General features: G+C 35.7%; 3 long non-coding RNA genes across 3 annotated transcripts; all 3 read right to left on the minus strand.

The window, feature by feature from the left end:
- Window positions 1-9,093: 9,093 nt before the first annotated feature.
- LOC138712974 (uncharacterized) lies at window positions 9,094-34,156 on the minus strand. Its single transcript, XR_011335775.1, has 3 exons — window positions 34,074-34,156; window positions 21,440-21,551; window positions 9,094-9,404 (listed from the first exon to the last, which is right to left on the minus strand). It is a non-coding gene; the product is annotated as an uncharacterized lncRNA (long non-coding RNA).
- Window positions 34,157-47,060: 12,904 nt separating this feature from the next.
- On the minus strand, window positions 47,061-55,706 carry LOC138712975 (uncharacterized). The gene is made up of 3 exons (XR_011335776.1): window positions 55,620-55,706; window positions 49,471-49,582; window positions 47,061-47,364 (listed from the first exon to the last, which is right to left on the minus strand). It is a non-coding gene; the product is annotated as an uncharacterized lncRNA (long non-coding RNA).
- Window positions 55,707-58,134: 2,428 nt separating this feature from the next.
- LOC138712976 (uncharacterized) lies at window positions 58,135-79,290 on the minus strand. The gene is made up of 3 exons (XR_011335777.1): window positions 79,217-79,290; window positions 74,090-74,207; window positions 58,135-58,367 (listed from the first exon to the last, which is right to left on the minus strand). It is a non-coding gene; the product is annotated as an uncharacterized lncRNA (long non-coding RNA).
- Between the last annotated feature and the right edge of the window lie 64,889 nt (window positions 79,291-144,179).

Here is a 144,179-nt window from a genome sequence, read left to right on the forward strand (position 1 = left end):
GTAAAAACTGTCTTAAAACGGGATTTTCAATTGCATTCCAGGGAATGTTAGCAGCAACAAACGCTCTGGTTAAATCAGCATAGAAATTGCTGCTGAGATTGGATGAAGTAGGCTGTGTTAGTAAAGTTTGTTGCAGTTGATTTTTCTGCTGAGCTTTAGCCTTATGAGCCGCTCCTTGCACATGCTGCTTTAGGTGGCACTTCTTTTCTTGCGAAATCTAAAAATGTAAAGTAAACTGAATTAAAATAAAATCCTAATTGTTGTATTGCCGTATTTCTATCACAAAGTTAGTGGGTTCGAACAATCAAAATTTTAATGACCTGCAAATACTTTAACTATGGGAATTTAAAAGGTTAAAGTGTAGTGGTCTTAAAAAGAATTATACCTCAGGATAGCTCGTCAATGTATAAATATTATAGGCCTACTCATTAAAATTAATAGAATTTATATATTTCAACTATTGTTACATACCTGTTTGCTACAACAAATCTTGCAGAATATTATTTTTCCATCATAAGTGAATTCTGAATATTCTGTTAGCCATTGCCGGATCAATGTAGATTTTGCACTTATATTTTTCGGCATTATCGCGTTAAACTTCACAGGAAAACGTCCTACCGCTCAAAACTTCTCAACACAAATAAGGTGAGGGGAAGAGCAACTGTTAATGAGCATTCAAATGAACCGTTGTTATTTAGATTCAATTGGACAAAAATACAAAGTTCCACTTATTGTTGCATTTCCTGGTAGTGTTAACACTAGGAGGGCCATTCTTTTAAATATTTTGTAACGGTTTACCCTACTAATTCGCAGTTTTACGACTTTTCATAAATATTTCAAAAACACTCTTTCTCCAAAAATTGTGATTTTATGACACTCTGAAGGGCAGTACAGCTAATCGGTTTCAGACTGAAAGCAGTCATTTTTATAGTATAGTATATCTCTGAATCGGTAGCAGCACATGTTGTGATTGTTGCCTGCTTCAAAACTAAGGTTGGTTCTTTGTCGGCATTTATGCCTCCAAACATGTTAAATTCGGTGAAATCTATTGCGAGTGTCGTGAGATTCAAAACATTTTGTTTCCTTTATCAGTGGTTTCATGGCCGGTGTGAAGCAAACTTTCCACTTTTTAAATGCCTTAAATTTCGCAGTGAATGCATGTATAAATTATAAAAAGTAAGAGTAAAATGCGAAACTTTACAGTGAGTTAGGCATTTTTAGGCGAATATTAACAAATTAGGCTCTAATAACCGTTTTAGGGCATTTTAGGGCACTATAAAACTCTTTGAATACCTTTCAATTTCCATGAAACACAAATATTAATAATTATTTTTACTTTTCTCCTAAAGAAACAAAATAGGCATTTGCCCTAGAATCCGATGTCTGGCGATCAGTAATGAGAGTAGCATCCTGTGCTGGACGAGGTTTTGCAGGAACATGTTTATTATTTGAGCTTATGTATTCATTTCCTCCATTTTTCAGCTTTTTTTTTTTCATTGCAGCCGCAGTACCTTCTCCCTTAATTCGTCTTTCCTTTCCACTCAAACTCTTACAAATATCTGCCGCATCCGCCATTTACTCTAACTATGAGGAGGAAGCGCGCGGGACATAGAGCCTTTCATATGTTAACAGCAGCGGTAGTTAAACCGCATGATATCTGTCGATTGCATTTGGTACTACATTACAGTTCGAGCCTTTTATACATTATAGGGCTTGGCATATAGATCCCATTTTGCACACAATTTCAAAATTCCTTATTATGGCACCTAGAGCCTTTTTTATTTCAAGTCTTCAATTATGTAACTGTCCACCTTCATTCGCGCCATCTCTCGGGAATTATCGGAGTTGTCTAGTGTGGATTTTGTTGTTGTTGTTGTTGATAATAATAATTCCACAAAAAAAAAACGATAAATTTACGAGAAAACCGATATATTATACGATATATTGAATCAATATTTCGATATCGATATATCGAAACGAAAATATCTGTATTTCGTAAAAATTGATACATCGTTCCCATCTCTAGTACACATTTCCTGTCTTGTTCAAGGACTGGACTTACTTCTTGCTGACTTCGCTAAACTGTACGGTAATCTGTTGAAACAGGAAGCAATCTCTGTCGCGTGTCAAAGCATGTCTTCAATGATTAAACTGAATATTTTAATAAGTACGATTTCATTACTTTCGAATAAATTGAAAATATATTGCTTATGGTCATAACAAAGTTATGATTTTTATCATAGTCCTTGGACACAATACATGTAACTCGTTATATATACAGTGAAACTTGTTCAAATCGGAACCTGAATAATCCGGAATCCTGTCTATTTCGGAACAATTTATTGGTCCCGGCGAAATTCGTATGTATTATGTGTAATTTTTTCTGAATAAAACGAAACTGTTCAACGCGGAAACGGAAACTGTCTGCTACTGTTCAAAACGGAAATACTGTAATATTTTCGACACACTACTGTACTGTATAATGTAAACTATATTTTGAAACAGTATTTGCTTTCAAGGAATGTACGAAATACGTAGGTCACTAAGATAAAAACAAGTTTTCTTTGCAAAATTTTTTAGAGTGCCAGGGTGTGTTGGCCTGGTGGTTATAAATTTTATTACCCTATTGAGTAGGCAGACGAGTCCCTTCAAAGAAATTCAATGCGTCACCCCTGTATACTGTCGTAGCTGGGTAGAACGCAAGTCTATTAGTGATTTCGTGATGAAAAAAAGTTGCGTAAGAATTTTGCACTATCATTAACTGATGAAGTAAAAGTTATCGAGGAAAATTAGAAACAAAGCGTATGGAAAATAATTTTAAAATTTAGGAATGGAAAACTCAGGTGTAACTTAACACTTTCAAAAATAAAGGCCGTATCATGAGTGAGTGGCTTGCGGTCAATAATGGTGACATAAAAGGAAACAGAAAATAACTGGTTACATAGAAATAAATGAACTGTTGTGAGAGTGGATTCTTCTTGCTCTTTCAAAGATCATGCCAATCTCTGGATCTATTCTGCAATGCAAACCCTTGAACTGGAAAAGAAATTAGATAATCCAGAATTCAAGGCTTCTAATGAACGACTCCTAGTCCAATTAAATAGTGTTGTGATATACAGTACATTATTATAGTATAGGGTTAGATATTAAATTTAGTGTAATTAATAAACTTTATAGTGTTTAATGAGTGAGTTACGATACAATTTATACAGGAAATGAGATTTTCGTCAAGATCATTCACCAATTAAATAAGCGACGGGAAGCTGATTTAATGTCAGTAGTGTTAAACGGAATATTTTGTAATTCCTACAATTTGCGGCATGCCATTTTGTTTTTCATTTATACAAATGATAAAATATTCCATTTTAACTTCACACCTGAATAACACGGAAACTTGTCCACAACGGAAAAAAAATTAGGATCATGTCAATTCCGTCTTGAACAGGTTTCACTGTATATATATATATATATATATATATATATATATATATATAGGGCCGCCGACAGAATTTATGGGCCCGTATGCAATACTGTACTCGGATCCCCATTAAAAAAAGTAACAATTACAAGTTACCAGTTATTCTAACCATAATAATTATTTGCAGAATAAATAAAAGATAACCCCATACACAGATATGAACTTAAAAATATACACTATGATTACATTGAAAACTTTTAGCAAAACTTCAAATTAAGACAATATATTATATTCATAAAACATTATTCTTAAACACCTGTAATTTCTAACTTGCAGTCCAACATCAACAAACAACTCTCCTTGACTTCATTGATGCAAAATCATCAATTATGTCATCAAAATGTAAAGATCTAGCAAGATCGCTCTCCAGACTAAGGAGCCAAGGTTACTCAGTCGTTCTTGACACATTGTTTATCTGAATACATTTTTTATTGCCTTCATTTTGCTGAAGGATCTTTCAGCATCAGCAACTGTCACAGGAATTGTATAGAATATTCAAATGGTTATACAAATATTTTGAAATAAATTGTCCAGTTTTAATTCCCTCAAACTATTTAGGAGATTCATAGGTTTTAGTGGGGTTGGCCCTAAATTAGAGGCATGAATTGATTTTAAATATTTCGGCTCATCACTGATCTCTTTACTAATATCTTCATAATGTTTTTGACGCAGTCCAGCACCCATATTAATATCTTCCAATTTTTTCTCTCTCCCCTTGTGCTTCTCAGCTCCCGACTTATGCCTGTACTTGTCCATTGTGCAGTTAAACAATAACCAGTAACATTAATGAACAGAAATTACTAGACAAACGACAACGAAAAGACGAAAGTTTCGACACGAAACATACTATGTACTGAAAAAGAAACGTATCCTGCGACTTCGGTTTGAGAGAATCCACTAGCATATTGTGGTGGGCAAACGGGGGTTTGGTAGTTAAAAAGGACAAGCCAATAAATAATCGAACGTGTTCAGTATAAGCGACGGGAACATAGTTCAGGTAAATGCCGGGGCCCTCAATTGTCGTGTCGGTGAACGTTAATGCGGGAAACCGATATTCTATTATATAAAAGTCAAATATTTATATATGAAGTGGTAATTTATATTAATTCTACTATTGTTGAGTTAATATGCCAAATTTATGTAACAAATGTTCTTACAAAATTTTATAGTACCGATATGTATCTACAAATAATTATTCGTGATAATAAAAAGTAATCAGACTCAATCTGACGGGCCCTTATTGCTCACGGGCCCATATGCACTAGCCCCCTTTGCCCCCCCCCGTTCTCGGCGGCCCTGTATATATATATATATATATATATATATATATATATATATATATATATACACGTGTTGTGTCTAAAAAGTTCGGTGAATGGTGTCATATCTGAACGGCAACTTGGCGCATGTGCTTGCGCATGCGCATGGTTCTTCAGAGACTTGGGGAGAATCGATACACAGCATGCAATGCATGTGACTGGCAGTGTAAACAGACTGCGACCAGTTGAACGTAGTCAGTCTGAGAGGAAGTGTCACAGCGCAATGGAGCAACATGTAAACATCAAGTTCTGCTACAAATTGGGGAAGATTGCAACGGAGACACATGGAATGTTGGTGCAGGTGTACGGGAGGGAAGCCGTGAGCAGAAAATGTGTTTACGAATGGTTTAAACGCTTCCGTGAAGGGAAGGAAACAATTGAGGATGAGCCACGTTCAGGTCGGCCATCGACAAGCAGAACCCCAGAAATGATCGAGAAAGTGCGACAAATGTTGGCACAAGATCGGCGACTGACTCTAAGATTGATTGTGGAGGAATTGGACATTAGCAAGGACACGGTGCACACCATCGTCCGCGATGATTGGGGTAAGCGGAAGATCTGCTCCCGATTTGTGCCGCACAAGCTCACAGACGAGCAGAAAGCGAAACGGATGGAAACTTCTGGTGATTTCATTTCCATGTGTGACCAGGATCCATTGGTTCTGAAAACCATCGTCACGGGAGATGAGACCTGGTACTACCAGTTCGATCCGGAATAAAAACGGCAATCGATGTCATGGTGTTCACCGACTTCCCCGCGACCAAAAAAAAAAAAAAAGCCGTCTGCAAAAATCCAAGGTGAAAACACTGTTGATCGCCTTCTTCGACAACAACGGCATCATCCACAAGGAATTTGTTCCTGCAGGTCAAACCATTAATGCTGCATTTTACCAGTCCGTTTTGAACCGATTGATACAGCGTATCCGGCGGGTTCGGCCAGAGTAGCACAGGACTGGAAAATGGATGCTGCTCCATGACAATGCCCCTGCACACTGTGCGATCCGTGCGCGCCAATTCCTGGCTCAGAAGATGGTAACTGTTCTTGAACACCCTCCGTACTCCCCTGATCTGGCTCCTGCGGACTTCTTCCAGTTTCCCCGCTTGAAGGCGGTCATGAAAGGTGAACGTTTTGCGGACGTGAAAGCCATCAAAGATCGCGTGACAGCCGTTCTGCGATCGATTCCACAGGAGGTCTTTGCTGATAGTTTCCACAAGCTGTACGAACGTTGTCAAAAGTGTGTTGTAGCGGGTGGCGACTATTTTGAAGGGCAATAAAGAAAATTTGTTTGTATCTTTGTTTTCTGATAGCATTCACCGAACTTTTTAGTCTTTGATGGTATTCACGTCCGCAAAACGTTGTTGTCGAAGAAGGCGATCAACAATGTTTTTACCTTGGATTTTTGCAGACGGCTTTTTTTTTTTTGGTCGCGGGGAAGTCGGTGAACACCATGACATCGATTGCCGTTTTTATTCCGGATCGAACTGGTAGTACCAGGTCTCATCTCCCGTGACGATGGTTTTCAGAACCAATGGATCCTGGTCACACATGGAAATGAAATCACCAGAAGTTTCCATCCGTTTTGCTTTCTGCTCGTCTGTGAGCTTGTGAGGCACAAATCGGGAGCAGATCTTCCGCTTACCCAAATCATCGCGGACGATGGTGTGCACCGTGTCCTTGCTAATGTCCAATTCCTCCGCAATTAATCTTAGAGTCAGTCGTCGATCTTGTGCCAGCATTTGTCGCACTTTCTCGATCATTTCTGGGGTTCTGCTTGTCGATGGCCGACCTGAACGTGGCTCATCCTCAATTGTTTCCTTCCCTTCACGGAAGCGTTTAAACCATTCGTAAACACATTTTCTGCTCACGGCTTCCCTCCCGTACACCTGCACCAACATTCCACGTGTCTCCGTTGCAGTCTTCCCTAATTTGTAGCAGAACTTGATGTTTACACGTTGCTCCATTGCGCTGTGACACTTCCTCTCACACTGACTACGTTCAACTGGTCGCAGTCTGTTTACACTGCCAGTCACATGCATTGCATGCTGTGTATCGATTCTCCCCAAGTCTCTGAAGAACCATGCGCATGCGCAAGCACATGCGCCAAGTTGCCGTTCAGATATGACACCATTCACCGAACTTTTTAGACACACCACGTATATATATATATATATATATATATATATATATATATATATAACTGGGTGTTCAGTTCAAAGTATGTCATGGCTCGCTGTATCCCGTCATATGGCTAGTCGATGAGCCTAGAGAATTCAATCTTCTTACACTTTCGCAGAGGTGTATTACCTATATGTCTGAGAAGTTGCATAGTAAGTACGGCGTTCATTCTGAAGAGTACTTACTGATATGTACGATAACGCCGGTAGTGGCAGGAATGTGAACTGTTTGGAAACATGTACTGAGGTGCGTTTTTTTTCTTACTGTCGGGATATGGGGAGAGGGTTAAGACTATTTCTTACGTATTTGTTGACATTAACTTCGACGGTCAACATGGAAACGGAGCATTTGATTTGTATTGTGGAATGTTGCCGTTACCGATGATAACAAATACCCTGCGTACGACAGTTCGAAAGAGGTTATGGTGGCACACAGACAGTACAGAACGCCATCTATTGCTACGACATTCAAGTTATACCGTACACGTTTTCAAGTTCAGATTGAACGCCTTGATTAATAGGCAACTTCTCTGACATAAAAGCTGAAACTCGCTTCAAATCGCTGACTCACAACAGTGACGTCATAACACACTTTGAAATGAACACCCAGTATATATATATATATATTTTTTTATAGTATATATTTAATAGTTTCATTCACAACTAATTTAGTCTAGAACCTAAGTTCAGTAACCATATAGTTTTCCTACAATATCCTGAGAGCCACAGCTCGTTTCTTTTCCATTATAAATATAATGGTGATGTCAGAAACCCTGATAAGTGTGAGCAGGAGTCGAACGAAGTAGTCATCCGTTCAGCAAGTCATCCGACCTAAGTTGTCGCGCACAGGTGATGGATAGAAGAAATTAGAGGTGGGTAAAAAATAACACAACAGTTATTTTGGAACTGTTCCGGTCTCGGAACTGTTGCAAAAATGAACAGTAGGTCTGAACCTCCTGTTCCGAAATAACAGTGTTCCGACTCCAAGCTGCTCACTTGTCCAGCTGTTGCGGACCCGCAGTACTGCGTTGCACAAGGTATGTTCCGACTCCGAGACAACAGAGAACAGTCGGAACCTGTTCCGTTGAACCAATGACAGCTCCGGCTACGCTGTTCTCGTCGTTCTTTATGTTGTACTTGGAACAAGTTGTAACTTGGAACTCTCACGTGGATGGATGAAGAAGCATGGAAATTGAAATCCTTGTAGTGTGATCATAAGTAATGACAGATAGCGAGGTGTGATGCGAAGTTTAAATTATTACACTTTGGTACAGATGCGTTTCTAACATTTTACTAACTGTGGGAATTTCAGGTTTCACTACTGCTAATGTATAAATATATACAGTAGTTATATAATTTTATTATGTATCAAATTATAATGTAATTATTATTATCATCATCATAACTAAGCATTAAGAAACGTAAAAATAAAAATAAATAATTTTAGTTCTTTTTTTACTACGGAACACGGAGAACAAAAATTACATACTACACGTTTTAAATTACATGTTAAATTTTTTAGTTGGTTACCGTGTCTTCATGACTTCATATACCAATTAGTGTTGCAATCTGACCTTGTATTCAACAGCTGTTCATCTAATAAACACGAAGCTTCTGTCCGCATACACAGCAAGTTTCCAAACAGATTCGAATGTGCATTGGGATGTCATCTATTGAGAAACGTGTGCTATGTCGTCATGCCGATAACGTACGTGCGAGCTGCTTGGGGAAGAGGGAGGGTACTGTACGACTCCTCAAATGGAACGAGAGTAAAAGAGATAGCTCGCATCAATGAACGATTCAGACACATCTCTGCTTGTAACTGTTATTTCGGAACTGTTATTTGGAACATAGTATTTTTCGGAACTGGAACAGCCGGAACTGTTCCGGGAAAAGAACAACTTCGCCCATCACTAGAAGAAATGATCTGGAAGTGAGAGGATATAGATTATGTATAAAAGAAGGTAGCAGTTTTGGTCACGTGACGTGTTAAAGGTTAAACGTTCTGTAATGAAAGGGAATGCTGACCCGTATACGAGAATGTGAAGGGCCAGCAGGATCGAATATGTATGGGACAATAAATCATATCATATCAGGTTGTAAAGAAATTAAAAGTGAAGAGTTCTGATTTTCTTCAATGTTTTATTTCTTATGTAACTCTTGAAACGTTACATTTTGAGTGTTCACAAATGTGGTAGGTTACTACAAGTAATCACACCTATCAACATGTTATGTTGTGGTGTCGAACCTACGATTTTACCATTACAGGCGTTTTATAAAGAATGGAATAAAAGAAATCGTATATGCACTGTCCACATGGGTGTACCTTGTGCTGGATTTTGAACTGGTTCTCGGTGACTTTCGCCTTTTCGGCCGAGGACGAGTTATTATTGCACAAATAATCTTGAAGCGCTTCAACCGGATTAAAATTACCTGTGAACCAAGAAAAGAAATGACGATAGATACAGTGCTTTTATTATTTTACTTTCTGTAAAGTGTGAACCTTCGTAAAAATACTCGCACATTAGGAGATGTTCGAGAAAGCAAACGTTTTTAGCATTGCTTATAGGGAAGAAGGAGTACTTTATTTCCTTTTGTAGGCGTGTATATAGCGTTAGCTTAGAAACTGTAATATCGTACAAAACACAAGAAGGGACCTTTAATAAAGGAAGTAAAAATTGACGAATTAATTATTATAGAAATAAGAAAAAAATTAAAAAATAACAGCGGATTCATCCAATTCAAATAATTTCGTAAAAAGTTCATTCTCTTCGGGGTTGTCATTGTGAACTAATGATAGACGATAGTTCATAGTACAGGGACATCACTTTATTTTTACCAACATTTTTAACATTAACCTGGCTATACTCGGAAACTCTCTTGCCCCCTTCCATTACAGGACTTTAATGTTACTAGTGCAATATGTAAACAAATCAGTTTACTAGGTACAGCAGGAGAGAAAAGTAGTGTATCCATTTATGTTGTAGGGAAATACGATATTACGATTTTCAGTTTGATTCTCACTTTTACGGAATTTATCAAAATACAGTAGAGTAGTAACATTTTTTTTTTCAAAAACTCAACTTTTCAAGCGGCTATGTTCGTTATGTAATGTCTACTTTATTTAGCATAATTAATTATTGGTGTTAACATACAATATAGAGAGTGCATTTAAATTGAGGGGGTTATAAGTAAAGGGCTTTAAGTGCACTTAAGTTACTTTTGAGAAAATGGGGTTTAAATATTTAAGTTTTCGTAAAATCGGTGAAATTTTTATTTAAATTTTAATGTGTGATGCGATTAAAATATCCCTTTGCCAATAAAATTTTAGATACTTTAGCTTACACTGGATGCACTTAACTCATGTTATTACAAATGCCACTAGCATTCCTTCGCTTCTAGCCACCTCAATTCAAAATAAGCTAATCTGAATTTTTAAATAAATTGCTGAAAATGGTTGCCGTTCATTACAATGCAGGCTTCAATTCTTTTATGCATATTATTAAAACTATTTTGAAGCATATTCTCTGAAATTGAATTTATCGTTTCTTGAATATAATTTTTTAGTACGATATTATGAATATAGGTTCTTTCTTCTATAGAAAACGCAACCATATTTCTGAAACACACTATACACTACAGTGTTTACTTCAGTGCTTGAAGACTTCGAATGCAACAGCGGCCGTAAGTTTGTGTGTCTGACGGGTGCAAGAACATTAGTGAAGGGGTGGGAGTGAAGTACATTCAGAAATGCAGGTACAATAAAAATGCAAGTAAAAATAAAATGATGTCCCTGTACTATCGATACTATCGACAGTTATGACTTCAACTATCGAAACTATCGATAGTGAAATTGTTTCCAATACTATCGATAGTATCGAGAAATGGGAAGATCATTCATAATATTATAAGGGTTTCGAACTGGAGTTGAGCAACACGATTCTTTTTCAGCGATTTAATCAGACACTACGAATCGTTTGTAACGATTCATTCACGGTTCGTTCAGAACTCATCCCAGTCTATGACTTCAAGTATTCTTTTGAATTGTAAACGAACAACTTAGACGAGTCTTCACTTTGCAATCATGGGTAGAATAAGTGTTGTTCATATCTGACATAGATGGCAGAGTAGGTTCGGGAAGGATATAGTCCCTTTATAATGAGAGTTGAGACATTGGATTGTCTCTTTCTGATTGTCTGGAAACAGTTTTCATGACCTCTATTAATCTATAAAATATGGAAGATAGTTATCCTCAATTATAATTTATAAACTCAACTTTACTATCAAGTACATTTGTTTCATTAAATTCCTATTTAACCACTAAACAAATTTTAGGCATGCACTCATTATTTTTCATATTTAACTAAGCAAATCCAGTATTTTGTTTTCACTTATCCGTTCCTTTTATTATACAGGGACATCGTTTTATTTTTACTTCAATTTTTATTGTACCTGAGTTTTTGAATGTACTTCACTCTCACCTTCTCTACTAGTAAACTTCGAACAGTTTCCACACAGAACCGAGGCCACGTATGCAAGTCTCCTTACGGTGAACAGGACTGAGTTAGTGAGTATAGTACGTTCCAGAAATATGTTCGCGTTTTCCAGTGACGAAAGAGCGTTCAATATTGAATCATATTTTCGCACAGGTACTCTCGTCCATTAGCCTACGTCGCATCCCGGTTTCCCCCACTCGTTTCTGTTCGCCCCACTGTAAACGCTAGTGGCTGGGCTGTCTTAGCTCTTTTCTGAAAACATTAATTTCTGTTAGGAATTGGACGTCTACGTAATATTATACAACTGTTTAAAATAACTTAAATAAAAGGGCCTCGTTAAGTAATTAACTGTCACGTGAGTTCCTCCCTTTCTACGACCCTGGGACAAAACCATTTGGACGGACAGTAGATAGCATGTCTGGGTAATTTTATCTTTTCAGAAAGAATGAAGTGACAATACGTAAGGTACTCTTTTATAGAGTAGGTACAGAATTATTTCAACATGAGTTATTAGTACGAAGGCCGAAACTGGTAATTGGAATTAGGTACAGTAGTCTATAGTGCGATAATATGCACAAAATAACTGAAGCCTGTATCGAAATGAAGAGCCACCATTTAAAAAAATGTGTTTAAATATCCATATTATGATTATTTTCAAATTTACCTTCATTTTATAAATTGTACGCTAATGTGCTGTATACAGTATAATATACACTGCATAATGAATACTTTCGCATGGATAGCTCAGTTCGTGAGTAAAAACACTCATTGTTAATACATATTGTATTTTGATTAAACAAAAACCTAATGAAAATTATCGAACTCAAAATCACGATGTTTCCTAGTTTACGTAAATGGATGAACTATTTTTCTTCCCTCCTATACCTAGTAAAGTGATTTGTTTGTATCATCGAACTTCAGTCGTGGAAGGAGGTAGCAAACGGTGTTTCCAGTAATCAACCGTTAATCCAAAGGTATAGTCAGGTTAATATTAGAAATGTTAGTAAAAATAAAATGATGTCCCTGTACATAATTCACCCACAGCTAAGTAATTTGCTCAGAGAGTATCTATATTCACTGGGACCCTCGGTTCCCTCGAAAAGACTGTTATCCAAAACTGAAAACTTAATCAATGAAAGGCGAAACCGTCTGCATCCTAACAAAGTGGAAATGCTTATTTTAATGGGAAACTTAGGCTATTCTTGGAGCAATGATCAAATGTTTAAAAATCGTATAATGATGGATTATAATATTGTATGTTATTGGTATGTAATTCAGATTCATATCAACATGCACAGGGACATCATTTTATTTTTACTTCATTCTTTATTGTACCTGAGTTTTTTAATGTACGGTACTTCACTCCCACCCCCTCTACTAGTGAACTTCCAACCGTTCTCCACACAGAACCAAGCGTATACAGTCACAATCGCAAGGTCGTAGTAAACACAAACAGTACTGAGTTAGTGAGTATAGTATGTTCCAGAAATATGTTCGCGTTTTCCAGTGATGAAAGAGTTTTCAATATTGAATCATATTTTCGCACAGGTACTGTCGTCCATTTGCCTACGTCGCATTCCGATTTCCCTCACCCGCAACTGTTTAAAATAACTTAAATAAAATAATTAACTGTCACGTGATTTTCCCCCTTTATACGATCCTGCGACATAACCACTTGGACGGACAGTAGATAGCATGTCTGAGTAATGTTATTTGTGCGATTGAATTTACAGTACGTAAGGTACTCTTTTATATAATAGGTATAGCATTATTTCAACATGAGTTACTAGTACGAAGGACGAAACTGGCAATTGGAATTAGTTTACAGTGCGATAATATGCACAAAAGAACTGAACCCTGTATCTAAATGAACGGCCACCATTTTAAAAAAAGTGTTTAAATATCCATATTATGATTATTTTTGAATTTAACTTCATTCTCTATATTGTACGCTAATGTACTGTAACAGTACAATATACACTGCATAATGAATGCGTCCGAATGGATAGCTCAATTCGTATGTAAAAAGACTAAATGTTAATACAGTAACGTATTTTGATTAAACAAAAACCTAATGAAAATTATCAAATTCAAAATTACGATATCTCCTAGTTTACGTAAATGGATGAACTACTTTCCTTCCCTCCTATACTTAATAAAGTGATGTGTTTCTATTTTACGTCAGAATCATCGAGCTTCAATCGTGGAAGGGGGTAGAAAACTGTGTTTCCTGCTCTGAAACATTAATCCAAAGGTATAGCCAGGTTAATATTAAAAATGTTAGTAAAAATAAAATGATGTCCCTGTATTATTAATAGACCCCGGAGAAAGTATTGCTTACAGGGAAACGCGCGATGTAGTATAGCTAATGTTTATGAACAGAGGACTCTTGCACGCATCACTGTGCAGGTAGGAGTAGTGCCGGCGTAGCTTAGTACAGGGACATCATTTTATTTTTACTAAGATTTTTAATATTAACCTGGCTATATCTTTGGATCAACGCCGTTTGCTATCCCCTTCCACGACTGGAGTTCGATGATACTGGCGTAATATACAAACAAATCACTTTACTAGGTATAGGAGGGAAGAAAAGTATTTCATCCATTTACGTAAACTAGGAAATATCGCGATTTTGAGTTTAATCATTTTCATTAGGTTTTTGTTTAATTCAAAATACAGTACAGTATTAACAATGAGTGTTTTTACTCACGAACTGAGCTGTCCATGTGGACGATTTCATTATGCAGTGTATATTATACTTTCTACAGACATTAGCGTACACTATAGAGAATGAAGTTAAATTTAAAAATAATCATAATATGAATATTTAAACACATTTTTGAAAATGGTGGCTGTTCATTTCGATACAGGCTTCAGTTCTAATGTGCATATTATCGCACTATAGACTATTGTACCTAATCCCAATTACCAGTTTCGTCCTTCGTACTAGTAACTCATGTTGAAATAATTCTGTACCTACTCTATAAAAGAGTACCTTATGTACTGTAAATTCAATCTTCACTTCTGCCCGATCCGAAAAGATAAAATTACTCAGACATACTATCTACTGTCCGTCCAACTGGTTATGTCGTAGGGTCGTAGAAAGGGAGGAAATCACGTGACAGTTAATTACTTAACGAGGCCCTTTTATTTAAGTTAAATTAAACAGGTGTATAATATTACGTAAACGCCCAATTCCTAAGAGAAATTAATGTTTTCAGAAAAGAGCTAAGACAGCCCAGCTTTTACAGAGGGGCGAGCAGAAGCAGGTGGGGGAAATCGGGATGCGACGTAGGCAAACTGACAGTACCTGTGCGAAAATATGATTCAATATTGAAAGCTCTATCGTCACTGGAAAACGCGAACATATTTCTGGAACGTACTATACTCAGTAACTCAGTACTGCTTACTATCTGCTGTCTTGGTTCTGTGTGGAGTTGGAACTTCATTAGTAGAAGGGGTGGGAGTGAAGTACATTAAAAAACTCAGGTACAATAAAAATTGAAGTAAAAATAAAATGATGTCCCTGTGTATTGGTTATTAAAATCTTCAGGACTTACTAAAACTAATTCACAGGTTTGATGTATGAAAGTGAAACCTTTTGGGGTTATACTATATAAGTAGACGTAGAGAATATCTTAATTTAGATCTTCATTTCTATAATTTAATGAGTAATGGCTATATAGTAACCTATATAATGTTACTGAATACTACAAATCTTACGTAAAATAATATTGTTATGACAAATGAAATATTTTACAGTTATTAATTAAGTAGTGCGGATCTTTTTCATAAATTTAATGGCGGTGTGGTGTAGATATTTATGTGTCTGATTCTGTAATTATCCTAGGTAGTAGTGCAGTACAATGGAAGAGGCATTAGTAATTGAGTCATGCTTCCTATTTTAGCTGCGTTTTAAAACTACATCAAAATTAATTTCATATGCCTTTTGTTTAATCAATTAGATTTGTGATTCTGCCCTCTACATTTCAAGGTAGTTCATGAACCATGCAGCAGCTATACCAAGATGCTATGTCTTTTGTTCGAAAGCATGGAAAATCTGACATTTTCTTAATTCTCACTTGCAATCCGAAATGTCCTGAAATAGCTGCGGCTTTACTGCCACATGAAAAACCCGCTGGTCGTCCTCGTATTGTTACTTGAATTTTTAAATTGAAGCTCAAATATCTGAAGATGGATGTTTTCAATAAAAAGTATTTGGCATAAAAGACCATCAAGAGGGCAGCGTTTTGAAAGAGATATTTTTGACAGAGTTATATATTATTGAGGTATTATGTTGCTTTCAATGTTACATTATTTCGGAATATGTATGAGAAGAACTTTCTTCTGTTAAATTTTAACGTACCTTGTTAACATGTTTCGATCTATTTTGGGTCATCTTCAGAACTGGTCGTTGTTGGTCTTCGCGCCTCTCGTTTCCTGTGAGGATGCGTTCGTAGTGTAGACTCAAAGAGTGTATGTGTTTTGAAGTTGAGTTGTGTGTTGAGAATATCGTTGGGGTGTATAATTTCGAGGGAAAAATTGTTCCGGGGCCGGGCATCGAACCAGGGACCTTTGGTTTAACGTACCATCGCTCTATCAACTGAGCTACCCGGGAACTCTACCCGACACCGATCCAATTTTTCCCTCTATATCCACAGACTTCAAAGTGGGCTGACAACCGTCAAGCAACCAACTTCGAGTGCACACTAACTCCGTGTGACTTAAATTGTAGATCCTCGGTAGCTCAGTTGATAGAGCGTTGGTACGTTAAACCAAAGGTCCCGGGTTCGATGCCCGGCCCCGGAACAATTTTTCCCTCGAAATTATTCAATCAACTTTACAGGGAGTTATACCTGAAATCTTGATTTGCATCGTTGGGGTGTGTTTTTTCGTGTGTGTGTGTGTGTTACATTATTACAATGGAGTATGTTTCATTATTATTGAAGCAAATAACTTTCAAAACGTCTGGTATTCTTTCTGGGGAATAAATCTGAAATTTTAACTTGCAATGAATTTGGTTTGCAGCATTTGCTGCGTAAGCCACTAGCAAACTATATTGTTAATAGTATAGTCAACGTGAAATATAATGACATTTCATGGCTATCTTTACAAAAATTGAACATTTAGGGTCGATTTCTAAAACGAGGTCTAGACTACGGTCATGGCTTTAAACCTCGTTTGGATTTATAAAACGAGATCCTTTTCATTTTTCTGAGCCATGGCTCGAAACCATGGTCTGAAGCAGAGACCACAGCTGGGGTAGGTTTAAAATCACAGCTTCATGCATGCAAGATGGAGATAGTAGATCAGCTGGATGATTATCAAAGGAAAATTTGTCTCTATGGGTATTAAATCTCCGGAGTAGAGTGATCAAAGGCAGGAATAATTCTTTGTAATTATATAACCACGATAATTTCAGGTGAAAATTTTGATTTTAGAAGGAATCAACGAAAATTTTGATTTTAGAAGGAATCAACGAAAATTTTGATTTTAGAAGGAATCAACGCAAAATTGAGCAAGAATGCTAAATAATAATCTGCAACGAAATGCAAGAGGCGGCAGATTGACAATTTTTTACACCTTCTTGTTGCTTTGAGGGAAGTAAGATTTATAAAATTTTATATTAATTATACCTTTATACCTGTAAGACGATATAACTTAATTCTTAGTCTTTACAGTAGCTTTGGACATTTTATTTAATACTCGAAAATGATGTGGGTCTACAAGAATATGAAGCACAAGTGATTTTGTCTTATTATTTTACGTTTTATGCTACTAGGGCTTTCTACGTAATATTATATATGAAAATAGAACATTTTAGTTTCAATTGAAATTTTAATTCAGTTAATATTTAGGTTATTCATTCCTTAGAACCGTGTTTTCATGTAGTTAATGTTGGTAGTATTTATGAACAAATGATAATCTACAATATAAGCGCTCGATTTGTACTAATTTTTGGGCAATATCAGTCTGGTACCTAAAAATCCGTTCCCTATTAAATACTAAGTAATGGTAGTATTTTTAAACCCACATATATTCTTCAAATTAGTAAATACAACAATACCTTAGCTGAGAAAAAACGAATGTGACTTACTGCAATTGAATAACAAAATTCCCAATGTTCATTTCTTTCTAATATCGACTGTTTACACGAACAGAAATCGATTCTTAGCTGCGTTGCCATATTTAAAACCCATGAATATCGGTTTCTTCTCAAGCCGCGTCTCGACTTCGTTTTATAAATCGCGTAAGAATTCAGAACTCGATCGCGGTTTAAAAGCCAAGGTTTGGAACCACGATTTCGTCCGTGTTTCAGAAATCGACCCTAAATGTCCTCTGACAAAATGTTTTTATCCCCTTCAGTTTGCTGCCTTATTGGAGACGTTTTGTTTGCTTTGTAGCAAATAACTGAACCTGACCTAAAATTTTAACTTATAAACAAAAAGTAAAACATAGTGAAATTGTAATGAACGTCGCGGTGGGTATATTGTACCAGTAGTAACTCGCATTCCTTCGAATTGGCTTGTTTTAAGTATCGTAATGACTCCAACTCTGTTAGAATAAGATGCACAACGGCTTTAAATGCTTGTGACTGCTGTAGCGTTGCAAATTGAGATACACGTATTATTTATTTATTTATTCGAATGACAGGTACATAGGTAACTTATCTTTTATCTAAACACAACCTCAAGATTAAAACAATTAACTTAATATAACTTAAAATTAAATCTAATGAAGGAACTAAACAAAATCCTTAAAGGACTAAAAACTAAGAACTAAACAGAGACATGATGATAGCATTAATAGAGAACATTTGTATAATGCTCTAAGAGTACTAGATATTGCTGAAAAGTTGGTGAGACTGGTAAGAATGACAACGACAGATGTCCGAAGCAGTATAAGGGTCAGAGGAATGTTATCAGATCCATTAGATATTAAGAATGGTGTGCGACAAGGAGATACGCTGGCGTGTCTCCTTTTTAATGTTGCACTGGAGAAGGTAGTAAGAGATGCAAACCTACTTAGCAGAGGGACCATATTTTATAAATCAGTGCAGATACTCGCATACGCCGATGATATATAGTGGCAAGATCTAGAAGGGCAATGGAAGATGCATTCTTGAATATAGAAAATGCAGGAAGGAATATGGGATTGACCATTAATCAATCGAAAACTAAATACATGGCTTGTGGAAAGACAAACCTCAAGAATATGCCATCCTCAATAACAATAGGCAGATATGACTTCGAGAGAGTGGATGAATTTAAATACCTGGGATCAACAGTTACTCATTCTAATGATATTTCATATGAAATAAAGCAGAGGTTAATGGCTGCCAATAGAGCTTACTTCGCCTTAAGAAAATTACTTTGTTCAAGAATTTTATCTCGTACCACAAAGATAACTATCTATAAAACGCTTATAAGACCTGTACTAGCATATGCTGCTGAGACGTGGTCCTTAACAAAAAAGGACGCTGGAAATTTGGATGCCTTTGAGAGGAAGATACTCCGTAACATAATTGGCCCAGTATTCGAGAGAGGAAGATGGAGGAGGCGATATGATAATGAGTTGTATTCCATCTATAAAGATCCGCCTATTAGAAGAATAGTAAAAGCAGCAAGATTAAGGTGGGCTGGGCATGTGGCACGGATGAATGACGTAGAAATTCCTAAAAGGATATTAAATGGAAATCCTGGGGGCCAAAGAAGCCGTGGACGACCAAGAATAAGATGGCTGGATGGAGTTGAAGAAGACATATGTAAGATGGGATATAGGAATTGGAAAGCAATTTCGCAGGATCGAGACAACTGGCGGAAAATTGTGGAAGAGGCCAAGGTTCACAATGAGCTGTAGCGCCAAGAAAGAAGAAGAAGAAGAAACAGAGGCATGAGGCTTCTCGCTTCCCAGTATCTGGCACATTCAGTCAGTGATTTTAGAGCTGGGCAGCGTTGGAGATGATCCCTATTCATCGCTTCTTGAAGGTCACAAAGGGTACAGGTTGGATGTTGATAAATACCGAAACGGTGGAGATGCTGCGCCAAGCAGTCATGACCAGTTGCAAGGCGTTAGGTATTGATAGAAGGCCCCTTCTCCAGTATTTGCCATATGTTCTTTCTGCAAACTCATGGGAGTGGATGTTGTGGGCAACTTCTTTGATATATAATTGTATTGTCTGGAAGGGTGTTGGTTTAGGAAATGTTTGTAAAATTTTAGTACCTTTTTTTGCCAAGGCATCGGCCTGCTCATTGCCAAATAAGTTGCAGTGCCCGGGGACCCACTGTAGTACCACGATTTTGTGTTTTTCTTGTAATAGTTGTATGGCATTTTGACAGTCTTGGATTGATGGAGACTCAGGGTCTGAGGAACCTACAGATTCTATGGCTGCTTTGGAGTCTGACAGGATGACGACATTCTTGAATTTAGTTTGATGACATATCAGTTGAGATGTATGTCATTTTATAGATCTTTTTGTCGCTAGTAAGCCTATTATAGAAATTGTGAATCTCGCCACGAGGAACACAGTGTCTACATTTAATTAGAAATACATGTCTCACATCAACTATTGTAAAGCTAAATCATTATGCTACTAGGTTCAAAATGTTCCCGGAATTTTACTACCATTTTTCGTATTAATATATAACAAGGGATATTATACATTTGTTTTGTTGGTAACATTCATGATGCCATTTCCTTAAAGTTTGTTGATAATGGCGATTGTTGGTTTTGAGTTGTAGGCAATTGTTTATCATAGTGTTTTGTTTGTTCGTCGCATTTTGTAATTATGTCCACAGAGCAACGTACAAACATCAAGTTCTGTGTTTTGTTACACAAAACTCCTGCAGAGACATTAAGATTGTTGAAGAAGCATATGGCGAAGCAGCAACGAAAAAAACTCAAGTGTATGCCTGACATAAACGGTTTTCTGGTGGCCGCGATAGCATAAAAGATGACGTACGCAGCGGCCGACCAACAACTGCAACAAATGAAGCAATCGCTCAGCGTGTGCGTAATGTTGTGAGGGACGACCGACGTAAAACCATAAAAGAGATAGCAGCAGAGGTCGGAATATCAGTCGGAAGTGTACACAATTTTCTTCACAAGCATCTCAACATGCATTACGTGTCTCAGAAGTTAGTTCCGAAAATGTTGTCGGCAGAACAGAAAGAAACAAGACTGACTCTTGCTGGGGACATGATCAGTATGGCTGATGAAGATGGTGATTTCTTAAACAAAATTATTGCTGGTGATGAAACTTGGTGCTACTTGGACGACCCAGTCCCTAAACGACAGTCATCTGAGTGGAAATCGAAAACATCTCCTCGGAAGCAAAAATTTCCTAGGGACACTTCCAAAGGAAAAGTTATGTTGGAAGTTTTCTTCGACTCTCAGGGTCTCATCCACCATGAGTTCATTCCAGAAGGTCGTACTGTAACGAAAGAATTGTACGTAGAAATCCTCCGTCGCCTCCGGGACGCAGTGAGAAGTAAACGTCCAGAAAAGTGGGTAGAAAACAACTGGTTCCTTATGCATGACAATGCATCTGCTCATCGCGCAATTATTGTAAAGAATTTTCTTGCCAGGCACAACATAACTGCTTTGGATCACCCACCATACTCTCCTGATCTCTCACCACCTGATTACTTTCTGTTTCCCCGTCTGAAAAGTCATCTGAAAGGACGGAGATTCAATGCTGAAAAGGTTATCGCAAACGCGACGAGAGCACTAAGACGGGTTTCACAAAATGGCTTCCAGGCCTGCTTCTAGGAACTCTACACGCGTTGGCAAAAGTGTGTTGTTGCGGAAGGCAACTATTTTGAAGGGAATGCTGTGCAATAGTGTTTAAGGTACGTTGTTTCTGTGATACTAGCAAATTCCGGGAACTTTTTGAACCTAGTAGTAATACTATGTATTATAAATCGATTCCATTAATGTTAGAGTCCAGCAATTCTGTCATAGTATACTCACTTGGGCTGATGTTCTTCACACATTCTTCTAAACATTTTGAAAATTGGTTCAACTTAGCAATGATAATTTCGCCCAGGTCAGGGGAAACAGCAACAACCATGCAAGATGAGAGCTACGAAAGAAGAAAGAAAATATAAAATAAAGTGAAAATTTAATAACTAAGTATAAGCCTATATTAAATTATCAATTTTGTTTATTTCCGGAAAAGATGAAATTGGAGACTACATCACAAACTGTAAGGTTTTGAAGACTTGTGAATGGTCATGAGAACTAATGGAAGGAAATGAACTGAATGAACAAAGTTAGATATACACTGATGTGCAAAACGTAGCGTGTTTTATACCCCGAGTTAAATTTTGAATGCGAGCGTCCGGCACTTGTTTCTACATTAGTATTAATATTTATTGCTACATACAATCTATACTTATAATAAATCTGTAGCCAAAATTTTTCTGGTAATTTTCGATTTTCCAAAAATAATTGGTCCTAACATGTATAATTAACCACCCTGAAACCGAAAATCGCTTTTTTGAAATTTTTGTTTGTATGTCTGTCTGTCTATCTGGATGTTTGTTACCTTTTCACGTGATAATGGCTGAACGGATTTCGTTGAAAATTAGAATATAAATTAAGTTCGTTGTAACTTAGATTTTAGGCTATATGGCATTCAAAATACGTTATTTAAAAGGGGGGGTTATAAGGGGGCTTGAATTAAATAAACTGAAATATCTCGCTTATTATTGATTTTTGTGAAAAATGTTACATAACAAACATTTCTTTAAAAATGATTTCCGATAAGTTTTATTCTTTGAAAAAGTTTGATGGGACCGATGTTTAATGAGATAAATGAGTTTTAAAATTAAAATAATTGCCATCTAAGGCGGTGTAATGAAATAAAAAACAAATGACTTCGTCTATAAGGGGCCTTGGACAACAACAATCGAAAGCTATGAAACATAGCCTACAGAGAATGTTTCTGTGTTTGTATGAAGTAATATCGAAAGCTAAATTAACCGATTTGTATAATTAATTAGTATCTCACCATTTGAAAGTATAGTTTCTCTAGATGGACATAATGCTGTAATGTTATTAGAGTAACTTCTGAGTGAATTTAGGACAGGTAAGATTAAAATATCTTCTTATGCAGAGAAAACTCGATAGGCTATTCTGTATATTCGTTTCCTGTATTTCTTAAAATAATGTTTATGTAAGTTACATCCGTTATCAACACACTCTTTATATACCGGTAATATAAAAGGTAAAAAAGGTAAAGGTATCCCCGTAACATGCCATGAAGGCACTTGGGGGGCATGGAGGTAGAGCCCCATGCTTTCCATGACCTCGGCACTGGAATGTGGTGTGGTCGGCACCACGCTCTGACCGCCTTTTACCCCCGGGAAAGACCCGGTACTCAATTTTATAGAAGGCTGAGTGAACCTTGGGGCCGTTCTGAAAGTTTGGCAACGAGAAAAAAAATCCTGTCAACACCTGGGATCGAACCCCGGACCTTCCAGTCCGTAGCCAGCTGCTCTACCAACTGAGTTACACGGTCGCCCCATAATATAATATAATATAATATAATATAATATAATATAATATAATATAATATAATATAATATAATATAATATATAAAAGTGAATGTGGGTATGTATGTATGTATGTATGTATGTTCCCTATACAAATCTACACGCTTTGACCAATATGTACCAAAGTTTGCACATTTAACCTTCATAACCAGGAGAAGAACATAGGCTATATTAAAATTGTTAAAATGGACGTTAAATTAATTAAAACAGTAAAAAATAAAAATAAATACGATCAAACATTCATGCATAATACTAAAATGCAATCTTCTATAGTCAATTCTTCTTTATTATTGTCTGTTGTATTCAACATCGACTTTCATGAGGCCATGGAAAAAGCAAAACGATATAAAATAACATTGTAGATACATCATGAAGGCCAAAATGTAGACAATTCATGCAGTAAGTATCCTTATGCAGTCCAGAACCGTATTATGTATTTCTCGAGACAGTTGTAGATAGTGAGCAGACTGTGTTTTATCAAACTGAATTCTTAAATTCTTTGAAATCACAAGAATTGCCAACACATAATTTAATACTTAATATTGAATCACCAATAGTGCTATTGCGAAATATTGATCCACAAGAATTATGCAATGGAATAGGAATTGGTGTGAAAAAACTCATGCCAGACGTAATAGAAGTGACAGTATTAACTGGCAAAACGAAAAAAAAAAGATGTTTTTATCCCACATATTCTTATGATAGCCAGTAACATGCCATTCGATTTTAAGCAACTGCCATTTCAGTGCAACTAGCATTCGTAATGACCATAGTAAAATAAAGCTCAAAGATAGTCGCTCAAAGTTGCAGACATTCACTTAAATCTCCGTGCTTTTCACATTATCAATAATTGCGTAACTTGCTTTCAAGTGAGCACACCTAAACATATATACACATTTATACAAAAGACGGGAAAACGAATTGTATGCATATCAATGATACTTTTGTCATGTTCCTAATGTAGTATGTGAATATAAGTAATCCCACTGAAAATAAGCCATTAATTTACATTTTCTCTATTTTTGTTCATTTGAATTGATTGGGATGCCGATATTTTAAATCCAAGATTTGGACGGCTATCATTTCGGTATACTACTTAATTCTAAAATATATATCTTTCAAAATATTATTGCCCATGTCCAATAATGTGTTATTGTGAAATTTTATCTGTGTAATCAAGTTGCCAGTGTAGTATGTCAAGCGTTGTGGAAAGAACGGTCACTTCATTTTCTATAACATAGGATGTCTTTCAGAATATTATTATTTATGCTGAACAATGACTTCTTGCAAAATTATACTCTATCTGCATTCTGTATATAAAATAAAAAGTAATATATTTAATATGTTCTGAATTTGTTAGATATAATATCTCAAGTAATATTAAAAAAAAAGGCCGGGTAAGATATAAGCGGGCGTACAGCTGTCAAGGGGTAAAAAATATTCCAATATAAATTGAATTACATACGTATATATTGATTCTTTGGACGACCGATAGATAAATTTAGGCTCACGATGACACCCCAACGATTCAGACTGAGAACAAGAGAATTCTCTAATCACCACCAGCTGTCTCTGAAGTTCAAGTGAAAGCACACATAGACATGAAATTACGTGAAATGTATGTCAGCACAGCTTCAGTTAAATGTACAGATCTTATAATTATTTTTTCTCTGCCTCTGTACAACGTCACATTTTTGGCGGGGAGGAAAGGAGACGGCAGAAAAATGAATAGTGTTTAATACTCTGACAGCCACGACTAAGATGAAGCACTTGAAATTTAGCGGTATCTGACCGGCAGAGATAAATAAACAAAACAAATAAATATATAAATTTAAAACAAAGTTGAACGTCTTGCACATGATGAAATATTTTCTTTTCGGTGCCTGATCTACAATTGTTTTAAATTTAGTTAAACCTGGCAGGCATTTGGCTAAGGAGTATTAATTCACGTAAGTGAAGTTAAGTAAAGATTCATCTTTATGTGCGAGGAAAGCTTAGTAAAACAATTCGTATTGGTTGTCTATAGTTGGGTTTCCGAAATTTCCGAAAACTTAACAACCAGTTCATTTGAAAACAGAAGCAGAAAGGAAAACCCGGGCAACGCCGGGTACTTTCAGCTAGTAATATAATATAATTTAAGTTATTTGAAGGGTTCAGATCCATAGCGGGCCAAGCGCCATTTACTGAAGACGTAGAAAACAAGGATTAAAATTAAGTTATTACCATAATTCAGTGGAAACATATAGCAAGTAATATAAAGTATACACATTAAATCTAAATTATGTCAATGTTCATTAAACTATGGATGCATGTAATAACAATTAAGAACATGTTAAAGGAATTGTCATTGCACCAAATGAGTGGTCTCTGGACCAAAATGATCGCATTTTAATTATTTAAATGCAATTTAAATTGAGTAACATAATAAACGATTTATACTTCTATCAAACACGAATGTTCCCTGGATCAAATGTCCTATTTTAATTATGTAATTACTTTATATTTATTTCTAACGGGTGCAGCGGAGCGCACGGGTACGGCTAGTACAAAATAAATATATCATAGACGTAGCACACATCCGTCTTAGCAAACTTGTGTTCTGGAACAGTTACTATAAATAACTCTTCTGTACTAAATTGAACATAATAGTACATTATGCAACGAGCCTATAATGATAGTAATTAAGACGCAAGTACGGATATTTATGAAACGAGCGCAAGCGAGTTTCATAATATTCATACGAGCGTCTTAATTACCATTATAGGCAAGTTTCATACGACTTTTTATGCTCGACCGTATTTCTAACTTGAAATTATTCAGATGTATACATTTTATTTGTATCTGAAGTGACCTTGTTCTAGGTCGTGAATTGTGAGATGTGCGCAGACGCGAAAGTATTGATTTTTTCCGAGGAACAATAATGCCATTGACCTCGATTGTTATCCCGTTAAACTTGATGTAACCTTGATTATTGAATTGGACATTGAAAAACGAGATGACAAATTGAATTTATTTGAATATTATTTACAATTAACGCTAATTATTATAGTAACAGAACATAACCTTCTGCGACAGTATTGAATTTCCGTGACTTTTCGCTAATTCTCTTTCGATTGCATATCCGAGAATAATCGATACTTGCGGTTTTATAACGGTACAAAGCTGACTTGTCATTGGCTGAACACCTGTAAGCTGAGTTGTCATTGGCTGAACACCTGTACTTTAATGAGTAGGTGTACTTTAATGACATGCATTAAAGGACTGCTACCAGGTGTATAATTACTACATTTCGGCATGGTCGAGCATAAAGAAAATTAAATACAATTACAAAATAAAATACAATTATTATTACAAAACAGAGATAATTACAAGCATGAAAGTAGAGATTCAAGTCAAAAACAAAATATAAGTTCGAATGAATAATTATTTTGAAATTAAAAGAGAAAACTAAACAATTTGCTTAATTTTGTTCTTAAATGTATTAAAATCAAAATTACCTACGTTTGGATTTAATATCAAAATGGAGTTGTATAACCTTGGTCAGAGCCTTCTTTAGTTACAAGCCGGAGCCATACGTCGGCAACACTGTAATTAACTGTCACCCTGAGGCCGACCATACAGGACACATGTTTGTGCTAATGCCGATTTTCAATGTAAATTAATGTTACAATATAAGTGTGTGTCGATGGAATTATGTTTGCGGTCGTACCAAAAGTTAATTGTTGATGTATTATAAACTAAATGCGTGTTGGTGATAAAAAAACAAGACAATAAATGAAAATAAAATGGTTGCAGTCTTTGGGAATTTTTACGGTTATTGATGACAAAGTAATTGACTATTCTACTAAATATTAAATATTGTATAACTACATTTTTATATTCTTATTTGTGGTTTGTTTGTATCAGAATTCTAGCCAAATTGTTGGGTCTCGCCTCCTATATCAATAAAGTTATGCCGTTGGTTTTCAAATTCATTGTAAATAGCTGTTTTGTGATCCCATAAATGTTGCAGTTTTGTTGAAGATTCGGAATGCCTTATACGTCAGAACTACCTATAATTTGTAGATGCATATAATCATTTTGTTGGTTTTTAAGGTTTGTTTATTAATATTATTTATTTTGTAATAAATTAGGTATAAACATGTTTCTTTTCACTTCGTATTTACAGGATTTAAAGTTCACTGAGTTTACTCTAATTGACACATACATGTACTTAATAGATAATGTTGCGTTTTGTTACGTATTATGTTGAAGGTATATTTTTTTCATTTTTCATATATTTTTTTACTTGGCTTAACTGTATTTACATCCTCATACTTTTATTATAATAGGTATGTCAATAGTTTCTTCTGTTTACATTTTATTTTAGGCCTATTTGCATTCTTAGCTTGTTTTATGTAGTTATATTTATTTAAAATTATATTTTAAAAAGTTTATAACAAATAATTTAGGATAACAATATTGTTATGGTGACTGGCCAGGTTCAAACTAAAACTGGCTTCCTGGACATCTGAAATATTTATAGAAAAACACGACATAATCACATGAAATTAAAGTGCATATGATATCCTACACCTTTCACGTCAGAGGTGAAACAACATTAAGCGGCAAAACATTGTCAATTTACTAGCCACAAATTTGTTAACTGAATGGAACTTAAGAATACTGCGTAGGAACTTACGTCTTTATTGGATTATTGATTTTATTATTTTCGGTGCAAGGAATATCTTTTTTATTTATATATTTACCTTCGTACTATCAATAAAAACATGTTTTTTTTTGTAATTATTTTAAGTGGCAGCCTTTGTATGTAAGTAGCCTACTTACGCCGTATTCTGAAGTATAGCTAATTGATTGCAATAAAACACTATTTTCGAACCCGTAATAATTTACATCACTACTCTGAATCTTGATCTTACCTTTGTCCATGAAGTAATATTGAAAAAATACGCGTTACGTATAACGAAAGCAATGAGCAAACACAATATCACTTTAAAATCTCCCGCCTCCACTCTGTGTTGCCAAACCTACCCATGCTCCGGCTTGTAACTAAAGAAGGCTGTGCCTTGGCCCATACCATCACGGAGCGACTTTTATCCCAAAGCATAGATAAACGATGTAGGTCATGTCTGTTGTTGACATTGGGCAGTGTTCTTTTGTTTCTTAAACAAATGAATGAATCCGTATAATAAAAACAAGAGATTTAATATGAAACCTCTTATTATTAAGCCTACAACCAAACTTCATTTATTTATTTTTTTATATTTCTTAAAGACGAAATGTATGTTACAATAAAGCATTACATTTTTGTTTCAGACTCATAGTATATTTTTTTACAATGTATTTATTTATTCTGGTGTAGTTTAGGCTATCAGGTCTTCTCTTCAACATCACCGGAATTACAAGTAAAAGACTAAAACATTAGATTATAAACTAAATAAAACCACATTAAAGTATGTATATATATATATATATATATATATATATATATATATTACATAAACCACGGCCGACTTGATGTTCCCTTAGCGTTTTTGTATACGGTCTTGACAATAGTAATATTTTCTTGAAATTGGATAATTTCTCAATTCCACCACGAGGTGCTGTCTGCCAAGATGGTGTCCACAGAAGAAATACTCAATATGAATTAAAATAAATGATTAAAGAGTAATAATAACACTTATAAATAACAAATAAGAAAATAATAAGTATTATTATGTTTAGCTCTGTTAATTATGGTAAAAGCGTGAGTTTAAGAGCAGGGAAGGTACCACATAGTAACCTGTTCAGTTTAAGTAACATGATGACAGAGGTGTAATTTTGTAGTTCATTCGCTGAGTAGCACTCCTAGGCTAAACTGCGATGTTTCAAAATAATCACTTGGGTAATTATTTACCATAACTTGTACTGAGCTTTATAATTTCACTCACTGCACTGATACATTCCACTTGATATTGCATATTCAAGAATCATAGTTTCAAGATTTTGCGACCCAGTGGATTATAAGCAGCATCCTTCGAAGGAACAAGCTTTTTAGTTAAAGCTGCTGCAATGTTATCTAGAAGCGGCCTAACAAATTTCACAGTAATAATATTAGCAAGTCCATTTTGGCCATCTTCATCACAAATTGGCATTGCAAGAGAGGGCATCTACACAGTAACGGCTCAATTTCTGAACACAAATTGTCTAATATATTCTTGTTTGGTATTCTCTTTCGATGATTAAGCAGCTGATCTAGAATCAATTTTGCATGAATACTGCCTTCATTGGCCTCTTTCCATACATTTTCTTGTTCTTTATGTGACGGATCTCTTTCAATTAGTTGGAGTTTTTCGGTTGTTTTCGTTATCTCATCTTGCTTCTCTTGTAACACCTGATTAAGTTGTGTAATTTTCGCATGTAATCTGTTAATTATTTCTTTTTATCTCCACAAAGTTGACAACGTCTGTTTGCGTCGCTTTATGGTCATTTTCAACTGGCAAGAAAGGAATGTCATTAACTGATGCTCAGCCACTCGGAACATCTTGTTCAAATAGTGAAAAGCCAATATTACTAAAAGATTTGCGTTTCTTGGGTGGAGGGAGATCAGTTTTAGTAACTGTTCGTCATAGTCGTCTGATATCTGTCACTTATAGTATACCTAGGATAATGAGGGAATATTGTTGGCTTAGCATTTGGTTTTAATAGTCTAAATTTCCCATTATTAGAATAATCTTCTTCCCTGAAATGTAAACTACAAACGACTGAAGATACGTCTCGGCCTCCCCAAAGGTCTTATTTCCTCTGGCCTCCCAACTAACACTCTATATGCATATCTGAATTCGCCCATACATACTACATGCCCTGTCCATCTCAAACGTCTGGATTTAATGTTCCTAATTATGTCAGGTGAAGAATACAATGCCTGCAGTTCTGCGTTATGTAACTTCCTCCATTCTCCTCTAATTCCATCCCTCTTAGCCCCAAATATTTTTCTAAGAATCTTATTCTGAAACACCCTTTATGTCTGTTCCTCTCTCAAAATGAGAGTCCAAGTTTCACAACCATACAGAACAACCGGTAATATAACTGTTTTTATAGATTCTAACTTTCCGATTTTTTGACAGCAGACTAGATGACAAAAGCTTCTCAATCGAATAATAAGAGGCATTCCCATATTTATTCTGTGTTTAATTTTCTCCCAAGTGTCATTTAGGCTATATTTGTCATTGTTGCTCCAAGATATTTGAATTTTTGTCCACACCTGTGGAGTAACAGCGCGTCTATCCGCGAAACCAGGTGGCCCGGGTTCGATTCCTGGTCGGGGCAAGTTACCTGGTTGAGGTTTTTTCCGGGGCTTTCCCTCAACCCAATATGAGCAAATGCTGGGTAACTTTCGGTGTTGGACCTTGGACTCACTTCACCGGCATTATCACCTTCATCTCATTCAGACGCTAAATAGCCTAAGATGTTGAAAAAGCGTCGTAAAACAACCTACTAAAATAAAATAAAATATTTGAATTTTTCCACCTCTTCGAAGGATACAACTCCAATTTTTATGTTTCCATTTCGTGCAATATTATGGTCACGAAATCTAATCAACTTTCTCTGTCACTCGGAAATTCGTGGAATGATATTGCTCCTTCACTCTTTTTTTCTATTCGAAGTACACAATAGTACACAACAATACGTCATTTTGAATCATATCACAATAAACTCTCATACCAGTAGAAAGAAGCGCAATATTACTAATTATAATCGCACAAGAAACCAAACACACATTCCTCAGTGAACCTTGGGAGTCAGAACCAACTGGCGGGAATTTCATATTTTCTCGATTACAGCTTTAACACAGGGATAAAAATGAATTGTCAAGGCCGGTAAAGGAGAAGCGAAGCGAGCACATCAAGTCGGCCGTGCATAAATTTTAAATGAGTTATTAGAAACTTACTTCCGTACAGGAGTTTTTAGTTTGTCAGCAGTATCGTCATGTTATTGATCTTTACGTAGATGAATGTCTGGCCAATTGGCTACAATTTTGGAAACTTTCTCGAAGAAACCTTCTCATTTGTCAGAATTGAATCCTTAATTATTAAAAGACACTACGTCAATTTTGATGGCGTGGATAGTTTGATGGATTTCTTTATTTTTTTTCTGTATTTAATAGGGGATGAAACAAACCAATTTTACTCCATGAGTGATACTTAAACACAACAGAAATATGTATATAAAGAGCGCAAATGGGGTGCGTATTGAGAGAATAGACGTTTAGTACACACCTTAATGACGTCACTAGTTTGGGTGAAGTTGTATCTCTTAGGGCCGATTGTATAAATCATTTAATCTTAGATCAGAGGTTAAATTGATCCTCGTTCTAGCTGAACTTGGAATTTTGTGTTGTGTAAAGTCTAATCTGAGATTAATTTGTCTTAAACTAAAGTCAACTTTGATTGAAGAAATTTCTCCGATTAAGTTAGATGATCCAAGTTCAGTTATTTCTTTTCTGTCTGAAATACAGTATAAGAGTGACAGATTGTGCAAAAAGAATAACCATTATTATTAATATAAATGGTAGATACATTTATATATATATTTTTTTTTTTTTTTCAATTTCTTGCTTTAATATACAAACATTCTTATATTTTATAAGGCTTTATCGTGTTCAGCAGTATCAAATAACATAACCTATAATTATATTATGTTTATAACAACCATTAATTATTCATGGCTATGATAGGTACATTCATAAATTTTCAATCAACTGTATTACTAAACGAAAATTGTTGTTTTATAAAGCTTTATTATGTTTAGCAGTATCAAACACCATAACATGATAACAATTTGGAGAACGGTCAATCTTCCCCTTATTGTCCGCCATTATTTACAACGCACAACACAAACCAGTATCTCCAACAGAGTGTGCGGAAAGTCGCCAAAAGGTAGTTGGAAAGTCGCTAGATTTCTTATTATCAACAAAGAAAGATTAAATTTTGTCACTATGAGGTGCTAAAAAGGTCGCTAAATCCCTATTTAAGAAATTAATGTTAAAAGAAATTGTCGTCGAAAAAGAGTTAAAGTCGCTAAATTGGCTACACTGAACAAACCTGTAAAACATGGCCCATGCAACACATACTTCACCTGTTTATGCGATGTTGCCAAATCCTTTTCACGTGAACTTAGATTGCATTTGAACCTAGGTAATTTGATCGCAGAAAAGTTTTATACAATAGAAGAAGTGTCTGAACTCGGTTCACTTTCCGATCTTCGATCAAAATTGATCTTTAGACAGGGAATTTCATACAATTGGGCCTTAGTACATTGACTCTAAGCTCACAATTCACTGGAAGTGGACGTGATTTCGCAGCATTTATTTGCCATGCTTTGTCTGTTCTTTGCTTACTCCTGTACTTCTGCACTTGCTGGCACGTTTCTTAACTTCTCCTCTTAGTTTTTCACATTCATCCACACGCCTTCATTTCTTTATTCGTATATCTGCGCCACGTACAGCTTAATTTCCTAGCTTTTATCTACTTTTATATCAAAACATCGGTGAGATATGCTGAAAGTAAATAATTCTAAGTATTTGAAGCTGCAGTTAGGCTATTTGTTGAAGAGTTCGGACCTCAAGACTACTTAGTTGGGAGACCGGAGGGAAAAAGACCTTTGGGGAGGCCGAGACGTAGATGGGAAGATACTATTAAAATGCATTTGAGGGAGGTGGGATATGATGATAGAGACTGGATTAATCTTGCTCAGGATAGGGACCAATCGCAGGCTTATGTAAGGGCGACAAATTTACCTCCGGATTCCTTAAAAGCAAGTAAGTAAGTAAGTACCAACGTAGCTGGGTTTTGATCTGTGGTTATAACACATTTAGATTGGGTGCGTCCGCTTCATTTGTAATGTTCGATACTATGATCATATCTCATCTTCTTTCGAGAAGTTATCATGGCTTAGGTTACATGAGAGGAGAAATCTGCACTCACTTTCTCTCTTATATCGAATTATGCACACTTCATCCCCCTATTATTTATTCGCTCGTTTTCATACTCTCTCTCGCTATCATAATATTAATACTCGATCACAACGCGATAACACGCTAGAAATTCCACTTCACGCATCGTCTCTGTATTCCTCATCTTTCACTGTTGCTATCTCTCGTCACTGGAACTCTCTGCCGCCTGAAGTCAAGGGCTGCCGAACGTTGAAATCTTTCAAATCCGAGTTAGAAAATTATCTTATGATGAGTTGCCAAACTAACTTACTATTATGACAAGTGTTGTATTGCATGTTTCCACGTATTCACATTTTTTTTATGTTCTAGTGATATTTAACTTATTTTATATTTTTGTTTTCATATTTTCCGATAATGGTATATCTATAATGTGATGAATTGAGCTATATATAATCATAATTTTCCTTATTGTGTGCACTTAATAATATTGCATTCACTGTATGCTTTGTACTGCACTATTTTATTATTATTATTATTATTATTATTATTATTATTATTATTATTATCATCATCATTATTACTATTCTTATTTTTTATCATTATTATTATTACTATTATTATTATGAATAATTGTCTTATTTTTTATACTTTGTATGCCTCATTTATTTTGACCTGCTGCTCACATTTTATTATGCTTTTTTCTTTCTTTCTGTATGTTATATATTATGTCTGATTTCTTCTTACTTGTTTACATTTTATTATTATTATTATTATTATTATTATTATTATTATTATTATTATTATTATTACTATCTTATTCAGCTTTGTGTGTAAAATTGTAGTGTACTTTGTAAATTTGTAGTGTTTTTGTAACGCAGTCTTTACTCCTGGTTGAGTGTTAGAGAAGGCCGTATGGCCTTAACTTTGCCAGGTTAAATAAATCATTATTATTATTATTATTATTATTATTATTATTATTATTATTATTATTATTATTATTATTATTATTATTAAATATAAGATGAGCTAAATTCTTGGTTTAGTTACATTCAGAAATTACCGGAAGGATAAAGCTGATGTTAAATTATTATCAATGATATTCCGAAGTCTTACCTGAATACCACAAAGGATGACAGCGAAGTACAGTAGAATCTTGGAGTTCATGTTGAAGACGTTCTCGGTCTTAGGATCGAGTATGCAATTCCTCAGGAAAGAGGGACTTATATACCATAGATAATTACACGTACACATCTGACACAATAAGACCAGATGCACTTGTGATATTTGTTCCGCATATAGATGCAACTGGAGCAACACTAACAAATATAACTGGCACTCGTGAGGAAATTAAACACAGAATAAATATGGGAAATGCGTGTTATTATTCTGTTGAGAAGCTTTTGTCATCCAGTCTTTTGTCAAAGCACCTGAATGTTAGAATTTATAAAACAGTTATATTACCGGTTGTTCTTTATGGTTGTAAAACTTGGAATCACTTCGAGAGAGGAATAGAGATTAAGGGTGTTAGAGAATAGGGTTCTTAGGAAAATATTTGGGGCTAAGAGGGATGAAGTTACAGGAGAATGGAGAAAGTTACACAACACAGAACTGCACGCATTGTATTCTTCACCTGACATAATTAGGAACATTAAATCCAGACGTTTGAGTTGGGCAGGGCATGTAGCACGTATGGGGGAATACAGAAATGCATATATAGTATTAGTTGGGAGTCCGGAGGGAAAAAGACCTTTAGGGAGGCCGAGACGTAGATGGGAAGATAATATTAAAATTGATTTGAAGGAGATGGAATATGATGATAGAGAGTGGGTTAATCTTGCACAGGATAGGGACCGGGCCGGGCTTATATGATGGCGGCAATGAAACTCCGGGTTCCTTAAAAGCCGTTTGTAAGTAAGTAAGTAAGATAGATGCACATGGTGCATCATTCGATTTATGCAGTTCATTTGTCGTGTAAAGATAATGCATCAATGTTTTACTTCTGATCACTTATAATAATACACGTCTTCATCATTTAAACTTTACTTAATAAAAAGTTACTAGTTTTTGTTATATTCTCTATTTATTTTAAGCGTTTTGCTGTGAGAATTATCTAGGTTCCAGTATTTTTCGACTATGTTATTGCCGATAATTTCCTCCTAGTCTAGGAGGTTGCTCATAGATGTCACTAGTAGCGAGAAGCATGGAGCAAAATGCTCTGTAATAATCTTCCTCAGAAGGGGGCCTATTAAACCATTTCAATTAAAGCTCTTCGATGAAACAATATCTGAATGATATATATTGATATAGGTGTACCTCAAGGAACAATTTTGGGACCTATTTTATTTCTAATATATGTTAATGATCTGCTAAATATAAATTTAGAAAAATTTAATGGATCTATATATTCATATGCTGATGATACAGTAGTTATTTTCAGTGGTTTTTCTTGGCAAGAAGCATATAGAAATGCTAATATAGGTGCTAATATTGTTAAAAATGGCTTAATTTCAACCAGGACGAATAGGAGAAATAGTGTACGCACTTCTATGCTTTCCCATTGTCGGTGGCGGATCTGGCAACTAGTGGCGCTTCGATCGCTAGGATCTAGCGGTTGTCTGAAGTCAAACACCTCGAAAATACATTTGTCGTGCGTTTAATGATTAAAGTTGCTAGTGATTGTTAATATTCTTTGTTGTTGAGAGTTATGTAGATGTCTTCAATTTGTTGTGCTTTGAATTAACCAGTGACAAAGAATATTGTGTGGTGGTTTACAAAATAATAAAATTACAAAAATGCCGTACTGTTTTGTTCCGGGTTGTAGATTGGAATACAGTAGAAATAGTGTAACAAGACATTTCTTTTCATATCTGAAAGAAAAAGATGAGTTTGGGAAATGGGCCAGAGCGATTCCGCGGAAAAATAGGTAAATAACCGTATTTGTGATGTGCATTTTTCCGAATACATGATTATAAAATCAGACTGTTTTATTATAAAAAGTCATAAGACAGAAATACAGCGAGTGCGTTGAAAAGTACAACCAGGAGTTCTACCTCACATTTTTCCTAATTTACCGAAATGATGAAATATATGACAATAAACGTTATGTATGTATGTATGTATGTATGTATGTATGTATGTATGTATGTATGTATGTATGTATGTATGTATGTATGTATGTATGTATGTATGTATGTATGTATGTATGTATGTATGTATGTATGTATGTATGTATGTATGTATCTATGTATGTATGTATGTATGTATTTACACTGCAAGTGGGCATGCACCCGGTGGCAGTGGTATACACAATATAAACAATACACCATAAAGAAATAATAAACAATATTTACAATACACAATATAATTATACAATACACAATAGGCCTACAATTTTATACACAATACAATAAGAATACACAATATAATTTAACACAATAATAATAAAACATAAATAAAATACCTAATTTTACATTACAACCTACATTATTATGTACAGGGCCTACATAAGTTTCAATAGTCTTTCACTTTATTCTCATCTCACTCACTGTAGTGGCACTATGACGCATTTCACTGACACTTTAGCACACATTTCACTGACACTATAGAACACATTTCATTGACGCTATAAATTATCACTGATCGGAACTATTCACTGCACTGTAAAACCATAACTTCACTGACTCACCTCGCTTCACTGATACAACAGTTCAAATAAGTCAAATAATTACACCCTTATGCATACTGTACTTATAAACAGAACTACATTTAAACTAAACATTTGTAGTCTAAGACCCTCTTACACGCTATTTTTAAATAATTTACAATTCAAACCAAGGAAGTAACTCGTCAGGCTAATTAAATACATGTCACCTTAAAAAAATTAAATGTTAAATGTCACCTTAATTTTAATTTGCACTTTATACACAACTTTTTAAATTATTCTTGAATCTCCTTAAGGAAGGACAGCCCTCAAAGACCGCTGCAGGTAGGTCATTCCAATCATTTATAGTTCTATTTAAAAATGAGAATTTACTTACATCCGTTTTCTGTTTCCTACATTTGATTTTAAAATCATGATCGTTCCTACCATAGTACGTTGGCTTTCCTAACCGAGCCGTTATGTCTACCCATGCTTACTGACCTAGATGTGCTCTATACAATGATGTTATTCTAGTTTTCCTACGTCTGTTTTCTGGAGTGGTAATATTCGACGAGATCAAACTCAGAGAAGAAATTCAATTTAATAAAATTATTCTCTTAAAGTGGACGAATTTGTTGATTTCGGAGATCTCACGACTGATGTACAAAAGAAACAATTAGCAAATCATGCATTAGTATTTATGTTTATGTCATTTATGCAAGATTGGATTCAACCAATTGCTATTTACGATAGCAGAAATGCTGTTCCAGGTGATATTCTCGGTAAAATTCCTTTACAAGTTATACGCCTACTACAGTTAGAAGCAGGCAACTAATCATGGTGAGTAATTTCATTCGTTTATAGGCACGTAAAATATCATTCAACTCTTTATACAGGGTGTTTCAGAAATACGGGGCATAATTTCAGGTATGTATTTCCCAAATGTAGACAATCAAAATAGTTCATTACAACATGTGTCCGGAAATGCTTTATTTCCGAGTTATGGCCTTCACAACATTGAAATTCACCGGAACCATACCTCATGTTTTAGAAGACACTCCACTGATCAATCGTCAACACATTCACTTCTTTCATGATGGCGCTCCTGCACACTTCAGTCGTACGGCTGCCCGGTACTTGGATCGAAGGTTTCCTGATCGATGGATAGGTAGAGGTGGCCCAATTGCTTGGCCTCCACGCTCACCTGATCTGAACCCTCTCGATTTTTACTTGTGGGGCCATTTAAAATCATTGGTTTATTCGTCTCCGATGCCTGATTAGGAATCCCTTCGGAATCGAATTGTGGCATGTTCTGAGGACATACGCAATACTCCTGGAGTTTGGGATCGTGTTCGCAGGTCAATGAGACATCGATGTGAGGTCTGTATTCAAGCAGGAGGTGGACATTTTGAACATCTTCTGTAATGACAACGACCTGCGGAAAGAAGAACGTTCCGGTGAATTTCAATGTTGTGAAGGCCATAACTCTGAAATGAAGCATTTCCGGGCACATGTTGTAATGAACTATTTTGATTGTCTACATGTGGGAAATACATACCTGAAATTATACCCTGTATTTTTGAAACAGCCTGTATACTAACATTTTGTAAAATGTTTCGTTTTCTGTCCCTGAATTCGCAACTTGTTACGAAAAGATTAATTATTTAAGTACTGAACTTACAATTGCTTTCACAACGTTTCAAATCCCATTGTATTTTCTGTTACGAACGTTCATAATACTATTACCTGATACAGAAGAATACGAAGACAATTAATGAATAAGGGACTATAAAGGTATTTTTTAAGGGAAAGGATGGTATTTTTTAAAACTTTTTTCCTATTTGGTGTAAATTATTAATTGTTTGTATGTAGAGAGCTCATACCTGTGGCAACTCAACCAAATAAAAATATTTTGAAAAAAGAAATTATTTCGGAGCCCAAATTTGAAATAAAAATATACCCAATGCAGGATTGCACTAAAACCGATATATCTAAACCGCTTTTAAAGATAGATTCAAACAGTTTTTGCAATATATTTGCAAAAGTATGTTCTACAAACTGTCTGTAACAGAATTTTGATATTAGTCCCTACGTTTGTAAAATAAACAATTAAAATTTAGTAACAACTTTCTGATTTCCTTTCTTGCAAACAAACGGACGTATTTTTAAAATGATATCAATTAACAAAATTCTGTTACAGAGAAAAGTTTCCTAGTAGTCTAAAGAATGTGTGTTCTAAATTTCATGCATGTATCTTTGATAGTTCAGAAATTATATCCATTTTGTCTGGCAATGCAGCAAAAAAAAAAAAAAAAAAATGAAGTTGCTGGAAATCGATAAAAGCGAGCGTGTGATTTAAAAATCCATAGCGCAGGAAGTTTAAAAATGACGTCTCAACATCCGATAAGAGCACAAATACCCACAAAATGTTATGCAATGCATTTCACACATATCAAAGAGTATTTTAAAGAAAAAAAAAATTTGAAAATTTAATTTACCGGAAACAAGAATAAAAGTGGGCGAGTGATTTAAACATGCATAATGCAGGAAGTTTAAAAATGGCGATCAACACATATCACAGAATATTTTAAAGAATATTTTCTTTTTGAAAATTTAGTAATTTTTCATCAAAAATACTATCTTCTTCCCTAAAGTTACGAATAGCAGGGTTAGATGGAAGAAATTTGCTTTTAAAAAGGACTACATTCAGCGTAGCAAGTCCTGTGAACTCCTTCCGCGTCACGCTCATAGCGGTAGCAGCGCCGCTTTGCGGCGGATCCGTGTAAACTCACAGAGTGCGTATACTATTTCTTCTGTTCGTCCTGCTATTGCTAATCACCGTCCAATTATCGTGTGGAGAAGGAAACATAACTACCTTTTGAAGTCTGTATAGCACAAAATCTGTAGTTCATTTGGAGCAGTAGACTCTTCAGCTATGATTGACAGGTGATGTTCTTGTCTTCTTGCTTTGGAAAGCTAAAAGCAATAGGTCTAATATTGTAAGAACAACTACGCACAAATCCCTTTTAATAGTTTTGTTCTTTGAAAACGCTGATTAGGCGATTATTACTTCCACAAGTGATGGAAAGGAAGTATCGTATAGGCCTATTGTATTTTATCTAGTTAATTCAAACAGTTTTAAGTTTAAAAATCTATGTAAGCACTTTGTTGATAGTGAATATTAATTTCTTAGTTTTTCCTTATTTTAATGTATCTATACATACTTATTATGTAATAAACCCTCCCCTGAATTGTAGTTATTTACTGTACCCTTAACAGTAACCAGTGGCGGCTCGTGAATTTGTGGATTGATAGAGCTGTAGTAGATTTTGGTACATACAAATTTCACTTCTTGATACCATTACTGTCCACACCTGTGGAGTAACGGTCAGCGCGTCTGGCCGCGAAACCAGGTGGCCCGGGTTCGATTCCCGGTCGGGGCAAGTTACCTGGTTGAGGTTATTTCCGGGGTTTTCCCTCAACCCAATACGAGCAAATGCTAGGTAATTTTCGGTGTTGGACCCCGGACTCATTTCACCGGCATTATCACCTTCATCTCATTCAGACGCTAAATAACCTTAGATGTTGATAAAGCGTCGTAAAATAACCTACTAAAAAAAAAAAGATACCATTACTAATAAGTAGACTTAGTTGAATTGCCACACGCAGCGTGCAATCAGGTTGCCGATGTACGGTAGTATAGAGGAGGTGAGCGACCGCCCGGTCTCGTAGTATAAGCAGTTCATGTTAAGAGTTGTGACCGGTCCAAATAGATAGAGCAGCTACAGCTAATGTATACCTATGTAAGCACTTGTTTTTGCATTACTGTGGTCGGAATAGTCAAAGCTTAACATTTGTTCAGTGCAGACAAGAATTCAATCAAACATACTACAGTGAGATTGTTGCTGTTCCAAACAATTGCCTCTGGAATACCCTTACCCCCGCAGCCAGTCCTGACCCGTTGAAAAACGTGATTGGATGCTGTTAATTATTATTCAGAATATTACGGCAAAATAATGGAGGTAATTGATGCATTAGATAGCACAGACAGTTCCGCTGTTGCAGCTGTAAAATCATTGCCTTCTGAACAGCTATTGGAAGATATTCTGTTAATTGATTCTAATTTTAAAATCGTGTCCAAAAGCGTCACCCTGTTAGAATCGTCTAAAGTACAACTCTCAAAAGCTCTTAATATAGTGGATAAAGTATCACAAATCGTTATCCAAAATAACAATTCACTAATTTCAGAAAAAGTGAAATGTAAGTTGAGAAACTTTATTGCTAAAAATTCTGCCTAATCACAACTTCGCACTATAAATGATGTACTATCACGTCACGACTAGACGCGTGAAGTTGGTGTGCTAAAAAGTAGTGACTTCCCGTTCTTCAAATATGCACCTATTACATCGTGTGATATTGAACGTATATTTTCCAAATATAAAATCTGTTCAAGTGACCATCGGAGGAGGTTACTTTGCAGTCGCTCAAAATGTACGTAACTCTTCACTGCAATGCACATATTCAAGGATGATGTGAGTATCTTCCATTAAATTTTAAGGGTTAATATATCTCACTACAAAATAATTGTGTATTTACATGTTTAGACATTTCCTACTTCAATGATCATTCATTATATTTCTTGAATGCAGGATACAGGTTTTACTGTAACCGCAGTATACTGCTCAGTGTTTACATCAGAGGCATACTCCATCCGTTGCACGCTCCCTTCTCATACAGTCTATACCGCGTGCGTAGTAAACCTTGCGATTCTCGTGGCAATTCCACGAAGTCTACTAATAAGTATAGGACAATAATAAATGTACTACATATCGAAAAACCAAAACTTCCTGACTTAGTTGGGAGATGTCTGTGGCATCATTTGCTAATCGCCAAAAAAAACTAATACCAGTGGCGGTTCCTCGGGGGAGGGAAGGGAGGAACGTCCTCGTCACATTTTTCTTCTTTTGAAAGTAAATACCTAATAAAATATGTGCCTTGAAATTCAAGGAAGATTCATAATTTTTAAGTTCACAGCTATAAGAAAACCTCGGTTGATCGAGTTTTAAACGATGCGCGCTCATGTGCTGCTAGAAAACTGTGAGAAAGATGCGAGATTGTTTGTGTGGAGGAAAGTCAATCCATTCCTCCTTTACTGCAGTTAACACACATAGACAACAGCGCACTAGCGGGCAGAGAAAGAAGCAGAGTTTTAAAGCGAGTAAATGAACGGAGAGGGAGGAGATCCTCCTCTGAATCAGCGCATGGGCGGGAAATAGAAACAGACTGGTCGTGCAGCAAGCTCGCTACCGCTGCCATCTAGCGATGTTGCATTCATCTAACGACTATAACACATATAGGAGGAGGCACAATAAAAACAGTTTTAACGCAACGCTATGAAAGACACCATATAAACTTTTTTTAAAATTATAAATCAAAAATATTATTCATTGCACTTTATATAAGCTACTATTCATGGTTTGAAACTTTCAAGGATATTTGAAAGTTAAAGTCGGGTTTATATAAAAACAAAGAGGAAGTAGTTCTACATTAGTATCGCAGATCTTTTTGGCCCCTGAAATTCACTTCCATTCATTGTGTACTAGACAGGGCAACAGCCAAGTTGTCAGTTTTGTACAAATATATTTGAAATTGAAAGTAGGTACTCCAAACTACATTATTTTTTAACATAAAAAATTAATTGACCACTGGCAACTTTTAAATATAATGGTAGTATGACTTTACAAGAACTGATATTATTAAAAGCATATGATACTGAACTTTTAAAAATGTACATGTGGCAACACAGACCACGTGGGTGGGTGCAGTGTTCTCGCTTTCCTCATATTATTTCCCATGCCCATTTCCGTGGTTCCGATTACGTGTTAGTAGCTACAGTCTCTTCCAACACGTGTGATGCTGTAGTGTGTTCGAAAAATGCTGCGAGATGAATTTCCTTGCAATTGTTAATTTGTGCAATTATTCAACAATTAATGGAAGTGAAAACATTATATAGTTTGGAAAATTTAGGAAACTCAGCTTACAAGAACAGATTACTGCTATACAGAAGGGAAGACCAACCCCAACACTATCTGGTCTTACATGTATGCATGTTGGCTAATTTGTAACATGTTTCTTTCAAGAAGGTGTCATTTCGTCCTGTTACCTTCTATCCTCCTCTTAAGAAATACGAAGGAGCCGCAACTGACTAATACCATCGATTTCAGTCTGAATTTCTGATCGGCAGACACCCAACTTGCAATATACCAGTTCATTCTAAATTGTCTGAGAATTACCTTTAAATAGTGGCGTGTTCCAAATGATTTTTGAGAGCTCGTTTAGATTACTCACAAACTGTAGCAACCCACGAAATACACCAGGGTTCTTCGAATCGTTTTTTCATCATCTCCCCTAAGGCGAAGTTCAAATTGGCCACAAAATTTGATACAACCAATATTTTTTTTTTATAATTTCACGATTTTTTCTCACTTCTTGATTGTGTTACAGAATGTTTGTTCTGTTCGTTTCACTTAATTGCACAGTAATATTAGTTTTGCCTAACATAGCCAATGAAACAACATTTTTCAGGTGAGACTGCGAAGATTCGTGCATTTTGCTTTTTAGGGGCAAGTGTCCTAAATCTGTCACACCACTCCTAGTCCATGCAGCATCACCACCGAAGATGAGGCAAGGAAACCAAAATACAGATTTTTTTTTTGTTCACATCCTCGTAACCACAAATGCTTAGCGTAAATTTCATTCTTATACTTCCTTACATATATGCACTATTTCGGCTGGATGAAGCTTGAGTAAGATTTAAGTCGGGTAACGGACGACCCTTTAATTTCACATCAATCTTCTCCGCAAGGGAAAGTTGAGAAAAATAAAATTAATATTCTATAACTCACACACACTCATGCTTGCAAATTTGCACTGGTTAAGTTACGGTACTAAGACGTCACACCAAAGCAACACTCAGATATACTGTTGGTCAACAATTTTCTAAAACTGGAAAAGAAGTCTCTTTCGTATTTTACGTGCTATATCAAAAGGATTTTACTTGTGCAATCATTTTGAGTTAAGGCAAATATTATGTTCTGCTGGAGGCTGGATATATACGTAATAAGGCAAAAGAGAATATTAATTTCATTATATTAACTCGATAAGATTCTACAACAATAAGTATGTGAAGAGAAAATAAAAATTTTGTCATTAAGTTTCAAGGGAATAGAGAATCCATTTGACGCAGGATTACAATAGCTTTGTGGGAGGAGAGGAAAGATCTTCCCTTGTGGCCTGGCTCTGCAAGCCACTGCAGCGAAATATGGGTTTTAAACAGCAGCAGTTTCCCTCTGCTTCCCTTCACCTCTCTACCCCTTAACCGTGCAAGACACACTCTCTTACGAGCTGTCCCACCCTGCAGATATCAGGACGACTTTGAATGCAGCGTCAATTCCAGTACAGTCGACGCGCAAGAAGATTATGCATAATATAACAGTACATATTCCCGACCTGATGAAATATAAAGGAATTTACCAATAAAAGCTGTAACAATTCTTCTACAAGTTAAAATAAATGTTATTTTTATTTTCCTGTCAAAGCAGGAAGTGCTGCAGCTCCGCAGCTCTTATGTACGAGCCGCCCCTGACAGTAACCTATGAAAAATTACTTTCGTCGTCATAATACACTGAACAGCTGATTTAAAGACGATTCAAGGGCTTTGAAACATGTTCCTGAAGCAGATGAGGGGTTGAAACAGTTGGAACACTTGGAAGAGTTGACACTGATATTGTAAACATATTCTTATGAAACTGTTCTTTGAAACTGTTATTTTGGAATAGCTTTGTGTATGAAACACAGTCGAAACTGTTTCTTAAAAAGAACAGTTTATTTCATCTCTAGAGAGGACATAGATTATTTATAAAAGAAGATAGGAGCAGTTTTGGTAGTGCTGCTTATGATTAGGCTTTCTCCGGAGCGGTTGTTTGCGCGCTTTCAATCGGAGACCTCCGGTTACCTCCGATTGATGCCGCGCAGGTTGTATATGTGCTGTGGCGCAGACATACACTTTCCGCTGAGCATTCCTTTAATCGGATCAGGTAGTGATTCGAGTCCGCTGACGTCCGCGTATCTTTTAAAATAAGTTGTAATTTGTTGTTGTTTATTCTCTCTTTTATGTTAATCTCTCTCTCTCTTTCTTCGGCTCTTTTTGTCCTTGTTTTGCTTGAAGTGCTGCGTTAGCTGACAGATTTTTTTTTCTAGTTTTGGAATTCATAGTATATGTGGAAAGGCGTATTAGTTTTATGTCATTGATCAAATTAATAACATTCAATCTAAGTGCAAAACTAACGCAGAAGTAAAGCTTTTCAGTAGCTAATGTAAACATATATACTGTTGTTCTCGAAGAAACTCTCGTTTAATTGCAAACAGTGTTTGTCAATTATTATTCTAATCGGTTTAGTTTAACGTAAAATATATTGAGGGAGCTTCAGAATGGAACAAAAGAAACGTGGACTATCAATGGGTTAAAATTTATTGTCCAACATAATTTATTGAGATTCTTCACCGGACAGGATTGTGATTATTGTATTTGAACTGCCTCTTCTAAAACGCGCCACTCTTTTCTCTGTAATAAAAATATAAGCGGATATCAACTTAAGGATAATTGTAATTATATTATTATCACACGTTTCTTTAGCTTCATTCAGAAACTCGATATTTTAATCCAAACAGTAAAATATAACTCAAGTTGTCTAAACAGCGAAATATAACTCAAGTCGTCTTTTAAATATTTAATATGTTTTTTATTGCCTCGAAAGTTACGTTTTAGAGAAATTTCAAGACTTTTTCCTATACTGTGGGCCTTTGGGAACAGTAGCACTTAAACAATTTAAAAATAAATCGTATCAAATGTTTTGCGTAATTGTTTTCATCAAGTTCGCGATTGTGCGATCGCTTCAAATGGTCTAACACATTCGAAGTTCCACCACCCTTAGAGTAAATTCGCCCACAAAGTTTACAATGTGCGACTTTATTATTACATTCAACTAAATTAAAGAATTTCCATGCGACGGATATCCTATCTGATTTGGTGCCATTTTATTCCACCCACAACTACCGTCAGTCCATACGTGCCGGTCGTCCTTGAGCTAACTGTCGCTTCGCTCCGAACCACCGCATCCCTCCGTATGTCCCCTGTTCCACCTACGGTAGTATCGGAGATCACCGGTGGAGAGCTTTATTCGTAATCTCCGATTCCTCCGCGGTAGTAGTCACTCCGATGAGCAGCACTAAGTGGAAGGCAAGGCACATACAAGGGGAACCAATTAGAACAAGGGGAATACAAGGAAACAGCTGGAATATAATACTGCGTGTTCAGTTCAAAGTGTGTCATGGCTCGCTATATACCGTCATGTGGCTAGTCGATGAGCCTAGAGAATTCAATCTTCCTACACTTCCGCAGAGGTGTATTACTTATATCCCAGAGAAGTTGCCTAGCAAGTACGGCGTTCATTCAGAAGAGTACTTACTGATACCTACGGTAACGCCGGTAGTGGCAGGAATGTGAACTGTTTCGAAACATGTACTGAGGTGAGTTTTTTCTTACTGTCGGGATATGGGGAGAGGGTTAAGACGATTACTTACGTATTTATTGACATTAACTTGGACGGTCAACATGGACACGGAGCATTTGATTTGTGTTGTGGAATGCTGCCGTACGCAACCGATGATAACAAATACTCTGCGTACGACTTGCCCGCGCAAAACACAGTTCGAAAGAGGTTATGGTAGCACACAGACCGTACAGACCGCCATCTGTTGCTACGACGTTGAAGTTATACCGTACACGTTCTCAAGTTCAGATTGAACGCCTTGATTAATAAGCAACTTCTCTGAGACAAAAGCTGAAACTCGCTTCAAATCGCTGACAGCGTATTCCGAATCTCACCGGTCCAGTGGCATCAGTGACGTTACGTTGCAGCGAAATAAGGAACAAAACTGCTGGAAGGATCGATGGCTGTCCTGGCGACTGTTTAAGTTGTTGTCTGTGCTAATCTAGCAAAATTTTGCGAAATTTTCATACTGCCATCTCGTTCAAAGAAAAGATAGCATAAACAATTTATTTCTTGAACCGGTAGTAATAACGGGTCCGTTGACATGTTCGCTCATAAGCCATTAACATATTGTTTTTACGTTCTGCTCATTTCCGCATCCCTCCGTATGTCCCCTGTTCCAACTACGGTACGATAATACCGGAGATCACCGGTGGAGAGCTTTATTCGTAATCTCCGAGTCCTCCGCGGTAGTAGTCACTCCGATGAGCAGCACTGAGTTTTGGTCTCTTGACGTGTACGTTAACAGTACGTAATGAAAGGGAATGCTGGCCCATATACGAGGATGTGAAGGGCCAGTAGGATCGGATATGTTATGGGACAATAAATCATATCATATCAGGTTGTAAGAAAGTTAAAAGTGAAGGGTTCTGACTTTCTTCAATGTTTTATTTCGTATGCAACACTTGAAACGTTACATTTTGAGTGTTCACAATGTGGTAGGGTGCTACAAGTAATCACACCTATCAACGTGTTATGTTGTGGTGTCGAACCTACGACGACATCGATACAGGCGTTTGAAGGGTAGTAACGTTATAACATAAATCTTTTACGCACTGTTGACATTGCTGTAACTTCTGCTGGTTCTCGGTGACCAAGGGCGAGTTGTTATTGCCCCAACCATTTTGAAGATCTTTGACCAGATTAGGAATATCTGTGAACCAAGAAAAGAAATGACGAATGATACAATGCTTTAATTATTTTACTTTCTGTGAAGTGTGAACCTTAATAAAAATACTCGCACATTGGGAGATGTTTGAGAAAGCACATGTGTTCAGCATTACTAATAGGGTAGAAGGAGTACTTTATTTCCTTTTGTAGGCGTGTATATAGCGTTTGCTCCGAAACTGTAATATCGTACAAAACACAAGAAGGGACCTTTAATAAAGGAAGTAAAAATTGACGAATTAATTAGTATAGAAATAAAGAAAAAATAAAAAAATAACAGCATATTCATCCAATTCAAATAATTTCGTGAAAAGTTAATTCTCTTCGCGGTTGTCATTGTGAACTAATGATGGACGATAGTCCATAGTACTATCGATATTATCGATAGTTATGACTTCATGAGAAAAACAGAACCTTAAATTAAGTAGCAAACTACATTTGAATTATCAGCATAAAAATATGGTGTTTTATACAAAACTGAAAACATTTATTGAGGAAAGAAATATAGGCTCTAAGTACAGAAGACTACGTTACTTGCGTTTGAGTATAACCTAGTAGGCCTATTTTAAATATAATTGAGGGGTTTGGTGCAAAAACCGGATAAGTATACTTTTGGTGAAAAATGAGTTGAGGTAAGCATAATATATGAAGAGTCCACTGCAAGAATGATGGATGCCACTTTCTTGTCGAAAATGAACCAAGACTGTCAATGCATAGCTTAAGACATATAGAATGTACATAGAGAGTTATATGGCATTAACACTGATAGTCATTGTCTAGTAATGATCGGAAAATCTCAGTTAAGCTTTCAGCGCTAAGCATTTCAAACTTTCAATTGCGTCTCCTGCAAAATGTGTTCCAAATGACATCCATCATTCTTGCAGTGGACTCTTCACATGATGCGACAGTGCGCATATTTTTGTACAAGAACCGAAGTTGTGCGGACCTTTGTTGTATTTGGAGTAAAAATCTGATCTTCCTGGGTCTTGCACCACTAGATTGCAATTGTAACAGCTGTTGCTTGTTGGTAAAATGACTGCATGAACAAGATGTAGAGCTGATCTAACAGAAGTAGGATATAGCCGGCTTACGGGGAATGCTATTGAATGATGACGAAATGAAGAAATGTTGGCAGAATGATGTAGATACAGTTAAGTCCAGAAAAACACGTCTGGAGTAAATGCGAAAACAAAATTGGACTCACCTGATTTTTATACCAAACACTTAAAATATGACCTACTAGTATAACATGCAAAACATCAATAATGTTAAAATATCCAATTTACATCTCTTATTTACAACTCATTACCGAGTGGAAGTATGCAAAGTATATTGTTTTTAAGGTATTGATATTTACTATCTTTTGCATAGATCTAATAGCAAAACAAGCTGAATTTAGTTTGGGGGTAATTTCTTTAATGTGATTTTTCCAATTTAACACATTATCGATTTTTAAGCCAAGAAATTTGGTTGTCGTTGTTTCTAGTAGGGATCTGTTGTTAATTATTGCGCTAGAAATTTGCGAGGTTGAATTTGCACAGGATTTAAATTGAATTATATTAGGTTTGTTACAATTTAATACCAATTTATTGACTGAGAACCAGTCACATATTTTGAAGAGAATTTCCTCTGTTGAAGATTGGAATGTGTTGGAGTTATTGGCTGTAATTACTATACTTGTGTCATCTGCAAATAATATGGGATGATCTACATCTCTTATTTGGTGGGCAAGATCATTTATAAACACTAGAAAAAGTAGGGGACCTAATATTGATCCTTGAGGAATTCCATTATTAAAAGTTCCCCATGTCGATGCAGATTTCATAGTTGTATTGATTGATCGTAATGAATCCAACTCTGCTAGAATGAGATGCACAACGTATTTAAATGCTTGTGACTGCTCTAGCGTTGCAAATTGAGATGCGCCTATTAGAGAAATTGTGAATCTCGCCACGAGGAACGCAGTGTCTACATTTAATTAGAAATACAAGTCTGACATCAACTATTGTAAAGCTAAATCATTGTAATATTATGTATTATAAATCGATTCCATTAATGTTAGCGTCCAGCAATTCTGTCATAGTATACTCACTTGGGCTGATGATCTTCACGCAGTCTTCTAAACATTTAATTTGTTTTTGAAGCACAGCAGCGAACATACTCAAGGAGTCCTTGGAAATACCGTTTATGTAAGAAGATGAGAGCTACGAAAGAAAAAAAAGAAAAGATAAAATAAAGTGAAAATTTAATAACTAAGTATAGGCATATATTAAGTTATCAATTTTGTTTATTTCCGGAAAAGATGAAATTGAAGACTACATCACAAACTGTAAGGTTCTGAAGATTTAAGAGTGGTTCACAATAAACCGGTAACGGAAACGAGAACGAGAACGGAAATAAGGTTGAAATAAATGTATTTACATGTGACCATTCATAATACTTAATTGTGAATTCTCACATTTAAATACATTTATTTTAACAATATTTCCGTGCTCGTTCTCGTTGTCGTTTCCATTCCCGGTTTATTGTGAAGCAGTCTTTATAAATGGCAATGAGAACTAATGGAAGAAAATGAACTGGATGAACAGTGTTAGATGTACACCGGTGTGCAAAACGTAGCGTCTTGTATCCCGTGTTCAATTTTGAATGCGAGCGTCCGGCACTTGTTTCTACATTACTTACTTACATACTTACTGGCTTTTAAGGAACCCGGAGGTTCATTGCCGCCCTCACATAAACCCGCATCGGTCCCTATCCTGAGCAAGATGAATCCATTCTCTATCATCATATCCCACCTCCCTCAAATCCATTTTAATATTATCCTCCCATCTACGTCTCGGCCTTCCCAAAGGTCTTTTTACCTCATGCTTTTTTTTTCGTAACAAGCTGTACTTGTTTCAACATTAGTATTAATGAGGTGGGTGATCCTGTTATGGTCATGTTCCTGATATGGCCACCCCCCTATTGTGAGTTAGTTAACCAAAAATTCCGCTAAATTGCAGCAGCATCCAGTGAAAGGGCATCCTGATATGTCACTTGATCGTTTTCCATCCAGTCAGGTTGAGCAATATGGCGTCAGTTGCCTGTTTGCAGTTTTCATGTGATCTCTTCTTATTTTTCTCTGGTAAGTCTCCTTTGTTTTATGCATGTTTTTCAAATACTTGTTTCATGAAAACCATCGTACTCCATTCAGTTTTAAATGTTCTGTTGATTGGCGTTGTAGTTGATGGCGTATCTTTTACGAGTTGTTCATAATCAAACGATTTTCGTGAAAGCTTACCTGCTCCTGATATGGCCGTATCAAATGTACATGGCCATATCAAATTCATTTCACTTTTATTTTTTCACCTGACAAATTTACATGCCTTATAGCTGGGATTACGCAAAAAATTTAGTATTTTAAGAAAAACAACTTAATTTTTTTATGGAAAAACCTGTTTTGACTACACTTTTGAATTATAAAAAAGATTATTAAGTGTCATGTTTATTCACTTTACACCAAAATTATTTAATTTTAGCACAACTGCGCTATCAAACTGAAAACAATCACGATTTGTAGAACATGGAACAAGGGTGGCCATATCATGTGCACATGTTCCTGATATGGCCACTAGGTAGACTTTTGGAATTTGTGACTTTTTGGACAATTAAAGCTATTTTTATGGGGAAAGGAAATTGTTTTAAGAAAGTCCATTAGACTGAGAACGAGTAAGAAAAAAGTGGTTTACTTTTTTTTTTCAAAATGGCGGCTAGAAAAATTCTCAAACCTTAGCATGGCCATGTCAGAGACACCTACCTTATTTATTGCTACATACAATACAAAATAAATACATATTATAGACGTAGCGTACATCCGTTTGAGCCAGCTTGTTTTCGGTGGCGGTTCCTATAAATAACTATTTTGTACTAAATTGAATATAAAGAAAATTAAATACAATTACAAAATAAAATACAATTATTACAAAACAGAGATAATTACAAGCATGAAAGTAGAGAATCAAGTCAAACACAAAATATAAGTTCGAATGAATAATTATATTGAAATTAAAAGAGAAAACTAACAGTTTGCTTAATTTTGTTCTTAAATGTATTAAAATTAAAATTACCTACGTTAGGATTTAATATCAAGATGGAGTTGTATAACCTTGGCCCATACGTTCACCACCACGGAGCGACTTTTATCGCAAAGCATTGATAAACCATGTAGGTCATGTCTGTTGTTGACATTGGGCAGTGTTCTTTTGTTTTTTAAACAAATGAATGAATCCGTATAATAAAAACAAGACATTTAATATGAAACCTCTTATTATTAAGTCTACAACCAAACTTCATTTATTTTTTTTTATATTTCTTAAAGATGAAATGTATGTTACAATAAAGCAGCTATGGGGACTATCAGGAAAGTAGGGAGGGAAGGTTCCTACTCATCCCACATTCGTTTGATTGACAGTCGAGGGATAAAGCAGTTGTTTTGCTAAGTCAAGTGCAGTGGTGGATTCGACACACCTTGCGCATCAGTAATTTCTCCGCTCTTATTTCTTGTTTCAAAATCTTTACAGTATTTTGTTTATAGGAAGTACACGTATCATACAATAATTATGACGGCCACCTACTGTCATTAGGCAAGTTATATATTTTTCAATTGTATAACTATTCCTTTACCATGTGCGTAAAAATTCTTGAATTGCCTTGTGATCGACATAATAAAGTATTTCTTTTTTAAAAACAATAAAGAAAAAAGCAAAGCTCCATTGTCATTTAACTGCACGATATATTAAAAGATGCAATGCTCAACACAATAAATTGTTTCTTTTTAAAACCAATAAAGTAACTAAGCTCCATTGTCATTTAACTTGAAAACATATTAAACACAATATAATGATTAACAAAATCAATTGTTTCTTTTTATAAATACCAAAGAAAGTAAAACTAAGCTCCACTGTCATTTAACTTTGAAACATATTAAACAAAATATATGAGATATGAATGAAACGAAATACTACTGTAGGCCTATACTGCTGGTTTTCATTTTTTTGTTGTTGAGTGCCCTCGAAATTTCTTGTTATTAACCAAAAAGGATATATTTGGCTCTAAAATAGAACAACTCAACCGTAATACTGAAACTGCATGTCTGTGATCCTAGATCTGGAGATACTTTTGGTCATATTCATTTTGAAAAGAAAAACAGCTCACAACAGTACGTTGAGCCAAACATAGATACCATACGCATTGCAAATGTGCGCAGATTAGGGAATTGCTCCTCTGGTAGGTATTTAAAGAGATCTAATCCATTTTTTCCTAAACACTTTAGTGGCGTGCTCTTTTGCATCTCTATAGTGGCTCTGATGCTTGGGTAACATCAAATACAAATAGATTATTGAACAGACACATCTCAATGTCCATTGCAGTTACTTCTGAAAATCTTTCTTGGAAAGAGAACGCATTAAGTAGGCCTAATATGCACTCAAAGTTTTAAATAAGTTCAGTTCCAGATACTTAATAATATAATAAGTATCTAAATCCTAAAAATACCATAAACATATCTTGTTTTGTATCTTTTCACAAATATTATGAAAATAGCTTTTTAAATTGTAAATAAATACTTGTAAGATCACCGAAGTCCGCTTTATGCTTCCGATCAAAGTGGCGTTTAATATTGAAGCGTTTTATATGCGCAATTTTAAACCTACATATTAAGAAACATACTTTCCTCTTTTTGTAAGTAACGAAAAATTCTTTCTGCTACTCTTCCTGAAACTGACGTCCCCCCGAGATCGAAGCCATACCCGCCACTGAATGAAGCGTGTCTAGAGAAGCACCAGGCGGAGGAGAGTGTCGGTGGAGTGGGGTAAGGCGGCTTTGAGTGCAGTGGCCCTTCGGAGCCATTTTTCCCCATGGTTGCAATAAAGCATTACATTTTTGTTTCATACTCATAGTATATATTTCTTTACAATGTATTTATTTATTCTGGTGTAGTTTAGGCCATCAGGTCTTCTCTTCGACATCACCGGAAATACAACTAATTAAATTATAAACAAAATAAAACCACATTAAAGTATATATATATATATATGGATTACGTAAACTTTAAGTGCGTGATTAGAAATTTACTTCCGTACAGGAGTTTTAGTTTGACAGCAGTATCTTTACGTGAATAAATGTCTGGCCAATTGACTACAATTTCGGCAACTTTCTCGAAGAAACCTTCTCACTTGTCAGAATTGAATCCTTAATTATTAAAAGACACTACGTCAATTTTGATGGCGTGGATAGTTTGATGGATTTCTTTATTTTTTTCTGTATTTAATAGAGAATGAAACAAACCAATTGTACTCCATGAGTGATGCTTAAACACAACAGAAATATGTATATAAAGAGCGCAAATGGGGTGCGTATTGAGAGAATAGACGTTTAGTACACACCTTAATGACGTCACTAGTTTGGGTGAAGTTGTATCTCTTAGGGCCGATTGTATAACTCATTTAATCTTAGATCAGAGGTTAAATTGATCCTCGATCTAGCTGAACTTGGAATTTTGTGTTGTATAAAGTCTTATCTGAGATTAATTTGTCTTGAACTAAAGTCAACTTTGACTGAAGAAATTTCTCCGATTAAGTTAGATGATCCAAGTTCAGTTATTTCTTTTCTGTCTGAAATACAAGTATAAGAGTGACAGATTGTGCGAAAAGAATAACCATTATTATTATTAATATAAATGGTAGATATATATATATATATATATATATATATATATATATATTTTAAATTTCTTGCTTTAATACACAAACATTCTTATATTTATAAGGCTTTATCGTGTTCAGCAGTATCAAATAACATAACCTATAATTATATTATGTTTATAACAACCATTAATTATTAATGAATATGATAGGTACATTCATAAATTTTCAATTATCACTAAACGAAAATTGTCGTTTTATAAAGCTTTATTATGTTTAGCTATATCAAACACCATAACATAACAATTTGGAGAACAGTCAACCTTCTTCTTATTGTCCGCCATTATTTACAACGCACAACACAAACCAGTGTCTCCAACAGAGTGTGCGGAAAGTCGCCAAAAAGTAGTTGGAAAGTCGCTAGATTTCTTATTATCAACAAAGAAAGATTAAATTTTGTCACTATGAGGTGCTAAAAAGGTCGCTAAATCCCTATTTAAGCAATATAAATGTTACAAGAAATTGTCGTCGAAAAAGAGTTAAAGTCGCTAAATTGGCTACACTGAACAAACCTGTAAAACATGGCCCGTGCATCACATACTTCACCTGTTTAAGCGATGTTGCCAAATCCTTTTCACGTGAACTTAGATTGCATTTGAACCTAGGTAATTTGATCGCAGAAAAGTTTTATACAATAAAAGAAGTGTCTGAACTCGGTTCACTTTCCGATCTTCGATCAAAATTGATCTTTAGACAGGGAGTTTTATACAATTGGGCCCTAGTACACTGACTCTACGCTCACAATTCACTGGAAGTGGACGTGATTTCGTAGCATTTATTTACCATGCTTTGTCTGTTCTTTGCTTACTCCTGTACTTCTACACTTGCTGGCAGGTTTCTTAACTTCTCCCCTTAGTTTTTCACATTCATCCACACGCCTTCATTTCTTTATTCGTATATCTGCGCTACGTACAGCATTTCTTTACTTCCCACTGTAATTCTTCTAATTGTTCCATAATTTTTTGCTTAATTTCCTAGATTTTATCTACTTTTATATCAAAACATCGGTGAGATATGCTGAAAGCAAATAATTCTAAGCATTTGAAGCTACAGTTATTTGTTGAAGAGTTCGACCTCAAGACTACTTAGTTGGGAGGCAGGAGGGAAAAAGACCTTTGGGGAGGCCGAGACGTAGATGGGAAGATACTATTATTAAAATACATTTGAGGGAGGTGGGATATGATGATAGAGACTGGATTAATCTTGCTCAGGATAGGGACCAATGGCGGGCTTATGTGAGGGCGACAATGAACCTCCGGGTTCCTTAAAATCCAGTAAGTAAGTAAGTAAATAAGTAAGTAAGTACCAACGTAGGTGGGCTTTGATCTGTGGGTATAACACATTTAGATTGGATGTAGAAAGAAAGAGTTGACGAAAATACAAGACAGAAACAATCTAGATATTAAATATAAGATGAGCTAAATTCTTGGTTTAGTTACATTCAGAAATTCCAGAGCGATAAAGCTGATGTTAAATTTTCAATGATATTCCGAAGTCTTACCTGGATGCCGCATAGGACGACAGCGGAGTACAGCAGAACCTTGGAGTTCATGTTGAAGGCGTTCTCGGTCTTCGGATCGAGTCTGCAATTCCTCAGGAAAGAGGGTCTTATATACCATAGATAATTACACGTACACATCTGACGCAAAACGACCAGATGCACTTGTGATGTTTGTTTCGCATATAGATGCAACTGGAGCAACAGTAACAAATATAACTGGCACTCGTGAGGAAATTAAACACAGAATAAATATGGGAAATGCCTGTTATTATTCGGTTGAGAAGCTTTTGTCATCTAGTCTTCGGTCGAAGCATCTGAAAGTTAGAATATATAAAACAGTTATATTACCGGTTGTTCTTTATGGTTGTGAAACTTGGACTCACTTCGAGAGAGGAACAGAGATTAAGGGTGTTTGAGAATACGGTTCTTAGGAAAATATTTGGGGCTAAGAGGGATGAAGTTACAGGAGAATGGAGAAAGTTACACAATACAGAAATACACGCATTGTTTCCTTTACCTGACATAATTAGGAACATTAAATCCAGACGTTTGAGATGGGCAGGGTATGTAGCACGTATGGACGAATCCACACATGCATATAGAGTGTTAGTTGGGAGACCGGAGGGAAAAAGACCTTTGAGGATGCCGAGACGTAGATGAGTTGATACTATTAAAATGGATTTGAGGGAGGTGTGATATGATGATAGAGAGTGGGTTAATCTTGCACAGGATAGGGACCGATGGCGGGCTTATGTGAGGGCGGCAATGAACCTGCAGTCTGCAGTCGACTGCTTCTATTCAAAAGGCGGGTAGTCAATAGAATTGAAAAGGAGGCATCTCCTGGCATCTGTTAGGTATTTCAAAAACTTAGAAGTTAGAGACCACAACTCCATGGCAGTCGATAGAAATTTTATCACGGTATTAGGGGTATCACGGAATTAGGAATCTTTACCCTATAGCTACAATAAAATTTAAAATGAAAAATTATATAAGCAGGTTTCAAGCAAAAAAGATTAAGACATACAGAAAAAAATAGAATCTAATACAATTTAAATTGAGTGTACACCATAAATATGCTGGCGAAATATCTAATACAAAGTACTGGATTTTCCACGTGGCCATGACTGAAGATTAAACAGAAAGATTGGTGCTTCAGTTATATTTACCTTTTATTAATATTCTTACTAGTGTTTAGTGTCACAGTTGTATATGATCTGCAGTTAAATGTCTTAACTTGCGAAATCTATTAACATTTTACTGAGATAATGTTTATTATTACGTAATGTCAGTACTCTAATACAATAAAATATTAATTAACGTACTAAAGTTTTATTTCACTAATGTTCCCTTCACCAAAATGTTTGAACGGAGCCTCCATTTTCAGTTGACTGTCTATGCGGTAAACAAATGACGATCGCAAAGCATGTTTTATAGTACCGTAAAGAATTTGCAGTTTGAAATGTTGGCAAACAAAGAAACAAATGGTAGGGAGATGATAATAACAGAAGAAAGTATATAAAGATTAGAAAAAGCAAAGTACTCTAATACTAATAGATGTTAATTGACTTATTAAATTCCATTTCACTAATGTTCCCTTCACCAAAATGTTTGAACGGAGCCGCCATTTTCAGTCCACAATCTGTGCGGGAAACAAATGACGATCGCAAAGCATGTTTTATAGTACCTTAAAGAATTTGCAGTTCGAAACAAATTCTAGGGAAGTGATAAAAACAAACAAATGCTAGGGAAGTGATAAAAATAAACAGATGCTAGGGAAGTGATAACATTGTAGCGATAAGCAGCCATGGTTGGTTGAAAGACGTCATTTCGTACGGTTTTATTGGTCAAAAGTAGTATGACGTAGTAAAAGTGTAATAGAAACAAAGAATTACAGAGGGTAAGCATTCTCTCTCTAGCACTCAAGGGCAGAGGTCAACCCGGAGTAGACTCTCTTTTCAGAAATTTTTATCACTCGAAGACGAGTCTCTCGCAATTCGCGAGTGAAGAGAGAATGCTCAACTTTTATTACATCACCCATTTTTTTATCTGAGACTTAAAATTCTCATGACAAATTGCTCATCTGTTTCCACTAGTATCTCAAAGAAGGAATAAAATGTCGAAGTATGAGATACGGTGAGAATTAAGGACCCATAGATCTGCAAATCAAGATTTCAGGTACAACTCCCTGTAAAGTTGATTTGAATAATTTCGAGGGAAAAATTGTTCAGGAGCCGGGTATCGAACCCGGGACCTTTGGTTTAACGTACCAACGCTCTACCACTGAGCTACTCGGGAACTCTAACCGACACCGATCCACCGATCAAATTGGATCGGTGTCGGTTAGAGTTCCCGAGTAGCTCAGTGGTAGAGCGTTGGTACGTTAAACCAAAGGTCCCGGGTTCGATACCCGGCTCCGGAACAATTTTTCCCTCGAAATTATTCGACCCATAGATCTGTTTGGATGTAAATGGATAGACATACCAGGCTGTAAGGAGGTTATAAGTGAAGATTCTTACTTTCTTCAATGTTTTATTTCGTATGTAATACTTGAAACGTTACATTCTAAGTGTTCACAAATGTGGCAAGGTGCTCCAAGTAATCACACCTACCCATCATGTTGTGGTAGTGGTGTTGAATCTGATACTGGTTCATTTACAGTCACTTTGCAAAGGCTGAATTCCTTTAGGCAGTTTAGGTACCAATTAAACCAATTGTTCGGTGAGACCTCAAACCTTTTCCCCACACAAACTGTGAACCAAGAAAAGGAATGGTAATAGGTACAATGCTTTTCTTATTTTACTTTCTGTGAAGTATCAACACTCGCAAAAATACTCGCAGATGGGGAGATGTTTGAGAAAGCACAAGTTATCAGCTTTGCTAATAGGAAGAGGGAATATTTTGTTTCTTTTTATAGGCGTGTGTATAGCATTTCCTCCGAAACTGTAACAGCTGGTAATATCGTACGAAACACAAGAAATAACATTTAATAAAGAAAGTAAAAATTGACGAATTAATTAGTATAGAAATAAAGAAAAAATTAATAAAATAACAAGATCAATCTAATCCAAATAATTTCGTGAAAAGTTCATTCTGTTCATGATTGTTATTGTGAACATGGCTGGATTGTAAGGATGTTCTGATGTGAAATACAATTTTGATATTAATTTTAATAGCTCTCTGTCTCATAAAATCAGGAATTCCACAAGGCACTGTTCTAGGACCAATGCTATATATCTTATATACTGCTGATCTGCCTACTGGTTTAGACACAACATTAGCTACATTTGACCACCGGCGTGGCTCAGTCGGTTAAGGCAATTGCTTGCTGGTCTGAAGTTGCGTTCGGGCGCGGGTTCGATCCCCTCTTGGGCTGATTACCTGGTTGGGTTTTTTTCCGAGGTTTTCCCCCACCGTAATGTGAATACAAGGTAATCTATGGCGAATCCTCGGCCTCATCTCGCCAAATATCATCTCGCTATCACCAATCTCATCGACGCTAAATTACCTAGTAGTTGATACAGCGTTGTTAAATAACCAACTAAAAAATTAGCTACATTTGCAGATGACACTGCTATTTTAACAATTCATAATAATTCAGGTATTGCGTCACAACATGTACAAAAATATCTGATCCAAATAGAAAGTTAACTTAAAAAATGGAGAGTTAAAATCAATGAAATCAAAGGTCAACACATTACATTCACGCTGCAGAGAAGTTGCTGTCCACCTGCACAACTCAACAATCAAATTAGCCTATACCCCAAACTGAAGAAGTGAAATACTTAGGAATGCATCTAGATCGCTGGCTAACTTGGAAGAAACATATCTGCACTAAAAGAAAACAACTAAACCTTAAATTCAGCAAATTATACTGGTTAATAGGACGTAAATCACAACAAACAGTAGCATGTAAATTAGTCTTCTACAAAACCATTCTACAATCTGTTTGGACATAAAGGAATTCAGTTTTGGGGTACTGCAAGCAACTGTAACATCGAGATACTGAAGCGATTCCAGTCGACAAATGACAACATCCCTTGGTATATCAACAACAGATACGTCTATCATGATTTTCACGTCCCATCCGTCAAAAAAGAAATGGAAAATTACAGTCTCGCTTTTCAGAAATGTTTAAATAACCATCCAAGTCCATTAGCAGTGAATTTAATGGACAACAGTACCCTTAACCTGAACAGACACGCTGTTTTAGATTTAATCTACAGATTCAAACAGTAATTTCAATTTTAGAAGCGATATATGCCAATGGGCTATATTTTGTAACAATATTCATTCTTTCATCATTGTTACTTATTCTTCTCTTTGTTGAAGAAATTGTAATTTTTTGACAGGTTATAGTAAAAAGAAAATAATTCCTTTTATATTCTATTTATTTAAATTTAACAAGACGAAGCCTTCCCGATAAATACATAATTTTCTTCTCATTCCACGAGGTCTAGTCCTAAAGCAACAATGCAATTGATAATCGAAACGATTCATACATCAATGAATTGTTTAAAATTGTGATGAATAAAAATGGGAATAGTATTATAAGGAATAACGATTAATGGTGAATTCATTATGATGTCACATTCATTTATTTTTCTTAACGGCTGGCTGGATTGGAAACTTTTGTTTTAAACTCATTATAATTTAAATCGTGCAAGGCCTACTGTATTTAATCATTAACAGAAAGTGTTGCCAGATTTTCAGGAACCACCATATTTCGTTCAGTTACATTTACTGAAATATATTAAACAATATTAAATAAATATAATTATATGCAATGCAAAAAAATGCTCTCAGAGACGCTCTGAACTATGTAGGACAATATCTTGAGTTCCGCAACAATTTAGATAATTTATCGATATTAATTTGAAAAGCACATTTGAATTTCTTCTTACAACAGTTTTTCTAACATCAAGTATTAGTGGAAGTCTTAAAAAATTTTGAACTCATTAAACAATTCAGGCGCCAAATAACATTTTTTAGTCGCCATGGATATCTGGCCTCCGGAATTTGTCTAACCCTACCACTGATTCTTACAATAAGTAAAATGAATATACTTAGATACTTCAGATGTAATTAAAGTTTGGAATTAACAAATGAAACGGTATACATTTCAGCACAAACTTAAAATAGAACAAATCATTAGTGCGTGTTTTAAGAGTCTATACACATTACAATGAATGACTGTAAACATTTTTAGTGTTTCAAATGAAAAATGTTTCCTTCATTCTGATAAAATATATCTTCTTCATTTCTAATGACGTGCTCGCTAACAAATTCTTCTATTGGAGCACTCATTTCCAAGCGCCTAGCTTTGTTTTGTTTTCGTATGTTCACTGAACAGCAGACCTGAACTTAAGTAGCGTTGGATGCCTCCGAGCTATACTCCATAGATGCCTACACTGTTGCGGGTTGCTTGGAGGCTTTAGGTAAACAAACGCAGGACTCTACGTATGAAATACTTTGTACAGTATATCTGCATTATGGTACAAATAAAAATGTAACGGAAACACCAGTAAATTCACTTGTATAATTCTTAATTATCTTCTAATCAGATCTACGTAAAGATTAATTTTTGGTCCTATAGAATATACCTGTTATGGTAACAATTGATATTAGAGGAGAAAAAATGGCTTCGGCGCCGGGAATCGAATCCGGGTTCTTGGTTCTACGTTACTCAGTTGAATGTTCTCCTTGTATAATGACAGTTGACTTAATATAAATGTCAACATACATGTCGAACTTGGAGTCAGACCACAAAGGGAAAAACACTGGAGGAGAGGGGGTTCGATCCGGTGCTGTGGATTGAACTTCGGCGTAGCTCAATGGTGAGAGCGCTTGGTACGTAGAACCAAGGACCCGGATTCAACCCCGGTTCCGGAGCGAATTTTTCTCCTTTAATATCAATTCCCATCGCATGTTAAACACTTCTCCTAGCGATATTTCTAATACATTTTCAGTATTAAATTTTTCACTGATCTTATCTACGTATTTTTCGTAAAATGTTCAATATTTGGCTAATAAAATTTCTGTTGGTAATAAATTTCACAATATCGTAGAAACTTCTGTCAACAAATTTGTGTTTCCATGGCAACTAAAAATAAATCAGGAGCTGTAGAATGAATATTAACAGAAGTACATTCACTGACTGAAGATATTAAAATCCGATTTTAACCATGAATGTTATAGTATGAAATTACTAGAAAAAAATTGGTTTTATTTAAAAAAAATACCTAGAAAATTATTATGTTTTGAGATGGGTTACTTCATTAAAACATGAAATACTTCTTTCTGCTAGTGACTCACTTAGCGATTTAATGAAATTAATTCCGTTCAATGAATGAATCTATAAAAAATATAATAGACGTATATACGTCATTATAAGTAGCAAACTACATTTGAAATCAAAACTCGAGTGAGGTTTAATTGACTATTACACCATTAGAAGAAAATATATAAAGATTAGAAGAAATAAATTACTCTAATTCAATAAAATACTAATTGACTTACTCAAATACTAAACTGTTTTGAAAATGTATTATTGTACCATCTCATCATTACAAATATTCCGCTAGATGGCAGTACCGTGTTATGATGAGCTGTTCTCTTGTTACCAGTTGTACCAACTACACAATCTTAATTGAACTCTATGGACGATTACTAGTCAACAAGGCTTTGTTGATTCAGTTTCATTTTTATTAAAACAGTTGCATTTCACTTCAATTATCAATATATATTAAACAATCTCTGATACGTGACTATCCATAATGTCATATAGCAGAAGCTATAACATAACCTAAATAATATAAACAAGATAAATTATAGAACAATTTTAATTCAGGATGATGAAATAAATATGAATCATTTTGAAAGATAATTGAAGGTACAATGTTGACAAACAAATAAATAAATGCTAGGGAGATGATAAAAACAAACATGTTTGGAAGGTGATAAAACAAATACAGAGGGATGATAAAAATTATAGGATAAGCAGCTATGATTGGTTGAAACACGTCGTTCCGTACCGTTTTACTGGTCAAAAGTAGATAGATAGGTAGATAAGTGCATTTATTGATGCATGATAAATTATATAAACTCATGTACACAAGATCCTTCGCACGAGCCCGTACGGCCTTTCGTGCTATAACTATGCACAGTTTGAATCTTCAAAGGAAACAAAAATAATACTACTAATAATAAAATAGTAAAACAACAGTTGTTATTATTATTATTACTACCGTTATCATTAATTATCACAATTACAACTAATCTAACTTCAAACCAAATTTCACAAAAATAATAAAAATAAAATAAATGTAAGATATGAAAAGAGAGAGAAAAAAAAACACAGTGAAAACATATATATATATATATATATATATATATATATATATATATATATAAACAATTCAATTCCTAATTGAGACTGCACGAAATAATCCAACTAATAAATATAAAGGTAATACATAAAAAAACATACACATGCGATAAAATACAAATAGAAAAAAAAAGACACAATAAATACAAAAATAACATTATCCACTAATTACTTCATCATTCCAACAATAATGAATAACTCTTTCCCTTATTTCCTCGACTCCCTCCCCCTCGGCCAGTTCTACCCTCAACTGTCGAACTTTTGCCATAAATTTTCCCACACTGTCACAGAATTTACCGTTATTTAACATATTGTATGTTGAATAATTTCAAGGGAAAAATTGTTCCGGGGCCGGGTATCGATCCCGGGACCTCTGGTTGAACGTACCAGCGCTCTGCCAACTGAGCTACCCGGGAACTACACCCGACATCGTCTCAACTTTTCCCTTTATATCCACACAACTCGCGTGGGCTGACGAAACGCCAGAGAGTTCACACAATCTCTGTGTGACTTGGAATCGATACCCGGCCCCGGAACAATTTTTCCCTTGAAATTATTCAAATCTGCTGGACAGGGAGCTTTACCTGAAAGACTAGATTTGCATATTGTATGTTGCCAAGTGCCCCCTGCTAGATGTAATGTAAGACGTAGTACAAGTGTAATAGGCAACATAAAAATATGATACATAAGCCCTAACCACAGAGGGCTACGTTACTTGAGTTCAAATACAAGCTAGTATTTTAAGTATAACTGAGGGTTTTGGTGTACAAACTGGATAAGTCCACTTTTGGTGAACAAATGAGTTAAAGTATTGTGACGGCCACGTGAGGTTCGATCTCACGACCGACGGAGGAAGGGCTAAGTCGGCCGTGTTGGGCGGGTTGCGCGCGCATCTGCTTCCTGGGGCATGTGCTATGGTGGGGAGAAATAATAATAATAATAATAATAATAATAATAATAATAATAATAATAATAATGATTTATTTTAGCTGGCAGAGTTAAGGCCGTAAGGCCTTCTCTTCCACTCAACCAGCAAAAAGTGTATATACATATGCATGAACTTACAAAGAATTCAACAGTTTGATTTAGATGAGAGTTACATGTATATAAGAGTTATTTACGAATTAAACAACAAAATACTATGAACTATTAATTAAACACTGAAATAAACTGTGTAGCAGAATTAAACTGAAATACATAGAATGTTAATATATTTCAAATAATATTAGATAATAGAAAGAGATTATTACGAGACAATTAAAATACAGCACAATCAGGATGATGTCTAAAGAAAAAAGTAACAATGTAGTCAGTGATAGTTTAAATCAGTATGATTGGAGTGAAATGCTAATAAGGTTATCTTTTAAGCTGTTTTAAAGGTGTTTGTTGTCTTGCAGCCCCTAATACTTTGTGACTAGGAATTCCATTGACGCGAGGTGGATATTGTAAAAGATGATGAATAACAAGATGTTCTATGAAGAGGTATACTTAGCGTGCCACATAAGTGATCTGGTATTTACGTCGTGGTTAGAGTATAGATAAGAGAAACGAGACGAAAGGTAATTTGGTGTTGAAGTGTGCAGAATTCGAAAGAGTAGTCGACCTGGTTGGCGAGTTGGTATAGCGCTGGCCTTCTATGCCCAAGGTTGCGGGTTCGATCCCGGGCCAGGTCGATGGCATTTAAGTGTGCTTAAATGCGACAGGCTCATGTCAGTAGATTTACTGGCATGTAAAAGAACTCCTGCGGGACAAAATTCCGGCACATCCGGCGACGCTGATATAACCTCTGCAGTTGCGAGCGTCGTTAAATAAATCATAACATTTTCGAAAGAGTAAAGACAAAGAGTGTAAAGTTCTGCGTTCTTTAAGTCGGAGCCACGAGAGACTTGCGAAGGACGGTGATATGTGATCATATCGTCGGATGTTGCACACGTATCTGACGCACATATTCTGAGCTCGCTGTAACTTGACTGACAATTCAGAACTTAGGTCGCTTAACAAAACGTCACAATAATCGAAGTGCGGCATTACTAGGGCTTGTACTAGGGTAAGTTTTAGTTGCTGGGGCAAGAAGTTTCTCAAGCGGCTCAAACAGTGAATGGAGGAACAGATTTTTTTATCGTTTCTTTAACTTGAAAATTCCAACTTAGATTATTATCAAAAAAGAAGCCAAGATTTTTTACGACAGATGAATAAGGGATAAGGAGCGACTGCAGCAGAGAGGATTGATATCCGGATGATTCGAGAGTGGAATCTTTCGCGAACTCTCCAGAAACTATAGTTTGGTTATAAAAGAGAAGACGCAAGTGAACGTCAGTCAGTCAGTCAGTCAGTAAGCCAGTGTTGTTACAGGCAGATTTGGACAGTAAGCGAGTTAGTCTTGTGTAGCAGTGAAGCCAGCTTCGAGACCAGAGCGCGACTTGAGTTGTGTCCGTAACTGTGGAGCCTGAAGCCCGGAGTTCGAGTGCAGTGGACCGCAGTTGGGGGACCTGAGTTCGAAGTTCAGCGGATCGTCTCTGAAGGTCTGGGGTTCGAGATTCTGTGAACGCGAGTGACAGCTAGAAGAACTAGCCAAGACAAACGAGCTGTGAACTGAGAACTGACAGTCCTGTGTTGTAAATAGTGCTTTGTGAATATTAGTTAAGATTAACAGTTCATTGTTGTTCGTAATAGTCCAAGTAAATTGTCTTTGTCGTTCGTGGAGTGCAATAACGAACGCTGTGTTGCTGTGCGGAGAGCAAATCCCATTGTTGACGGGAGTGAAATTAAATTGTAGAGAGTGATAATTATTGTTGAGATAATAAAAACACAAAGATTAAAATTAAAATTAATAACAAGATTAGTTTAACGACTAGGATAACAAATCAAGGCTTAAAACAAGGTTGTCCGCTGTCTCCTTGTTTATTTAATATATATATTAATGCACTTATTAAGGACTGGGAAATTGATTTGGCCACACATTTTATGATCGATAATAAACCCCTTAACACTCTGCTCTACGCAGATGATGTAATTATATTAGCTAATACCGAAGACAACTTACAAATGGCAATTCATAGGTTATATCAAAAAGCAAAAGAGTACAATTTAGAAATTTCTATACACAAAACAAAAACCATGGCCTTTATTGGTAAAAATTCTATAAGAACTAAAATAGTTATCAACAGGGAAAGGATTTATATGTAAATACATATTTACTTATAAAGCTAATATAATTTATATTTTGCATTATCTTTATGTTTCACAATGTGTAGGGTTGAAAAATCCTACTTTTATTTTCCATATTTTTCCATATTTTAGAGTTTAGTACATATTTTCGTTAATTTCCATATATTTTCCATATTTCATATAAAACAGTCCATATTATATTAGGTTTAACAATAAAACAAAACAAAATTCCATTAACTTTTAAAAATACATTTCAACAATAGAGATTTAAACACATGTTCAGTAATCCCTTTAACATCAGAGTTATTTGAAAATTAGCAGTCCTATCAACAATGGGAAAGTAAGTTACAAAACTGTATTAATTTAATTTAAAATTTTTAACAGACTTCAGTTGTGCAGCTCAACAGTTAAATGCCAGTCAGAGTACACATAGGTTCAGTTTTGTAAATCATACTATAAAGACGGCAAATATGCCAAAAGTACGTCATTCAGTCAATTTAAAATCAAAACTAACAAGTTACATTTCAGAATTTAAAGAAGATGGTTTATCAACTGACAATAAAATATTATTTTGTAATTTGTGTCAGTGTGCAGTATCATCTACACAAAAGTTCCTGGTGCAACAACACATTACAACTAGTAAACATCAGGCCAACAAACAACTAAATTCCAAGCAGAGACAATTGTTTTTAACACAACCAACAACATCGAATGTAAGATCTGAGTTTAACATCGACCTGTGCCGTTCTCTCATCTCTGCTGATATTCCTCTCTACAAACTAAAGAATAAGGTCTTCAGGGAATTCCTTGAAAAATATACTCAACATACAATCCCGGATGAGTCAACACTTAGGAAGACGTATGCTCCATCCATCTACGATGAGACAATACAGAAGATAAGAGATGAAATTAAAGATAGTTCAATTTGGGTTTCCATTGATGAGACTCCCGACAAAGAAGGTAGACTTGTTGGTAATGTAGTTATCGGTTTGTTAAGTGAACAATATTCTGAACGAATTCTTTTACATTGTGATGTTCTAGAAAAGTGCAATAACAAAACTATAGTTAAACTGTTCAACGAAGCTATGGGTATCCTGTGGCCAAAGGGTATTATGTACGATAATGTGTTATTCTTTATTAGCGATGCTGCCCCTTATATGGTCAAAGCTGGACAAGCATTATCTGTTGCATATCCTAAATTGACTCATTTTACTTGTGTGGCGCATGCATTTCATCGTGTGGCAGAAGTGGTCAGAGACAATTTCCCTAAAGTAGATTTGTTGATTTCATCAGTGAAAAAAGTATTTCTCAAAGCTCCCAGTAGAGTTAACGTGTTGAAAGAAATGTACCCTGAAATTCCATTGCCACCAAAGCCAATTTTAACTAGATGGGGTACATGGCTAGAAGCAGTTGAATATTATGCCGAACATATAGACTCTATTAACAATGTTCTCCTTGCATTGGACTCTGAAGATGCAGTCTCAATTGATACTGCGAAAACAGTTACCTGTGACATAAGTGTGAAGAATGACTTAGCTCACATTCAGCATACATTTTCATGCATCATAAAAACGCTCAAAAGTCTCCAAAATAGGCACCTTTCACTATCTGAAAGTTTTGAAATTATAAATAGTACTGTGGAACAACTGAATCGTGGTAGAGGTAAAGTTGCAGATGCAGTAAGAGCTAAGGTGGACACTGTACTTTCAAAAAACCCTGGATATGAAGAACTACAAAAGGTTGTTGCTGTGATGAGTGGTGAATCAACAGTGAAGATTAACTTGGACTTATCCCCAGCAGACATTGTGAAATTGAATTATGTACCAGTTACTTCTTGTGACGTCGAACGCTCTTTTAGTCAGTATAAATCTATCCTCAGAGACAATAGAAGAAGATTCACTTTTCAGCACTTGAAAGAAATGTTTGTAACCTATTGTTATGGTAACAGACAATAAAAATTGTGTTTTGTTGAAACTACATTGGAAGATAAGGTACGTCCATTATATTTTTTGTTTAGTTTGATTAAAATGTACCAATATTTAACGTACATAGTCATTTTTTTATAATTTTAAGTCCATATTTAATTCCATATTTTGGTAAAAATCCATATTTAATTCCATATTTTGGTAAAAATAACTACATATATATTTACATATTTCATATATTTTTAGTCCATATAAATCCGTTCCCTGAATTATTATTATTATTATTATTATTATTATTATTATTATTATTATTATTATTATTATTAATGAATTAATTTCTGTTACTATCTTTGTATCATCTCCGTCACGGATATTCTATTATTATTATATTATTATTATTATTATTATTATTGTTATTATTATTAATGAATTAACTTGTATTACTATCTTTGTATCATCACCGTCACGGATATTATATTATTATTATTATTATTATTATTATTATTATTATTATTATTATTATTATTATTATTATTATTATTATTGATCTCTGTAAAATTTATGTAGACTACTGGACTGTACCCGAGCACGAGCATATGCTCATTTCGGGTATCTATTCATATGTATTCATTTCAAATGTAAATTGTAAATAAATTTGAATTTGCATGATATATGTCAGATTTTGGTGCAGAAACCAGGTGAATCCAATTTTGTTTTCTATTCGAACCTTGTTTTTTCTGGAGGTAATTGGTTCTTGCACCAAATCCCTCATTCACACATCAGGTACAATTATAAACAACCTCTGCCGTGGCTGAGTGGTCAAACCTTCAGCCGCAGTTGGGGTTTTTCTCGGGGTTCTCCCGTTTCTCCATATTAGACATCTACCTCATTCCGTCAATATTTCTCCATTTCGTCATAATTTCATAGCATTCCCCGAACGCTGGCTGACGACGCACGGAGGAGGCTGGCCTAGGGACGAGGGGGGTTGCCTGCTCGAAACCTGGGTACTCAGCGAACCTCAGTGTAGTCAGCCGGTGTGGGTTTGGGAATGCGCCTAGCTTGAGGGTTAGCGCAATGGAGGATGGAAGGTCGCAATGCTTGGTTCGTAGTGCCCCCTCCCGAAATTCCATTCCAATTATGTATATATATACTGGGTGTTCATTTCAGTGTGTCATGACGTCACTGTTGTGAGTCAGCAATTTGAAGCGAGTTTCATCTTTTATGTCAGAGAAGTTGCCTATTAATCAAGGCGTTCAATCTGAACTTGAGAACGTGTACGGTATAACTTGAACTTCGTAGCAACAGATGGCGGTCTGTACTATCTGTGTGCTACCATAACCTCTTTCGAACTGTGTTTTGCGCGGGCAAGTCGTACGCAGGGTATTTGTTATCATCGGTTGCGTACGGGAACATTCCAAAATAGAAATCAAATGCTCCGTGTCCATGTTGACCGTCCAAGTTAATGTCAACAAATACGTAAGAAATCGTCTTAACCCTCTCCCCATATCCCGACAGTAAGAAAAAAACCCACCTCAGTACATGTTTCCAAACAGTTCACATTCCTGCCACTACAGGCGTTACCATACATATCAGTAAGTACTCTTCAGAATGAACGCCGTACTTGCTATGCAAATTCTCTGACACATAGGTAATACACATCTGCGGAAGTGTAGGAAAATCGAATTCTCTAGGCTCATCGACTAGCCATATGACGGCATACAGCGAGCCATGACACACTTTGAACTGAACACCCTATATATATATATATATATATATATACAATTTGAACTGATAATGGAAATTACGGAAAAACGGCTGAACGGATTTTAATGAATGACCACTCATTCCGAAGCTTGGCATCCAAGGATATGCGGAAAAATAGTAGTTTTTAGTCAAATATCAATTTTTCTGCATCGTTTTCCATTTTCCAAAATCAATTTTTCGTCAGTTTTGAGAACTAATACCTTTTCAGAATGAGACAAGAAACACACATACTACAATAAACAATGACCTGCAGGATTACTGACATATTTAGAACTCAGATTCTCTGTCATTATAATGTCAATATGTCGATCTTCATTTGTGTAATTTTTGAGAACGTCGCTATATCGGTTATTAAAATCTTCAGGACTTACTGAAAGAAATTTACAGGTTTGATTCTCTGGTGTGTAATGTTCTGAGTTCAGTTGCGTATTGGATATTAAAAACTACAAAATTTAAGAAGGTTTGATGACATTATTACCATTAAAAATAAAATATTATTATAGTTAATACCATGATGTATTTGTCACTAACAATACACATTAAGGCTATATTGATGATATGAAAATGAAACCTTTTGGATTATACAGAGTAAGTCATAAGTATGTTTGGAAAACTCATGAGCGTGCTCCTGGATAAAAAAATAAGAACACAATTCCTTGTATGAAAATTTGACGCAAAATGCTTATTTATTGGAGAAAATAGTAATAGTGACTTTTATTTTCATAACTATCTTATCATATTATTGTGTTGTTTTTGTTTTGATTTTGTACCAGTGTTTGTTTACAAACAACATAGTGACAAGACAATAGTACATTGCTTTTGTTTGGTCGTACGCGGTGGTCCAGTGCCTTGACCACCAAGATCACCCGACCTGTCCACACCTGTGGAGTAACGGTCAGCGCGTCTGGCTGCGAAACCAGCTGGCCCGGGTTCGATTCTCGGTCGGGGCAAGTTACCTGGTTGAGGTTTTTTCCGGGGTTTTCCCCCAACCCAATATGAGCAAATGCTGGGTAACTTTCGGTGCTGGACCTCGGACTCATTTCACCGGCATTATCACCTTCATCTCATTCAGACGCTAAATAACCTAAGCTGTTGATAAAGCGTCGTAAAATAACCTACAAAAATAAAAAAATCACCCGACCTCATATATATATATATATATATATATATATATATATATAAGTGTGTGTGTGTGTGTTACTGAAAATTACAAAGGTTACGTAAAATAATATTGTTATTAAAAATGAAATATTTTAAATTTATTAATCAAGAGGTGCGAATCTTTTTCATAAATTTAATGGCAGTGTGGTGTAGATATTTATATGTGTCATTCTCTAATTTTCCTAGGTAGTAATGCAGTAACATGAAAGAGGTGTTAGTAATTGAGTCATGCTTCCTATAGCTGCGTTAAAAACTACATAAAAATTAATTTCACATTGCTTTGGTTTAATGGATTGGATTTGTGATTCTGCCCTCCACATTTCAAGGCAGTTCACGAAACATCTAGTAGTTATACCAAGATGCTATGTCTATTGTTCGAAAGCAGGGCAAACCTGATATTTTTTAACTCTCACCTACAATTCGCAATGATATGAAATAGCTACTGTTTTACTGCCAAATGAAAAACCTGTTGATCGTCCTGATATTGTTACTTGCGTTTTCACAATGTAACTCAAAGATCTGAATATGGAAGTGTTCAAGAAAAAGTATTGGGCATAAAAAAACCATCAAGAGGAAAGCGTTTTAAAAGAGATATTTTTGACAAGGTTACACTTCTTTGAGTTATTATTATTACGTTGTATTGAATGTTACATCTTCCGTGGAGTATGTTTCGTTATTATAGAAGCAAATAGCTTTCAAAATGTCTAGTATCTCCATTGTCCCCGCTCCTGTTTAATTTATACATTGATTTCATTATTAAAGAACTGACAGAAAAAAACATATCATTGACCAATATGGTTTCCAAATTATTTCCCATTTAGACAATCTTACTGTATCAGCCTTTGCAGATGACGTAGTTGTCATTGGTAAATCCATGAACGCAGGACAAGAGCTCTTTATGACGGTTACATCTTTACTTCAAAATATTGGCTTACAACTCAATGTCCAGAAATCGGCGTCAATTAATATTCATAAAGGAAAGCTACTTGAAAAGGATTTGTTTCTTCACCATGACTCGTAGACTATATAAAGGTCATTGGACCAGAAGACACAATAAAACATTTAGGAATAACTTTCAATGATGAACTGCAGTTTAATTCCGAAGAATTTATAGTTTCCTTTCGTCAGGATCTTGAACATTTAGTATCGACACCTATGTTGCGGCCTGATCAAAAACTTAATATTGTTAATCAACATATCTGTCCCAAGCTCATATATCCCCTGTAAATGACTCCCTTACATAAATTATCTCGAAGTTTTTTGGAAGACGTTGATAAGATCCTTCGAAGCTCTGTTAAAGACATGCTTTTCCTCCCGGCTGATATTCCAAATAGCATGCTGTACGCTAGTAAAAAGTTAAAAGGACTTCAGTTAATACGCGCTTCGTGGGAAGCTTTTCTTCAACATTGTAACATCTGTCTATCATTAATCAGGGCAGATAATCCGCATGTTAACATGATGAGAGAGTTAGATGTCGAACTCAAATCGTCGTGTGATTCCCTTTGCCTTCCTTTTCCCGAAGACTTTACTGAAGCTACAATTCGAAATTTTCGAGAAGAATTGCGAGGTCGTGAATATGAATCATGGAAGACCCTTTCAGGACGGGGAAAAGGTGTTAAGATGTATAGCGAAGTAACAGCCGCCAACAGTTGGATTGTTAACAAGAAAGGACTTTCGACTAGTGAATGGATATCTAGTCTGAAAATGACAGCAAATTTAGCAGCTGTTCGTTCCGTTCCCGGCAGATCTCTCGACGGTGCCCGGTAAAGACATGGCTGCCCGGAGATTGAAACTTTAGCACACGTCTTGGGATTCTTTGAACAGGGATTGCTCTTGAGGAACTCTAGACATCATCTTGTAAGATCCAAAATTGCTGCCGCATTAAGAAATAAGGGCTGGATAGTAGAACAAGAAATCTCCTGTCTAGCTGAAAATGGGTCAACGAGACGAGTAGATATTTTAGCGTACAAAGCTGACACTAAACAGGGTATTATTGTGGACCCCACGATACGTTTTGAAGTAGAATGTCATCAGTCAGCCGAGGTCCATCTTGAGAAGAAGTCGATCTATGAGCCTACAGTCAACTATTTCAAGCTGAAATATGCCTTAATTCACGTTGAGGTATTCGGCTTGCTCATAGGTGCTTGAGGGACTATACCAGCTTTTTTCGAAGAATTTCGACGGCAGTTTGCTCTACCAACATCTCTGAGGGATGACATCGTGATAATTGTGTTAAAAAATCCTGCCAAATCCTAATTAATCACATGGTGCCACATTAATAGCAATTGTAATTTTTCACGCCCTTTTCTTTGTTTCCCTTCTTTAAAATTTAATATCTATGTTTACATATGTATAATAGTTTTTTTTAGGATATACTGAGTCCGTAAGGGCTACCCTCAATGGGGGGCAGTTTACTATTATTATTCTGGAAAATAAATCCGAAACATTTTTATTTGAACTTGTAGTGAATTTAGTTTGCAGCATTTGCTGCACAAGCCACTAGTAAATTATATTATTAATAGTATAGTCAACATAACAACAACAAGCTATCTTTACAAAAATTGAACATTTAATGTCCTCTGACAATATATTCTTAAGCTAGTCAGTTTGCTGGCGTTTAGTTTTGAATCCTTAACACCTTGTTGGAGACGTTTTGGTTGCATTGTTTGGTTTGTAACAAATAACTTTCGAAGTTTTAACTGAATCTGAGTTAAAGGGTTAACTTATAAACAAAAAGTAAAACATAGTGAAATTGTAATAAAATGAACATTTTACCAGTACTGACTCGCATTCCTTCGAATTGACTTATCTTAAGTATCGTAATGAATCCAACTCTGTTAGAATGAGATGCACAACGTGTTTAAATGCTTGTGACTGCTGTAGCGTTGCAAATTGAGATACGCCTATTAGAGAAATTGTGAATCTTTGCACGAGGAACACAGTGTCTACATTTAATTAGAAATACATATCTCAATCAATTATTGTAAAGCTAAATCATTATAATACTATGTATTATAAATCGATTCCATTAATCTTAGCGTCCAACTATTCTGTCATTGTATACTCACTTGAGCTGCTGATGTTCCTCACGCAATCTTTATAATTTTCATAACATTTTTTCACCTCAGCAACGAACACATGTTTCGTATTATTGGAATCACCAGGAAGTAGGTAAGAAGATGAAAGCTACGAAAGAAAAAAAAGGAAGAGATGAAATAAAGTGAAAATTTAATAACTAAGTATAGGCATATATTTAATTATCAATTTTTTTATTTCCGGAAAAGCTAAAATTGAAGACTACATCACAAACTGGAAGGTTCTGAAAGCTTATGAATGGCCATGAGAACTAATGGAAGGGAATGAACTGAATGAACAATGTTAGATGTACACTGATGTGCAAAACGTAGAGTGTTTTAGACCCCGTGTTCAATTTTGATTGAAAATTTCCGGCACTTGTTTCTACATTAGAAATTAGTATTTATTGCTATATTCAATGAAAAGTAAATACATATTGTGACGTACGCACGCCCGTTTGAGAAAATTCGTGTTCGGGGGCGGTTCCTATAAATAAGTATTTTGTACAAATGGAACATAAAAAAAATTAAATAAAATTACAAAATCCAGTACAATTAATTATTATTAAAAAACAGGGATAATTATGGAAATAAAGGTAGAGAATCAATCAAGAACAGAATATAAGTTTAAATCAATAAGTATATTGAAATTAAGAAAAAGAGAAAAGGAAAAAGGATATTAAGTCTAAACAATTTGTTTAATTTTGTTCTTACTTAAATGTATTACAATCAAAATTACCTACGTTAGGATTTAATATAAAATTGGAGTTGTATAACCTTGGCCCATAAGTTCATTTATCCCAAACGATGTAGGCTATGTCTGTTGTTGACATTGGACAATGTTCTTTTGTTTTTTAAACAAATGAATGAATCCGTATAACAAAAAGAAGAAATTTAATATAATACATATTATTATTAAGCCTATAACCAAAGTTCATTTATTATTTTTAAATATTTATTTAAGAGGAAGTGCATGTTACAATAGAGGATTACAACTATTGTTTCAAACTTCTAATATATTTTTTAGAATATATTTATTTATTTATTCTGGTGCACTTTAGACCATCAGGCCCTCTCTTCGACACAACCGGAAATAGAACTACAAGACTAAAAAAATAATATTATAAATGAAATAATAGTACATTATGCAACGAGCCTATAATGATAGTAATTAAGAAGCAAGTATGTTTCTTTATGAAACGAGAGCAAGCGAGTTTCATAATTTTCATACGAGCGTCTTAATTACAATTATAGGCAAGTTTCATACGCCTTTTTATGCTCGACCATATTTCTAACTTGAAATTATTAAGAAGTATTCATTTTATTTGTACCTGACTCAAGATCGGAAGTGACCTTATGCATAGCTCGTGTGAAATGTGCGTAGACGCGAAATTATTGATTTTTTCCGAGGAACAATAATGTCATTGACCTTGATGTAGAGAATAACATGAACTAATTTTGGTATAACCTGAAAATTGATTTAGAATTAAAAAACGAGATGGCAAATTGAATTTATTTTAATATTATTTACAATTAACGCTAATTATTATAGTAACAGAACATAACCTTCTGCGACAGTATTGGATTTCCAGCCTCCGTGACGTTTCCCTCGTCTTTCGATTACATATCCGAGAATAATCGAAAACCTGAACTTTAATGAATAGGTGTACTTTAACGACATGCATTAAAGAACTACTACCAGGTGTATAATTACTACATTTCGGCATGGTCGAGCATAAAACCACATTAAAATATATATGGATTACACAAACTTTAAATGCGTGATTAGAAACTTATTACCGTACAGGAGTTTTAGTTTGTCAGCAGTATCGTCATGTTATTGATCTTTACGTGAATGAATGTCTGGCCAATTGGCTGCAATTTCGGCAACTTTCTCGAAGAAACCTTCTCACTTGTCAGAATTGAGTCGTTCATTATTAAAAGACACTACGTCAATTTTGATGGCATGGATAGTTTGATGGATTTCTTTATTTTTTTCTGTATTTAATAGAGGATGAAACAAACCAATTTTACTCCATGAGTGATGCTTAAACACAACAGAAATATGTATATAAAGAGCGCAAATGGGGCGCGTATTGAGAGAATAGAAGTTTACTACATAGACTGCCTTAATGACGTCACTAGTTTGGGTGAAGTTGTATCTCTTAGGTACACTGACTCTACGCTCACAATTCACTGGAAGTGGAAGTGACTTCGCAGCATTTATTTGCCATTCTTTGGCAATTCTTTGCTTACTACCGTACTTCTACACTTGCTGGCACATTTCTTGACTTCTCCCCTTAGTTTTTCACATTCATTCACACGCTTTCATTTCTTTATTCGTATATCTGCGCTACGTACAGCATTTATTTACTTCCCACTGTAATTCTTCTAATTGTTCCATATTTTTTTGCTTAATTTCCTAGCATTTATCTACTTTTATACCAAAACATCGGTGAGATATGCTGCAAAGCAAATAATCCTCAGTATTTGAAGCTACAGTTATTTGTTGAAGGGTTCGGACCTCAAGACTCCTCTACGGAAAATTTTAGCGAGAGGAGAATACTTTTGTTGTACCCGTTAGTCTTACATACTTACTTACAAATGGCTTTTAAGGAGTCCTGAGGTTCATTGCCGCCCTCACATAAGCCCACCATCGGTCCCTATCCTGAGCAAGATTAACCCACTCTCTATCATCATATCCCACCCCCCTCAAATCCATTGTAATATTATCCTGCCATCTAGTCTCGGCCTCCCCTAAGGTCTTTTTTCCTCCGGCCTCCCAACTAATACTCTATATGAATTCCTGGATTCACTCATGCTACATGCCCTGCCCATCTCAAACGTCTGGATTTTATGTTCCTAATTATGTCAGGTGAATAATACAATGCGTGCAGTTCTGCGTTGTGTAACTTTCTCCATTCTCCTGTAACTTCATCCCTCTTAGCCACAAATATTTTTCTGAGAATCTTATTCTCAAACACTCTTAATCTCTGTTCCTCTCTCAAAGTGAGAGTCCAAGTTTCACAGCCATGCAGAACAACCGGTAATATAACTGTTTTATAAATTTTAACTTTCAGATTTTTTTGATAGCAGACTAGATGACAAAAGCGTCTTAACCGAATAATAATAAGCATTTCCCATACTTGTTATGCTTTTAATTTCCTCCCGAGTGTCATTCATATGTGTTACTGTTGCTCCAAGATACTTGAATTTTTCCACCTCTTCCAAGGATAAATCTCCAATATTGATATTTCCATTTCGTACAATATTCTGGTCACGAGACATAATCATATACTTTGTCTTTTCGGGGTTCACTTCCAAACCTATCGCTTTACTTGCTTCAAATAAAATTTCCGTGTTTTCACTAATCGTTTGTGAATTTTCTCGTAACATATTCACGTCATCTGCATAGACAAGAAGCTGATGTAAACCGTTCAATTCCAAGCCCTGCCTGTTATCCTAAACTTTCCTATTGGCATATTCTAGAGCAAAGTTAAAGGTAAAGGTGATAGTGCATCTCCTTGCTTTAGCCCGCAGTGAATTGGAAAAAAATCAGATAGAAATTAGCCTATACGGACTTTGCTGCAAGTTTCATTGAGACACATTTTAATTAATCGAACTAATTTCTTGGGAATGCCAAATTCAATAAGAGTGTTATATAAAACTTCTCTCGTAACCAGGTCTACTTTCTTTAATTTTAAATATATTTTTTTGTTCTGTAATTTTAAGAATTCATATTAAATACTGCATTATTGCGAAATTGACTAAAATAATGATGTATCAGTAAATATCTCACTCCCTGATGAAATATGTTATTGTTTATTGCAACAAGTGTAGCAATGAAAATAAGATCATATAGGTTACATTTCTATATGTGCTTAACGTGTGAATTCATTGTACGGTAAATATGTGTATTGTAATGCTGTACACACATTGAATTGTACATATTGTAAATAAACGTGGTAACGTAATGTGAAATGTAAGCAATACGTGGTTTAATATTTTAAAGTACATTCACAGAACACTATTAATACATAGTTCAAACGACTGTACCGTCAAGTTTAGTTGTGGTTCTGGCTGTATGAGGAGAGTACGCTGAATTGCCTTATGTACTGCTTATAGTCATGCCTATAGTCAATAATAATAATAATAATAATAATAATAATAATAATAATAATAATAATAATAATAATAATAATCTTTATTGTCATTGAATGAAAAACTTCACTATAGACATTGTCAAATGTTACAATCTTACTGCAATACATTTCATAGATATACAAAATAAAAATTTAATTATAAAAACAATGTAGATATTTATCAAATTACATAATATAAAGTTAAAAGTACTATATTTACTAGATAAAAGACAGTATCAAGTACTAATTGTCATATGTTTAATAACTAATTAAGAATACTACAAACAGAGGCTAATAATAAACTTAAAAATGCAACATAAGGTAGTGCAATTTGCTCTGTTCATTAATACATTGAAATTTAAATGTAAATTGATTTACCACTAGGTTTCATTTAAAATATCATTATTAAAAAAAATTAAGAAACAACAACCATAACATTTAAAACTTTTAAAACTGCATTGTTAAAAAATGTATGTCAATTTCAAAGAACTCATTTATTGAGTAAAGTGGGTTCTTAATTAACCAACTCTACAATTTTGTTTGATAAATTTGAACAGGAAGAAGTTAAATGTTTATAGGGAGCTTATTAAATAATTTGATTCCAATCAATTTATAGTATTTTTTTTTGTCACACTAAGTCTACAAAGTGGGTAATCTAATAATTGCCTATTCCTCGTTGTATGATTGTGTACCTCACTTCTCATATTAAAATCTTGCAAATGTTCTTTCATAAACACTAGGACATCATATATGTACAGATTTATGACGGTTTGAATACCTGTCTGTATGAACAGAGGTCTATTGTTAACCTTGCGGTTTAAAAACCCCGAATACGATCTCTAGAAACTTAACTGTACAATCACCAAGTGAGTAGGACAGCTTTCTGCAATTATCTCAATACTGAAAAAAATGACTTCGTGCCTTCTAATAATGACGATAAAGCTAGTGTTAAATTATGAATGATATCCCGACGTTTTACCTGGACGCCGCACAGGACGACGACGAAGTACAGAAGAACCTTGGAGTACATGTTGAAGGCGTTCTCGGTCTTAGGATCGAGTCTGCAATTCCTCAGGAAAGACTGTCTTATATACCATAGACAATTACACGTACACATCTGACGCAATATGACCAGATGCACTTGTGATGTTTGTTCAGCAGATAGATGCACATGATGTATCATTCGATATATGCAGGTCATTTGTCATGCAGAAATAATGCATCAATGTGTTACTTCTGATCACTTGTAATAATACACATCCTGATCATGTAAAATTAACTTAACAAAAAGTTATTACTTTTTTGTCATATTCTCTATTATTTTAACCGTTTTCTGTGAGACTTTTCTAGTGTCCAGTATTTTTTGCCCTATGCTATTACTTTTAATTTTCCCCTAGTCTAGGAGCGTGCTTATAGATGTCACTATTGTCGAGAAGCGTAGAGCAGAAAACTCTGTTATAATCTCCACCTGTAGACGGCCTGTAGAACCATTTCAATGAAAGTTTTTCCAGAAGCAATCCCAGGAAGAAATGAAACAAGATACAAGGCGCAATCAATAAATTTCCGGACTGCCCTGAATGTAGAAAACACTGAGGACACAAGAAACGGAGAAGTTATCTAGAACCAGAGAAACACCTGAAAACTATACTAAATGCATTACTTGAAACACAGAGAAGAAGACTAGCCATAAGGCGTATTCGTAGAGATTCCAGGAAAAATCGCGATAGGTCTTTGACATGTTTGCACAAAATCACGTATAGAAGCTCAGTTCTTAAAGACAATCTGACGCTGTTTGATAGACTGACTCAACAGGCATGGAAGCAATGATCTTCAGTGACACGCGCATGTGTGTTTAACGGTGCAATAAATACAAGTTCAGTTCGGAAATATATTGATTGCATTTTGAACTTAGGAATTCAACTAGACAAAAGACTGATTTTCAAATCCCATATTCTTATGACAGCAGCTAAGGGATTCAATAATTTTAAGGGCTTTACCAATCTTCGAGTCACCATTATTAAGCACATGGAGAATGAAAACATCTTATACAATGTTAATACGATCGAATATTCTATATGTATTTCCAGCATGGACATCTGTCAACAAAAACTTAGAGCCAAGTAAGAGGCATTCAAAGAGCTGTTCTCCGGACAATCACAGCAGCAGATTATCCAGCAACAAATATATTTCTTCATAAAATTTTGAGCATGTGTAAGAGGGCCTTAATAGCGTGTAAGAGGGCCTTAATAGCGTGTAAGAGGGCCCTAGACTAGAAATGTTTGGTTTAAATGTAGTTCTGTTTATAAGTATGCATAAGAATGCAATTATTTGACTTATTTGAACTGTTGTATCAGTGAAGCGAGGTGAGTCAGTGAAGTTATGGTTTTACAGTGCAGTGAACAGTTCCGATCAGTGATAATTTATAGCGTCAATGAAATGTGTTCTATAGTGTCAGTGAAATGTGTTACAGAGTGTCAGTGAAATGTGTGCTAAAGTGTCAGTGAAATGCGTCATAGTGCCACTACAGGGAATGAGATGAGAGTAAAGTGAAAGACTATTGAAACTTATGTAGGACCTATACATAATTATGTAGGTTGTGTTGTAAAATTAGGTGTTTTATTTTATGTTTTATTATTATTGTGTTAAATTGTATTGTGTATTCTTATTATATTGTGTATAAAATTGTATATGTGTTGTAAATTGTATTATGTATTGTAAATTTTATTGTGTATTGCTTATCATTTTAACTGTGTATTGTTAATATTGCATATACCACTGCCACCGGATGCTTGCCCACTTGCAGTGTAAATAAATACATATATACACATACATCGAATCTATTGGAAACTATTCTGGTAAGCTACAGCAATGTTTCAATCAATCCATTATAAACAATCCAAATTATTACTTCATAATGATTTAGTTTTCGTCTAAGATCTGAATAGTCTATCAGTAGTTCAATTCAGTCACATCAAACTGAAAATCATCATGGGATTAAACACTAAATACCCAAAACCGAAAATAAAGTAACAACATAAAAGATGAAAATTCAGCGTAGAAGTCAGAAGCTGTATCGCTTGATCTCTGTGTATGAACTCCAATGAAACTGGTGCTGAGCTGAAGTAGCCACTTAGTTCATCAGAGACTACCCAGAGTGCACCACAGGCGTTGGATTTATTCTCCGGCATTGTCAAAGCCATTTTAACTGTTAAAAAGGAGAATACAATTCAGGCAAGGGGTAGCCTAGGAGAACAAAAGGAATTCAGAGATGAAAAGAGAATATAACGAGGAAAAAATGGTTAGTGTAATAGGAATACAAGGAAAACAAGTGGAATACAACGATGAGAATGGTAATGCAATAGGAATGCTAGGAGAACAAGTGAAATACGAAAAATAGGGTAATGCAATTGGAATAGGAGGAGAACAAGTGAAGTACGAGAAAAATTAATTGATTAACTAGCGGACTTACGCGTGTTAATTATGTAAGTTTGTGCGGCTTACAGCTGTTTCGGTGCTTCATCACACCATCCTCAGAGCCTACTAGATCTCGGCGTCATCTCGAATTTCTCTGCCTGTTATGTGGGTGCGTTTGATTGTTGAAAGGTGTTGAAAAGCGGAGTCAAATAGTGTGTGTGTACTGAAATTGATCTGTGTGTTGAGAATTTGATCGGGGTGTGTTTTAGTGTGTTTGTATATTTCATATTGTTCTAGTGTGTTGAGTTTTTGATTCTTGGGTTGTACAGTATGTGTAGGATTTCCATGTCTGTATTTATGTTATTATATGTATGGTTAGCATTGGTTATGTGATCGGCGTATGTAGATGTATTGTGTCCTCTGGTTATTACTTTAATGTGTTCTTTGTAGCGTGTTTGGAATGATCTGCCTGTCTGACGTCTGTCCTATGTAGAATTTGTCGCAACTATCACTTGTGAGTTTGTATACATCTGTGTGGTGGTATTTGTTTGTTTGTGTTTTTTGTATGTTGAGATGTCTTTGTAGTGCGTTTTCTGTTCTGTATGTTATGTTGTATTTCTGCTTTCTGAATGAAGATGCGATCTTATGTGTGCTTTTGTTTTCATATGTTAGTGTGATGTATTTCTTGTGTTCTTGTGTTTGTGTTGTGTTTTGCGTGTTTTTGTGTTTAAGTTTTTGTTTTGTCTTTCTTATGATGTTGTCTATTATGTTTGGATTGTAACTGTTTTCTTGTGCTATGTATTTGATTGTTTTCACTTCTTCATTGTAGTGTTGTTGGCTAATGGGTATGATGAGTAATCTGTGTACCATTGTCCTGAATGCAGCATGTTTGTGTTGTGTGGGGTGATTAGATGTGTTGTGTATGTGTGTGGTGGTGGTGGTTGATTTTCTGTATATACCACAGTCAATTTCAATACATACACACTATTTGACTCCACTTTTCAACACCTTTCAACAATCAAACGCACCCACATAACAGGCAGAGAATTTCGAGATGACGCCGAGATCTAGTAGGCTCTGAGGATGGTGTGATGAAGCACCGAAACAGCTGTAAGCCGCACAAATTTTAACATAATTAACACGAGTAAGTCCGCTAGTTAATCAATTAATTATATTCATGTGTTAAAAGTAGTGTACGCAAGATTCAAAATGGATTACGAGAAAAAGAGTAATGCAATTGTAATACTAGGTCAACAAGTGAAATAAAACGAGAAAAAAGGTAATGCCATAGCAGTACAAAGAGAACTAGTGAAACAGAACCAGAAAAAGTGTAATTTAATTGGAATACAAGGAGAATAAATTAAATACAAGGAAAAGAAATAGGAATACAAGGAAAACAAGGGAAAACAATTAATACAAGAGGAAAACAAATAGAACAAGGAGAAATGCGAGGAAAAAAGGGTAATACAATAGAAATTCAAGGAGAACAAGTGAAATACAAGGAGAACAAATGAAATACAATGAGAAAAAGGGTAATACAATAGGAGTACAAGTAGAACAAGTGAAATACAACGAGAAAAAAGATAATGCCATAGGAGTATAAAGAGAACTAGTGAAACAGAACCAGAAAAAGTGTAATTTAATTGGAATACAAGGAGAATAAATTAAATACAAGGAAAAGACATAGGAATACAAGGAAAACAAGGGAAAACAATTAATACAAGAGGAAAACAAATAGAACAAGGAGAAATGCGAGAAAAAAAGGGTAATACAATAGAAATTCAAGGAGAACAAGTGAAATACAAGGAAAACAAATGGAAATACAAGGAATACAAGGTCTGATAAGGTGAACAAAGAACTACAAAGAGGAAATGGTAATAAAATAGAAGTACAAGAAGAAGAAGGGGAACAAAAGCAAGACAAGGAAACAAGGTGAATATAAGGAGAGCAAGAATAATACCAGGAGAAGAAATGCAAGAGAAGAAAAATAAGAGGAATACAAGAAGAAGAAGAAGAAGAAGAAGTGGAAGTCAAGAAGAACAAGGGCAATAAAGGAGAAACTAGTAATACAAGGAGAACGTGGGGGATAGAAGGAGAACAAGTGGAAGGCTAGGAAAACAAGGGTACAGAAGAACAATGGAAATACAAAGAGGAACAAGGAGAATAGAAGGAGAACAAGAGGAATACAAGGAGAACAGGTGGAAGGCAAGGAAAACAAGAGGGACAAGAAGAAAAGAATGGGAACGCAAGGAGAACCAGTGGATAGAAGAAGTACAAAAGGACAATGAGAATAAGCGGAAGAAAATGGAAGAGTAGAAAAAGAAGGAAAATACAAAGGGAGACAAAGGAAAGATAATTAGGTCGAGGGAAATATATGGAAAAAACAAGGGCAAGACAAGGAGAAGGGAATAAAATGAGAGACAAGGCGAAGGCAAGGATAACAAGGAGAAGACAAAGCAAAGGTGAATATGTAGAATACAATACATGTAGCTCTATTTAAAACTGTGCACCTGTCAATTTTTTTTTGTGAATTCAAAGTTCGTATGACAAACTGTTCCCTTTATCTTCCATTTTATAAAAACAGGAAAGAAACGCACCTATGTGTAGGAGTAGAGGAAGAATGAAGGACCGTAACTCAATATTGGAATGTAAAGAAGTCAAGTGTAGAATTCTTACTGCCTTCAATATTTTATTTTATTTTATGCTCTACCATGTCGAAATGTAGTAATTATACACCTGGTAGCAGTCCTTTAATAGAGCTCATTAAAATACACATATTCATTAAAGTTCAGGTTATTGATTATTCTCGGATATGCAATCGAAAGACGAGGGAAACGTCACGGAGGCTGGAAATCCAATACTGTCGCAGAAGGTTATGTTCTGTTACTATAATAATTAGCGTTAATTGTAAATAATATTCAAATAAATTCAGTTTGTCATCTCTTTTTTCAATTCTAAATCAATTTCCAGGTTATACATTCTCTGCATTACATCAAGGTCAATGAAATTATTGTTCCTCGGAAAAAATCAATACTTTCGCGTCTGCGCACATCTCACAATTTCGAGCTATGAACAAGGCCACTTCCGATCTTCTGTCAGATACAAATAAAATGAATATTTCTGAATAATTTCAAGTTAGAAATATGGTCGAGCATAAAAAGTCGTATAAAACTTGCCTATAATGGTAATTAAGGAGCTCGTATGAAAGTTATGAAACTCGCTTGCGCTCGTTTCATAAACAAACTTACTTGCGTCTTAATTACTATCATTATAGGCTCGTTGCATAATGTACTATTATATAATACTTGGATGTTACATCATTAGTCTGGCAAGATCCTGAAAGTGAATGGTAAAGGTACACTTAGATGATTAGATGCAGTTATTTCCATGTTAATAAATCTTTCTTGTATTTGCTACGCGAAATTCTGTCAGTAACTGCTGATAATTAAACCAGCCAAAAATAACTGCGTAACTAGCTGGATAGAACTCGGAGGCCACTTTCTGACTTGGCTTGCAATTGATATTTTTTCTTAAAACAACCATTGTCCACATTGTCCACATTTACCTACATTTACATTGTATTTCTATGAGGCAATTTAAATTATAAATGCACTTCACTTTTCCCAAGTTTCTACAGGCACATCATTTTATTTTTACTAACATTCCTAATATTAACCTGGCTATACCTTTAGATTAATAGTTGAGAACCGGAAACACCGTTTGCGACCTCTTTCCACGACTGGAGTTCGATGATACTGGCGTAAAATACAAACAAATCACTTTACTAGGTATAGGAGGGAAGAAAAGTAGTTCATCCATTTACGTAAAGTAGGAAATATCGCGATTTTGAGTTTGATCATTTTCATTAGGTTTTTCTTTAATCAAAATACACTACAGTTTTAACAGTAAGTGTTTTTACTTACGAATTGAGCTATCCATTCGGTCGTATTCATTATGCATTGTCTACAGCACATTAGCATACAATATAGAGAATGAAGTTAAATTGAAAAATAATCATAATATGGATATTTAAACACAATTTTGAAAATGGTGGCCGTTCATTTCGATACAGGCTTCAGTTATAATGTGCATATTATCGCACTATAGACTATTGCATCTAATTCCAATCACCAGTTTTGTTCTTCGTACTAGTAACTCATGTTGAAATAATTCTGTATCTGCTCTATAATAAATTACCTTACGTACATAAATTCAGTCTTCACTTCTGCCCGATCCATAAAGATAAAATTACTCAGACATGCTATCTACTGTCCGTCCAAATGGTTTTGTCGCAGGGTCGTACAAAGGGAGAAAATCACGTGACAATTAATTAACGAGGCCCTTTAATTTAAGTTATTTTAAACAGTTGTATAATAGACTATTACGTAGACGTCCAATTCCTAACATAAATTAATGTTTTCAGAAAAGAGCTAAGACAGCCCAGCCACTAGCCTTTATAGAGGGGAAGCAGAAGCGGAATGGGGAACCGGGATGCGAGGTAGGCAAACGGACGACAGTACCTGTGCTAGAATATGATTCAATATTGAAAGTTATTTCGTCACAGGAAAACGAGAACATATTTCTGGAACGTACTATACTCACTATTTCAGTACAGTTTGTGTTTACTATGACTGTATACGCTTGGTTCTGTGTGGAGAACGGTTGGAAGTTTACTAGTAGAGGGGGTAGGAGTTAAGTACATTCAAAAACTCAGGTACAATAAAAATTGAAGTAAAAATAAAATGATGTCCCTGTACAACACCTTAAGAAATGGCATAATGAATCTCATACTTGAAACGTCAACAACATCCATGCCAGATATTTTTTCGTTTCTCCTGAAAAATTATGTTTTTGGACTACGTTTGTTTTTTAAAAAAGTCTTCAATTTGTTTTGTGCTGATTAACTGCGGTCGAGTCTTTTTTTAATAACTTATCACCTCGCTATTAACAAATTCCACTGACAAGCACAGTAAATTTTCAGACTAGATGCGATGGGGACAGAGGAAATAAACAATCAATAATTATACCTGAACGATGTTACGAATTGAAAAATAAATAGCGACCTGTGGTTTTGAGTAAGATGCCAGAAATTATTGCCGCTAGATGACAGTTGAGTCGCTTGAGATTGAGTCGCTTGAGAAACTTCTTGCCCCAGCAACTAAAACTTACCCTAGTACAAACCCTAGTAATGCCGCACTTCGATTATTGTGACGTTTTGTTAAGTGATCTAAGTTCTGAACTGTCAGTCAAGTTACAGCGAGCTCAGAATATGTGCATCAGATACGTGTGCAACATCCGACGATATGATCACATATCACCGTCCTTCGCAAGTCTCTCGTGGCTCCGACTTAAAGAACGCAGAACTTTACACTCTTTGTCTTTACTCTTTCGAATTCTGCACACCTCAACACCAAATTACCTTTCGTCTCGTTTCTCTTATCTATACTCTAACCACGACGTAAATACCAGATCACTTATCTGTGGCACGCTAAATATACCTCTTCATAGAACATCTTGTTATTCCTCATCTTTTACAATATCCACCTCGCGTCAATGGAATTCCTTGTCACAAAGTATTAGGGGCTGCAAGACAACAAACACCTTTAAGAACAGCTTAAAAGATAACCTTATTAGCATTTCACTCCAATCATACTGATTTAAAATATTACTGACTACACTGTTGCTTTTTTTCTTTAGACATCATCCTGATTGTGCTGCATTTTCAAAATTGTCTCATAATAATCTCTTTCTATTATCTAATATAATTTGAAATATATTAACATTCTATGTATTTTAGTTTAATTCTGCTACCCAGTTTATTTCAGTGTTTAATTAATAGTTCATAGTATTTTGTTGTTTAATTCGTAAATAACTCTTGTATACATGTAACTCTCATCTAAATCAAATTGTTGAATTCTTTGTAAGTTCATGCATATGTATATACACTTTTTGCTGGTTGTGTGGAAGAGAAGGCCTTACGGCCTTAACTCTGTCAGCTAAAATAAATCATTATTATTATTATTATTATTATTATTATTATTATTATTATTATTATAGTATTATCCCAGTGCCAAGTTATTGATATGCACACAAGCGAAACAGAGAAGCAGCAATTGCAAGATGACGACACTTCTGCAAGAGTAGGGGAATATGGGGCAGGACGGGGAAGGGGAGCAGGACGGGGTATAGCCTCTATCTTCCCAACAAGTAGTGGAATCTACCGAATTTTTTTTTTTTTTTTAGAACTTCGTCAACTCATGTAAATATATCATAACACAACACTTACTGCCATTCCTTGCACCTGTTGTATGTTATTCGGTTGCTGCATCATATTGTATCATTCATTTGCAACTTTCAATTGTTGTCTTGTCACACGTAAGTAGAAATGAGATTTATTTAGATAATCTATTTTAATGTCATATTATAGAGTGCTTACCTGACTTTTAATTCCGAAACTTTCTTAAATTTCTTGGGTTATTTTTCCTGCCCATACCTCATAACTTAGACATTGTGACTATGGGGCAAAACGGGGTGGGGCATAACAGGGCAGTACGTCCTGCCCCACGTCATATTTAATTAAATTTCACCTCCTGTAATAGGTTGTTCGTCCTGTTGTTTGTCAGAAGAAGGTTGGATTAGATGCGTATCATGTCTGAAATGGGCTCACAATTGTTGCGCAGGAGTAGACAGTGAAGACGAGGATGCCACACACATTTGCGTATTTTGCGAATGACTTTTTCTCAAGTAAACTTGTAAAATGTTGTATTAGTATTCACACCTTCAGTATATAAATTTTGTCACTTTTGCCATTTAATTATTAAAAAAATATATATATATACCCCATTTTGCCCCATACGTGGGGCAGAACGGGACAAAACACACATTTCGAAAAACTAATTTATTTTAAAGTTGTAATGACCGGATTTCACTCGAAGTGCATTTTTTTTTACTTGTTTACAGTGTAATAATAGCATATATGTCATAAAACCCATACATTTACACTATTTGATACCAAATAAAAGCATTCAAACATTAACTACCCCGTCCTGCCCCATATTCCCCTATATCATTGACGAGCATAGCTCCGTTGCGCGATTTTTCTCAGTAAAATATCTGGAAACAAAAGGATATTCATAAAGTAGGGGTGGGAAAACTACAGCCCGGAGGTGTGAATACTGCCATATGATATGTTCAATCCGACCCGCCCGCGAGATAAATAAGTTTTGAATTGATTTTTTAAAAATGCAAATATTAAACAGGATTTGGCAAGAGGCAAAATTAACTGTAAATTAAGGATAGATTTTACCAGTAATTGTTGTTTGTAAAAAAATAACATGATGTCAGGTAAAGCTTCATCTTTACAGTATTGCTTTCCAATGCTATTCGCTGCTCGTTGGTTGGGTTCCACCCTGCCACCCCTCCTCTTGAACTATTCCATCACAGAGCCAAACCAGCTTCTCTGTCAGTGCACGACATGTATAGTGAAGGTCGCGTAAGAACAGTTCCTAAAGAGCAAATATTGCCGTCTTGTCAGTGTTGCCAACTGTTACCATATATCACACGATCCTACATGCTGAATGATTTACTTACCTTACTTTACCTTAATGTTGGAAGTTTATTCTAAATAGTTAAACAATTTTTAACGTATTTTTGTAGGCAAACTGTACGAGAAAGGGGATTCAACATGTTAGGTACGCTAAACTGGAGAATTACCACGGTCGCTTTGAACCGTGCCGTTACGTTTACCACCAAAATTTAACTAAATACACAATGTCGCCAACATAAGAACATGACGTTGGTGTGTGGCGTAGTTGGAGGGAGAAATTTATGTTTCTCTCTCTCTCTGTCTCCTTCGTTCTGAACATTACTGAGAGATAGCACCAGTGTTAGCTACAAGGTGTATTTGCGCAAATATATTGCAAGTAGATTACGTGACTTATTACGTGGCTTAGATGAGAGTCTCGAGACAAAACAGTTTTATTATATTTCTTTCTTTTTTCTCTGTCAACCTCCTTCGTTCTGAACATTATTGAGAGATAGCACCACTATTAGCGACAATATTTAATTTGCGTAAATATTTCGAGTAAATTATGACGAGTGGCTTAGATTAGAGGCTCGCGACAGAAACAGTTTTGCTGTAGCGCATGCGCGGATCTCTCATGCAGTGTGAGCGTGATCCTTACTTGAATTTATTTTCGCGTGTGCATTGCAGGTTAAATGATTGAGATCCCTTCTTGCTCCGGTTACAGACCTTGCATATACGAAGGTTAGGTTTGGTTAGTTCAGGTTTTTATTAGCCAAGTCCGCGCATGCGCAGACAGGTAATTGATCCTGTCGCGAGCCGCACGTGATAAGTGATATGAGGTCGAGGAATAGGGGGTTAGGTTAGCTTTGGTTAGGTTAGGTTAGGTTAGCTTTGGTTAGGTTAGGTTAGGTTAGTTTTGGTTAGGTTAGCTTTGGTTAGGTTAAGTTAGGTTAGGGATAGGGAAGTGATAAGAGATTTTAACATGAAATTAATTTATATATCATGTAATATAAATGTTATCATTTTCATGTATTTGACGAAACTTTTTACCTTTAACATAAAATTTGATTTCATTTGTCCATGTAGTAGTTAAAATTATATAATATGACAGTTTTTTATTCGTAATATTGATAAAAAGTAATAGGCCTATAATGAAAGCGGTGAATAATTTCATGGCCCCTACAATTTTATTTCGTAGAAGGCTAGGTAATTTTCTCTAGGCCATTGGTCTGCCGTGGGTATTATCCAGTTGTTTCGTTAGGTATTCTGTCTGGCAATATGAAATTCATTGGTTTGACTAGACATTTAATTCACGAGCCCTAACCTAAAAATGTATTTTGTTTGACCATATGAAATTATTAGTATTAACTCCGAAAACTGAATACCACCATGAAATATATGCTTAAGAATACTTCTTCTAATAATTTTGCTATTCTAGTTATAATTGTTGTCTCTGTGAGCATAATTCCTTCTTCATTATCTTCTTTCGGTTAAATCTGAAAGAACAGAACTCCAGTAGGGATGTACGAGTCCTTTCTAATTATATTTTTGTTAGTACATGTGAAAATGTTTTGATATAGTACTCCGATGGACGTCGATGTCTTCACCCACTGCACTCTGAAAATCCCGAGTCATCGACGTTGTGTAGAAAGATGGTATTTTTTTCCATATGGAAGAGCACCACGTCTTCTTTCTTCTACGTGACCAAAAAATGCTCGGACAACCACCGCACATTTTCTTTCGAAAATCGATATAAAGTTTCGTAAAGTTCTTTTATTATATCTCTGCTGATAAGCGACCGGTAAATGTCAAATGGCTTATCTTACTCAAAGCAATTAAAAGCAATTGCGAACTAGAGTTGTGCAGAACCGGTTACGAAAAATATAAATTATATAGCCTATTGCTATTGAACGTCTGGCGCTGTAGCCAGTATGCAAAGCTCTTCCATCTCGCGGAGCGTCTCAGTGTTCGGTTTAACGAATATTCGAGTTGTTTCTCACTCCTTGTGAGTGGACGTCAAAGACAGACAACATTCAGCCATGCAGGAGTTCCAAGAGCCCTTGCAAGGATGCGATTATCATCGTGTAGTCCTACTACTGTTCTCCAACCAGGAGATAAACCGTGAAAGGAATGTGCTTACTATTGCGTCGTCTATTGGAGCGAAGTAGATAGATACTATTATAGTTATAACGTCAGTTTAAAAATCATGCGCTCTCCTGCATATGTTATTTCCTGTATGGAGGGATTAAAAAACCAGGAGATTAAAAGTGATCTAATTTTGTAACTAGGGTAGTATAAAAATGTGTTGCGGTTTGTGCTTTGAGAGATAGCCAATAGAGATATGAGTACCCACGTGTGTGACCTTATGACATCTTATGGCATCAACATTCATTCACAGCATCACCCCGCTTCCCTCTCATTCCCTGGAGACTTTCTCGTGGTTGGAGTACAGTATTTAATTGATAATTATCAATTCTTCTTCCCTCAATGAATCCAATCAATCAATCAGTCAATCAATCAATCAATCAATCAATCAATCAATCAATCAATCAATCAATCAATCAATCAATCAATCTAAGGTATTTCAAAACCTAAAAGGTTTTAGCCTCATTCAAGATATATCGCCATTCGTTTCTGTTTTTTGCATCTTCTTGTCGTCCTCCCACTGTACAAAGATTATCATATACTTGGTCCTGCCAACGGAGACGAGGTCTACCAAGAGGTCTCGTACATCTTGGAGAATAGTCGAAAGCTTTTCGTAGAAGAGAGCCTTCATCACGACGTAGAACGTGTCCAAGCCAACGTAGTCTTCGACTTTTTATTAAGGCTATTATGTCCGGATCTTTATAAATATCCCTTAGTTCCCTGTTGTTCAAAATTCTCCATATGTTATTTTCTTGAATTGGACCAAAAATCTTCCTCAAGATTTTCTTCTCAAAAGTAAAAATGGATTTTTTTGTTGTTTTTTTTTTTTTTTGTTAATATCCAAGTTTCTCAGCAATATAGGAGAGTTGGTAGGATGATTGTTTTATAGCATCTTAATTTTTATAAACTAGAAAGGAGTTTGGAACTAAGCAATTTATGAAGGGAGTAGTAACACTTATCTATCGTAATGAGTCTATATTCAATTTCTTTCCCAAATAAGTCTGTTTCATTAATTATACTTCCTAAGTATTTAAATTCAGTAACTTTTTGAAACTCCCAATCATCTATTACAAGTGACCCTCTATTATTTGAGTCACGTGATATATTCATGTATTTAGTTTTACCAGAATTAATTTTTAACCCTGTTATTCTTGTTTCTTCTACTAAGGGTCTAAAAAGTTTCTTGGTATGTTGGCAAACAAAGAAACAAATGGTAGGGAAATGATAAAAACGGAAGAAAGTATATAACGATTACAAAAAACAAAGTATTCTAATACAATAGATATCAATTTTCTTACTAAAATTCCATTTCACTAATGTTCCCTTCACCAAAGTGTTTTAACGGAGCCGCCATTTTCAGTCCACAATCTGTGCGGGAAACAAATGACGATCGCAAAGCATGTTTTATAGTACCTTAAAGAATGACGATCGCAAAGCATGTTTTATAGTACCTTAAAGAATTTGCAATTTGAAACAAATTCTAGGGAAGTAATATGCTAGGGAAGTGATAAAAATAAATGCTAGGGAAGTGATGAAATTGTAGCGATAAGCAGCCATGATTAGTTGAAAGACGTCATTTCGTACCGTTTTGTTGGTCAAAAGTAGTATGACGTAGTAAAAGTGTAATAGTCACATCGAATTACAGAGGGTAAGCGTTCTCTCTCCGGCACTGAAGGGCAGAGGTTAACCCGGAGTAGACTCTCCCTTCAGGAATTTTTATCACTCGAAGGCGAGAGTTCTCTCGCAATTGGCGAGTGAAGAGAGAATGCTCAACTTTTATTACATTACCCATTTTTTCTCTGAGACTTAAAATTCCCATGAAAAATTGCTCATCTGTTTCGACTAGTATATAAAAGAAGGAATAAAATGTCGGTGTATGAGGTACGGTGAGAATCAAGGACCCATAGATCTCTTTGGATGTAAATGAATAGGCAGACCAGGCTGTAAGGAAGTTATAAGTGAAGGATTCTTATTTTCTTCAATGTTTTATTTCGTATATAACACTTGAAACGTTACATTCTAAGTGTTCACAAATGTGGCAAGGTGCTCCAAGTAATTACACCTACCCATCATGTTGTAGTTGTCGTGTCCATCCTATCAGTTACAAATTTGCATTCGCTATGCAGTCGTCATAATCCTCTTTGCACTGTACAACTGAGTGCGACTGGGTGTGCAACAGGCGATTCATTAACAGATAAGCTGTGAACCAAGAAAAGGAATGGTAATAGGTACAATGCTTTTCTTATTTTACTTTCTTTGAAGTGTGAACACTCTCAAAAATACTCGCAGATTGGGAGATGTTTGAGAAAGCACATGTGTTCAGTATTTCTAATAGGAAGAGGGAATATTTTGTTTCTTTTTATAGGCGTGTGTAAAGCGTTTTCTTCGAAACTGTAACGGCTGGTAATATAGTACGAAACACAGGAAGTAACATTTAAGAAAGAAAGTAAAAATTGATGTATTAATTAGTATAGAAATAAAGTAACAAGATTCATCTAATCCAAATAATTTTGTGATAAGTTCATTCTGTTCATGATTGTTATTGTGAACAGGGCTGGATTGTAAGGATATTCTGATGTGAAATACAATTTTGACATTAATTTTAAAACTCTCCATCCCATAAAATCAGGGAATCCATAAGGCACTGTTCTAGGACCAATATTATATATCTTATATACTGCTGATCTGCCTACTGGTTTAGACACAACCTTGGCTACATTTGCAGACGACACTGCTATTTTAACAGTTCATGATAATCCAAGTATTGCGTCATAAAATGTAAAAGAATATCTGTCTCAAATAGAAACTGCCTTAAAAATGGAGAGTTAAAATCAATGAAATCAAAGTTAACACGTTAAATTCACACTGCAAATAAGTTCCTGTTCATATGCACAACTCAACAATCAAATTATAGGAATGCATCTAGATCGCTGGCTAACTTGGAAGAAACATATCTGGACTAAAAGAAAACAATTAAATCTTAAATTCAGAAAATTACACTGGTTAGTCGGACGTAAATCACAACAAACAACAGCATGTAAATTAACCCTCTACAAAACCATTCTAAAACCTGTTTGGACATAATGGAATTCAGTTTTGAGGTACTGCAAGCAACTGTAACATCCAGATACTGGAGCGATTCTAATCAACAATTTACAAAATCCCTTGGTACATCAACAACAGATATGTCTATCATGATTTTCGCGTCCCATCCGTCAAAGAAGAAATGTCAAATTACAGTCGCCTATCAGAAATGTTTAAATAACCATCCAAATCCATTAGCAGTGAATTTAATGGACAACAGTACCCTTAACCTGAACAGACACGCTGTTTTAGATTTAAACTACAGATTCAAACAGTAATTTCAATTTTAGAAGCGATATATGCCAAAGGGCTATATTTTGTAACAATATTCATTCTTTCATCATTGTTACTTATTCTTCACTTTGTTGAACAAATTGTATTTTTTTTGACAAGTTATAGTAAAAAGAAAATAATTCCTTTTATATTCTACTTATTTAAATTTAACAAGACGAAGCCTTCCCGATAAATACATAATTTTCTTCTCATTCCACGAGGCCTAGTCTTAAGGCAACAATGCAATTGATAATCGAAATGATTCATACAACAATGAATTGTTTAAAATTGGAATGAATAAAAATATATTATAAGGAATAAGATTCATTAGGAAATTAACACCACAGTTAAGTACTCTAGAATAAAATCATGTTAAATGATCTATTTCTGTTTTTATACCCCCGTTTTTATTAATTACCCCGATTTGTGTACGATTAATTGTGAATTCATTATGATGTCACATTCATTTATTTTTCTTAACGGCTGGCTGGATTGGAAACTATTTTGTTTTAAAGTCATTATAATTTAAATTGTGCAAGGCCTACTGCAATTAAGCATTAACATCAAGTGTTACCAGATTTTCAGGAACCACCATATTTCGTTCAGACATGCAATGAGAAAACCATTCGAGCTAAGATAAAGTTACATTTACTGAAATACATTAAACAGTATTAAATAAATATAATTATATGCAATGCAAACACATGCTCTCAGAGACGCTCTGAACTATGTAGGACAATATCTTGAGTTCCGCAACAATTAGATAATGTATCGATATTAATGTGACGAGCACATTTGAATTTGTTCTTACAACACCTCTTTCAACATTATGTAGGCTATTAATCCTAGTAAAATAAAAGAATTCGAAGTCTTAAACAATTTTTAACTCAATAATTCAAGCGCCACATAACATTTTTTAGTCGCCATGGCTACCTGAGTCCGGAATTTGTTTAGGCCTACCACTGATTCTTGCAATAAGTAAAATGCATATACGTAGACACTTTAGATCTAACAAATGAAAAAGTATAAATTTCAGCACAAACTTAAAATAAAATAAATCTTGATCGCGTCCTTTACTAGTGTCTATAAATTACAATGAATGTCGGTAAACATTTTAAGTGTTTCAAATGAAAAAAACTTTTCCTTCGTTTTGATAAACACATTTTCTTCTTTCCTAATGGCATGCTCGCTACTAATTGTTGTGTTGGAGCACTAATCTTCATTCGCATATCTTTGTTTTGTTTTAATTAATCTTGCTCATAATAGGGACTGATGGCGAGCTTATGTGAGGGCGGGAATGAAACTTCTGAGTACTTGAAAGCCATAAGTAAGTAAATGTAGTTAAAGTTATAGTCACAATGCATTCGTTATACCAAATTCCACTAAGCGCCAGGATATTTCACTACTTAGATTATAACAGAGAAATATCAGTGCTTAATGTTCACTGAACTGTGTGTATTTCAAAGTTCTACTTTGGAAGTAACAACAATGGATTTTTCCGAGGTTTGTGATATTTTGACGGACAGTACTATTATCGGTACTCAGCTATTCAAACCGAATGCCAACTCAGTCAACAAACACTTTTGTATATAAATTCTGTTAATGATTTTACATTATTTCCAAAGTTTAATTAATTAATTTATCTGATTATAACCAAGTGAACGCACTGAATCTTTCATATTATTTCATTATTTAATTAATTGTATCTGATTATAACCAAGTGAACGCACTGAAGCTTTCATATTATTTCATTGTTTAATTAATTGTATCTGATTATAATCAAGTGAATGAACTGAAGCTTTCATATTATTTCATTATTTAATTAATTGTATCTGATTATAACCAAGTGAACGAACTGAAGTTTTCATATTATTTCATTGTTTAATTAATTGTACCTGAATATAATCAAGTGAACGAGCTGAAGCTTTCATATTATTTCATTGTTTAATTAACTGTATCTGAATATAATCAACTGAACGAACTGAAGTTTTCATATTATTTCATTTTTAATTAACTGTATCTGAATATAATCAAGGGAACGAACTGAAGTTTTCATATTATTTCATTGTTTAATTAACTGTATCTGAATATAATCAAGTGAACGAACTGGAGTTTTCGTATTATTTCATTGTTTAATTAACTGAATCTGAATATAATCAAGTGAACGATCTGGAGTTTTGATATTATTTCATTGTTTAATTAATTGTATCTGAATATAATCAAGTGAACGAACTGAAGATTTCATATTATATCGTTGTTTAATTAATTGTACCTGATTATAATCAAGTGAATGAACTGAAGCTTGCATATTATTTCATTGTTTAATTAATTGTATCTTAATATAATCAAATGAACGCACTGAAGATTTCATATTATTTTGTTTTCATTTAAACTCATGTAACTGAGTACACTGAAGACTCTCTTTCATTGGTAAGGTAATGTAACTGGGTATATCTAACTACATCTCTTGAAGATTTATGAATTATTTTATTAACTTGTTTGTAGTAATTTTATGATATATTTAAATGTGTAATACATGTAATCGAGTAAGATTTACCGTGTATTATAGTATAACCAGTGAAGTGAATTATTTGATTTGCTTAAGCTAATATTCTTTGCGCCTAACCTAGAATGTGATCCTGTCTTGTAAACGCAGTACCGATCTAACATAATAGATCGACCATTACCTTGCTGATTATTCTGATTAAATAGTATATGCTCTAGTAAGTAGAGCCACAATAACTTTTGTGTCCGAACTGATCATAACAAAACTGATGGCTGGTAAGACCGGCCATATCACCTATATTTAATTAGAAATTAATGTCTGACTCAATTATTGTAAAGGTAAATCATTATAACACTACAGTATATACATATAAATCGATTCCATTAATCTTAGCATCCAGCAATTCTGTCATTGTATACTCACGTATCACGTCGTCGTCGTCGTCGTCGTTGTTGTTGTTGTTGTTGTTGTTGTTGTTGTTGTTGTTCAAGCAAGTTTGTAAATTTATATCACAATTTTTCAGCACATCATTAAGCTCATGTCCGTTGCCATTGAATGAATCATCTGAAGAAGATGCAGATGAAAGCTACGAAAGAAAAAAAGAAATGAAAAAAAAAAATGAAAATTTAATAACTAAGCATATAATAACTTATCAATTATGTTAATTTCCGGAAAAGATAAAATTGAATACTACATCACAAACTGCAAGGTTCTGAAGACTATGAGTGACCATGAAAACTAATGAAAGGAAATGAACTTGAACAATGTTAGATGTACACTGGCGTGCAAAACGTAGCGTGTTTTATACCCCGTGTTCAATTTTGAATGCGAGCGTCCGGCACTTGTTTCTACATTAGTTTTATTTATTGCTATAGGGTAAGGTTGCCTATAGCGCACCACTTTAGCATTTATAATTTTTATTGAACAATACAATTTTTATTTTCTGCATTCCTTTACAGAAATACATTCCCAGAACATTTACATTTCATGTAAAAAAGAATTCTTGAATTTGATTTAATATTTTTGAAGTAGAATGACATTTTCGAAACACTTGTCAGTGGTGCCATTTAGGCAACTAGTTTCCTAAATAGCACCTGCGGTTTCTTAAATCGCACCTCTTTATCTGCAGGGAACAGGATGAAGGAAAGCTTTTAATATTGAACATATTGAACAGTATTTAATATGAATAATGTAATAAATGCAAATTACAAGTTTATTGAAATTAATGAAAGAGAGTAACGCATCTTCAAATGAAATTGAAAAAATAGAGCATAAATTACCTAACATTTAAACTTCCTGAATGCGTTTTTTATTGTTACACATTTGCCATGTGCTTCACCAGGCAGTTCAAACTGTAAACTTTGTCACCTTTTCTCCACGATTATCTCGAGGCCACCTAAGAACTGCTTCATGATTTAGCTGTCTGAAATGGTTTGAAGATAGAAACATCTAAAGGCTGGGCCTCTGAGTACTATGACGAGGAAGCTGAAATAGGAGCACATCATTTTCCCGAGATAATCTAGCTTCTAAATTTTTGGAATGGTTCATATACGTGGACATAGAGAAGCAGCACTTTTTTCTATGGCAGGTTTGAGTGGCAAATAGAATGTTTGACTATTCGACAAATAGTTCACTGTTGATGTAAGCTGAATCAGAGCAAACAAATAACGATCCTGGAAGAACACCAGCTGATAATGTAGGATGCACTATTTGACGTTTAAAAATTTTCATAGGTGGCACAAAATATCTGGTGCGCTTGTACAACACACACTTGTTGTATTAACGCCCTTTTCACCACTTGATATTGCATCCACCTGATGCATTCCTCGTTCAGTTAAAATTTTTTGGCCTTCTTTTGTACGGTTAGAATTGCTACAGTTGCTCATATCGCACCGGTGCGAATTAGGCACCTACAAAGTGGTGCGAATTGAGAAACTACGCCATAAGTTATTATTTACTTCATTCTAGCCTATAATCACCACATGTTCGAAAATCGTACTAAGTTAAATGCTCTTTAATATTTCTTTTAACCAATAACATCTTAAGGTTATGGATTCCTTTGCATACAAATCCGTTATTTAGTTACAAAATGTTAGCTAAATATACATCCACCTGAACGATTATATTAGATACACTACCACCACGTTGCTAGCACAAAGAAGTGGCAGAAATCAAGTGACATGGTGGAAGTTCATATGGTAGATTGTAACAATACCACTAGATGCAACACTACTACAGTAACTTGTTTTAAACTAGCAGTGGTGCCATTTAGAAAGCGGTGCGATTTATGCTACTCTACTGCATACAATACAAAATAAATACTTATAATGGACGTAGCGAACATATTTGAGCAAGCTCGTATTCGAGGGTAGTTCCTACAAATAACTAATTTGTACTAAATTGAACATAAAAAATTAAATACAATTATTACAAAACACGGATAATTACGAAGATAAAAGTACAGAACAAAGTCAAGAATAGAAAAAGGGACATGAATACGAAACAATTTGCTTAATTTTGTTCTTAAATGTATTTAAAATCAAAATTACCTATGTCAGAATTTATTATAAAAATGGAGTTGTATAGCATTGGGCTATAAGGTCATCATCAAGGAACGATTTTAAGCGCAAGACATAGATAAACGATGTAAATCTTTGTGATAGCGGCCCTCTTAATTTACATATCCATGTGTGTTGTTGGCATTGGGTATTGTTCTTTTGTTCTTTCAACATATACATTCAGTCGCGTAATAAAAACAAGAAATGAATGTCATACTTGGGACCTATTTCACGAAAGTACAAATTACAAATGTAGAAGTTTACAGAAAGTAGTTCCTGTAGCTACAAATTATAGTAAAATATGTTTCACAAAACAGTCTGAAATATTCTTGTAATTTATTGTAACAGTATTTATAAAAGTAGACCATGAGTGGTGTATATAATAGACTTTTGTTTGCATAAAGTCATTGTTGAAGTTATATCAATAACACTTTCATTAGTCATGAATTCAAAACATAATAAAATGTCAACTATAACACTACAACTAAATATGATGTAGGCCTACGTAAAAAAATAACTACTGGGTGTTCATTTCAAAGTGTGTCATGACGTCACTGTTGATGAGTCAGCGATTTGAAGCGAGTTTCAGCTTTTGTGTCAGAGAAGTTGCCTATTAATCAAGGCGTTCAATCTGAACTTGAGAACGTGTACGGTATAACTTGAACGTCGTAGCAACAGATGGCGGTCTGTACGGTCTGTGTGCTACCATAACCTCTTTCGAACTGTGTTTTGCGCGGCCAAGTCGTACGCAGGGTATTTGTTATCATCGGTTGCGTACGGCAACATTCCACAACACAAATCAAATGTTCCGTGTCCATGTTGACCGTCCAAGTTAATGTAAACAAATACGTAAGTAGTCGTCTTAACCCTCTCCCCATATCCCGAAAGTAAGAAAAGCTCACCTCAGTACATGTTCAGAAACAGTTCACATTCCTGCCACTACCGGCGTTACCGTACGTATCGATAAGTACTCTTCTGAATGAACGCCGTACTTGCTAGGCAACTTCTCTGGCACATAAGTAATACACCTCTGCGGAAGTGTAGGAAGATTGAATTCTCTAGGCTCATCGACTAGCCACATGACGGCATACAGCGAGCCATGACACACTTTGAACTGAACACCCAGTATAAACGTTTTTTAAGTCACTTAAACATTTTCCATTATTTTTAAATATGTAGAGTGTATTAATATGTCATGTAACTTAATCATTTTTTACATTTCTATGACACATTCACCTGTACTTTTGAGAAATAGGAGTTTTGATAATATATGCCACCAGGTTGTCATTTGACATTTCTGGTCTCTCCTACCCATGGCTTATTTGTAACCCACTTCTGAAGCTGGGCACCTGGAAGACGGAGTTATGTTGCCCCGATGATGTTATGATAGAATGATTACGAAGTGCTAGGAGAGGTCTTAAACCTAAGAGTAACCTAATGTCCAGACCGTGGGCGAATACATGAACATTCCCCTTTTAAGGAAACAATCCTATGTTCTAACCGGAAATCGAACCCGGGACCTCATGAACTGTAGCCAGAAGCTCTGACCAATAGTCCATGATGTTGGTGTGATATATACAATATGGTAAGTATCTTATCTTTCAGTGGCAGTTAGATTTCTCATGATGCATCCTGAATCTCTAATTCAACACCACTGAAGATTTAATTAATATTAATTCTTTCTCGAAATGTTCTCCTTCTATGATTATGTTGACTATTACACTTTTACTACGTCACACTACTTTTGACCAATAAAACAGTACGAAAGGACGTCTTTCAACCAATCATGGCTGCTTATCGCACAATTTTATCGTGTCCCTAGCATTTGTTTAATTTTATCGCGTCCCTAGCATTTGTTTAATTTTATTGCGTCCCTAGCATTTCCTTATTTTTATCACTACACTAGCATTTGTTTCTTTGTTTGCCAACACTTCAAACTGCACTGGTCTGGACGTCAAAAAACAGAAAATTACAAACCACTCCAGTCGATGCACAGCAGTTTCAAATATGACTCACATTGGCATTCAAGTACAAGAATCAATAAAGATCACTGGTCATAATAATGCATCTTCCCTGAAACCCTATTTACAAATAAATGAAGAGCACCATTCGGAAATCCTGAATAAGTTGAGGGATACACCATGTACATCACCGAGTTCACTTCTTTTACGCACACGTCCAATATAACATCAACTGAACCACCAACCACTAAAACATTCAAATTTGAAAATTGTACCTACTTTCAATAATGGTTTCTTTTAAAATTATTCATGTTTATTTTTTATTTCATCATCGTTAATTAAAATGTTTCTTGTTTATTTCATAATCCCTAATTAAAACTTTTCTAACACTCGTTTATGTTATTTAGGTTATGTTATAGCTTCTGCTATATGATATCATGGATAGTCACGTATCAGAGATTGTTTAATACTAAGATTTATTGAAAACCATCTGTCAAGTGACGTTGATTACTGGGATCGGGATAATTGAAGTGGAATGAAACTGTTTTAATAAAAATGAAACTGAATCAACAAAGCCTTCTTGACCAGTAACTGTCCACAGAGTCCAATGAAGATTCCATAGTTGGCACAACTGATAAGAAAACAGCTATTCATAACACACTACTGCCATCTATTAGGGTAATATTTATAATGTTGAGATGGTACAAATTTGGAGACAGTTTTGTATTTTCGTAAGTCAATTAATATTTTATTGTATTGGAGTACTTCGTTACCTCTAATCTTTATATACTTTCTTCTAATCGTGTAGTAGTCAATTAAATCCCACTCGAGTTTGATTTTCTCTAGATAAATCAAAACCTCTAGTAAGATTACTGTTGATAAATCTCAATTTCTTCATCACCAGAAGAAGAATATACATACCTTTTCTTCTTCTAACAAAACACACTTCAGCCAATGTTAGGATCTAAAATAATACGGTATAACCTTCAATTCAGCTATTTACCCACGGGTGAGAATTTGTTACTAAATTTGTAAATTTATAACATACAATTTGTAAAATTGCAAACAAATAACAATTGAATTTGTAGTAGACATATCATGGCCTGAAACCTGTTATTTTATACTTCACTTGTAAATTTACAAGAGTAACTTTGTGAAACACAAAAATTTGTGAATTTGTAAATTTTTAACTTTTCTCACTTGCAATTTTTAATTTGTACTTTTGTGAAATAGGGCCCTGTTATTATTAGGACTATGTCCAAACTTCATTTATTTATTTTTTTTTATATTTCTTAAGGGCGAAATAAGTTACAATTCAACATTACACATTTCTTTTTGAAACTCACTTCTGCAAAGGAGTTTTAGTTGAAGAGATGTATCGCTATGATGTTGATGATAGCGTCAATAAATTTCTGGCAAATTGGCTACAATTTCAGCAATTTCCTCGAAGAAATCTTCTCAGAATTGAATCGATCATTGTTAAAAGGCACCAAGTCAATTTTGACGATATGGATATTTTGATGAATTTCTTAATTTTTTTTCTGTATTTAATAGACGGAGAAAGAAACCAGTTATACTCCTTAGAGTGATGCTTAAACACAACAGAAATATAACTGTACAATCATTAAAAACAGTTTCTGCTATTTTATCAATAGTGAAAAAAAAACTTATTGGCTTTGAATGATCGATTCAATTATTAACAGATAAATTAAATATTTTCTTGTTCATGTCACAAAATAAAACCTGTTTTTAAAATACTAAGTGCGAAACTAAGACATACAAAAGTACCACAAATTATTAAATGAGTAAAATCGTCTGTCCTCAGTTAGGCTCGGCAAACAAACTTATGACGTCGTGAAATTAAAAACAAAATTTAATACGCAGTATATACACTGAACATTTCTCTTGATCTCAAATAGCACCCAAACTTAACATCATGGCCTTCCTAATCATAAAACCCACTTTAACAATTTATTCTGTAGCCCGCTCCGTTCTTCATTTGTCAGGATTTTCAGATTCAAATTATCAACAAGATGAGAAATCTTGTGATAATTATTACCTATGATCATTTTTGATCCTATTATCTTTTAAACCCATTTAGCAATAAACGTTTTGTAAAAGTTTTTACATTGGGATTCTCATTTCCAACAAATAATTTTTAACTATGTTCCTGCCACGTTTATGGTTTAAGTGTATTATAATACTATAATATTAATAAATCTCTTTAATAATAATAATAATAATAATAATAATAATAATAATAATAATAATATAATAATTTATTGCCAGAACAGAGATATGGATTGTTTTTTTAATATAAAAACACTCTAGCACCCTCAGAAAGAGTAAGTAATGATTGTTTGGCAACGCTGTTACAGAATGTGGACGCGTGCTTCACCCCTAAGGTTTAAATACTGTGTGTGGGACGTAGAGCGTTTTGCGGAGCATGCAGCAGTCAGTGTTTTTTTTACATATCCTTTTCCCTCACTGCTGTATCCATGCGTTGGCAAGTGCTACTGAATTTGCTGCCACGTTGCAGCAGATAGTGTATGATATTCTCCCACTATTGCAGAGAGAGGATGTCTTATTTATTTGCAAACGCTATTGAATGTACTGCGATGTTGCAATTATTTCTAAAACCAAAATCGATTTTTCACTAAGTAAAAAAAAAAGTAACTGAAAGTAACAATGGAAAACCGTGTTCTCTTACCTTACGAATTTATTTTATGACGTTGCTATTTATTGAACACTTTCCACCTTCTATACGAAATAGTTACATATTAAGTTGTCCAAATTACATGTGAATTACGGCATATTAAGATTTGCTGATGATATGGCGTTGTTAGTAGAAGAGGAGACGATACTAAGGGATATGCTACTGGAGCTAAATGACAGCTGTGAGCAGTATGGGATGAAGATAGATGAAAACAAGACGAAGACTATGGTCATAGGAAGAAAATTAAAGAAGGTAAACTTGAGAATTCTAAATGAGGCACTAGAGCAAGCGGACAGCTTCAAATACTTGGGTGTACTTTAAGCAGTAACATGAGCTGCTGCCAGGAAGTCAAAAGGAGGATAGCAATGGTAAAGGAAGCTTTTAATAGAAAAAGGAGCATCTTCTGCGGACCTTTGGAGAAAGAACCAAGGAAGAGACTAGTGAAGTGCTTTGTGCGGAGTGTAGCATTGCATTGGGTAGAAACATGGATATTACGATGAAATGAAGAGAAGCGACTAGAAGTATTTGAAATGTGGATATGGAGAAGGATGGAGCATGTGAAGTGGACAGACAGAATAAGAAATGAAAGTGTGTTGGATAGAGTGGATGAAGAAAGAATGATCAGGAAGAGGAAAAGGGTTGGTTGGATCACTGGTTGAGAAGAAACTGCCTACTGAAGGATGCACTAGAAGGAATGGTGAAAAAGAGAAGAGTTATGGTCAGTAGAAGATATCAGTTGATAGACGACATTATGGATCATATGGGGAGACTAAGAGGAAGGCAGAAAATAGGAAAGACTTGAGAATACTGGTTTGCAGTAAAAGACCTGCCCTTGGACAGAACACTATGAATGAATAAATTAATAAAAAAAATGCTTCATTTCTATATATGCATTGAAGTTTCTTTTCTAATCAATACTACCCATTCTACAACCATTTCTAACTAGAATACCTGGTTTTTTGTATAGGCCTACTACCAAAACAACTGGACCAGTATTCTATAAGGTCGCAATTCTTGGTATAAAACATTTAGATATGATGTAAAAAGAAGTAGAAGTTGTGGAAGTACAAGACAGAAACAATCTAGATATTAAATATAACATGAGAAGACTTCATGGTTTAGTTACCAGAAGGATAAAGCTAATGTTAAACGAAGTCTTACCTGCATGCCGCACAGGACGACAGCGAAGCACAGCAGAACCTTGGAGTTCATGTTGAAGGCGTTCTCGATCTTCGGATCGAGTCTGCAATTCCTCAGGAAAGACGGACTTATATACCATAGATAATTACACGTACACATCTGACGTAAAACGACCAGATGCACTTGTGATGTTTGTTCAGCAGATAGATGCAACTGGTGCAACATTCGATTTATGCAGTTCATTTGTCATGCAGAAATAATGCATCAATGTGTTACTTCTGATCACTTGTAATAATACACATCCTGATCATGTAAACTTCACTTAACAAAAAGTTATTCCTTTATTGTCATATTCTCTATTATTTTAAGCGTTTTGCTTTGAGACTTTTCTAGTGTCCAGTATTTTTTGTGCTATGTTATTACTGTTAATTTTCCCCTAGTCTAGGAGCGTGCTTATAGATGTCACTATTGTCGAGAAGCATAGAGCAGGAAGCTCTGTTATAATTAGGCTTCGAGACTTGGGACCCGATACAGTAAGTTTACTGTGCATGTACTATAAGTTGTTGACTCGCTACAGGTAGTGAAAGGTAGATATGTGTTGAGGTAACAACGTTGCTATTTAGAATAGAGTACGGTAGTATGGGGAATACACACATATGTGTACATTCTGAAAGTAAATATGCATTACACAATGAAATGTCAAAAGAATGTGAAAAGTATTTATTCTCCTGTCTTTTATAAGCATTTTTGTTTAATTATACACAGTGTTAGTGGTGGAAATAAGCATGTAGCAATTTTAATTTCTTCATTTATCCTATTGGTCGTCTTTAAGAAGTGCAGTTACAGTACCGAATTGCAATGCACCTACTACAAGATACATTCTCAGTGTCTCAAATGTAAATATTTTTCGCTTATCTGCCAAACACAGTTTGTACTGTAGAAAGCTGCGCCCTACGTCGCATGACGTGATAGGAGCAAAACGAAAAAACCTAACATCATTGCAGTCTCTAAGAGACAGTCCTTTATTCTCGGGTGACTGTATGTCCACTAATTTGCTGTTTATGTTACACAATGTTCCATATCCGTTATTTTTACATAAAATTGATTTCCACTTCTGTTTTACACGTTCAGTAACCGGTGTACTTGATGTCTCATTAATTCTCTGTGTCATTTGCTCAATTAATTTGAGGTCTTCCGCCACCTCTTCCGCAAGTGTAATAGTTTCAGACACAGTTTCAAAATAGGTTTGTATGAAAACCAAATTATTCGTCAGAACCTTCAAATCCAGAGCGTTTTTCTTTGCGTATTTGTTGGCATTCATTCTACAGTACCCCCACCCACTATACGCTTTACCACTATACTCGGTACTCCCACTGAACTGCTTTATTGGGTCCTAAGTCTGGAAGCCTGGTTATAATCTCCATCTGTAGACAGCCTATAGAACCATTTCAATTAAAGTTCTTCCAGAAACAATCCCTGGAAGAAATGAAACAAGATACAAGGCGCAATCAATAAATTTCCGGACTGCCTTGAATGTAGGAAACACTGAGGACACAGGAAACGGAGAAGTTATCTAGAACCAGGGAAACGCCTGACATCTATACTTAATTCATTACTTGAAACGCTGAGAAGAAGACTAGCTATAAGGCGTATAATATATGAGCCGTTCAGAGCAGAAGTGGTGTAAGTCAATTTTGACTTACACCACTTTTGCTCTGAACGGCTCATATAAACTAGGCTAATGATTCGGTCGTTATTATACAAATTTAAGTGACATGAACATATATTTTGCCTGTAAATGTATATACGAAGAATAGAGATATTGAGAATGAGGGTAAAAAAAAAACAAAGAGAAAGTAGGAATTGTATTTTGTATATTATTTATTTGAGCCGTTCAGATCAAAAGTGGTGTAAGTCAAAATTGACTTACACTACTTCTGCTCTGAACGGCTCCTATAGAGATTCCAGGAAAATCAAATCCTTGATATGTTCGCACAAAATCACGTGTAGAAGCTCAGTTCTTAAAGACAATCTGACGCTGTTTGATAGACTGACTCAACAGGCAAGGAAGCAATGATCTTCAGTGACACGAACATACATGTTTAACGGAACAATAAATACAAGTGCAGTTAGGAAATATATTGATTGCATTTTGAACTTAGGAATTCAACTAGACAAGAGATTGATTTTCAAATCCCATATTTTCATAACAGCAGCTAAAGTTGTTGTGTCAGTGAAGTTCTATAGTTTACAGAGGTAGTGCAAAGTATTTGAACAGTGTAATGTTTTTGAAGTGTTAGTGAAATCAGGTTAGTGTCAGTGAAATGTTTCATAATTCCAGTGCAGTGAGTGAATTCATAGCGAAATGAGTGTATGTATGTATGTATGTATGTATGTATGTATGTATGTATGTATGTATGTATGTATGTATGTATGTATGTATGTATGTATGTATGTATGTATGTATGTATGTATGTATGTATGTATGTATGTATGTATGTATGTATGTATGTATGTATGTATTCACACTGCAAATGGGTGTATACCCGGTGGCAGTGGTAACTAATTACTAGACATCGGATTTTTAGGCACTAAAAATTGCAGTTTTAGGCGCCTAAAATAAGCTCAAAATTTGTAAAATTAGGCTCTATTTTAATGAAAATAGGCATTTTAGGCACATCAAGGTATCATACTTATTTCTTTCACTGAAATTTTTAGTTGTACACTAAAATACGCACAAAAAAGTATGTTTAAACAATAAAAAAGAATACTATATTTATAAACAGAGCTGCACAAATTTAATATATTGAAACTAATGAAATAATGATTATTGATATCAAGATTACTCATTTTAAGTTACTGAAATTCAGTTCCATGCTCAGACTTTATTATAATTATCTGCACAGTACACCACCAGAATTTTTTCTAAATTCTCCACAGTTAACCTTTGCCTTTTGTCACTGAGAATCATTTTGAAAGCAGAAAAACTTCTTTCAACCGAAACTGATGTGAGAGGCGCAAATTTTAAATTAGGTACAATAGAAACATCAATACTTACTGGAACATTTACACTTTCCCCCGATATCACTCTTGATACTTTTTCCAACAATGAAAATCCTACATTCTTATTTAATACGTTGTCCCACTTATTTTTAACTTTTTTTCCCAGTTTCGCCCAAAGCAGAATGTATGTTCACTTGAGCTTCCTTTACTATTGTTATTTGGCTACAAAGAGATTGTTTTTCACGTTCTAATTGTTCAATGCTTGCAGGTATGAAAGAAAAGTTTGATGTTATGTAGGCAATATCGTTTTTCACTCGTGAGTCATTCAGACAATCTTTCACTGCTTTCACACACGCTGCACTATCAGTTTCAGGTAATTTATCAATAACTGCGACCACTTCTTTAAAATACTTAGAATAATACACCACTGACTGAATCCAGGTTCCCCATCGTGTAACAACCGGCTGAGGTGGGAGTGGGATATTTGGAAAGTTCTCTCTGAATATTGAAATCCTGGATGGGGCTTTACAAAAACATTTTTTGTGTTAGAAATAAACGAATTGACAAGAGGAAATTCATTCCGGATTGTTTCAGAAACGCTGTGAAGGCCATGTGCTAGACAGGTTACATGCGTGAGGTTAGGATAAAATGTTTTAAGAAGTGGAGCTGCAGCAACCATGTATGAGGCAGCATCAGTACAAAACAACAGAACTTAAGAATCGTCTATATTACCTGAATATAAAGACTGTAGGCCTTTATTTACAAAATAAGCAATGGCTTGGCTATTCACTTTCGAAAGTTCCTTAACACATACGAGGTGTGGAATCGAAGGTCCATCAGGACTAAGTTTTCCTACTACCATATTTGCTATATACCTATTCATAGGATCTGAGGTTTCATCCACAGAGACCCATATGTAAGAATCACCTATATCCTCCCGAATGGAAGCTAAAGTTTCATTGTATATTCTGTCTAAGTAATTTTTTCTTAGGGTCGACTCAGATGGGATATTTTGTTTGCAGTATTTTTGTAAAAACTGTCTTAAAACCGGATTTTCAATTGAATTCCAGGGAATGTTAGCAGCAACAAACGCTCTGGTTAAATCAGCATAGAAATTGCTGCTGAGATTCGATGAAGTAGACTGTGTTAGTAAAGTTTGTTGCAGTTGATTTTTCTGCTGAGCTTTAGCCTTATGAGCCGCTCCTTGCACATGCTGCTTTAGGTGGCACTTCTTTTCTTGCGAAATCTAAAAATGTAAAGTAAACTGAATTAAAATAAAATCCTAATTGTTGTATTGCCGTTTTCTATCACAAAGTTAGTGGGTTCGAACAATCAAAATTTTAATGACCTGCAAATACTTTAACTATAGGAATTTAAAAGGTTAAAGTGTAGTGGTCTTAAAAAGAATTATACCTCAGGATAGCTCAGTCAATGTATGAATATTATAGGCCTACTCATTAAAATTAATAGAATTTATATATTTCAACTATTGTTACATACCTGTTTGCTACAAATCTTGCAGAATATTATTTTTCCATCATAAGTGAATTCTGAATATTCTGTTAGCCATTGCCGGATCAATGTAGATTTTGCACTTATATTTTTCGGCATTATCGCGTTAAACTTCACAGGAAAACGTCCTACCGCTCAAAACTTCTCAACACAAATAAGGTGAGGGAAAGAGCAACTGTTAACGAGCATACAAATGAACCGTTGTTATTGAGGTTCAATTGGACAAAAATACAAAGTTCCACTTATTGTTGCATTTCCTGGTAGTTTTAACACTAGGAGGGCCATTCTTTTAAATATTTTGTAACGGTTTACCCTACTAATTCGCAGTTTTACGACTTTTCATAAATATTTCAAAAACACTCTTTCTCCAAAAATTGTGATTTTATGACACTCTGAAGGGCAGTACAGCTAATCGGTTTCAGACCGAAAACAGTCATTTTTATAGTATAGTATATCTCTGAATCGGTAGCAGCACATGTTGTGATTGTTGCCTGCTTCAAAATTAAGGTTGGTTCTTTGTCGGCATTTATGCCTCCAAACATGTTAGATTCGGTGAAATCTATTGCGAGTGTCGTGAGATTCAAAACATTTTGTTGCCTTTATCAATGGTATCATGGCCGGTGTGAAGCAAACTTTCCACTTTTTAAATGCCTTAAATTTCGCAGTGAATGCATGTATAAATTATAAAAAGTAAGAGTAAAATGCGAAACTTTACAGTGAGTTAGGCATTTTTAGGCGAATATTAACAAATTAGGCTCTAATAACCGTTTTAGGGCATTTTAGGGCACTATAAAACTCTTTGAATACCTTTCAATTTCCATGAAACACAAATATTAATAATTATTTTTACTTTTCTCCGAAAGAAACAAAATAGGCATTTGCCCTAGAATCCGATGTCTGCTAATTACACTCAATAATGACTATAATAAATACAACTAATAAAAACAATAATTAATAATAATAATAATAATAATAATAATAATAATAATAATAATAATAATAATAACAACAAGGAGTATCCAAAATTAAATGAAACATGGTCACTTAAAATAACATTTAAAGTAAATCTAATTTTTATCTTAACCCTGAGTTCGAACTAAGACCTACGACTGTGACAAGTTCATACCTGCACAAGTACCTTTCGGCACTACACTTATTTCGCTGTCAACTCACTCACTGCACTGATTCTACCTGATTTCACTAACACTTCTAACCATTTCACTGTTCAAATACTTTGCACAGCCACTTCACTGACACCAACACACTTCACTTACACAATAGACTTCACTGACACTACACACTTCCTCACTGATAGAACACTTCAAATAGCAAGATATCAATTACACCCTTTAAGTAGTGTGTATAATATACTACCGTCTATTAGTAAAGTCCTTAAGCCTACTTTTAAATACATTTTTGGCTATTGGTAAAGCCTTTAGTAAGTCTGCAGGTAAAGCATTCCAGTCCCTGATAGTACGATTGAGAAAAGAAAACTTTCCAGTGTCCGTCCTCTGTCTTCTTTCCCTCAATTTATATGAGTGGTCGTTCCTTGAAGAGTAATTTGACGGCTGCAACCTATTTTTTATTTCTCTCCAGGCAGGCTCACCTCTGTATGTTTTGAACATTGCGCATAATCGATTTCGCGTTCTCCGGTCAGTGAGTGTGTCCAATTTTAATGGTGTAGTGCTGAAAGGTACTTGTGCATGTATAAACATATGATATGTACTCGTGGTTTTAAGTTCGAACTTAGGGTTAAGATATAAATTAGAGTTACTTTAATTAATTATGTTATATTAAGTGATTCATTTAATTTAGGATGCTCCTTGTTAATATTATTATACATTGCTACTATTATTTTATTATTAATATTATGAATTTATTATTAAGTATAATTAGTTACCACTGCGACCGGGTATTTACCCATTTGTAGTGTGAATAAATATGTAACACAAAGGATTCAATAATTTTAAGGGCTTTACCCAATCTTCGAGTGACCATTTTTAAGCACATGAAGAATGAAAACATCTTATACAATGTTCATAAGATTGAATATTCTGTATGTATTTCCTGCATGGACATCTGTCAACAAAAACTTCGAGCAAACTAAGAGGAATTCAAAGAGCTGTTTTCCGGACAATGACAGCAGCAGATGATACAACAACAAATATATTTCTTCATCAAATTTTAAGTATAGAATCTATTGGAAACTATTCTGGTAAACTACAACAATATTTCAATCAATCTATTATAAAAACATTGAAATTATTACTTCATAGTGATTTAATTTTCGTCTAAGATGTGAACAGTCTATCAGTACTTCAATTCAGCCACATCAAACTGCAAATCATCATGGGATTAAACACTAAATACCCAAAAAGGAAAATAAAGTAACAACATAAAAGATCAAAATTCAGCGTAGGAGTCAGAAGCTGTAACGCTTGATCTCTGTGTATGAACTGCAATGAAACTGCGCTGAGCTGAAGTAGCCACTTAGTTCGTCAGAGACTATCCAGAGTGCACCACAGGCGTTGGATTTATTCTCCGGCATTGTTAAAGCCATTTTAACCGGTAAAAAGGAGAATATAATTCAGGCAAGGGGTAACCTAGGAGAAGAAATGGAATTCAGAGATGAAAAGAGAATATAACGAGAAAAAAAGGTTAGTATAATAGGAATACAAGGACAAGAAGTGAAATACAACGATAAAAATGGTAATGCGATAGAAATGCAAGGAGAACAAGTGAAATACGAGAAAAGGGGTAATGCAATTGGAATAGGAGGAGAACAAGTGAAGTACGAGAAAAAGAATAATGCAATTGTAATACCAGGTCAAGAAGTGAAATACAACGAGAAAAAGGGCAATGCCATAGGAGTACAAAGAGAACTAGTGAAACACAACCAGAAAAAGTGTAATTTAATTGGAATACAAGGAGAACAAATTAAAGACAACGAAAAGAAATGGGAATACAAGGAAAACAAGGGAAAACAAGTAATGCAAGAGGCAAACAAATAGAACAAGGAGAAATGCAAAGAAAAAAGGTATTACAATAGAAATTCAAGGAGAACAAGTGAAATGCATGAAAAAAAATGGGAATACAAGGAATATAAGGTCTGATAAGGTGAACAAAGAACTACAACGAGGAAATGGTAATAAATAGAAATACAAGAAGAAGAAGAAGAAGAAGAAGAACAACAACAACAAAAGCAAGACAAGGAAACAAGGGGAATATAAGGAGAACAAGAAGAATACCAGGAGAATAAATGCAAGAGAAGAAAAATAAGAGGAATATAAGAAGAAGAACAAGTGGAAGTCAAGAAGAACAAGGGCAATAAAGGAGAAAACTAGTAATACAGAGAGAGTATGGGGGATACAAGGAGAACAAGTGGAAGGCTAGGAAAACAAGGGTACAGAAGAACAATGGAAATACAAAGAGGAACAAGGAGAATAGAAGGAGAACAAGAGGAATACAAGAAGAAGAGGTGGAAGGCAAGGAAAACGAGAGGGACAAGAAGAAAAGAATGGGAACACAAGAAGAAACAGGGGATAGAAGAAGAACAAAAGGACAGTGAGAAGAAGGAAATACAAAGAGAATAAGCGGAAGAAAATGGAAGAGTAGAAAGAGAAGGAAAATACAAAGGGAGACAAAGGAAAGATAATTAGGTCGAGGGAAACATATGGAAAAAAACAAGGGCAAGACAAGGAGAAGAAGGGGAATAAACTGAGACAAGGCGAAGGCAAGGATAACAAGGAGAAGACAAAGCAAAGGTGAATATGTAGAATACAATACATGTAGCTCTACTTAAAACTGTGCACCTGTCAATTTTTTTTTGTGAACTCAAAGTTCGTATGACAAACTGTTCCCTTTATCTTCCATTTTATAAAAACAGAAAAGAAACGCACCGGTGTGTAGGAGTAGAGGAAGAATGAAGGACCGTAACTCAATATTGGAATATAAAGAAATCAAGTGTAGAATTCTTACTCCCTTCAATATTTTATTTTATTTTATATAATACTTGGATGTTACATCATTAGTCTGGCAAGATCCTGAAAGTGAATGGTATAGGTGCACCTAGATGATTACATGCAGTTCTCTCCATGTTAATAAATCTTTCTTGTATTTGCTACGCGAAATTCTGTCAGTAACTGCTGACAATTAAACCAGCCAAAATTAACGGCGTAGCGGGCTGAAAAGAACTCGGAGGCCACTTTCTGACTTGGGTTGCAATTGATATTTTTTCTTAAGACAACCATTGTCCACATTATCCACATTTACTTACATTTACATTGTATTTCTATGAGGCAATTTAAATTATAAATGTACTTCAGTTTTCCCAAGTTTCTACAGGGACATCATTTTATTTTTACTAACATTTCTAATATTAACCTGGCTATACCTTTGGGTTAATGGTTGAGAACCGGAAACACCGTTTGCGACCTCTTTCCACGACTGGAGTTCGATGATACTGGCGTAAAATACAAACAAATCACTTTACTAGGTATAGGAGGGAAGAAAAGTAGTTAATCCATTTACGTAAAGTAGGAAATATCGCGATTTTGAGTTTGATCATTTTCATCAGGTTTTTCTTTAATCAAAATACACTACAGTTTTAACAGTAAGCGTTTTTACTTACGAATTCAGCTATCCATTCGGACGTATTCATTATGCATTGTCTACAGCAAATTAGCATACAATATAGAGAATGAAGTTAAATTGAAAAATAATCATAATATGGATATTTAAACACAATTTTGAAAATGGTGGCCGTTCATTTCGATATAGGCTTCAGTTCTGTTTTGCATATTATCGCACTATAGACTATTGTATCTAATTCCAATCACTAGTTTTGTTCTTCGTACTAGTAACTCATGTTGAAATAATTCTGTATCTGCTCTATAAAAAATTACCTTACGTACTTAAATTCAGTCTTCACTTCTGCCCGATCCGAGAAGATAAAATTACTCAGACATGCTATCTACTGTCCGTCCAAATGGTTTTGTCGCAGGGTCGTAGAAAGGGAGAAAATCACGTGACAGTTAATTAACGAGGCCCTTTAATTTATGTTATTTTAAACAGTTGTATAATAGACTATTACGTAGACGTCCAATTCCTAACATATATTAATGTTTTCAGAAAAGAGCTAAGACAGCCCAGCCACTAGCCTTTATAGAGGGGAAGCAGAAGCGGGAGGGGGAACCGGGATGCGACGTAGGCAAACGGACGACAGTACCTGTGCTAGAATATGATACAATATTGAAAGATATTTCGTCACAGGAAAACGTGAACATATTTCTGGAACGTACTATACTCACTAACTCAGTACTGTTTGTGTTTACTATGACCGTAAGGCGACTCTGACTGTATACGCTTGGTTCTGTGTGGAGAACGGTTGGAAGTTTACTCGTAGAGGGGGTAGGAGTAAAGTACATTCAAAAACTCAGGTACAATAAAAATTGAAGTAAAAATAAAATGTTGTCCCTGTACAACACCTTAAGAAATGGCATAATGAATCTCATACTTGAAACGTCAACAACATCCATGCCAGATATTTTTTCGTTTGTCCTGAAAAATTATGTTTTTGGACTACGGTTGGTTTTTTAAAAAGTCTTCAATTCTTTTTGTGCTGATTAACTTATTACCTCGCTATTAACAAATTCCACTGACATACACAGCAAATTTTCAGACTAAGTGCGATGGGGACAGAGGAAAGAAATAATCAATAATTATACCTGAACGATGTTACGAATTGAAAAATAAATAGCTACCTGTGGTTTTGAGTAAGACGCCAGAAATTATTGCTGTTAAGTGACAGTATTATCCCAGTGCCAAGTTATTTATATGCGCACAAGCGAAACAGAGAAGCAGCAATTGCAAGATGACGACACTTCTGCAAGAGAATATCATTGACGAGCATACCTCCGTTGCGCGATTTTTCTCAGTAAAAGGTCTGGAAACAAAAGAATATTCATAAAGTAGGGGTGGGAAAACTACAGCCCGGAGGTGCGAATACTGCCATATGATATGTTCAATCCGACCCGCCCGCGAGATAAATAACTTTTGAATTGATTTTTTAAAAATGCAAATATTAAACAGGATTTGGCAGGAGGCAAAAGTAACTGTAAATTAAGGATAGATTTTACCAGTAATTATTGTTTGTAAAAAAAATAACACGATGTCAGGTAAAACTTCATCTTTACAGTATTGTTTTCCAATGATATTCGCTGCTCGTTGGTTGGGTTCAACCCTGACACCCCTCCTCTTGAACTATTCCATCACAGAGCCAAACCAGCTTCTCTGTCAGTACACGACATGTATAGTGAAGGTCACGTAAGAACAGTTCCTAAAGAGCAAATATTGCCGTCTTGTCAGTGTTGCCAACTGTTACCAGATATCACACGATCCTACGTACTGATTGATTTACTTACCGTACTTTACCTTTATGTTGGGAGGTTATTATAAATAGTTCAATAATTTTTAACGTATTTTGTAGGCAAACTATACGAGAAAGGGATCAACATGTTAGGTATTTTGTCTGGCATTTATGAAATTCATTGGTTTGACTAAACATTTAATTCACGAGATCTGACCTAAAAATGTATTTTGTTTGACCAAATGAAATTATTAGTACTAACTCCGAAAACTGAATACCAATGAAATATATGCTTAAGAATACTTACTCCTAATAATTTTGTTGTTCTAGTTATAATTGCTGTCACCGTGAGCATAATTCCTTCTTCATTATCTTCTTTCGATTAAATCTGAAAAAAACTGAACCCCAGTAGGGATGTACGAGTCCTTTCTAATTACCGTAGTTTCCCCTAACTATGATCCACATTTGTCACATTTTTCTTTGTATATTCAATACTATTCATCCAGATAAAATGAAATTTTGGCTTCGGACTCCTGTAAGTGTATATTAAATAAATATTGACATATGTGTTTGAAATTATTTAATTACAAGTATTACAAAAATAATAAGCATTGGTACATAGTTTTATTCTGAGTTGCCCAACTTTGGTCCACTCATATATTCATGCTTGAAAGCATGAATGGACTATAGATGGAGCTGTAATTATTCGTAAATCAATACATTGAGTTTCTAATTTAAGGGTAGAAACATAATCTAGCACAGAAATATTAAAAAATAAATGAAAAGTGCATGGATTCTTTTTATTGGTACACATTGCATAAACACACAATAAACAAGTGAAATCTGAAAGACATTTTCCTGCAATAATGAACAACTACACGCACCGGCAAAAATACCGGACCACCTAAAGTTTCTAAATTTTTTTTTATGAGGTGAGAATCAGAAAACCCATTATGAAATGAAGAAAACATTGCTTCCCAGAAAAAAAACTCTTTTTTATTATCACTTGCGCTATTATTTTCAACACCAAACAATGGATATAATTAAAATGTGTAAAAACTTACACATTGTTTCAATTTTCTTCCAAATGTTCAACGATGTTGCTGGAGCAATTTTGGGCCTTCAACTGGTTCTTCTGGAATCCAGGCCACATTCATCCAGACGCCTGCTTACAGTTAACTTGTCTCATTTTCTGGAAGGCTCTTCTGATCCCAAGAACTGCAGCCACATAACGCTGAATATTCCCATCTTCTATCAATGCAACCATTTTGCTGAATCGGTAGGACTTGGTGACATTTGTATACAATGAAGTATTCCAATACTGCCTCAAGAGAGCTTACCAGTCTGTAGATTTTTTCAGCATAGCTTGAAATGAGTCCGAGAAGTTTAGACACAATATAGCAAGAAGAACGAATCTCCTTTTCAGATCATTGTTGGCTATTACGTATTCAGTATTACATTGTTACCTATCACAAAATAAATGAAAAATTAAATGAACCTCAGACACCTACAATAATTTTAAAAATACTACAATTTTCAAAAATTTTAAATAAAATGTAGTTGGCCGGATTTTTTTGCAGGTGAGTGTATATTAAAGAATAAAAGTACGGTATCAAAATAAACTAACACATTCTTAGCAAAATATTATGCACATAAATTCACTGATAATGTTTATTTACCATACTGAGAACTACATTCAGTAGGCTTATTTCTATCCTTTGAATCTCCATTTCTCTTGTAATTCTGAAATTGAAAATAGAGCTCTCTTTTTTGAGACGCATATGGGTTCTTCAATTTGTTTTATTATGTTCTCCTTTCTATAGAATAAAATGTCTTCCATTTCTCGCCAGCTCAGTAATTGCTGCTTCTTACTATACATGAAACAACAGCTCTGTTGTTCTTCACTTCCAAAACTTTTCCTGGCCACAATTCCTCCTCATAAGTAACTACCATATAACTATGTGCCTTTAGCATTATTTTAACAGATTTCGTCTTCTTTTCCACATCTGACTCACTGTCTGTAAATATGGAGAGTACACCGGAAACATCATAATCTGTATCCAATTCGATTTCATCGCTCTCATAGTCACTTACAGGGACGATTGTGATCCTTCTACCCTGAAGTTTTCGTTTTACCGGACCATTATTCGTGCTAGTACCATTGATGCTGGAACAGCCTGTTTCTTTATTTACTGGACTATAATGTTAAATGGTGTTTTAGAATATACTGTGATATCGTATTTGCAGAAGTAAATAATCAAATTGTTCACATTTCATTAAATCAAATATTTCAAAATGAAATACAACTATGGTCCAAGAAAAATTGTGGTACATAGTTGAGGACTGACTTCTAGCCTTGAGGTTAAACATTTTTCACGCAGAGTCCTTAACCTCTGCCAGTCTAATTATTACGTAAAAGTAAACACTATATAGCCAGGTTTAATTGTACAAAGAATCATATAACTATAACGTACCAGTTCTACAGAGTAGAGCTTAATAAAACAGACAAACACAAACTGAATGATTTCGTGTCTTCACACATTCAATAGAACGATGCACACTGACCTTGTTAAGCATCCATATCATTGCCACGTGTAATGGTAGATAGAAGCATCTATGGGGAACATAATTCCATCACAGTGGCTCCTTAAATGGCAAACACCGAACTCTTGGGGGACTAAGTAGTACATACTTAACGCGTTTTGGACCATAGTTGGGTGCCTGGACCATAGTTATGGGAAATTACGGTATATTTTTGTTAGTACTTGTGAAAATGTTTTGATATAGTACTCCGATGAACGTCGATGTCTTCACCCAATGCACTCTGAAAATCCCGAGTCTTCGACGTTGTGTAGAAAGATGGCATTTTTTCCCATATGGAAGAGCACCACGTCTTCTTTCTTCTACATGATGAAAAAATGCTCGGACAACCACCGCACATTTTCTTTCGAAAATCGATATAAAGTTTCGTAAAGTTCTTTTATTATATCTCTGCTGATGAGCGACCGGTAAATGTCAAATGGCTTATCTTACTCAAAGCAATTAAAAGCAATTGCGAACTAGAGTTGTGCAGAACCGGTTACGAAAAATATAAATTATATAGCCTATTGCTATTGAACGTCTGGCGCTGTAGCCAGTATGCAAAGCTCTTCCATCTCGCGGAGCGTCTCTGTGTTCGGTTTAACGAATATTCGAGTTGTTTCTCACTCCTTGTGGGTGGACGTCAAAGACAGACCACATTGAGCCATGCAGGATTTCCAAGAGCCCTTGCAAGGATGCGATTATCATCGTGTAGTCCTACTACTGTTCTCCAACCAGGAGATAAACCGTGAAAGGAATGTGCTTACTATTGCGTCATCTATTGGAGCGAAGTAGATAGATACTATTATAGTTATAACGTCAGTTTAAAAATCATGCGCTCTCCTGCATATGTTATTTCCTGTATGGAGGGATTAAAAGACCAGGAGATTAAAAGTGATCTAATTTTGTAACTAGGGTAGTATAAAAATGTGTTACGGTTTGTGCTTTGAGAGATAGCCAATAGAGATTTGAGTACCCACGTGTGTGACCTTATGACATCTTATGGCATCAACATTCATTCACAGCATCACCCCGCTTCCCTCTCATTCCCTGGAGACTTTCTCGTGGTTGGAGTACAGTATTTAATTGATAATTATCAATTCTTCTTCCCTCAATGAATCCAATCAATCAGTCAGTCAATCAATCAATCAATCAATCAATCAATCAATCAATCAATCAATCAATCAATCAATCAATCAATCAATCAATCAATCAATCAATCAATCAATCAATCAATCAATCAATCAATCAATCAATCTAAGGTATTTCAAAACCTAAAAGGTTTTAGCCTCATTCAAGATATATCGCCATTCGTTTCTGTTTTTTGCATCTTCTTGTCGTCCTCCCACTGTACAAAGATTATCATATACTTGGTCCTGCCAATGGAGACGAGGTCTACCAAGAGGTCTCGTACATCTTGGAGAATAGTCGTAAGCTTTTCGTAGAAGAGAGTCTTCATCACGCCGTAGAACGTGTCCAAGCCAACGTAGTCTTCGACTTTTTATTAAGGCTATTATGTCCGGATCTTTATAAATATCCATTAGTTCCCTGTTGTTCAAAATTCTCCATGTGTTATTTTCTTGAATTGGACCAAAAATCTTCCTCAAGATTTTCTTCTCAAAAGTAAAAAGGGATTTTGTTTTTGTTTTTTTGTTAATATCCAACTTTCGCAGCAATTTAGGAGAGTTGGTAGGACTGTTTTATAGCATATTAATTTGATAGTCTAGAAAGGAGTTTAGAACTAAGCAATTTATGAAGGGAGTAGTAACACGTATTTGCCGTAACGGGTCTATGTTCAATTTCTTTCCCAAATAAGCCTGTTTCATTAATTATACTTCATAAGTATTTAAATTCAGTAACTTTTTGAAACTCACAATCATCTATTATAAGTGACCCTCTATTATTTGAGGTACGTGATATATTCATGTATTTAGTTTTACCAGAATTAATTTTTAACCCTGTTGTTCTTGTTTCTTCTACTAAGAGTCTAAAAAGTTTCTTGGTATGTTGGCAAACAAAGAAAAAAATGGAGTCCACACCTGTGGAGTAACGGTCAGCGCGTCTGGCTGCGAAACCAGGTGACCCGGGTTCGAATCCCGGTCGGGCAAGTTACCTGGTTGAGGTAAGTTTCGGTGCTGGACCCCGGACTCATTTCACCGGCATTATCACCTTCATATCATTCAGACTCTAAATAACCTAGATGTTGATACAGCGTCGTAAAATAACCCAATAAAGAAACAAATGATAGGGAAATGATAAAAACGGAAGGAAGTATATAAGGCTTAGAAGAAACAAAGTATTCTAATACAATATAATAGATATCAATTGACTTACTAAAATTCCATTTCACTAATGTTCCCTTCACCAAAGTGTTTGAACGGAGCCGCCATTTTCAGTCCACAATCTGTGCGGGAACCAAATGACGATCGCAAAGCATGTTTTATAGTATCGTAAAGAATTTGCAGTTTGAAACAAATTCTAGGGAAGTGATAAAAACAAACAAATGCTAGGGAAATGATACAAATAAACAAATGCTAGGAAAGTGATAAAATTTTAGCGATAAGCAGCCATGGTTGGTTGAAAGACGTCATTTCGTACCGTTTTATTGGTCAAAATTAGTATGACGTAGTAAAAGCGTAACAGTCACATCGAATTACAGAGGGTAAGCATTCTCTCTCCAGCACGCAAGGGCAGAGGTCAACCCGGAGTTGACTCTCTCTTCAGGAATTTTTATCACTCGAAGGCGGGAGTTCTCTCGAAATTCGCGAGTGAAGAGAGAATGCTCAACTTTTATCACAGCACCCATTTTTTTCTCTGAGACTTAAAATTCCCATGACAAATTGCTCATCTGTTTCCACTAGTAAAAGAAGGAATAAAATGTCGAAGTATGAGATACGGTGAGAATCAAGGACACATAGATCTGTTTGGATGTAAATGGATAGAAATACCAGGCTGTAAGGAGGTTATAAGTGAAGATTCTTACTTTCTTCAATGTTTTATTTCGTATGTAAAACTTCAAACGTTACATTCTAAGTGTTCACAAATGTGGCAAGGTGAACCAAGTAACTACACCTACTCATCATGTTGTGGTTGTGGTGTCGAATGTAACACTGGCGTCGTTGCATTCTCTTTCGTATTGCCTGAACTCTTTGGCTCCTGTTCAAGGGACTGTCTGCTGCTCGATGACATTCACTTTTTTGGCCGTGGACGAGGTCGTATTGCTGCCATCAACTTTAGACACTTTTTTCTGATTAACTGTGAACCAAAAAAGAAAAGAAATGGTAACAGATACTCTACACCAGCCGTGGCGAAAATGTAATCGTGCGCCGAGCCACTGTGTAACCTGCAACGTGTATAGCACCTATGGAGGGAGGCGGACCCCCGAAGGGGAAGTGAAGCAACTGTCTGACTTATTAATGGATTTTCATTTTCCTTACGTCAAACACTTAGGGTAAACGCGGTTGAATCGGATCAATTTAAAAATAATCATAAATAAAAGTGGTAATACGCTGTTAATTCTTGCGTCTCTTACTGTCCGCTGAAAGATAATTTCATAAACTTTAAGTCTGACGCAACAGTCTGTCAGAAATAGTTATTATGTTTTATTTTTCTTCATTTCAATTGGTTGTTAAAATTGATCCGAATCATCATCCAGTGGCGGGTGAATAGGATTGAAAGAAAAAGCAGTGGAAACTTATTATTCATGCTATAAGATACAAAATTAGAAGCTCAGTAATAGCAAAATCACATTTCTTAGTTTCTCTGTTTTCAAACACATTTTCCACAGATAAACGTCTTTCTCCCCTTAGCTCCCACACACACCTCGTGGTACCATTCACCATTACGTTGGCACTGAATCCATTCTCCTTTCTTCACAGACTTAGGATCAGAATATTTCAACATACAAAATTGGCAAATGTCATCACTCCCTTCATTGTTTATTTCTACAACCACATCCTCATCCTCCTCCTCCTCCTCCTCCTCATCATCATCATCATCATCGTCGTCGTCGTCATCATCACTATCGTTAATCTCAATCATGTCCTCACTTTCTCTTTGCACATTTTTTCTGTTCATTCTGCATCCTTTCTTACTATTTATCTTCTCGTTTTTTAATTCTTGCTTTTTCTTCATTTGTGCTATGCTCTCTGGTGAAGTGAGAAGACAAGCAATTTGTCTGGGTCTTCCTCGTGCTGAAGTCTACCCATCCGGAATTTAAAAAGAAAAACAATATTGCCATTTCTATATAAAATAAGCAGTTCAAACTACCCGCCATTCACTGATCCGTTTCGCCCGCACATGCACAGAAATACATATTTGCAAATTGGCAGCACTGGCAGCAAATAAATGAGAACATCAGTTGAGGTTATAGAATCAAGACAGACTGTTCTTTCCTACTACATAACTTGTTTTAATAATGTGTGTTCAAAAAATTGTTTAATCCATAGCTAAAAATAACAAAATGGCAAATTCAGAGCATCTACGTACCTCAAACTTATAAAAAGTAGTTTATTTATCACCAGCAGGTCGTACACACGCCAACTTCTTATGGTCATCGAACTCAAATACTAGCATTCTTTGACTTCAGAGGATGGTATCAGCAAGAACTCACTAGCGCACTCTAGGACCAGCAATTTATATTAACTGATCCGATTCGTCCTCCAATCCGATTCACCCGCGTTTACCCTAAATATTATTTTATACAGTATAAGGTTACAAACTAATGTTTAGTACGTGTAACGAAGAAAGAAATGAACAAGAAAACATAGGACACATTATCACAACCTAAAATTAACTGTCTTCAGAATGTCTCTGCAACAGAGTTTCGAAATCAGGAATTATGTCACTTACTGCCAGTCGTAGTTGATCACGAAGTATTTGGTTTTTACTATTTTAATTGTTGAAAATATTCTTTCAGAAACGTAAATTGTAGCGAAAATGGTGTCAACGGAGCAAGCGAAAGAACGAAGCTTCGGATATTTATTTTTTTGGCAACGATTTGAAAAGTTCAACATTTGTCAAGTCCTTGCATCTAGCTCTCATTTAACATCACATTGTAAATCTGTGAATTTAAATTGAAGATCTAACCGCATTATTCGTACATCGGCTGAAAAAGGATCGACGTACAGAGATAATAATAATAATAATAATAATAATAATAATAATAATAATAATAATGATAATAATAATAATAATACTTAACCTTTTAATGTTTCTTGAGTAACACGTATTATAATGCCGTTTTATGTTATACAACCGTTTTCCTCGTAATACTTGTCAACAAATCTTACATTTAATATTCTCATCATATTGGCAGCAAAAAATGCGTCCTCCTATCCTGTTTTTGTAGACAAAGAGAGATAGAGAGAGAGAGAGAGAGAGAGAGAGAGTCATTGCTATGATACCCGACTCGCAGGTCAGAGACAAATACAAATATAACGGGGTTTGACTCCAGTGAGTGAGAGGGTGGGGGTTGGGGGAGTAGAAAGCAAGAGAAATGCATAGCTATCATTGCGAGCCACAATGTGCTCGCGAGTCACATTTTCGCCATGGCTGCTCTACACCACTGAAGATGTTGACCGCAGCAGTGAACGAAACGTTTGGTCACACAACCAGCGGACCACGGCCTGATAGCCCGGAAAACTTTTCTCCCAAACTCAAATGGTTAATTAATTTTCCTACCGACTCCCCTACATTATTAAAAATTACTATGGCAAAAACGTATTACGGCGAACGCCAGTAGGGGAAGTTATCCCCACCCGCGCCGCTCGGCACCTCGCTCGCATGCTCTCTCTCTCTACTGTCTCTCTCTACTATCTGTCCCGCTTCGATGGATCACTGCCTACCACATTGTAATACGCATTAGACAACTGTCCACAACCACAATGCAATACGCATTAGACAATACGCATTAGACAACTGTCCACAACATGTACTGACACAACACAACACAACACAATGTAATGTGGTTTGCCTACCACATTGTAATATGCATTAGACAATACGCATTAGACAACTGTCCACAACCACAATGCAATACGCATTAGACAACTGTCCACAACATGTCCTGACACAACACAACACAATGTAATGTGGTTTTCATTAAACAACACTCACCTGTTTACTTTGCACATCCTCGAAGTAACACAATAGTCTTTTTTTCCCACAGGTTGGACACTCGTAATGGCTAGCAAGTAGTCCATGCTCCTCATAGTACCTTACCGTATCCGCCTTCAAATTCTCCCTGGACATTTTCAGGAAGAAGTACACGTCTTCGGTACGGATCATCACTACACGTGGTTACGTCTGTACACGAAGTTGGACACGGACACAATGAAGCTCCGCGCGTTAACACTTATGCCACCCCCGTAGTCAACCCCTACCAAGCGACATTCACAAGCCCACCAGTTTCTACCCACGCTATTCGGTCATTGTCCCTTTCTACAATACGTTATGGCAGTTCCCTTAAACATAAATAGATGCATTTTCCCTTCTACCCCAACTCGCCTCGGTAGCCGAGAGGTCTAAAGCGTGATCAAAAAGCGTGCGTTTAGGTTTAGTTACGAACTTTCTCGGATCGCATCTCCCCTCCTGCGAAGTCGTAAGAAAAAAAAAGAGAGAGACATGAAGCAAGAACAGAGGAGAGGCTGGAGAGAGAAAGGAGAGAGAGAGAGAAACTGACAGGACGAAGTTCCTCTTTTGCTTAGTAGATGTCGTTACTCTTTTTGTTCCACTTCCCTACACTAGATGTCACCCCACCCTAAACCCCTATTTCCACTCTTTCCCGCTAGGGTGTGTGGTGAGCTTGTAGGGGAAAAGTGGAAAGGGGACGTGGGCGGAGCTTTGCGTTCGCCGTATTAAGTTTTTCCCATTACTATATTCGTTTTACGCTTTATGTCATTATGCGCAAATCTGTGGTCTTGCCTATCCCTCTACACAGCTGAACATGACTACTGACATGCATGTAAACAAACTCGTGTCTATAGACAAGGAACAGCTAACCTGTTTCATCGGGCAACAAGTTTCGCTCCTGCTTATTAGAGAAATTGTGGATCTCGCCACAAGGAACACAGTGCCTATATTTAATTAGAAGTAGCCTACATCTCTCACATCAATTATTGTAAAACAAAATAATTATAATACTATGTACTAGAAACTGAGTCAATTGAACTTATCGTTAGCATTTCTGTCATTGTGCGCTCACAGTATCTGTTGATACCTGAGGTAGTGTTCTTCATGAATCCTTGTTAAAATTTCTCTGTCGATGAGGTGACTTCCCATGCATATTGAGCAGTTGATTTGACTTGGTCATTCTGCCTATCTTTTATGCTATTAGAGACTTTAAAAATGTCCTTCTGCATGCATGCCACCTATTGAAAGAACATATGAAAGCTGCGAGAGAAAAAAGAGAAGATAAAATAAAGAGACAATTTAATTAAGTCTGGCTGCGAAACCAGGTGGCTCGGGTTCGAATCCCGGTCGGGGCAAGTTACCTGGTTGAGGTTTTTTTCCGGGGTTTTCCCTCAACCCAATACGAGCAAATGCTGGGTAACTTTCGGTGTTGGACCCCGGACTCATTTCACCGGCATTATCACCTTCATATCATTCAGACGCAAAATAACCTAGATGTTGATACGGCGTCGTAAAATAACCTAATAAAATTAAAAAAAAATCAATTATGTTAATTTCCGGGAAAGATTAAATTGAAGATTACATCACAAACTGGAATGTTCTGAAGACTAGGAATGGCCATGAAAACTAACGAAAGAAAATGAACTGGATGACGAATGTTAGATGTATACAGACGTCCAAAACGTATCGTGTCTTTTACCCCGTGTTCAATTTTGAATGGGAGCTTCCGGCATTTTTTTTCTGTAAATTTGTAACATACGATTTCTAAAATTGCAAGCAAATGACAATTGAATTTGTACTATCATGTCCTGGAACCTGTTACTTTATACTTCACTTACAAATTTACAAGAGTACCTTTGTGATACAAAAATGTGTGAATTTGTGAAATGTTTATTTTTCTCACCTGCAATTTATAATTTGTACTTTTGTGAAACAGGGCCCTGTTACTATTAGGCCTCCAACCTAACTTCATTTATTTACTTCTTAAAATATTTCTTAACGGGGAAATTTATTTTTAAAGCTTACTTCCGCACAGGAATTTTAGTTGAAGAGATGTAGCGTAGCGCTATGATGTTGATGACAGCCCGAATGAATTTCTGGCCAATTGGCTACAATTTAGGCAACTTTCTCGAAGAAACCTTCTCAGAATTGAATCGAACATTGTTAAAAGGTACTAAGTCAGTTCATGGATATTTTGATGGATTTATTTATTTTTTTCTGTATTTAATAGAGGATGAAACAAACCAATTGTACTCCATGAGTGATGCTTAAACACGACAGAAATATACAGGGTGCGTCAGAAAGAACGGATGGATTTCACATGGCAAGAAAATTGCAAAGATTCATCAAATCAAAAATTTATTGTTATCAACATATTCACCAATACATGCAGTTTATTTATGGAAAACAACATTATCCATATGATGTCCTTGGCTTTCAATATAGGCATCTAGGCGTTTTCTGATGTTCGCCATCACTTTCACAGTCATAGCTGGTGCAATTGCCATGATTTCTTCCGTTCGTCCAGTGTATGTGATCGATGTTTACAAACTTACGCCTTCAAATGGTCCCAAAGAAAGAAGTCGCAGGGCGCGAGATCTTACCGTAGCCTCGGACAATCTCAGTGCAATAGAATTTCGTCCAGGTGATTTCTTCTTTAATGTTGAACCTGTGATACGAAATGAAGCCACCCACCGCAAAATTGTATTCCGAGTTGGAATTCTAGCGTGACATCCGATGTCGAAATGAGTCCTGAGTAGCGATCACAGACTCTTCATTTTTCAAAAATGTCTCTACGATGAAAGCACGTTGTACGTCAGACCAACACCATGTTCTCACTGAAACTGCATTCTATGGCTGACCCAACAGTCGTGGTCCCCCTCACTATATCTCTCTCCTCGTTGCGTATCGATAGTTTGAAATCCATCCGTTCTTTCTGACGCACCCTTTATAAAGAGCGCAAATGGGGTGCGTATTGAGAGAATAGACGTTTAGTACACACCTTAATAACGTCACTAGTTTGGGTGAAGTTGTATCTCTAAGGTACACTGACTCTACGCTCACAATTCACTGGAAGTGGACGTGATTTCGTAGCATTTATTTACCATGCTTTGTCTGTTCTTTGCTTACTCCCGTACTTCTACACTTGCTGGCACGTTTCTTAACTTCTCCCCTTAGTTTTTCACATTCATCCACACGCCTTCATTTCTTTATTCGTACATCTGCGCTACGTACAGCATTTCTTCAGTCTCACTGTAATTCTTCCTATTCTTCCTTATTTATTTACTTAATTTCGTAGCATTTATCTACTTTTATATCAAACATCGGCGAGATATGCTGAAAGCAAATAATTCTCAGTATTTGAAGCTACAGTTATTTGTTGAAGTGTTCGAACTTCAACACATCTCTGCGGAAAGCAAAATACTTTTGTTTTACCCGTAAGTCTACTTTCCTCCATTTTAAATATATATATTTTTTCTGTAATGTTATTAATGTTTATTAGATATTGGGTTATTGTGAAATTGACTAAAATAATGATGTATCGGTAGGTATCATATTTTAAATTTGCCCCTGCCACATTGCACTTTGTAGAGGGAATTTTTTCGCACTATAAACACTGAATTGAACTTAGCACATACTATTACACTGTAAATAAAATTTAATCTTAGCACATACTATTACTTATTTACTTATGGTTTTTAAGGAACCCGGAGGTTCATTGCCGCCCTCACATAAGCCAGCCATTGGTCCCTATCCTGAGCGAGATTAATCCAGTCTCTATCATCATATCCCACCTCTCTCAAATCCATTTTAATATTATCTTCCCATCTACGTCTCGGCCTCCCCAAAGACCTTTTTCCCTCCGGCCTCCCAACTCACACTCTATATGCATTTCTAGATTCGCCCATACGTGCTACATGCCCTGCCCATCTCAAACGTCTCGATTTTATGTTCCTAATTATGTCAGGTGAAGAATACAATGCGTGCAGTTCTGTGTTGTGTAATTTTCTCCATTCTCCTGTAACTTAATCCCTCTTAGCCCCAAATATTTTCCGAAGCACCTTATTCTCAAACACTCTTAATCTATGTTCCTCTCTCAAAGTGAGAGTCCAAGTTTCACAACCATAAAGAACAACCGGTAATATAACTGTTTTATAAATTCTAACTTTCACATTTTTTGACAACAGACTAGATGACAAAATCTTCTCAACCGAATAATAACACGCATTTCCCATATTTATTCTGCGTTTAATTTCCTCCCGAGTGTCATTTATATTTCTTACTATTGCTCCCAGGTACTTGAATTTTTCCACCTCTTCGAAGGATAAATCTCCAATTTTTATATTTCCATTTCGTACAATATTCTGATCAAGAGACATAATCATATACTTTGTATTTTCGGGATTTACTTCCAAACCGATCGCTTTACTTGCTTGAAATAAAATTTCCGTGTTTTCCCTAATCGTTTGTGGATTTTCTCCTAACATATTCACGTCATCCGCATAGAGAAGAAGCTGATGTAACCCGTTCAATTCCAAACCCTGTCTGTTATCCTGAACTTTCCGAATGGCATATTCTAAAGCGAAGTTAAAAAGTAAAGGTGATAGTGCATCTCCTTGCTTTAGCCCGCAGTGAATTGGAAAAGCATCAGATAGAAACTGGCTTATACGGACTCTGCTGTACATTTCACTGAGACACATTTTAATTAATCGAACTAGTTTCTTGGGAATACCAAATTCAATAAGAATATCATATAATACTTCTCTCTTAACCGAGTCATATGCCTTTTTGAAATCTATGAATAACTGATTTACTGTAACCTTATACTCCCATTTTTTCTCCAATATCTGTCGAATACAAAAAATCTGATCAATAGTCGATCTATTACGCCTAAAACCGCACAGATGATCCCTAATAATTTCATCTACGTACGGAGTTAATCTTCTCAAAAGAATATTTGACAACTTTTTGTACGACGTCAACAAAAGTGATTTTCCTCGAAAGTTACGACAGTTAGTCTTACCCCCCTTCTCAAAAATTGGTATAATTATGGACTCCTTCCATTGTTGTGGTCGTGCCAGAGAATCAGTCCCATTCCGAAGCTTATTTGAAGGTTTCGTAACAAGCTGTTGTTTACGACGATGGGTTGTTAGCCCTTTGCCCAACCCCCAAGCTGGAGGACCACCCCTCATCGGCTGTCCGCGACTGCTTATTCAATATATTCACAGCTACCCTCAATATCTGGAGGCCGTCTCCTCGATCCGCAACCTGAGGACGCGCCATGCCGTGGTGATAGGGACCCACAATACATGGTTAGGAAGAATTTATTAGGAAAAATGACCGGGAACGAATAGTTATAATTCTGGAAAATAGTTTGCCTAGTAGGCCCTATTATTTAAGATTCCAAAAATGTATGTATGTTTTTAATTTCAAGAAAACATCGCAACGTATTGCAAAGGGTCTTTTAAGTACATTTTTTATTTCGTTGTTTAACGATGCTGTATCAACTAAGAGGTTATTTAGCATCGATGGGATTGGTAATAGCGAGATATTTGACGATATGAGGTTAAGGATTCGCCATAGATTACCTGACATTTGCCTTACGGTGGTAGAAAATCTTGGAAAAAAACCCACCCGTGTAATCAGCCCAAGCGGGAATCGAACCCGCACCCGAGCGCAACTCCGGATCGACAGGCAAGCGCCTTAGGCGACTGAGCTACGCCGGTGGCTACAAGTAAATCTTTAACGTGATATATCAAGTTTCTCATAGAGAATATAATTTCAGGCTTGAAACGTTAGTGGTTTTTGTTTAGAAAATTGGGAATCGAAAAATATAATACTGTAACTAGCAACACATTTAGATTGGATATGGAAAAAAACAGATGAATGAAATACAAAACAGAAACAATCTAGATATTAAATATAAGTTGAGCAGAATTCTTGGTTTAGTTACATTCAGAAAATACCAGGTCTTAGGATCGAGTGTGCATTTCCTCAGGAAAGAGGGACTTACATACCATAGACAGTCACATGTACACACCTGACGCAAAACGACCAGATGCACTTGTGATGTTTATACAGCAGTAGATGCAAATGGTGCATCATTCTATTTAGGCAGTCCGTTTATTTATTTTTATTTTATTGGGTTATTTTCCGACGCTTTATGAACATCTAGGTTATTTAGCGTCTGAATGAAATGAAGGTGATAATGCCGGTGAAATGAGTCCGGGGTCCAGCACCGAAAGTTACCCAGCATTTGCTCGTATTGGGTTGAGGGAAAACTCCGGAAAAACCTCAACCAGGTAACTTGCCCCGACCGGGATTCGAACCCGGGCCACCGACCGTTACTCCACAGGTGTGGACCCAGTCCATTTATCATGTAAAAATAATAACAATATGAATGCAAGAAGAACAAGTCGATGAAAAGAAAAACAAAGAAACAAAGGGGAATGCAAGGGAAACAAGGGAAATAAAAGAAGAGAAAGTGGGTGACAGAGAATACAAGGAAAACAAGTGAATACAATAAGAATAGAAGGAGCATAGGTAGAAGAAAGGAAAAGAAAGGGAAAGAGAAAGAGAACAAGGGGAACAAAAGGATAACAAGGGAAGACAAGGAGAATAAGGGGGGACAAGAAAACAAGGATAACAACTGCATTACAAGAAAAAGAAAGGGAATACGAGAAGTAAAAGTGGGATTTAAGGAAGCAAGGAGAACAAGGAGAATTCAAGAAGAACAACGGAATATAAAGAAAGCAAAAGAATATAAGGAGAACAAGCAGTAAACAAGGAAACAAGGGAATACAAGAAGACCAAACGGAAGACAAATAAAATAAGAGTACAAAGAGAACAAGAAGAATACAAAGAGAGCGAGGGAATACAATGAGATGAAACGGAATACAAGGAAAATAAGAGTAAAAAGAGAACAAGAGGAATACAAGGAGAAAGCCACCGGCGTGGCTAAGTCGGTTCAAGCGCTTGCCTGCCGGTCTGATATTGCGTTCGGGCGCGGGTTCGATCCCCGCTTGGGCTGATTACCTGGTTGGGTTTCTTCCGAGGTTTTCCCCAACCGTAATGTGAATACAAGGTAATCTCTGGCGAATTGTCGGCCTCATCTCGCCAAATATCATCTCGCTATCACCAATCTCATCGACGCTAAATAACCTAGTAGTTGATACAGCGTCGTTAAATAACCAACTAAAAAATAAATAAATACAAGGAGAAGAAGGGAATACAATGATATGAAACGGAAGACAAGGAAAATAAGAGTACAAAGAGAACAAGAAGAATACAAGGAGAAGAAGGGAATACAATGAGATGAAACGGAAGACAAGGAAAATAAGAGTACAAAGAGAACAAGAAGAATACAAGGAGAAGAAGGGAATACAATGAGATGAAACGGAAGACAAGGAAAATAAGAGTACAAAGAGAACAAGAAGAATACAAGGAGATCAAGGGAATACAATGAGATGAAACGGAAGACAAGGAAATAAGAGTACAAAGAGAACAAGAAGAATACAAGGAGAAGAAGGGAATACAACGAGGTGAAATGGAAGACAAGGAAAATAAGAGTACAAAGAGAACAAGAAGAATACAAGGAGAAGAAGGGAATACAACGAGGTGAAACGGAAGACAAGGAAAATAAGAGTACAAAGAGAACAAGAAGAATATAAGGAGATCAAGGGAATACAATGAGATGAAACGGAAGACAAGGAAAATAAGAGTACAAAGAGAACAAGAAGAATACAAGGAGATCAAGGGAATACAATGAGATGAAACGGAAGACAAGGAAAATAAGAGTACAAAGAGAACAAGAAGAATACAAGGAGAGCAAGGGAATACAATGAGATGAAACGGAAGACAAGGAAAATAAGAGTACAAAGAGAACAAGAAGAATACAAGGAGAGCAAGGGAATACAATGAGATGAAACGGAAGACAAGGAAAATAAGAGTACAAAGAGAACAAGAAGAATACAAGGAGAGCAAGGGAATACAATGAGATGAAACGGAAGACAAGGAAAATAAGAGTACAAAGAGAACAAGAAGAATACAAGGAGATCAAGGGAATACAATGAGATGAAACGGAAGACAAGGAAAATAGGAGTACAAAGAGAACAAGAAGAATACAAGGAGATCAAGGGAATACAATGAGATGAAACGGAAGACAAGGAAAATAAGAGTACAAAGAGAACAAGAAGAATACAAGGAGAGCAAGGGAATACAATGAGATGAAACGGAAGACAAGGAAAATAAGAGTACAAAGAGAACAAGAAGAATACAAGGAGATTAAGGGAATACAATGAGATGAAACGGAAGACAAGGAAATAAGAGAAGAAAGAGAACAAGAAGAATACAAGGAGAGCAAGGGAATACAATGAGATGAAACGGAAGACAAGGAAAATAAGAGTACAAAGAGAACAAGAAGAATACACGGAGATCAAGGGAATACAATGAGATGAAACGGAAGACAAGGAAAATAAGAGTACAAAGAGAACAAGAAGAATAGAAAGAGATGAAGGGAATATAATGAGATGAAACGGAAGACAAGGAGAATAAGAGTACAAAGAGAACAAGAGGAATACAAGGAGATCAAGGGAATACAATGAGATGAAACGGAAGACAAGGAAAATAAGAGTACAAAGAGAACAAGAGGAATACAAGGAGATCAAGGGAATACAATGAGATGAAACGGAATACAATGAGATGAAACGGAAGACAAGGAAAATAAGAGTATAAAGAGAACAAGAAGAATACAAGGAGAAGAAGGGAATACAATGAGATGAAACGGAAGACAAGGAAAATAAGAGTACAAAGAGAACAAGAGGAATACAAGAAGAGCAAGGGAATACAATGAGATGAAACGGAAGACAAGGAAAATAAGAGTACAAAGAGAACAAGAAGAATACAATGAGATCAAGGTAATACAATGAGATGAAACGGAAGACAAGGAAAATAAGAGTACAAAGATAACAAGAGGAATAGAAGGAGAAGAAGGGAATACAATGAAATGAAACGGAAGACAAGGAAAATAAGAGTATAAAGAGAACAAGAGGAATACAAGAAGAGCAAGGGAATACAATGAGATGAAACGGAAGACAAGGAAAATAAGAGTACAAAGAGAACAAGAGGAATACAAGAAGAGCAAGGGAATTACAAGGAAAACAGGAGAATACGAGGAGAACAAGGAAAATACAAAGAAAATTAAGAGATAACAGGGAGTACAAGAGAAATATATACGCGTATTTCTAAATAAATCTATGTATCTGTAATTTTCTTTATGGAACTGAAATTTCGCATGGCAAACTGCTTTCAGGCACCCTCTAGTATTTAAAGCAGGAGGGAAATGGTGGCTATGACGGGAAGAATGAAGAACTGCAGATCATTTTGGGTATAATTGTACAAACGTAATGGAATTAAACAAGTTACAAGTGTAGGATTCTTACTCAATATTTTATTTCATATGACACTTTGATGTTACATCATGAGTGTTCAGGTGAGTGTTAAGGTTCTTAAAGTGATTAATCCTTCTTCTCATCACCTGATGGTTTTGGTGTCGAATCTTTATCGGCTTTCGAAAGGCACTGATTGAATTTCTCCACGATGGTCTTGCATTTTCTTTTATACTCCTCAGTTAATTCTTTGTCATTGTCTGGCCTCTGATTGTCGTCGTGCTGCTGTTTGCCGGCACGGGTAGTGTCTGCTACCGCTGTGAACAAAGCAATTGTAATAGATACAATGGTTTCCTGATTTATTTTTTTACTTTGTCATAGTTGATGTTCTGTAGTTCAAAGAAGGCTACTAAGCATTCATTACGCAAAATAATAATAATAATAATAATAATAATAATAATAATAATAATAATAATAATAATAATAATAATAATAAAGAACAAAAATTTAGGCACGGAAAGATATGTACACATTGTAATTGTGCAAATGGATAACACCGATGACACCGATAACTTATCAACCTCTTAATTTTCTCCCTTTATTAATAGCGAAGAGGCGTACGTCAAAGATGCCCTTTATTACCTACCCTCTTTAACATCTACTTGGAGAATTTAGTGAGGAACTCTTTTCAGAACTGGGAGGAGTGATAGTAGAAGGAAGAAGAATGAAATGTATAAGATTTACTGATGATATGGCGTTGTTAGCAGAGGAAGAGATGATACTAAGGGATATGCTACTGGAGTTAAATGACAACTGTGAGCAGTATGGGTTGAAGATAAATACACAAAAGACGAAAATCATGATTATCGGAAGAAAAATAAAGAAGATTAACTTGCGAATTCGAAATGAGACGGTAAAAAAGTGGACAACTTCAAATACTTGGGATGCAGGCTAGTATAAGCAGTAACATAAGCTGCTGCCAGGAAGTCAAAAGGAGAAAAGAAATGGCAAAGGAATCTTTTAATAGGAAAAACGAGCATGTTATGCGAACATTTGGAGAAGGAACTAAGGAAGAGACTAGTGAAGTGCTTTGTGTAGAGTGTAGCATTTCATGGAGCAGAAACATGGACATTACGACTAAGTGAAAAGAAACGTCTGGGATCATTTGAAATGTGATGTGAATTGTTGCTTAGTCAAATGTCCAAAGACAGGTCTGAGCCTCACAAGTGTTATAACAATGCACCCTTTATGGGGCAACTAGGCCAGGAGATAATGAGGTAGGGTGGCCAGTTCCATTCCTCCTCCGTTGCATATATCGCCGACTAGGTACATATTACACTAGTCCGACTTCAGATGCATACAAACAATTGTTCTTCCTCTGACACATATCGTTAAGAGAGATGTACTGCCTGATAATAGATGTACATATCAGCCAGAACCTCAATCAGAGGATGAAATGTAGATATGGAGAAGAATGGAGCGTGTGAAATGGACAGACAGAATAAGATATGAAGCTGTGCTGGAAAGAGTAGGTGAAGAAAGAATGATGCTGAAACTGATCAGGAAGAGGAAAAGGAATTGGCTGGGTCACTGGCTGAGAAGAAATTGCGTACTGAAAGATGCACTGGAAGGAACGGTGAACAGGAGAAAAGTTCGTGGCGGAAGAAGATATCAGATGATAGACAACATTAAGATACCTGGATCATATGTATTTAGAGACTAAGAGGAATACAGAAAATAGGAAAAGTTAGATAGTATTGTTTTTCCAGTGAAGGATCTTCCCTTGGAAGAAAACTTTAAATAAATGAGTGATTGAAGCGTGTAAACAACAGCGTAGATAGAAGAAAATTTACAAGGAAGCACATGCTGTCTGTATTTCCAATAAAGGAGAGTGTTTTTCGGTTTATTTTTGTTCGTAGAGACTATATAGAAATTTTTTTCTGAGCTATTACAAAGTAGTTATATCCTAATCTATAGACGAATAAATACATTACAAAGAAAATAAATGTGCATTGCCAAACGATGAGTATAGAAATAAGAGCTATAAGTGTACGCAGCAACAAGTAGAATGTTGTGTGAATAGGAAGAAAAATAATGAGATATGTTCCCATGAAAGCTACCCTTTATGAAGTAACCATAAAGATTCAGGTTACCAATAGACAACAGCAGTGAATATTCAATCCCGTTCAGGCTGGAACGCGCGGCGCGGCGGCCAGATTGTTCTGCGTGCTCGATAATTCACTTTCCCTACTAGAGGGATAACGGTGCAAAGGTTGTCCATACATAGATTAAGTAGGGCAGCGATGTATAGAACAAGGAGGGGACATACTGTCCTTAATTTGTGGAAAACAATTCTCAATGAACAAATTAAATATTCAGAGACGCTAAATGGATTTGATTCAACACAAATTAGAGCTCTTCTGTTGCCCCCATGCCGCAAATCCAGGAATTTTTCTTCCAGAGTTACAGCTAAAATTAATTGATCTTCCACATGATACAGTACTGAAAGGTAATGGCAAGAACTTCTTTAGCTTTTACAATTCCTTAAACTATGAACCATGTCCGAGGAATTGCAAATTTGCAGCGAAAATTAGTATATTACGATTTTAAGCAACACATACGTACCGACAGGTTTTCATGAACTTAATAAAGTCAAGATTAAAGGCCAAGCTATTTGATCATGATAAATACCCAATGGTTAGATTTGCTTCTTTAAATAATATTTTACGAGACGTAATAAGGCTGGTGTAAGGCTAAAATCGGAAAAGAGATTATGGCGAAGTATTATCTTAAAAGTCTTACTTTCACGTAACAATATTGTTATTATGACGACAATGATGTAATACTCCAGCATTTTCAAAAGTTGTTTACGTGAACGGAGTTATTTTTAAACTAGACTAGACGGCATTTCGGAAAGCGGTTAGTTTCTATATGCGCCGTAGCATTTCTGGTATGTTACGTCACAAGCTTGTACAGTAGAACCAATCGGAATCAGTCTGTAACAAGTACTTCCCCAGTTCGTTTGTTCACGTGTGAGTGTTTCAATACATCGAATAAGTAAAACTAACATTTACTGTGTGTGTTTCACTTGGAAGAAAATTGAAAATATGTAGAAGGAATAGAGTGAACATTTAGATAATATGTCGTTTAAATGATTACTGAGGACAGGTAGACTTTCATACATATGGAATATAGACTTTGAAAGAAGAAAAGAGAGTAGGGTATTGTAACATGCAATAGTGTAACACGTGAAAGAAGAAGATATATCTGTTCCAAATATCGTATAGAGTGAGCGAGTAAGTAAGTATTTAAGTAAGTAAGTTGGTAGGTACAGCTCGATTCAACGATCTTGACTCTTGCCCTTGCTTTCTTGGCTAGTGAGCGAGCTGTATGTAGCGTCATAAGAAAACTCGATTCAACGATCTTGGCTCTTGTCCTTGCTTTCTTGGCTAGTGAGCGAGCTGTATGTAGCGTCATAAGAAAACTCGATTCAACGATCTTGGCTCTTGTCCTTGCTTTCTTGGCTAGTGAGCGAGCTGTGTGTAGCGTCGTAAGAAAACTCGATTCAACGATCTTGGCTCTTGGCCTTGCTTTCTTGGCTAGTGAGCGAGCTGTATGTAGCGTCATAAGAAAACTCGATTCAACGATCTTGGCTCTTGTCCTTGCTTTCTTGGCTAGTGAGCGAGCTGTGTGTAGCGTCGTAAGAAAACTCGATTCAACGATCTTGGCTCTTGTCCTTGCTTTCTTGGCTAGTGAGCGAGCTGTATGTAGCGTCATAAGAAAACTCGATTCAACGATCTTGGCTCTTGTCCTTGCTTTCTTGGCTAGTGAGCGAGCTGTGTGTAGCGTCGTAAGAAAACTCGATTCAACGATCTTGGCTCTTGTCCTTGCTTTCTTGGCTAGTGAGCGAGCTGTATGTAGCGTCATAAGAAAACTCGATTCAACGATCTTGGCTCTTGTCCTTGCTTTCTTGGCTAGTGAGCGAGCTGTATGTAGCGTCATAAGAAAACTCGATTCAACGATCTTGGCTCTTGTCCTTGCTTTCTTGGCTAGTGAGCGAGCTGTGTGTAGCGTCGTAAGAAAACTCGATTCAACGATCTTGGCTCTTGGCCTTGCTTTCTTGGCTAGTGAGCGAGCTGTATGTAGCGTCATAAGAAAACTCGATTCAACGATCTTGGCTCTTGTCCTTGCTTTCTTGGCTAGTGAGCGAGCTGTGTGTAGCGTCATAAGAAAACTCGATTCAGCGATCTTAGTTCTTGTCCTTGGTTGTTTGGCTAGTGAGCGAGCTGTATGTAGCGTCATAAGAAAACTCGATTCAACGATCTTAGTTCTTGTCCTTGGTTGTTTGGCTAGTGAGCGAGCTGCATGTAGCGTCGTAAGAAAACTCGATTCAACGATCTTAGTTCTTGTCCTTGGTTGTTTGGCTAGTGAGCGAGCTGTATGTAGCGTCATAAGAAAACTCGATTCAACGATCTTAGTTCTTGTCCTTGGTTGTTTGGCTAGTGAGCGAGCTGTATGTAGCGTCATAAGAAAACTCGATTCAACGATCTTGGCTCTTGTCCTTGCTTTCTTGGCTAGTGAGCGAGCTGTATGTAGCGTCATAAGAAAACTCGATTCAACGATCTTAGTTCTTGTCCTTGGTTGTTTGGCTAGTGAGCGAGCTGCATGTAGCGTCGTAAGAAAACTCGATTCAACGATCTTAGTTCTTGTCCTTGGTTGTTTGGCTAGTGAGCGAGCTGCATGTAGCGTCGTAAGAAAACTCGATTCAACGATCTTAGTTCTTGTCCTTGGTTGTTTGGCTAGTGAGCGAGCTGTATGTAGCGTCATAAGAAAACTCGATTCAACGATCTTAGTTCTTGTCCTTGGTTGTTTGGCTAGTGAGCGAGCTGCATGTAGCGTCGTAAGAAAACTCGATTCAACGATCTTAGTTCTTGTCCTTGGTTGTTTGGCTAGTGAGCGAGCTGTATGTAGCGTCATAAGAAAACTCGATTCAACGATCTTAGTTCTTGTCCTTGGTTGTTTGGCTAGTGAGCGAGCTGCATGTAGCGTCGTAAGAAAACTCGATTCAACGATCTTAGTTCTTGTCCTTGGTTGTTTGGCTAGTGAGCGAGCTGTATGTAGCGTCATAAGAAAACTCGATTCAACGATCTTAGTTCTTGTCCTTGGTTGTTTGGCTAGTGAGCGAGCTGTATGTAGCGTCATAAGAAAACTCGATTCAACGATCTTAGTTCTTGTCCTTGGTTGTTTGGCTAGTGAGCGAGCTGCATGTAGCGTCGTAAGAAAACTCGATTCAACGATCTTAGTTCTTGTCCTTGGTTGTTTGGCTAGTGAGCGAGCTGTATGTAGCGTCATAAGAAAACTCGATTCAACGATCTTAGTTCTTGTCCTTGGTTGTTTGGCTAGTGAGCGAGCTGTATGTAGCGTCATAAGAAAACTCGATTCAACGATCTTGGCTCTTGTCCTTGCTTTCTTGGCTAGTGAGCGAGCTGTATGTAGCGTCATAAGAAAACTCGATTCAACGATCTTAGTTCTTGTCCTTGGTTGTTTGGCTAGTGAGCGAGCTGCATGTAGCGTCGTAAGAAAACTCGATTCAACGATCTTAGTTCTTGTCTTTGGTTGTTTGGCTAGTGAGCGAGCTGTATGTAGCGTCATGAGAAGACATTTAATCACAAACGTGCATAGGAGGGGAAAAGGAAAGAGAAAAAATGGAAATAATATCTATGCTCGAAGCTGAGGGACACTCATGTCAAGAAAATATAAGTCATCATGACATTGTTTAGTCAACAGACGTAGTGGTTAGTAACGGGACGTGTGGAAGAATATTGTTTTAAGACGGAGTGTGCCGCCACATGGTGAGAAGGAAGTGTTAGGTGTTATGACTGCGCGGCCTGACCTGTGTGACCCAGCCCGCCAGTAGTGATGAGTAACTCGCTCTTAGTCTATCTACTTGCAAGGGCCAAAATCCATGAATAAAAGCTGTAAGTACATAAGTAGGAAGTACGCAGGTAAATAAACAGTAATCATGTGGTTGAGTAGGTAAGTAACTAAATAGCTTAATTGCCTTTACACAGATACAGTGCTTGTACATGAAATATAAATAAGATAAAATAATTACACAGTAACATGCTAGAAATAATAATTGGCACATCATAATTATAAAGGAATTAGAAAGGGAATGCAATCGGGTTTTTAGATATAACTTTAACATGCTGATAAAGAGTTCACATTTCACTACAAACAAATATCCCTTTAAAATCTATAAGCAAAATCATTAATAACCTTTGTACTAGTTTAGGTACCTGAAAATGAGTTTCTGGTCTCCTCGTAATTCAAAGTAGTGTCACTGCTATAAACTTACTTGCTTTGTCGATAACACTGGAGACTGCAGCCATGGCGTTGTAGAAACATTCCTCGGCCGCTGCGCTTTTTTTCGCCAAGTAGTAATTTTCCTGCAGTTTGTTGTAGCATTCCTGTCGCAGTTTCTCTGATTGATCGACAGTCTTGTCAGTTTTTGGGATCTTTTTGCTCTCAAATTGTCCAGTGGTGCCATTAACAAAATTCGAGGTGCCATTAATACAATTAGTAGAATTTGCAGATGTCAGCTGCGAAAGAAAAAAATAAAGAAAACGAAAACTTAATAATGGCGTTTATACAGACTGTTTCAGAATTCAACTGAAGAAATTTAAGGGATTGTAGAGGGATCGTATGTAAGTATTTTGAGATAGGGAACTAGGGGTCTGCGGATTCAAACTTGTACGTAATGGCGTGAAATATTTTTTGTGCCAGTACGCCACTGATTGATCCTGCACGTGACATAGCTGTTCATTTGGAAATATGTTGAATACCATATTGCTGTGTCTCTGTGGCACAATCGGTAAACTTTGAAGATGGTTTCTGTCTGAGGATGAGATCGAAATTTCAAACTTCAGCTAGTACTTTCTTTAAGTTAAGTTAGCAATGTAACTTTAAACTTATGTTGCAATATTAAAAATCCAGCTCTAGTTATTTTGTAATGTGTGTAATAATGACAATAATTGTTTAGAAGGGTGACGAAGGAATGTAGTGCAGAAAAATCCATATCCATTACTCTGGACAAGTTACATTATGTTTATCAATTAAGGGGTTAGGTACAGCTCACATCAGTAAAATATTTGGAAATATTCAACATTTTTTCTCCATTACTGTATCTCGTACAATAATGAAAATTGGTATGTGTAAAACACTGTCCTTCTACTATATGAAAAAAAAAAAAAAATATATATATATATATATATATATATATATATATATATATATATATATTGGAAACTTATCCTTAAATGCATTATCAAATTTATTTCTTGCACTGGTAAAAATCTAGAAATTAAGTGACTGTGAGAATTTCTGTAGGCAGGACAAGTAAATATTAGAAAAAAATTATAACACGACATAGTAAGATACTAGAGATGAACAACGGTCGAGAAAGCAAGACTAACAGCCCCCGCAAAGTCGAAAACCCGCACGACAATGTTGCATACGTCGCGTCGTTGACGTAAAGACTGCTTGTGAGTGTTTCGAGACCCCAAGATTGATCACTCCCGAAGTCCCGAACATTAAGCAGCCTTGAATCGCCACAGTTGTTTATACTTGAATGAACTTTTATCTACTTTGGCAACTGTTACATATGTATAAACAACCAAGTAGCCTATTTGAAACATCATCTCTACCTTTCAATGTATAATAATCCGTTGGGGTTGATTACCTGGTTGGTTTTTTCCGAGGTTTTCCCCAACCGTAAGGTTAATGCCAGGTAATCTGTGGCAAATCCTCGGCCTCATCTCGCTATCACCAATTTCATCGACGCTAAATAACCTAGTAGTTGATACAGCGTCGTTAAATAACCAACTAAAAAATATAATCCGTTCCCCAATCTTTATTTAATTACTAGGCCCTTATTAAAAGGTTAGAAATTTTCTTTTCATATGTTTGAGATCAAGTGTGCAGTCTCAAGTAAATAGATATTAACGTTATGTTTTATGTTTCTTAGAAATGCAAATTAATTTGAGAATTGTTTTCTTATTTACATAACCAAGATAATTATCATATAAGAACCAGAACATTTTGATAACTAACATACTGTTCTGTTTTGTCTTTTTGTTTCATTTAAACATTTATAATGTTATTTATTTCAATGATGTATGTTATTCAAAGTTACGAAATCTTTCCACGCCGACCAAATGTTATTTCGAGAATGATGAGCTAGACTCGAAGCGCACAAGAATGACGAGACGAGACTCGAAAGACAAATGCAACGAACACAGCGAGCGAGAGCGGCAGTTAGTTTTGTTCATCTCAACAAGATGCTCATAGAGTAGGCCTATATAATTTCAGGCTTAAAAAGTTAGTCACCTTTATTATTATTAAATACGAGAAAAATTCGTACCGGCACCGGGAATCGAACCCAGTACCTCTGCGCGCTGAGCGCTCTTACCAACTGAGCCATGCCGAGTCATATAAATATGCGCTCCTGCATATATAACGTGTATCGTCTCATGTGCAGGTAGTAAGGCCGTAAAAAAAGCATTGCGAGAGGGGTTCGGCCGGCGCCGTGGATCGTGTCCGGCATGGCTCAGTTGGTAAGAGCGCTCAGCGCGCAGAGCTGAGAGATCCTGGGTTCGATTCCCGGTGCCGGTACGAATTTTTCTCGTATTTAATAGTAATAATACAAATTGACTAATTCATATTAGTCGTGTAATATTCACTGAGGTCGGCGAGACCTCATATATATGAATATATGATGTTAGTCATATTTGTTTAGAAAATAGCAAATCTTCGCGAAAAGATAACAATATAACTAGCAACATAAGTGGACCTTGGTTTCGGGTATAACTAGAGTTGTGTATCTGCGAAAGACTGTCATAAAATACCAAATGACAGTGTAGAATGCTGTAGTTTTTTTTATGAACATTCGTAGAATACAATGCAACCTTAGATACACCAAAGCTGTGCTAGTTGCATAAACAACGGGCGATGTTATCTATCAATGCTATTAAAAATTACGGATTAATAAACAGATTCTGTAACATACGGCTTCATGATCCAGCCAGCGAATAGGAATTATAAAGAATGGACTCTGAGCGAATTCTTCTGTTGTGCTTTTCTGTGCGTATGCCATCCGTTAGCGTGAAATACAGCACTGATATCTACGGTTGGCTTTGTTCTTCGCTTGGTGGGTAGACTGACTTCACGGCGATCACATAGTTTGTTTTGTGTTGCAACACACATTTTGCCCGCTTGTGCATTAGGGGCTAATCGATCATCCGTGAACGTTGGAACAGCCAATCTCTCTTCGCTGGTAAATCTGCTAAAATATATTTCTGCTGTCGATTGCTGGAGCGATATCAGCGCCAATTTTAGAGAAAAAGGCAGAAACTCACACTGATGCTTGTACAGCTAGTTTGAAGGTCATTAAAGTGGGACTAAAGCCGGATGGTCTATGGCAAGTCATCGGCCTCACTTCATTTCACGCCCTTTGGTCTGATTACCTGGTTGGGTTTTTACCGAGGTTTTCCCCATCTTTAAGGCAAATGGCGGGTAATCTTTTGGCGAATCCTCGGACCTCATATCATCTCACTACATCTCGCCAAAATATTGTAAAAAA

This window comes from Periplaneta americana, chromosome 14 (genome assembly GCF_040183065.1).
Source record: "Periplaneta americana isolate PAMFEO1 chromosome 14, P.americana_PAMFEO1_priV1, whole genome shotgun sequence".
Classification (NCBI taxonomy): domain Eukaryota; kingdom Metazoa; phylum Arthropoda; class Insecta; order Blattodea; family Blattidae; genus Periplaneta; species Periplaneta americana.